Source organism: Pezoporus flaviventris, unplaced genomic scaffold (genome assembly GCF_033815535.1).
Source record: "Pezoporus flaviventris isolate CSIRO_AGI_PZ_B2104156 unplaced genomic scaffold, CSIRO_AGI_Pfla_v1 ptg000025l, whole genome shotgun sequence".
Classification (NCBI taxonomy): Eukaryota; Metazoa; Chordata; class Aves; order Psittaciformes; family Psittacidae; genus Pezoporus; species Pezoporus flaviventris.
Genome location: NW_026892573.1, coordinates 14,705,249 through 14,848,907, shown reverse-complemented (window position 1 = coordinate 14,848,907; position 143,659 = coordinate 14,705,249). Strand labels below are relative to the sequence as shown.

At 40.9% G+C, this 143,659-nt stretch overlaps 3 protein-coding genes across 10 annotated transcripts; 1 reads left to right on the top strand and 2 right to left on the bottom strand.

Annotated features, from left to right (window-relative positions):
* Nucleotides 1-1,079: 1,079 nt before the first annotated feature.
* Nucleotides 1,080-4,982, bottom strand: CDX2 (caudal type homeobox 2). Of its 2 annotated transcripts, XM_061458183.1 has the most exons (3): nt 4,141-4,979; nt 1,808-1,953; nt 1,324-1,633 (listed from the first exon to the last, which is right to left on the bottom strand). In XM_061458183.1, exons 1-3 carry the CDS (start codon nt 4,637-4,639, stop codon nt 1,466-1,468), a joined length of 813 nt encoding a protein of 270 aa, XP_061314167.1. In that variant the 5' UTR covers nt 4,640-4,979; the 3' UTR covers nt 1,324-1,465. The 2 variants fall into 2 exon arrangements, with proteins under 2 accessions (XP_061314166.1, XP_061314167.1); XM_061458182.1 differs by lacking the exon at nt 1,808-1,953 and having other exon boundaries at nt 1,080-1,633; nt 4,141-4,982.
* Nucleotides 4,983-15,629: 10,647 nt separating this feature from the next.
* On the bottom strand, nt 15,630-54,892 carry FLT3 (fms related receptor tyrosine kinase 3). Of its 2 annotated transcripts, none has more exons than XM_061457565.1 (24): nt 52,804-54,892; nt 40,443-40,567; nt 38,953-39,155; nt 38,085-38,200; nt 35,718-35,835; nt 34,856-34,992; nt 34,203-34,342; nt 33,968-34,121; nt 30,926-31,091; nt 27,337-27,443; nt 25,703-25,814; nt 23,345-23,523; nt 22,551-22,663; nt 22,312-22,444; nt 22,123-22,227; nt 21,187-21,297; nt 20,278-20,431; nt 19,790-19,917; nt 19,275-19,399; nt 18,804-18,926; nt 18,054-18,165; nt 17,871-17,970; nt 16,834-16,939; nt 15,630-16,047 (listed from the first exon to the last, which is right to left on the bottom strand). In XM_061457565.1, exons 1-24 carry the CDS (start codon nt 52,856-52,858, stop codon nt 15,913-15,915), a joined length of 3,057 nt encoding a protein of 1,018 aa, XP_061313549.1. In that variant the 5' UTR covers nt 52,859-54,892; the 3' UTR covers nt 15,630-15,912. The 2 variants fall into 2 exon arrangements, with proteins under 2 accessions (XP_061313549.1, XP_061313552.1); XM_061457568.1 differs by having other exon boundaries at nt 22,551-22,657.
* Nucleotides 54,893-59,678: 4,786 nt separating this feature from the next.
* Nucleotides 59,679-142,876, top strand: PAN3 (poly(A) specific ribonuclease subunit PAN3). Of its 6 annotated transcripts, none has more exons than XM_061457579.1 (21): nt 60,014-60,738; nt 66,057-66,197; nt 72,912-73,033; nt 82,770-82,836; nt 84,518-84,588; nt 86,959-87,021; nt 94,576-94,737; nt 104,059-104,209; nt 110,939-111,186; nt 111,774-111,878; nt 112,514-112,571; nt 113,648-113,809; nt 113,970-114,086; nt 114,189-114,290; nt 124,514-124,679; nt 125,081-125,168; nt 132,267-132,406; nt 132,976-133,105; nt 134,793-134,887; nt 135,959-136,023; nt 136,732-136,870. In XM_061457579.1, exons 1-20 carry the CDS (start codon nt 60,318-60,320, stop codon nt 135,990-135,992), a joined length of 2,643 nt encoding a protein of 880 aa, XP_061313563.1. In that variant the 5' UTR covers nt 60,014-60,317; the 3' UTR covers nt 135,993-136,023; nt 136,732-136,870. The 6 variants fall into 6 exon arrangements, with proteins under 6 accessions (XP_061313564.1, XP_061313563.1, XP_061313559.1 ...); XM_061457575.1 differs by lacking the exon at nt 134,793-134,887 and adding an exon at nt 139,923-142,876 and having other exon boundaries at nt 60,015-60,738; nt 113,651-113,809; XM_061457574.1 differs by lacking the exon at nt 134,793-134,887 and adding an exon at nt 139,923-142,876 and having other exon boundaries at nt 60,016-60,738.
* The last annotated feature ends 783 nt before the right edge of the window (nt 142,877-143,659 follow it).

The following is a 143,659-nucleotide window of genomic DNA, read 5'->3' as shown; positions in this document are numbered from 1 at the left end:
CTACCAGCCAGCCCTCAGCTCAGCATGCCATGCTGAGCTACATGTGGCCAAAACACAGCATGGTGGCTTTGGGGCTGGTGCTCACCATTTCCCCAAACTCTCCCAGGCGAAGAGAGCTACCTTGACCATCAGCCCAGGCCTTAGCAACCAATTGTCTCCATCTAATTCTGTTGATCCTGCTGGCATTTGGCCATAGCTTTCAGCAAAAAGATGAGAAAATTGTCATCAAGGAAACAAAGTGTCCCAAAGAAGTAAAATGGAATATCTTAAATAAATTTGATGGGAAAAACAGAACAATATTGGGCCAAATGCTGGGGAAGACAGAAACTTACATGATGTGTTTGGGCTCGACAGTGCTCCCATTGCTGCTGGGACCCAGGCCCACATGAGTTGGTCCTACTCCCAGCCCCAGCTGCAGTGCAGCCACCCCAGCCTGGCTGTGTGGCCTCACTTCTTGGTGGGGCTTCTCCCAGACCTAAGTACTACACACAGCAAACAGCCAGGGTGATTTGGCCAGATCAGCTGGACTTTTCTGCTTTTCATCTCTTGCTAGGTGAATCATTTGTCAGCTCTATCCTGGTCCCCACCATCTAGCCAGCATTTGGAAACAGGCCACATCCTGTGCAAGGTGGGTTGTGGTACGGCACATGGCTCTTCCTGAGGATCTCTGCTCCTGGTGGGGCTGCTATGAGGCCTACGTAAAGCTGACTAAACCAAGGAGATTTTGGAAAACTAACTGGAAAAAAAAAACTCCAAACAAGCAGGAAAGTGTAAGGAGGTGAACAGCACATAATTCAACTGACAGACATGGCACACACACAAGCAAAGCTGCTCACTGCAGCATGACAGGACACCTTTTTCAGAAGAGGCTTCATTCCTCCGATTTCTCTGCACTAGGACTAATAAATCTGGCTGGCTGACTATCAGCACCAGATTTATGGGCTCTTTTACAAGTGTCTAACATTAACCAATTCACTTCTGAATGTTTAAACAGTGCCTTATCTTGTCTGTTCTGGCCTTAGGGCAAGATGAACATTTTGTACATTCCTGACACTTGGTTGCAAGAAGAAATTAAAATATTAAATTAAAAAAAAATGTGCTTTAATTTTGTTTTCTGTTAAAATTCATTGCTAGCCCAACAACATTTCTAAGGTCTTTTGGACCGATCCCTGAGATTCACCGAGGGTTGACTGTCAGGCAGTGCCCCCCCCTTTTTATCTAACAAACTCCAGGGTAAAAAACCCCACCCAAACATAATAATAATAATATTAATAGAGAGATGGCCACGCTTCCCCCGGAGGACGAGACACATACACTGTACATCTGTACACACTGCCGGCCCCGCTGGGCGCTGTAGTGCATGGGGAGGGCGGAGGGGGCTCCCATCGTGCCCCCCAGCCCGGCCCGGCCCCGGCGCTGCCGTGCCCTCCAGCAGCAGTCCCTGTGCCGCTGTCCCCGGCCGCTGTCACTGCGGGGCGGCGGGGCCCAGACCGGCGGCGGCCGCTCCCGCTGAGGGACCCTGCAGAGGGGCGCCGGGGCTGAGGGGCTCTGCTCCTCCGGGCTGCGTCTGCTGCAGCTTCTTCTTGTTGATCTTCCTCTCCTTCGCCCGCCTGTTCTGGAACCAGATTTTCACCTGCCAGAGGTAGAACAGGAGAATGAGGGGGGTGTTTCCCGGGGGACATCCCACATCCAGGGGGGCCCGCACCGAGAGCCCGTGCCTGTTTCGCGCATCCCGACCCCACACATCCCGATCCCAGAGCATCCCTGGCCCCGTGGCGGCGTGGGGAAAGGCACTTATGGGACAGACCTGCCTCTCGGACAGCCCCAGGTTGGAGGCCAGCTCTGCTTTCCTCCTGATGGTGATGTAGCGGCTGTAGTGAAACTCTTTCTCCAGCTCCAGCCGCTGGTGGTCGGTGTACACGACGCGGTACTTGTCTTTCGTCCTGGTTTTAACTGCGGAGGACAAAGCCAGGGTTGGGAAAGCCCAAACTAAAGGGCCGGTGTGGAGCACGGTGCTCCCCTCTGCGGCTGCGGGGCTAGCAGGACCCTGCCTTCTGGCTCCCTTCTCACCTCTCCCTTTCAGGGGCTCTGGTGAGCGCAGCAGTCAAGGGGGGACAAGAGCAGTTCCACAGTTCCCTGGGGACACAGGACAGAAATCCCCGGCGTGCCGGCTGTTAAGGGCAAGCCAGGCGCGGATCTCGGCCTTGCCGCCGGCCCGCGTCCCGCCGCAAGCCCGTGCGTTGCGCTTGGGACATCTTTGTTGAGTCCTTGTTGCTGGCTTTCGTTTTTGTTTTGCCCTCCCTAACGAGAACCGACTTTTTGCAAAGAGAAGGGAAAAAGGAAAAGAAATAAAAGCCCTGTTCAGGGTGCGGCGGCTTCTGTTCTAAACGAGTAACACCGATCTAGGCAGGAGGAAAGGGAGAGGCCGTCGGGGGTCCTCGGGAGTCCCCAGGGGTCCCTGCCCTGCTCCCCCTGTTTCACCCCTGGCCTTCAGGAAGCGAATAAAGAGATTTCTCGGGGACTCGAATTGAAACGTGCAACTTTAGAGCTCAAAAATCCCACTAGAAAAAAAAACAAACGAAATCCGAAAGAAGGCAATTGCCAGCGAGGGCCGACGAATACGCGTAGCCGCAACAGTGACCTCCCTTCTGCAGTGGGTTTCTTGTCTGACTGGTTGTGTCCCCGGCCCTCCCGTTCCCCAGGGAGCCAAGGCGGAGAGTCTCTGCCCCCAAGGTGCTTAATAGCTAGCAGGCTGACTTTGTTCAGGTAAACTCTCTGCAAACCACAACAAAAGCACCCTGTAAAGATACAAGCCTGATCAGAGAAAACTCCCCAGAGCCAGTGAATAGGGAACACAGTCTCAAACAATGCAGGACAAGGAGATTTTATCAAAGAAAAACCCTTCTCAAAGCCTTAATGACAGCCACATTCTGTTTAAATTACCACTACTGAACAAATGGCGGCAAGCGCTTTCATCCCCCCAGCCCTGCACATTAACATAAACACTGTCTCCAAAGGCAGAATTTGAATGGAGACAAGGGACCGGCCACCACTGCACAAGCCCAAACTGTGGGAACTCCACGGGCTGCTGTGGGAAGCGCGACGGGCCTGGGAGAGCTCCGCCGCCATCGCCACCCGGGGCGTATCTGGTGCTAGCGGCTGCCCCCGGGGCACCGGGGCTTCCCCGTGGCAGGCGGGTGTGCCCGGGACCAGCACCCCACGGCGCCCGGGGAGCCCCGCTGCCGGAGCACAAGGAAGGGGATGAGAGAGGAATGGCAGAACTCGTTATTTACTGCGAAAGTCGCCACCCTCTTTTTTTTCGGCCACTATATATAAATATAGAAAAGACCAAGTAAAAGGAAAGAAAAAAGACACAACAGTCGTGGAGGCCGTATATCAAAACAGGGGGACACGCATGTCTCCGGGCGGATGCAGGGGGGAAATAAAAGCTGGGGTCTGCGAGGATATTAACATCACAAGGGAGCACTGCGCCGGTCACAGCCTGCCGCGTCCTGCCCACGGACACCCTCCCGCCACCGGGGAATAGGGCTGGGGGGGCTGTCACGCCCTCGCACTTCCCGGGACCACCGGCCACAGCCCGCAGGGTCGGGGGCAGCGCAGCCGCCGCCCGGGAGGCCCGGGACACACGGGGACCTTAATGAAGAGTAGGCGCCCAGTGACTCAGAAACAAATGCGGAGCGACACCGGCCGATGATTTATATGACTATAATTGGTTATAAAAATCTTCTAAGTGGCTATAAGCGGACGAGCGGAGCAGGGGGAGGAAGAATGAGTGTTTCCCCGCGATCCCGAGCCATTCCGCTCTGCTCCGAAGAAGAGCAGCTCCGGGCAGCGGCGCTCCGAGGCCGGCAGTCGCTGCTGCCTGGCGCAGAGCCGCTCCTGCCGCTGCCCGCCCGGATCCGCGGCGGGGCCGTACGCGGCATCTAGGACAGGCTGCCGGCTGAGCCCGGCCACCCTGTTCTTCCCAGGACCGGCCCTCTAGCGGGCTTGTTTCGGGGGGCTTCCCCCCTCGCCGCCGCTTTGCCCTGCACACGGTGACCCGGGGAGCCGTCGGTGCCCCTCGAAAGCCGTCGGCGGGGCTGCACCCAACCCGCCCGCCTCCCCCTGGCTCGTGCTTACCCTGGCTGCTGAGAGGGGGCTGCGCCGGCTTCCTCATCCACTCGCAGAGGCCGCGCCGCTGCCCGCCGGGTGACAGAGGCTCGGGAACGGCGGCAGCGGCAGCGTTGTTGGCGGCGTTGAGGGGCTGCATGACCCCGGCAGAGCAGTGGGGCGCGGGGCCGGCGTGGTGGTGGGCGTGCGGGTGGTGGTGGTGGTAGTCGGCGGGGTTGTAGGCCATGGCGGCAGCGGGGGAGCCGCCGTTGAGGCCATGGACGGCGGCGGCGGCCGGAGGAGCCCCTTGGCCGTAGGCGCCCCAGTCGTCGCGGAGAGGGGCGGCATAGGGTGCAGGCCAGGCCGGCCCGGGGGACTGAGCGCTGTCGAGGTTCACATGGTAGCCGCCGTAGTCCGCGTACTGTGGGGCTCCCACGAAGTTCTGCGCCGCCAGGTTGAGCCCCCCCGAGTGTCGCACCGGGCCGGGGTACATGGGCCCGTCCTTCTCCAGGAGGTAGCTCACGTACATGCTGTCGGGGCCCCTGCGGCGGCTCTCCGCATGCTGCTCGGGGCTCTGGCAGCGGCGCGGCTGCTGCCTGGGGACGGGCTGCCCGGGGCGGGGAGGGGGCAGGCGGAGGGGCCGCGGCCCCGCGCTGCGCTCCGCTCTCCCGGTCCGAATCCAATGGTCGGCAGCACTTACATGATTAACGATTGTTTACAAGGCTCTATTAGTAATGGCCCAGACACACCAAAGGCAGGTGACGTGGAGAGGCGCTGGGTATATAGCTACTGCCCCTAAAAGACGATTTGCATTTAAAAAGATAAGGAGAGGGCAGCGACCTGATCACAGCTAAATATTCAAGCCTTTATTGTTTAAGAGCTTCCTCCTTCCATTGCAACCTGGTGCACTTTAACCTCCAATCACAGGTTCAAAGGATGAAATCAAGAGACTTGCAAAAGACAGAGAGGGAGATCTAAGGGCGAGGGTGGGAATATGGGAGCCCTGTATCGCAGCCGATCTGTAGGCAGCATTTTAACCAACTCTTCTCCGTGCTTGGGGCTGGGGGGGAAGGGGCGGAGAAGGAGGGAGTTTTGATTAAAAATCCACAAAGCCATTTTGTCGTGGTGGTTTTAAGCAGCAAGCCCTACCGCGATGGCCTACTGCTTTTTCTAAGGCACTTCCACACGCTCCCACTCGGTCACTGGAGATGAAGGTGAGGTAAGAGGAGAAATCCCCACTCCGAAGGCGCTGCCTCCTACCCCCTGCATGTGCCTGCCGAGCTCCGAGGTCGGGCGCTGCACACCCCAGCCTGGGCCCCGCTGCCGGGAAGGGGCGAGGAATGGGGGTGCCTTCTCCTCGAGCACCCTCTGCCCTTGTACACACCGCTGCAGCTAGGCCCGAGCACCCACCCACCCGCAGGGGCCTGAGTACCGAGCCACGGGATGGTCCCCACCAAGGGGGGAACAACCTTCTCCTCAGGAACCTGACACCTCGGGGAGCGAGCCCACAGGGAAACCGGCGGCTTGCCCTCCACGCACGCTTTTTCCCTCCCCGACGCCTTGGAACCGCTCTGGAAATGCAGGCCCTGGAAGGGCGGCTCCCGACCAGGCGGCAGTCGGTTCCTCCGGCCCCGCCAGCCCCCTTTGAAGAGGCGACCCCCTCTCAGCTTCCCCCCGCCGCTTTTATGCTTTAACTTTTCACCCTGAGCGGGGACAATGCGAGACAACGTTTGCATATTCGCATCTTTTCCCATGACACAGCGAGGAAACCTTTCACCCGCCGAGAAAAAATGGATGGGGTTGGGAGCGTCCCCCTGTTTCTCAGCGCGTTCTGTCGGAGCAGCCCGACACCGGCCGTCCCCGACGGCTCTCCCGGGCGCTGGAGGCGGCTGCGGCTGAGTCCTACGGAGCCCCCACGGGCTCCCCAGGCCGCGAGCGTCCCGAGTCTTACGTGAGGAGATCCACATAACCGAGTCCTAGGGGTATTTTTCCTCCCCCGTGGGTGGCTGTTTTGCAGATCGGGGAGTGTCCCTCTGAGACGAGGCGTTTTGTAGTAGAGGGCGGACTTCAGCTCTGCAGAGGCAGATCTCCCTAACTGCACTCCCTGAAAAATCTTCCTCTCCTTCCCCCCATTCCACCGGGCCCTTTGGTGCCAGCGTGGGGCTGCCGCGAAGCTATGCTTTAACGCGAGTGGGAATAATTCAGCGACATCTATATTATCCAAGAGGGTCCCGGGTCCGAGGTCCTGGGGAAGCGGCTGCTCAGGGTGGTGAGGGCGGAGGATCTCTCCCGAAGACGAGACTGCGGGAGGCACCTCGGATCCGCTGTGTGTACCCCGGCTGTGAGGAAAGGGGTACCCCCACCCTGCCCACAGCTGGTAACGCAATGCCTGCGTCCACACTGTCACTTGTCGTTCGCAGACTGTCTTTGATGGCCGCGGTTGAGACCCTACCGTGACAGCAGCACTAGAGCAGGGATGCGGGGACGGTTGCCAGCCGCCTTTTCCGGGGGGTATTTCTCTCCCTGTTGCCCATTCCCACCTTCACACCTCACCTCGCCTCACCGGTAACGGGGAGACGGAGTCGGGCTCTCAGCCCCCAGATGTCTCCGAGAGGGAGGCTGAAATGTAATCCTGGAAAAGAAACTCCGTCCCTTCAGTGTAATCGCTTTTCCCGATAAGCACCGACAGAGCCGATCTATCTGGATGTGAATTTGATGATGCCATAAACGGAGGAAAGGGCCATTAAAATGACAAAACTCTGAACACGTTCTATTAAAAAACACTAGAAGCCTGACAAACCCCGAACCAGACCGGTTCGCTGTTTAAGTCTCCATCCATGAATCCCTGCCAAGCAGGTGGCAGCGCTTTCGGATGAGACCCGACACCAGTCCGAGCTGGAGGGTCTGGGGACCACCGGAAAGGATGAGAGTCCTGAGCTCCAGCGAAGAAGCAGAACAGGGCTCTGAGCAGAACCGAGCCTCACGGCGAGCGCTCCATTCCTCTCTTCTCGGCCCCTGCTCTGACTTTGCCCGTCGGACGGTGATTCCAACTGCGCCCCTAGCACGGGCAGCACTTGGGAGACAGGACCCTGCCAGCCGTTCCCCACCGGGGCGGGGGCGAGGCCCACTACCCCGGGAACAAATGCTCCGGAGCATCCCTCGCCGCTGCCGAGCTGTCCCTGCTCCCCACCCACCGCCGAGGTGCCCGGTGGCAGGGAGGGGAGGCTCTGCCCCGGGACCCTCTTGTTTTAAAATAAGAGGAAGCCTACGGGCCTGCTTGGGATTCCTTTCTTTGAGACTGGGGCAGGATTTATCCCCCTGCCAGACCTCTCCAGCTATCGGAACTTCCCGAGAGGTTTTGGGCGAGGGAGTATCTCTCTCTGTCGGGAATTCCCCCTTTTCTCTTCGCCGTCCTGCATGTTGGAGGTTTCCCGAGCCGGCCCTGGCAGTTGCCCGCTCCTTCCCTGCCTTGGGTCTTCCCATCGACTTGGTCCCAGCGCCACAGCCCCGGGAGAGGAGCGGGAACCCCGGGACCGGACCCCGAGACCTGAGTGTGGACGAAGCCCTGATCTATCCTCTTTTGCTTCCTTCGTTTTTTTTTTTTTTTCTATTTCGTTAGACCCTGAGCTGCAAAATGGGACTTAACTCCTCTCAAGGTGACAAGTGCCTGATCCGGAAAACCGTTTGCACGGAAATATCTTTTAAATTATTATTATTATTCCCCCCACCCATTTGTGAGTCTTTCCCGCACCGAAGAGGGTTTTCACAGGAGCCCCGTTACGGGCAGAAGCCGGGCTCCCCGCCTTCCTCCTCCAGACCCAGGCTTATTTCTTGAGTTGAATAAGTAATTTCTGAGGGGATCTGCTTGCTGTGGGGGGAGTCAGGTCAGCGGCGTGATTGAGTGAGGAACTCCGGGGGCAGGATGCTGTTGCCAGCTGCTCCCTGCCCACAGCCCGGCCCTCTACCAGCGGGGAGGCAGAGGCCGGTGCCCGCATCTGAGGCACCTCGTTTCTCAGCCGACGCTCATCGTCACCTAGGGCCCAGTGCTGGGGAAGGCTGGAGGGTAACGGGGCAGGCAGTACAGCCCGGGGACCCCCGTCCCGGGCCAAAAACATCCCAGTTCCGCGCAGTCCCTGCTTTCCCCCCTCCACCGACCGCTCCGGTTTGCCGAGACCCTTGCGGGGATGCGAATTCACCTCTTTATTTCTAATCGTTTTCTGGATTAAGGAATTTATTTTCCCGTCACTTAGGAGAAGGTCGGGGCGGGCTGGGGGATCCTCCCCTCTCCCCCACCTTAACGACAGGGAACCGGGAGCTTTGTTTGCAAGGTTAAAAAAAAAAAGCCTGCTGGAAAGCCCTTTGGTGGCCGAGGAGGGAGAAGGGAAGGAGGAATCGTGTGTTAGTTAGTCCGACCTGTGGAATTTATGACTCCCCCTAAGCACAGACATGATAAGGACTTAAAAAACATCTTGGATCTTTTCAAGCCGGCAGCCCCCGAGGCTTTGATGTAGATTACGTTGCAGAATAACCCAATACTTTTATCGTGGGGTTGATACTCGGCTTGTTTAAGCACATGCCTCTAGGAGCGGGTTAGATGCTAAACGCTCGCTCTCGAGCGGATTTGCGTTGCTGGGAAGGAAGCAGAGACGGGGGAGGATGAGGGGTGGCCCCTTGTGTTAGGATGGGGCACCCTGGTCCTGCAAGCCCTGGTCCCCGCCGGCCGACCCGCTGCCCCGGCCAGCCCTGCCGCTTCTCACAGGTGCTGAGTTCGCTCCCTCAGGGAAACAGGAACGTAAGCAGAGAAGTGAGGGAAAACACCCATGTTATGCACTGGAGGCTTCGTGCAGCCACAGGCCGGTGGGGGTCCCCAGCCTCTCCGTCCAGTGACCAGACCCTTCAGGAGAGACGCTCGGTGTGTCGAGGGGGACCAAAGGCGGATCCAGTGGTGTTCCCTGATTTGGCACTCGGGGTTGGCATTGCTCTGCTCGCTTGGAAGTTGCTGGTGCAGGCTCTCCCACTGTACCCCTCTGCTGGGCGATGAATTCCAGCCTTGAACGGAATTAAAATTTTTTTTTTTTTTTTTAAGTGGGAAGGGGAAGCAAAGGCGAGCCAGCGTGGCCGGGCCGCCTGCAGAGCGCCTGTGCCCGGACGCTGCCGGTATGTTCCGCCTGGGGAGGCCGGGGCCTGGTACTGTCACGGGAGCTGTGAGTCACCGGCAACGTGCACCCGCGGAGCGGCCCCGACGGCACGGTCCCGGTGGGCCTGCTCCCGGGGAGGGAGCCCAGGGCTCGGTTGTTATCGGTCCCTGCCCCCCGGGGACTCCTACCGCCCCGTACGGACGCTCCCCGGAGCACGCAGGGCAGCTGTTATCTGCTTCAGCTTGAAGCGCAGCCCCGGCGGCGTTCGGCGGGGTGATGCAGTGGGATTGCGGTGCTAGCCAGTAGCAAGGTTTGGGCTCCGTGGAGAGGCACAGGTAGGCGGATAGGGGTGCACGGTGTCCCTGGCCCCCCAGCCCTCTCCGAGATCCACACAGATCCCAGGGAAACCACAAGCCCAGTCCCAGCGGTTGGGACGGTGCCACCTAATGCACGTGTTGACCCCTACGCCAAGCAAAACATCAAATTCCAGCTGCAAAATAGTTTGCATATGCTTGCCACCTGCGAGACCTCACGCCATTCCACCCCCCAGGGACAATAGAGAGGCCGATATCTTCGTTGCCTTCTTCCCTGATTAATTTCCTACACCTCCCAGCTTTGGAATGTAATATCGGCAGGGAGTTGATGCACGTCCTATAGCCATGTCCCGTCCCGTCCAGTCCCGTCTCCCTCCCCCTAGTCCTGCTCATTTATCCCTCTTTCCAGGGCTTTCCATGGCAATACACTATGAAGTGGCTGCCCCACACCACAGTCTCCCTCAGCCCCTGATTCACAGCAGCATCTGATCCAGCAGACCTGTTCAGTCAGCAGAGGCACAGGGTGACTGTGACTCTATGACAGTTTGCTGTTTGCGAGGCCGAAGCTTTCAAGGACTGTAAATGTACATATCCCTACAGCACTGTGGTGTTTTGCGGACAGTATTTCGTACTAGGCAATGCGGGAGTCCAAGCAGGCAGGTGCCAAGTGCTTCCTTGGCTGGGCAGGGAGCAGACTGAGGCTCCCAAATGGGACCTTTATTCTGGGGCTGTAAGAAGGCAGGAAAATACTCATCTTTCTCCATGGGCAAACCTTTTCCCTCTAAATCAAACAAAACCTCAGTCCTTGCGGCTCCAAGGAGAAACAGGTGCCTGACTGCTCTCTGCCACTTCCCATTTGCTCCCAGCTGTCTTCTCCTAGTTCCTGGGAGGGAAGAAGAGTCTCACCACGTGTTTTTCCGGCCTGAACAGAAGCCCTCAAAGGAGTGAAGGGGAGGGCCAGACCCAGACATCAGAGCCAGGCTCCTAGCTGTGCCCACTCTGCCCTCCTCTGGCCACTCGCCTGGTGGCTCAGGTCTTGGGGACCAGCCCTGTCTCGGCTGGGGGTAGCTCAGCAGCCCCTCTACACTCCTGTTTTCCAGCACAGCCTTAAACCCCTAAATTTTAATGTGGCAGTGACGCGTAAGGCAGGATCCTTGTCCCCAGCAGCCCACCTCTTTATATCATTCCTGGGAAGCATGTCAGGAAGCATGAATCTGGCCCAGGTCTCTGACAGTGTGGTTAGAAGAGACATTGAGCATTGGCGTGCTCAGCAAGGGTAAGAAGGAGCTGGGCTCAAGTCCCAGAGTACTCTGTGGTCTCCTCAACAACAGGTCTCCGTGAGTCTTTTTATGCTTTTTAAAGCTGGTTTGCTTTGCGTGACCTAATTAATTAGCCATTGATGGAGGAGGGAAGGAGGCAGCGACTCAGTAGCACAGCTGGGAAGAGGGAGCCCTGTGCCAGTGAGTGATCTAGTTCAGTGTTTAGGAGAAGGGGCTGAGATCTGGTGTGCCCTAAGCCCAGCTGCATGGGGAATGCCCTAATCCAGTCATCTTCAACCTGCTTTGATTCTGCACTCCCAAAACATTTTTCAGCAGAAGTGTAACCTTTGAAAAAGTAACGTGTGCAAATAGCTCTGTAGCAAGTTCTATCTTGGATTTCTTCATCCCCTTTCACGGATCCTACCATGAACATGTGGATTGGAAAACACCACTAGCCTGCATGACAGGGTACCTTCTGCTCTCCTCTTCTGGGTCAATACATGGTTAGCCCTAGCTCCTCCCAGACGGACTTCAAAGAGCCCAAATCGGAGGGTGAGACATGTTGGAAAAGCCCCTCCAGTTTCTTTTGAACGGAACAGAGAAGCGCCTTTTTTTTCTGTTGTCTGCTGCCTGCGGCACACGGGCACGGTGTTTTGAAAGAACACCCTGCGGGAGGAGGCTGACTGGCTCCTGGCTCGTCCCTCGGGCCGGCACCACTATCTCCAGCACCGCTTTCAGGGGTCTCCTGCAGCTTTACTCCAGTTACCGCGGCTGACCCAGGCCCGGCCCTTTGCCGCCGCCACTGCCTCGGCCCGGGGCTGCCCGCGGCGGTGGCGGAGCTCCACCTAGTGCCGGCTCCGGCAGCAGGGCCTGGACCGCGGCCCCGGGGGGCCCCGCGGAGAGGCCTCCTCGGCACCGCCCGCTCCTGGGTGTGCTGTGCCAGGGAAAAGGGAAAGAAAACTGAGGCGCATTCCTCAACGCATCTCACCTTTGAGTCTGAGTCGCCAATATCTTGTTCTTTGTTTCTCCTACGAGGATGGCATGGTACCCTTTCCTATCCCCCTCCATTTTCATTCTCCCCCTCTAGGTGGTCCTAGTGAGGCTACATCTGGAGTTCCATGTCCAGTTCTGGGCTCCTCAGTACAAGAAAGACAAGCTGCTAGACGGGGTCCAGCGAAGGCCACAAGGATGATCAGGGGCCTAGAGCATCTCTTATTAGGAGAGATTGCAGGAGCTGGGCCTGTTTAGTCAAGAAAAGAGAAGACTGAGAGGGGATCTTACTAATGCATATAAATGTCTCAAAGGTGGGTGTCAGGATGATGGTGCCAGGCTCTTTTCAGTGGTGCCCAGCAACAGGAAGAGGAGCAATGGCCATAAATTAAAACACAGTAAGTTTCACCTCAACATGAGAAAGAACTTTACTTTGAGGATGGCAGAGCACTGGAACAGGACGCCCAGGGAGGTTGTAGAGCCTCCTTCTCTGGAAACATTCAAAACCCACCTGGACATGCTCCTGTGTCACCTGCTCTAGGTGGTCCTGCCTTGGCAGGGAGTTGAATCAGATGGTCTCCAGAGGTGCCTTCTAACCCTAACGATTCTGTGATTCAGCACTTTAATTGAACTCAGCCCTTTCTGTTCCCCTTCTTCCTCTGGTTACTGAATCTTTGTCAATCTCTGCCTAACTTTATGCATCTACCTTAGACTAATGACATCCCTGCCAGAGGTCTTGAAACAAGCTTATCTCTTTCCATTCCACTTCAAATCCAGAACTTTCTCTTGAGAACATGCTCCTGGAGGCACAGATTAGGGGTCTGGATCCTAACAAGAGAAATGTGTGCATTTTCCTTCCAGAATCACAAAACAGCTCCTTAAACAGCACTGGCTGTTGCTGTGCACAAACCTCAGGAACAGACCAGCATTTCGCTAAGTTGTGTTGGAAACATTCTGGAAAGGAAATGTGCTCCTAAAAGCTGTTATTTGCCACTGAATACCTCCTTTAGTTTTGGTGCATCCATCTCTGCCATACAGAGAAGCAGATGCACAACCCTCCACAGTCGAGCTGTTGTGGTTTAAGCCCAGCTGGTAACCCAGAAACATGCAGCCTCTTGATCAACCTTCCCTTTCCACCCCACTCCAGGTGGGATGGGGGTGAGGATCCAAAGAATTTAAACCCCACTGGTTGAGATAAAAACAGTCCAGTAACTAAGGTATAACCCAAACCCACTAGTGCTACCACCAATAATAATAATGATAAGGGATAATAATGGTAATAACAATGATAAGGGGAGAGAATATATAATAAAAGGGGAAGGGGAAAAGAAACAACAATAAACACAAGTGATGCACAATACAATTGCTCACCACCTGCTGATCAACACCCAGTCTGACCCAAGCAATGATCAGTCCCCTTCAGGTGACTCCCCCCAGTTTATATACTGGGCATGATGTGCTGTGGTATGGAACACCCCTTTGACTAGTTCAGGTCAGGTGTTTTGTCTCTGCTTCCTCCCAGTTTCTTGTGCCCCTCCTCACTGGCAGAGCATGAGAAACTGAAAAGTCCTTGATCAGGATAAGTGCTACTGAGCAACAACTAAAACATTGATGTGTTATCAGCATTGTTCTCAGACTAAAGCCCAGACACAGCACTGCACCAGCTACTAAGAAGGAGAAAAATAACTGTTAGAGCTGAATAATATATAATAAATATATAATATAATATAATATAATATAATATAATATAATATAATAAAATAAATATAATATATATAATAAAATATAATAAATAACTGTTAGAGCTGAACCCAGGACACCAGTCTTTTTCCTGCTTGTACATTCTCAGAGAGCTGTGTTGCCTGAGCTGCATTTCCCATGTGTGTCATGAGGAGTTTGTGTTAACTCCAAGGTTCTCTATTCATAGAGTCATAGAAACATAGAATGATTTGGGTTGGAAGGGACCGTAAAGGTCATCTAGTTCCAACCCCCCTGTCACAGGCATGGACACCTTCCACTAGATTAGATTGCTCAAAGACCCGTCCAACCTGGCTTTGAACACTGCCAGGGATGGGGCAGAGACAACTTCTCTGGGAAACCTGTGCCAGTATCTCACCATACTCATAGTTAAGAATTTCTTCCTAATATCTGATCTACACTCTTTCAGTTTAAAACCATTCATCTTGTTCAATCCCTACATGCCCTTGTAAAAAATCCCTCTTCACATTTCTTGCAGGTCCCCTTTCTTCGCCTTTTTATCCCTGAATTTCAGCTCAGTAATGTTGATGGGGCCAGATGACCTCTGTCCACTCCTTTTTTAATCTTTTGGAAAAACATTTGACACAACTCCCTGGCATGTTTTAAATCACATGAGATTTCCATCTGCTCGTCTATGATCCAAGTTCATATCTGCTTAGTTTCCAGGGCCAGCTAGGCTTGGATGGAACCAGTTCAGTGTTAAGTTCCTCTGAGCTCTGAAGGCTGAAAGCTCCTGTCTGCACAAGACACTTAACTCCCATTTTCCAGGTGGTGCAGGCTGTGTGTTAATGGTGCTAAACAGTGACATCTCATTGCTGAACACTTTGAAATTGTGCTGTGAGTATGTTAAAAGTCAGACATATTTTCCAGAAAATGCAGTGTTAAAGTTTTATTGCTATCTTTATATTTATATTTCCAAATTATTCTTCAGCAGTTTATATCTGATTAAAAAAATCAATGTTCCCTTGCAAATTCAACCGTGTTAACAAAAATATAAAAATCATAATTGCTGTTTTACAACGTTCATTATTTTCAGACAATATTAGTAAAAAGAGGCTCAATTTATGTGATAGCATACTCTATCAAATAGTTATTAAATTATAACACTTGCAGTGAAAATTCTAACTGTGGTTAACATCTTGTAAAATGGAAAAGAGAAGAAAACTACTAACCAGAGTATTCTCATCTTGATTCACTGTGATATAGACAAATGTATCCTGTTAGTCATTATGAAAGCTGCATTTACAAATCCCCAAACCACATAATGAAAATAACGTGTCCTTTCATCTATATTAAAAACCCATCAAGCCTCTGGTTATTGTCTGGGATTCAGGGAGAAATTTAAAGAGACATACTCTCATTTTATTGCAGCTGGGTTCATACAAGCAGGATGACTTCTGGGAATTAGCAGTGATGTTATTACACTCCTAAATTGCTACAGAAGATAATTTCTTTAAAGTTAAACCTTTTTATTTGTTATTAAACACACAAAGACCAAAGAATGGAATTAGCTATAATGCAGTTGAAGTGAGACTTTCAGTCGGAAACTGACACCTGAATTTTCAAGACCAGGGAGGCAGAAGGTCATCTCCAAATATCACTCTTCCTGATTGTTTTAAATGCTTATTTTAGTTAAAAAAGAAAAGAAAAAAAAAACAAAACAGAAAAAAAACTTGTAAGTGCCTAACTGTCATCAGCAGATGTGGAATGTAACCTGGACAGCTAGAGACCACCCGAGTAACTAAAGCTCAGTGAAGTGAACTCACCTGAACTTGACATCTATTGGGAACTCCACAGCAATTGTCCAGGATAAGACAGTTATACACACTCAGATTTACAGTTCCTTGTAAAACAGGACTGATACTTTTAAATTCTGACATCTAAAGATGGCTACTCCAATAGCCTTTTCTTCCAGCTCTCGCTGACATCTGGAGACAAGGACGTGAGTAGCACTTCTGGAAATCACACCAAGCTCTCTTTAGATGCATAGTCCGTGTTGTAAACATCAGCTAAAAAAACTACATATATTTTCTTGTACTTGCTAGCCATATGGTAAGAAAAGTCTGAATTCAATGCATTGATAAGACATTATTTACATAAAACTGGGAAAAGAGATCTCCAATATAAGTCGAAAAGACCGTTGCTTCTGTCTGCAATAAACGTGTTTGCTGAATTCGAAGCAATGAACTGTGTCTTCTCCTCAAAGTAACATAAATATAGACTGTCCCATAAGAAAGGTGAATGGAACAGTGGTTGGTAACATTTTCTTTTCTTAGTGGTGTTATAATACATTTATGCTACATGGAATTTATGAAAATACTGGGCTCAAATCCATAACCCAGATTATTTTTCAACCTGAGAGCCTTCATGCTGGAGCACAGTCGGGGATAGCAGAGATTTCTCATCCCTACTTACATGTGGTTTCATTTTGATGCTGGAATTGTGTGTGGAAACATTTTTCTTCATATTTTGGTAAACCTAGAGTTGGAACAAGGAAATAAAATATACCCTCTGTTATTATTTATTGTACTTGGAAGACTGGATTTTTTTTCTAGGTACAGTGCTTCGAAGTTGCTCATTAGTTCATCCCTATGCTCAGCAGGTTCTGCCAGGCTACCAGCCTGCAGGGAGGCTCAAGGCTGCAAAGCCAAGAGTCATTCATAGCTCTCCATACGCTAGAAGGTTCACAAGGACACTGCACTGGGAAACAGAGTGTCTAGCCCAGGGGAGATACCCAGGTAGGAATCAGTAGTTTATAAAGGAGTTGCTTATCCTCCCTGAGGAAGAGATCATCACGTGGTAAGTATGAAGCATGACTTTGAGAATGACATACTGCCCTCCCTCTGTCTGTGAGGACGTGGCAGCACGCACCTATGGTGGGCCCCCCATGAGATCCCTGGCTGGTGGCCCAGGCTCAGCTCCTCTCCCATGGTAGCTATCAGCATCACCAAAGCCAAATGTACTGGCTCCTTCACAAGTGAAACACATTCCCATAGCACAGGCTGAGAGATTTCAGCCTTCCAGAGTCCTGGTGCAAACAGTTGGAGGAAAGAAATCCTCATCAGGGAGGTCAGGATTTCTTCCCATAACAGCAAAAATCCCCTGAACTCTTACATAGATCCATGGGCAATGTATCCATAACTCAGTGGTGCACTTGAATAGAAACCAGAAGACTATCAGCTAATTGTGATCTATGGGGCTAGGGAAAAAAAAAATAAGAAAGTAAAAGAAAAGTGAATTTTTCTTCTTTCTGTGTTTACTTACTGCTCCTTCTGCCTCAGCCAGCTGACAGGCAAGAGAGGAAACCAGCTGGGAAAAAGAGGGTCTCTTTCTGGAGTCAAGGTCCCAACAGGACTGCATCACGCGATAGCTGCAGGAGCAAAGAGGTGATATGGAAAACATGTTAGCTGCTGGACTCTCTGTAAGTAACTACATGGGAGTACAGAATCTGAATGGGAATGATGGGGCACCAGAATGATTTTATGGAAAGGTGCCCGATTTTGCAGTTTCAGCAGGGACCAGCGCAATGCCTATCTGCTAAAGTCCCTTGTAAACTTACTAGATCAGTAGGTTCCCTGGTATTTATAAGCCCCACTACAATCTTTCATAGGTCAATCTGTCAGAGTCACCTTTGATGCCATTACATTCTTTACATGGAGAGGATAAAAATAGTATACTGTCATAGCAAGGCACTTAGTCCCTAGACCATCTATGAGATGTCTGCCGAAAGAGCTCAGGCAACCCAAAGTTCTTCCCTTTCCTTCATGCTCTGGGTCTTGTAGCTCCACATCACCTTCTCTTCTATTGCTCCCTGTGGTCCACCTCTAGGCAGGGTTCATTCAGGCACAGAGGCACAGGCTAAAAACCATGTGCTGACGGCACAGAAAGAGAGCTCCCACCAACCCTTTCTTAGCGGGGTTTTTCCTTTAAGAGGATCCCTGTCCTCCTGGAACTGAATGAAACATGCTAAAGCTCAATTAAAAAAAAAAAAAAAGGAAGTTTAGAAAAAAATCACAAAAGATTCAGTGAATATCCAAAATGTACTTGGTATAACATAGCTTTTGCAAAAAGAAAAGAAGTCTGTGACCTGAGAATGAGAAGTTCCCTGTGAAAGGAGGGCCATCTAACCTTTTGTGTTGATCACTTCTGTGTTAGGATAAAACCTGCAGGATCAAGCAGCCAGAGGCAGGGGAAGATCTCACCTTTTGCAACTTTTCCTGAACAAGGTATGGTGTACATACGAACAGTGGTTTAATAAATATAAATTCCCATGCTGTCCATCACTCAGGAAATACACTTACACGTCTCTTGTAGCATAATACGGTTGGTCCATTTTAAATCCACTTTGTATTAATTTGTAGAAGTTTGTATCAACTGGAATCCCAGGGTAGGGATTTACACCTGTGAAGAACATCAGAGAATGCATGTTAATTCAGAAGCTGCCAAAACCAAGGGCTGCTTTCCTGTTGTGTTACAGAACATACCCAAAGAGAAAATTTCCCACAGTAATATTCCATAAGACCAGACATCACTCTTCATTGTGTATGTCCTCTCAAACAAGCTTTCAGGAGCCATCCATTTAACTGGCAAACGAGCCTGTACAGACAGGGGGAAAGGAGGCCATGTCATGCTGTGACACAGTCTTTCTTGATGAGTCACTGTAGTTTCCACTGCTTGAGTAGGATCAGTTCATGTTTGCTATGTGAAAATCTGGACCTGTTCCTGTAGCCCCTTTGAATTTCCCTTATAGAGAGAAGCAGGCACTTCTATGAAGCCAGTTCACCTCATCCATTTTAGATGACTGTTTAAGCAAGAGATGGGCTCAACCCTGGAAGAGCCTTCTTCCCTCCTTTGACTTCCAGAGGGAGTACTGCAGATGACAATACCCACACAGTACTTCCTATAGCCAGACAATCAGGTGTACTCCCCCCTCATGCTATTGTCCCTGTATTATTACTGTGCGTAACAGTAAACAATTCCCAGCAGTTCCATCAATGGATTTTCACTGTGCTTCAGAAAGCATGTGGGTACCATCCCATTTAGAGTACTAGCTTGGTCATATTAATTATAAGCTTAGAATTTGCATTTGCCAAGAGCAGGAAAACATGAGATTTCTGCACTCTCTACAGCTACCCATAAAGCTAACATGGAATTTGAAAATGAAAGGCTTCGCTTTCTTGGTTCCTTGTCATTTTTACAATGGCATGAAAAACAGAGAGCACACAAGAACTTACATTGCCCCTGACAATGTAGTTGGAGTCGTTCATTATGTCTCTGGCAAGGCCAAAGTCACATATTTTCAACACTTTTCTATGGGTCACTAGTACATTTCGGGCAGCAAGGTCTCTGTGAATGCACTTAGAAGAAAAAGGAAGGTTAGCACTGCAGCATTTGGTATCAGAAAAGGATAATTCCCTTGTCTCAGACAGAGTTCCCTGAACTGATGCCTCCTTCCACTTAAACAATTTGGAGAATGAGCGAGCTGGGTAGTCCCTGGTTGTCCTGGCAGGGGGACAGGGCCAGAGCAGGTAGAAGTGTGCAGGGTCTTACTCAGGGTCATGTCTAAAGCTGCAATCCAGTCTTTGCTGTAAAGCCAGGGAAGGAGGCATAGTTCCAACCTGCCACTGAGTGGCTCTATTCTTCAGTCTGACTGACCTGTTTTTGCTTCCTTTTCTCTCTAAACAATTTCCTACCCTTCATCATACCGATTTGGACTCAAGAAACTCCATTCCTTTGGCAACTTGATAAGAGAAGCAAAGAAGGTCTTCAAAAGTGAGCACATTAAAGTCCTCCTCTTCATCCATCAATCTGCTTCCACATCTAATTTCATCTGTAAAAAACCAACCAGAAGTAATGAGTTTTCCATGGGCTTACTTACTATCCGGTTAATTCCATTGATTGCGGTAAGGATTTTCACATGCTCCTACCAAGGACAACATCACAAAGAGAATCCATCTTTTGCATCCTTTGTTCAGATACAAAGTAAAGGAAAGAATATTTTCATGCAAATACTATGCATGAGTATTTGCATGAAAAATACTCAGAGACATAAACCTCTCATCTTAAGTGCTGTTGAATCCTTCTCCAGCAAAATTCCTGCTAGAAGAGAACAGAGGCATATGACAGAAAGGGGCCTCCTGTGTCACTGAATCTTGTCTAGTTAGAGCAATAACATAATAAGTACAATAATAACAGAATTACTAGAGATAGAAGCAATTACCTTCCTCAGAAGGCAGCACAATCCCATTTGATCCAGATGCCATATTTATGTTTTGGCTCTGTGTGACTTCAAATTCATCTTCTCTCCATACAGCTGCATTCACATTATACTTGAGGTGAGTTCCCTTCCTGGAGTGGATGACACATTTTCAAAGGTTACACCCAGTATATCTCATAATCTTCTTCACATAAACTATTTTTTGCACTAAAAAAGCATGATCAGTTATTGCCATTAAAAACCTGGGCACAGACATGAGTCTTCTCGAAAGTGGAAAGAGAAAAAGATATTACTTGTCTTTTGCAGTCCAGTGTGAAGAACATCATAGGGAGAATCAAATCTCAGTTCCTCCCTAAGGTACTGCTTATTAAAGTATGTGAAGACACATTGTCATGAATTCAGTGATTTCAGCAACTTACAGCACAGCTGAGAATGCAGCTTAAAAGGAGACAGTAGTTTATAAAGCATTAAACTGCTGCTGAATGCTTTACCTGGAATTTTGGTTCAAATGAATATTGTGGTAAAAGCTGAAGTTGTGCTGTTTAAAAACATACGCCAATGTCCGGTGAAACTCTTCTCTCTTGCTCCTTAAGTAATTCAGAAGGTCACCATAGCAACAGTATTCAAATATCAAGTAGATTGGTCCTGAAATAGTTGGAGATGTAAATTCTTCCTGCTAACTATGGCACCCTCCCCATTAAAGCCCTAATAATGTCACATCTTCTCTCAGAACTAATCAGTATTAGGCATCCCATGCATCTTCCTTCCCCAGTTGTACCTCTTTTCATTATTCACTTCTCTCCTTCCTTTGGGTGCCACCCCCATCCCTGCTCTTTTTCATTTCTTTTCTTTCCTGTCTATTTTGCAGTCATTTTCCGCTTTCTTTCTCCAACTTCACTATCTGGGGAGCCACATGATTAAAAAAGAACAAATTAAAATTTGTTATGTGAACAAAACCACGTGGATACAAAAGCACCTCACACCAGATAAGATTTTTTTTTCACTTAATAAACTAACCCATATCAGTGCCATCACCACTGTAACATGAAAACCTCTTCTACAGAAGGCTTGTTGTATCACTTCATGCAAGTTCAGTGAGAAAGCACTCATATCTGTACACATCCATGGCCTTAACTTTGCTTTCAGCTCATTTTCATTTTGTTTTGGATCAGCACAGAAAAGCAAAATTGGTTGGGCAAAGACAGGATTTGGGATGAAGAGAGAAACAGCAGCCTGAGAAACAGCAGCCTGAGAAACAGCAGGCGACTAAATATGTCTTGGATGTTTTTAATACTGCTTTCAACAAAAGTTGAAACCAAGTTTTTGGTACTTTTTTTCTGTTCAGGAGTCCTTGTTATTCCGGCGGTTTTAACTGGTACCCTTCTACAATTGCAGGTTACCTGACACAGTACAAGCTCCTAGTAGGTTCACAATATTTTCATGGCTTCCAATGTGAGTCATCACTTTCAGCTCAGACATTAGAGCATCTTTTTCTGAAGCATCAGGTTTTTCTGTAAAAGCAATAACAAAGATTTGGAAATCTCCAGCAAAGAAATAAAAATGTCAATGGTTGCGATGCTTTGTCACAGGCAAGTCTTCATTTCAAGTTCATTGGATTGACAGTACACTTGGGAACATCCTAAAAAATTGTTGTGCAGTATAAAAAGATTCAGCCAAAGGTGAAAACTACATGTGTGTTAGCATGGGTCATTTGAATGTTTGGGAAGGCAGTCATAAAATGTTAGTATTTGTTATTCTTGGGCTGACAAGGAAAAACAGCAATTATTAAGGTGTTCACAAGCACAGAGAAAATGGCAGTCAACCCTGTTGGCAAGAGAAAAATGTCTTAACAGCCATATGGCATGCAACCAGTTGCACTCCCATAGCTAAGGAAAACTCTGTGTTTCAGTAATAGCTTTAGTCTTGTTTTTCAGCACGCATTTGGTCTTCATGATCTCAGTGAACCTCAGGCACAGCAGGTGAGGGGAGTACAACAGCTAGACAGCACTACAAGACAAAGGGATCTTACACCAAAGTCCACAGAGTCACCAATGTGACCAGCAGGCTAACCTGCACTATGAATTTGCATTCATTCTCTTCAGAGCAGAGCAGTTTCATCCTTCCACACATGATGCAGACCTCTGCTGTATAGGACATCCTACAGGAAGAAGGCACTTCAGCAGTACCTTTTCAAACTGAAACAGGATTTTGAAATGAGGTATTGGTGAGGTGTAACTGGTAGAAGTTTGTGTATAAAGGGATTTCCAGCACCACTTCTGCTTCAGAGCTGCTAGAATACATCATTGCTTGTAATAGGCACCCAGAGTTTATCATACCTTTTAGCATTTTGACTGCAACCTGGACTGCATCTCCTGCATTGCTAATTCCATAAGCTGTTGCATTTACCACTTTCCCAAAAGCCCCAGAACCAAGGACCTGTCCTAAAAGACACAATATGCCAATCTTATTCACAGTTGGTACGGCACAGGCTACCAGCACTGGGGTTTGCCTTAGGGACTGCTCACCAAACTCCAGATTTTCCCTGGGAAATTCCCATTTGAGATCATATTCAAATTCTCTGAAGTCAATGTAGATATACTCGTTATCTGATGGACCTATAATGTGAATCATTTGCAGCTGGTTTTCGTACCTAAATTGCTTTGGAAGATAAAAAAAAAAACAACAGTGGAATAAGTCTTAGAGAAGGAGAAACAGCCTGGTAGGAATAACAGAAGAAAGGATGGGTATTCATATTTGTTTTTACCTTTTTGTATTTATGAAAATATAGTATAAACAAGAAAGCCATCAATAGGAGGAAAAATCCAACAGAGACATAGAAGGCAGTACTGTCCAGGGGAGGAGAAACAGCTCCTGCAACTTTAAGAGATACATATTACTACTCATTGAATCAGAGCTTTGCGTGTACAGCTAAAGGTACAAGGAGAACCCACAGTTTAAAGTCTTTTCCCCAGTACTCACTCCTGCTTGCCACACAGGGACTGACTCTTGGGTGTCTCTGTTGGCTCAGTCATGCTCTTGCCTAGGTGTGCAATGACCCCCATGGGGTGAGGAGAGCTCCCATGGGCATTTCTGGCAGCACCATGGTGACCTCCAGGAGAGGAACAAGGGCCAGCACCTTCCAACTACCAAAGTGGCTTCAGCTCTTCCCAAAGCTGTTGCCTTCACGCTTCAGTTAGGGATTACTAAGATGAAATAAACAGCAGACCCAACATTGCCACGGCTCTATTCAGCACTTCATATTTGTATGAAATTTCTGCTCATTTTAACGAGGGAGGCCCCTGCTTTGGCACCAGGGAAAAGAGACCTGACTCACCCATTCATCCACTGTTTCCCCCAGTGTATACAAACAGCACTTGTGTTTTACTTGCAATGCCATGGCATGGTCAGCCATTTAGCCAGGCCTAAAATACTTTTTAGTTTTTTTTTACTTACAATGCCATGGCATGGTCAGCCATTTAGCCAGGCCTAAAATACCGTAAGATCTATAATGACAGCTTTAATTGAGAAAACCTGTGCTAAAACACTGTTTTATGGTACCTGATAGGTTAATGAAATTCTTTTCACAGGATGAACCAGCAGAATTGTTTGCACAGCACTCCACAGAGAAGTTTGTTGCTGTCTCCTTTACATCTAAAGTACTGCTAGAAATCCATGACCCCAGGGATCTCCTCTCCGGTAACAAGTTGTGAATCCCCTCAGTGATTTCTTCTGTACAGCTGAAAAAGAAAGCAGACCAGTTCTGATTTTTGGCTCACGATGTCATTTTCCAGGGTAGAAGGTGGCTGGTTCAAAACATGTCTTCTGTGATATGTCTGTGCTAGGAGGGATAGAGGGAGGGATAGACGAGATTGGGTTTTATTTGTCACTGTTAGAGTGAGGCTTCAGAGCAGTTTCCAATCTCATTTTTGGTGATGGACATGATGGGGTCTGCAGGGGTTGAACTGGGCTCCCTATCTCCCACACTGGGCTTACTCTCAGTCCCACCACTGCCCTGGCAGGGCACCTGCACTGCTTAACCATTGGGATCTCCAGACTTTCACAGCTGACACAATCCCCCCTCAGCACATCTATTCCCACTGATTTCACCATTACCGCAAGCACCCAAATCATGGAGCAGCTCCAAATGAGCCCCTACTAAAACAAATAGTACAAAATGGACCAGTAGCAAAGTTCTAACTCCTTTCCCTTCAGGTGTGTGATTTAGAATCACAGAATTATAGAATAGGTAGGGTTGGAAAGGACCTTAAGATCATTTAGTTCCAATCCCCTGCCATGGGCAGGGACACCTCACACTAAACCATGCCACCCAAGGCTCGGTCCAACCTGTCCTTGAACACCACCAGGGATGGAGCATTCACAACTATAGGATTTCAATGAAAAATTTCACTCACTGATAGTGGAGAGCATCTACCCTGTATCAATGAGTTATTTAGGACCTGATACATAGAAAGAGGGAACATTATATTCAAGGGAAAGTAAGCCTCCACAGAGATTATTTTGTTTATTATTTATTTAGCTTTTCTTTCATTCATCAGCTTACTAATTTACTGTCACACAAATAAATGAAGAGGTAAGTAAATAAAATTAATTCAGCTCTACATGAAGCCCTAACTTCTATATATGGAAGTTCCCAAGAAAAGAAATGTCACGGCATTTTCTTTCCAGAAAGCTGATTTAAGGACTACTTTAAAATCACTAGCTGGATGTTTTCTTTCCTCTTCCATTTCTGCACAGATCATGTTAGGAAGCCTTTTCAGAGCTATGGATAAGAAAATCATCTAGATATTTTGTTTTTAATATCTGCTTAAAATACTTAGAGCTTTATCCACAGTCTTCGAAAAGATGCTTTGACTTAGCACTTTTCTGCAGCACAGGAATATTATTTTTTGAAATATCTAAATAAAAACTGCAGGGTTTATAAAACAGCTCAAAGCTGTTTTAGCATCTTTTGAAATTTTAGGGCCTGACTCATTGCCCCAGATAAATAGAGGAAATAGAAACACTCTCACTGAGTGTCACGGTTTAACCCCAGCTGGTAAGGAAGCCCCACAGAGCTGCTCACTCACTCCCCACCATGGGATGGAGGAAAGAATTAGAAGAGTAAAAGTGAGAAAACTCATGGGCTGAGATAAAGACAGTTTAACAGGTAAAGCAAAAGCCATCACTCCAAACCTCCCCCTTCCTCCTTCTTCCCCAGGTTTACATGCTGAGCATGACATTATACCGTCCAGTATATCCCTTTGGTCAGCTGGGATCAGCTGTTCTGGCTGTGTCCTCTCCCAACTCCTTGCACACCTCCAGCTCCCTTGCTGCTGGGGTGGTGTGAGGAGCAGAAAAGGCCTTGGCTCTGTGTAAGCACAGTTCAGCAGTACCTAAACCAACCCTGAATTATCAGCACTGTTTCTAGCACAAATCTGAAACACATCCCCACACCAGCTACTGTGGAGAAAATTCTACCCAAGCCAAAACCAGTACACTGACTTCACTGGCTTTGATAACAGGTCACTGTAACAGCTGTATTAATCAAAGCTTACCTAATTAATCAAGCCTGTATTAACCAATGCATTCCCTGAATACCTGTACCTTTGACAGGCCAAGAGGAAAACTCAGATTTGATTTTGTAACTACCTGACTGTTGCTATAAACCTTGTGGGGTTTATTTCACTGTAAAGAGCCTGAGATACACACCTTTATAGACTTCATTTCATGACAATAAAAAAAAATTGGGAAACTTTCTCTAGTTTTGGTGATTTCCTGGAGCGTGACACATTGGCCCTTGTACAAATGGTCAAAGGTGCATTTTACACTTGTTTTCTTACAGGCCAGTCCTCATTTAACCAAGGATAGATCAGATATGCTATTTGCAATGAATAAAAAAGAGGGAAATGTATTTACTTGGATGAGTTCAGCTCGGAACAGCTCCTCCAAACCCAGGATGAGGCAGGGTAACTGTCAGCGATGCAGGAGATCTGCTTGAACAGCCACTGCATCTTTATTTCGGGCTTTCCTGCAACAATATAATAGAATAATATAATGGTTTGTGTTGGAAAAGACCATCTAGTTGCAATCCCCTGCCATGGGCAGAGACAACAAAATATAACACAAGATAATTTCTGTCAGCACTTCAGTGACCAAAACCTTGACATTTATGGGGCAATGTCACTCTGCCAAGACCAAGGTCTGCTTCTGTGTTTTCAAACTAACCCACCCACACGTCACTGTGAGAGGTGAGTACAGCCATCAGTCTTCCTACAGCTCCCTGCCTCGGCTCTGCAGGATGGCAGTGTGGGCAAGGCAAGAGGAGCAGCTGCTTCTCTGTACAGGCACAGCCAGACCAAAACAGTGGCAGAGCCAAAATTAGAACCTTGACTTCTGCTTTTCTAACTCAGAGCAAGCAGTCAGCCCTAGGACTCCCCTGACACCCCAGGCCTGGGTGCCCAGCTTATACAAAATGTGCACAAAGGAACCCTGTATAAATAATATGTAGTAAATAATGCTTCCTGATCTGACCTAGAGCAAGGGTGAGAGGGTGCTGCAGTTGCGTGGCAGAACTGAGATAACTGGGAGCATTGGGCACACTCTGCATGTGTGTTACTTGAGGGCAGGGGTATATGAAACATTGCAGCCCTAATACACGTTTTACACACCAAAGGGTCTCCAGACTAACTACATTAACTCACAAGTGCCATTAGGAAAAAAATAACATAAATGTGCCATAGAAAGCTAACACCTAATGAGGGTGTTTCCTTTCACTGTGTATCTCATGGGGTCTCTACACAGGCTTCTTCAGCCTGGAGAAGAGAAGGCTCAGGGAAGACCTTATGACAGTCTTCCAACACCTAAAGGGGGCCTAGGAGAAACCTGGAGAGGGACTTTTTACAAGGGCATGTAGTGACAGGATAAGGGGGAAGGCTTTAAGCTGAAAGAGGGGAGACATTAGGATTAGACATTACAAAAAAATTCTTCACTAAGTAGGCTCTGAGGCACTGGCACAGGGTGCCCAGAGAAGCTGCGGCTGCCCCATTCCTGGCAGTGTTCAAGGCCAGGTTGGATGGGGCTTTGACCCTAACTGTTGTATGATTCTATGATATTCTGGCTCTGTAGAGTTACAATAAAATACTCTGTATTTTACTGAGCTCCCAGGCTTTGTGGTTTTCTGAAGAAGCATTATTCTTCTCAGTGTATGACTCATTTCTCATATTCTGTCATCTCTGTTTACAGCAAACTAAAGGGAAGACAAAAAAATTAATAACTTCCTCCTCCTTCTTCTGTTTTCCATCCCTGACCAACAGAAGAAACACAACACACAGGCAGCCAGCATCGTTCTCTGACCCAGAGCCTGGATTTCAGTAGTGTAGTGCAGAGTGAAGGGAATCACGTTTTTGCCTTGTGGTCCTCCATTGTCAACAATAAACCTAGGTAAATGAAATGGGGAATACCAAGGGAAAACAAACATCTTAGCTCCATTTATACCAGTGGCAAAATTGCAGACTTTGACAAATCTTCACAGGGATTATTTTCTCACTTACTTCTCACGTACAGAGTGAATTTTTTTGTCACGACTGTATCATCATTTTCGGCATAAAATACGTATACTCCAGACCGGTGCTGATGGTTGCAGAACTTTGATGAAATGCTGTGGAGTAAAGAAAAGGAGGGAAATGGACAAACAATTGACTTTAAAAAGATTCCAGATGTAGTCAGGGTGCATACATGTTTGAAACAATCCAACATCTTCTAATGAGGAACCCAGATGAAATTATTTTTGCTTAGACAATATAAATCCCAGAATGTAACAGTCTTGATGAGAGGATATTTGTTTCCTGCTATTGAGTTAGTTCTGCAATTTTCTTCATAGTTCCTGGAGTACACGTGAACAGTCAGAATGTGATTTTATTACCAATCCTTTGGAAGACAACATATATAATTCATGGTGTCAGAATGATTTAGATTAGAAAAGACCCTAAAGATCATTGAGTCCAACTGTAAATCTAATACTGTCGAAGTCAAAATGATGATTGTCAAATTTAAATGGCAGCTATTGCAGTTCATCAACATTAAAAGGCACTTCAGAAAATCTCTCTTAGATGGAGGAGATGAGGGCAGATTTTGGGGACAGATGATTTGTCTGGCTGCTCAAAGATAACTGGTTAGGAAGCCCCAACTAAATTTCTGTGGTAAAGGCAAGCAGAATATCTGGTGGTTTGAAGCAGAAATTAAAACCAGACAGCCTATACCAGCAATTTGTGAAGTAAGAAATCTAGAGAAATAAACCCAGGATATTTCTCATTAAGCAAGATACATACAAAAGAATTAAGTATCACCTTGCAATTCTAAACTGCTTTGGCAATTCTAAACTGGGAGAACTCACATGGAAGCCACTGGCAATTTTGCCTTTTGACTAAGGCAGCAACTCCGTACAGTTACTGACTTTTGAATGTCTTCACCTGAAGTGGCCTTAAAGATGTCCCTGAACTCAAGGATTTTTTTAAATCAGACCCCTTTTAAGCTACCTCAAAATGGATACTGAAGGCAGAAGAAGCCACAAATCATCTGTTGCTTTTGAAATCCTAGGTCTGAAGAATTAAATCTTAATAAAGTAATGAGAAAATAATATAAAGCATGTCTTTGGTAACTGAAAACACAAAGGGATGTGAGATAAATATTATAAATTTAACAGAGGTCGCTCTGTGTATGATTTGCTCTTAGGAGGGAAGTGAAAATCAGCAGTGTGCTAAAGCAGAGAGTCAACAAAAGCAAACAGAAAATGGAAATTCCGAAGGAATGTCTGGAAACATGTAGGGCAGTGACAAAAGAGGTGAATCCTTGGGACTTGAAATTAGAAACTAAAGAAGGGGACAGAGTTAATTAATAAATTTAATATGATCTATAATCAGGAGGAACAATTTGGTAAGGAAATGGCAGAAATCAAAAATGCAGAAAAACAGGAAATGAAGAAGGATATGAAAGGAGTAAAGTAGAAGTGTTGGGAGACATGGTTACACAGAAGTTAACTAAAATGTGCAAAGTTAGATTCACAATACATGAAGATATATGATGATCTTTATTTGTTTTGCTTCAAGAAACATTCTGCTTTAAAATCACAATGAAGTTTGCAGTGCTACAGCTGCAGGCAGTATTTCCTGAACTCCCTACCCCTTGCTGCTTCAAACTGAATGAAATATCTACCTCTACTTCTTTTCCTCAGAGGAGGCGTGTCTATCCAATGCTAGTATTCAACCAAAACTGAACAGCTGTGGGGAATGTTTGTACAGAAGAATGTACTTGTCAGATGAAATAATCACTAAATTAATGGATTTTTCCCTCAATTATATTTTTCCATAAGATAAATTGGATGACAAAGGAACAAACACAAAGTATAATTACCTAAAATGAACCTAAAAAAAAATATTTAATTGACAGCATAGTCAGATGGATGGATAAGTTGTCTGAAGCAATCTCTAGGCCAAGCTCCAGTGATACTTGGGGCAGTGAGCTGCCCATGGCCATGATCGTGGCCGTGGATGGTGCAGGGCTGCCCTGGAATGCACTTCTCCAGGACACGGGCTGAGATTTTCTCTGGCAGCAGGTGATGATCAGCTCTCGACAATTGTTGGTGCTGTGCTGCAAAGGCTATCTGATGTGACTCATAGATCCCAGGCCACCACCAGCTGCACCTGACCCATTAATGAGAGTTACGTAAGCTATTTCTGGAGGTCTCAAAATTGTTATTGTTGGCCCAACCTGCAGCACCTTCTTATCCAGATTTAATTTACAGCAGCTGTCAATCATTCAAGCAAAACTGGCCCCTGTTCTTATGAGTGGTGAGAAGAGACCAATACCAGCTGCAAAGCAAATCAACTAGGCCTTATCAGCTGGAGGGAGGTACCTATTGGACAAGGATGAGCAAATGCTCACGGCTGTCCCCTGAAACCTCATTTCCAAAATCAGTAGTGATCATAAAGAACAGATTTGGCTAGCCCATGTCAGGCACTGCAGATTAGTCACCAACACACACCCACAGCTATCAAAGTTTGTTGACAGTCCTCGCTTTATCAGCAGGGACAGAGTTCCTGTGGCTATTGCTAGGAGATGACAGTTTACTAGTCTGAACTGAGCTGTCTCGGAACCTCATGAAGATCTGACTCCAATGCACCTTCTAGGGCAGATGGAAAGGCCAGTCTGTTGCAAAAATGACTTGAGAAGCTAGTGGATAAAATTGAGTGCACCAAAATACTAAGGAAAGAAATGATAAAAATAATAATCATGGCTGTAGCACAGTTTCATGCAGATGCTAAGAGAGGTTTTAAGAATATAAGAAAAAAATCTGTGCAGCCACGTTAATTCCTGCCTAGGCCCTACATAGCTTTAAAGTGAAAACTTTAAAAGAGCAGCTTAGTTTTATTTTCATTGAGGTGAATAAGAGTTGTTACCTTGAAAGCCATGAGACTACTTTGAAAGAGTCTCTGAAGGAAATTAGATAATGTTATCAAGAAACTAGAAGGCCTAAGGAATGGAGAAAACATTAGCCTTGAGTAGGATTCATGCCAGAACTTCATTGTAGGAAATAACAGAAAAGGTAGATAACTAACAGGTTTATTCAAAACATGTTTTGCAGCAGTGGAAGAGTACATGACCTAGGTAACAAGCAGAACGGTATGTTTCTGTGGCATAGTCGAACAGATCTAACAGTGGCCTGGGAAACTGCGTGGACTTAGACTTGATATAAGTGGTCTGAAAGACACTGGGAACATCATCAAGAACAGGATGACAAAAGGGGAACATGTAGAACTTGTGATCCAGTATGAAAACCGAAACAGATCTGTAACTGAGAAACTGTGTTAGAGAGAAAGGGAATAGCAAAATGCAGATAAACAAAAGGCTACATGCTTAATTTACCAAAGGGTTTATTATAACATGGAGAATAACTTGATTCTAGAAGTTATTTACATGAACTGCTATTGAAACCCAAAATCATGTTTGAGCACCTTTTGTTAACACAGCTTCACCACCACATTTAAAAAACAGAAAAATAGTACAAAACATGGACAGTAAGCAGTCCAAATGAGATACAAAGACAAGGCATTATTATATCAAACTACCAAACTATTCAAGTACCTGCGTCCATCCATGCTGTAACTTTGTTTACATGGAAATGTTTTTTGGGAAGATAGCCACATGCATCTAACTGATGGATATGCTGTAAAGTTAACTTCAAAGCAAAATGCTTCTTCACCAATTTCAAATTCTTCTTTAGAGTCGGTTATATTTATAAATCCCTTTTCTGAAAAAAAAAATTAAATAATATATATATTATAAAGGCTGAACTGCTTAATGAAGGAATTTTGCCATCTGTATGTTTTTCATTTTGGCAATCACAAGCAAAAAAAAAGCACCATGTTACATCACAATAGGCATCCTACTAATCAAAATAAGATAATACTTCAAAATAGTACTGAAATGATGTCATTGTGCCCAGCTGCAGACAAATGATCTCAGACTGCTGAAGTTGCATATTTGGTCAAACCAGAGTCCTTCCAAAGTGCCCTGGTTCCTCCCTGGTCCACCGTACGGAGCCACAGGGCCACCACCACCATTCTGTATTTGGTTTGTTTAGGTGTGTTTCAGGTGCTAATGGCTGCATCTTCTGGCTCTCCTCTATCAGAAGACAGAAGCAGGTGGCACTATTAGAATAATCAGATGTTGACAGCAGTTGTTTCTCCTTCCCTGAAATGCGCTGAAGATTTTGCTAATGAGTCTTGCAGCTGCTCCTTTATTTCCCCATCTCAATTCCACAAATTTGATGCAAGACAACAGCAACATGAAAATGTGTTTTGAAGGTGTGTGTGAACTGTAAGTTGCTGGCACTTGCCCTGCTAGGGTGGGATTAGTTTCACCTAACGGAGCTGTCTGAAGTTTGGTAACCCACCTAAGCTACTTGTTTTGACCTCTGATAAACTCATTGGAATGAGAGAGGCATGTCCAGATATATCCCATCCTAAAATGATAAGATGATAAAATATCTGAAAATATCTGTTTCTTGACATGGACTGCTGAAGGAACCAAAGTCATTGCTGGGGTTAGACGTCTCATGACATGAAATGAATCCCACCCAAACAATAGCAGATATCTGGGAGGAGGATGTCCTAAAGACATCAGTGGGGCTAGGATCAGCTCTGTAAAAATCATGGAATCATATACATTGGAAGAGTTCTCTGGAGATGTCTAGTCCAGCCTCTGCTCAGAGCAAGTCCAACTGGGTGAGATTGCTCAGAGCCACATCCAGTTGAGCTTGGTATCTCCAAGGAAGTAGGCTTTACAACCTCTTGGAAACTTGTGCCAGTGTTTAACCAGCCATACGGTGAAAAACTGCACTGTAGAAATATTGCTGGACTGTTTTTTTACTTTTTGAGTGTTTTTCTTCTGGTTGAAACCTTATATCTTGCTTGGCATGTTCTATCCCTGTCTATCTTACTGGCTTACAAAATACTATCTGAAAACTCTCAGAAAACCACAATAAATGGTGGTTTGTGCTTTAAAGTGGCTTAACCACCCTGCCTGACCTGACTAGCTACACAAGGTAGGATAACTTGGTTAAGTATCAATTAGCAAAAAGCAAAACCAGAACTCTGTGGATGCAAGGCATTACTAGAGATCAGAAGACCACTCACCAATGTAGTTAATGTTAGCCAACCCCCCCAGGCCATGCAGTGTGTGTCAACCAAATCAGTTTTCTTGTGGTTAAGTTACATCATGACCATTCCCAGTGTGACTGTAGGTGCTGACTCATGAACTGTGATGATTAAAGGTAGGATCATTTCAGAAACTGTCACCCTGTGCCATGGACAACCGAGTGAAATCTGTACCTGTACCACTGACAAAATTGAAGCTGGGATGATAGCATAAATTCACACCAACAATGGTTGACATTAGTACATTAGGCTAAAGGTTGGGGTGGTTCAGAGGCACATGATGTACCTGTATAACCTTGGAGAGAGAAGCACTCTTGTTAGCCAGGTGACAACATCCCCCCACTTTAATCCACCATGTAAGTAAATAAATAGATTTTCTCATCATCAAAGCCAATAAGCCCTCAGTTTTGTTGGCATAAAGGATCTTAAAGAGGGTACAGACAATCACTACAGCTCGGCATATTCCAGTTAAAAAATACCCTACTCAGAAATCCTTCCATGAACAGTGACCGAAATATCTTCTATTACTGTGACACATACTCAGACCTAATAGCTCATAGATCTAAGAAACCACTATTTCTGAACTGGGTGTCAGTACTGAGAAAACAGAGGATCTTGCTCTAGCTCTACATCACCCTCTCACTCCTGCCTTCCTGTTTACTAGGAAGATGTGTGCAGAAAAAATGCCCAGGTATTGTACTCAGTTATTGTAAATGATGAGTGAACTTCCTGCTCAGTGGGAGGCAGAAACTGAAAAGAGGGCATTGCACTGGGAAAGTGTGTATTCCAGCAGTAGAGTCCTAACTACAGCTTTCCTTTCTATACCTTGTTTCCAGACTTATGACTCATTGTACATTATTTCAATCTGACTAAGTTTGCAGTTGAGGATATTTTGAACTAACTTCAATTCCCCTGGCTTTTAAATCAACATATTGCTAAGTAGAATGATGTTTCCTTTGGTATGCTTTTGATTTTTTAAATTTTCAGTCCTTGTATAGCTTGGTCTTAAGAAGATGGTTTCCTTCAGCACATGGAAAGCAGGAGACATGCAGAACAAGCAATAATGTTGGAGTAGTCTCTCGAGTTTCAGGTTTTCCATCAGACCTATCAATGCTTGTTCTGGGTTTTGAGTGAGAAAGCCCACCACCAAGAATCTTATATCTGTTTGATTCCTTCCTCTCAGACCTATATCAGGCCTGGTACATCTTTAGTATTTAACTTCCAAAAGGACTGTCTTTTAATGGGAATTATTTGAAAAGCAATATAATTTAAAGGTTGATTATCTTCATGTACCAGAATGACTTAGTTCAGGTTAATGTCTTGGCTCCCCTAGACTGTCAGTAAGTCAGACTTTTTTCTTAGAAAAGGAACTATAAACATATGCTGCCTACCTGCAAGCAAACAATTGCCACATGGAAAACAAAAATAACCAACTGAGGGATAAAATTAACACTGGGGTTGGAATTACCTAAAACTGTAACCAAAGCAGTTTGATTCTGATGAGCAGTAGAAGAACAGGTATAACGTCCGCTATCACTTCTTCCTGCCGCTGAAGCAAACACATAGTGGATCCGAATTGCTGAGTAATCGGTTTGATATTCTAATCCTTCAAACCGGCGATCCTAGTTTTCAACAGAGATTTCCATTTAATCAGTTGATAGTGCCCAGTGTTACCTCTCCTGAAACATGCCCTCTCTTCTTACCTGCTCAACTTCTTTGCTTTCTAAAGTTAGTTTTATTCTGAATTTGTAATTGTGGTGAACAGCTCTGCACCTGATCAGCAACGGTTCTCCGACTTTAAGAAGTAATTCAGGTAAAGGTGCTGTTTGTCTTTCATTTAAATCTACAAAATCAAAACATAGTCACTGAAAGAACCATCACTTTTCCTGGAAAAATGCTCAGTTAGTTCAACAGTTTTGATGTAATTTACAAGGTATCTGTAGGGCACAGTTCAGCACAGAGCTTAGCTCGGGCCAGGTTTGCTTAAAAGAACCGGACTAATAAACCTGAATTTATAGCTCAATTTATAATTATTTATAAATGTATATATTTGAGAACACTTTGAAGAGTGTTTTCATGCCCCGTAGTCCTAAAAACATGAAGAAAAAATTAACAGATATTTAGCAAATGTAGGGCAAGACATTTTTTACAGAGGCTACAAATAGCTATTAGAATTAGGTTTTAAACATGTAACAGAACAATTATATTCATTGTTAGATTTGTTCCAGTGATTATACAAACATATAACATTATACAAACAAGTAGTTTATCAAAGAAATTATACCCAGGTGAGCAGTGCAACTAACTTCAGCAGCAGGATCCAGCTTGCATGTAAGTAAACTTAGAGGGAAGTTACCTATTGTAAAGACGCCAGTGCATTCTCTGCCCAGGTCATTAGCTGCACAGCACCATATATAAGTTTGAAATAATTCATAATGTATCTTCTGTATGCCATCTATTTCCCCAGTTTCTTCATGCACTTTATCAGGGCAACTGCAATTACAAGCACAATTATTCATTGACTCATTTGGTTAACTTCAAACAAATAAATCTGATAAATTTCCAAGCCATGAAACTATGCAAACAATAGTGGGAAAACTGGATCTTACATAGCTGAATAAAAAAGGAACTAGGAAAGGTGAAGATAAGAAAAGAAAATGTCACAGCCTAGGCAGAAATATGAGCTGAAATAACCTGAATATGCTCAAACTGGCTCTTAGACAGGTAATGCTGTGACTAAAATCTGGACAAGAATGAAATCATAGAGGCTGAGCTTTCAGATTGCATCTCTAAATTCCTGTGGTGGGAGCTGCTGCAAATCCAGCAGCCCTTATGAGACCCAGATCCCAAAGAAATCCCAAAGACCTCAACAATCTGCAAAGAAAGGCATTATTCCTGCTATTAATAGACTCAACTTTATATATTAATAGAACCACACTTGCAGTACCATGCTCAGCCCTGGGGCCCCCAACATAAGAAGGACTTGGGCCTGTATGAGTGAGTCCAGAGGAGTTGCAGCACTCCGGAGAGTGGATCATGCAGTGACAGTTTTTCAACCAAGCTGGCAGAACCTGTCTCAAAAAATTCTGTCCCCAGAGCTCTTCTTCAGTTATCTCCCCAGCTCACTATGCACAGTAAGGAGTACAAAACCTTCCCCTTCTTCAGAAGTTGGTGAACTCAGCCTAGAGATTCAACAGGCATATAAACATACACCATACCTCTTTTCAGGTGTTTTGCAAAATATCCACTCCACATAGGGCTGAGGGTAGCTCTCAGATATGCATTCAATTGCATCTGATCCTTCCCTTTTCCTAAAATAGGGTTTGCCTGGTCTCTCTGTTAAGAAATAATGCAAATGTTTAAGAATACTGAAAACATTTTGAAACAGTGTTTTGCTTATTTGGTAGTGCATGAAGTTACAGAGGTGCAATTTGTTTCAGGAGGTTTCGACGCTGAGTGAACAGAAAACGATTCTGCCTTAGGGATATTGTGGGTTGGTCTCATGAGATTTTCAGCCTTGATTGCTAAATCACAGCTTCCCCAATATCAAAGCCTGCACCAAAGGATATTCCTGAGACTGAAAGGTGTGAATTTGTTGTGGTTGCTATTCATTTCACTGGGCAGGAGCACAGATACCTTTTGAAATAACATGGCCTTTGGTGGAGTATCTGTTGAGACTAGAAAGTCTCTACACAAAATGGGATCCTTGCATACTATTTGGTCAGATCAGATACACCATGGAAAAACAACGGGTGATAATGACTTCTGATAACCAGCAGACTTCTCTAACCTGTACTTGTAACTTGGGGGGAAAAGGTTTCTAGATAACTCCCAGTCCGTCAATCCATCAGGCGCAGACTTGGACTAAGCACATAAATTTGATGTATTAAAACTGCTAAAGATTTGATTCAGAGCACTGACTCTGGCTTTAGGTCATTTTAAAATGAAATTAGAGCTTCCACACAGAAGAGGGACATCTTCTTTAGTCATTCCCCCATTGCCTGCAAGGTGACATGCTAACCTAGTTGGTTTTATGATTCTAAGGTGAAACTAATACTTCTGGATTTTCAAATTCTTTCTCCATTTATGTCTTATAAGCTGGGCCTAAAAGGTTTTTTTTTCAACCTCTAGAGATTCACATCTCAGTTGAAGGATTCCCATCTAGACTGAAGGATTTTATGAGAGATGAAATTATGATTAGATTCACAGGAGCAAGAAGAATGCAATCCAAGCAATTGATATGGAGCAGATCTTTAACGAGACTGTTTCAAACTGCTATTGCTTGCACATGCAATATCACTTTTTACCTCTAAAGCCTAATTGGTACAGTAGAGAAGATAATGTTTAATTGAAGATTTAATACCCTGTCTCCTCAATGAAGCTGTTAAAATTATGATTGAGACATGCAATAGGCCTTCCAATAAAACAAGGAGAGACTGGAGATGACACTTCAGACACCTGAGAGAGAAAAAAAGTCAAGCAGAAGAAATGCTTTAAAAACAAAGAGGGAATAAAAGCAGCTGATTTATCACAATTTATTAAAAACAAGGTAAGTAACGGTACTATTAAACCTTTCTCTAGAAGGCTTTTCCAGTCTTTTAGCTGTTTGGATGAACGTTTTCCTCTCCTTACTTTGAAATTTCTTTTCCTTTTTTTAGTTTTAAATTTGGCCCTCTCCAGACAAAATTATACAGAATTTATCTTCTGTTAAAAAAAACAAAAACATGCCAGTGTGGGTCTTTTTTCTTTTGATCTATGTCCTTGGACACCTCTACTTAAAAACAGAAGTTTGAATTTTGTTGCAGCAGTTGCCTTTGCATCAGAAATGTCCCTTGTGTTATTCTTGAGAAAATTCAATCAAATCTGCTCCCACTGTGAGCCTTTCAAAAAGTCACAGCTCACAGGTGAGCTGTCATGAGCATTTAGCAGCAGCTAAAATCTCAGCTTCTCAGGCACCCTTGTGCTGAGCAGCTGCAGTACGATGGGTTTTACCTGAAGACTCAGTAAGCAAGTGAAGGCTGGCACTGAGAAGAAAGACCTTGTCTTTCCCCTTCCCTTAGTGGTGACTCTTGCTGGCCATGGAATTGTGAAAGGAGAAGCTGTGAGAGAAGTGCATGGACCCAAGAGACAGGCCCAGGAGGAGTGGTGGTGATTTTGGAGCACCAGAGACCAGAACATAAAAGTGGTGTCCTGACCTGGTCCAGGTAATAGCCCAGCTGACAACACTGAGAATAAACAGGATAAGATGCAAGCAAGAAAATCTAGCCCATGAGCTTTGAGACCATGCAAAATACATCCTCAATTTGTCCCTTCTGGCATAGAGGGTATTTCCCATAGGGGAGAAGAGAGCTGCTATGCATTTCCATCTTTATTTGTTCAGTTACGAGGTTTATTGAGTAGCAAAAGCTGACTCTCATGCAGTCTGCAGTTTTGATTTCAGCCTCTGAAGACAGCTCCACGACCTATGGAAGTCTAGGAAGATGCTTGAAATGCAGCATCCGAGAGCTTCATTGCTTTGACTGAACTGGAGTCTCTCCCCTTAAACCTATTGATGGAGAAAGCCCTTTCATCTCGGATATACTTACTTTGGATGAGAACAGGCACAACTACTGTGTAATTGCCAGTTTCACTTATGACTGAGAAGGTGTATTTTCCAGCTTGTGCTTCTCTTATTTGTGAAAAAGCCAAAGACATAACGTATCTGTATAACAGAAAGTAAAGCTGTATTTGTTATCTAGAAGGTAATATGCAGCACACAGAATAAAATGTTAGCTCCTCAGTCTTGCAAAAAGCCTTCAGAAATACCAGTCTTCATTATTTTTCATAAAACCCTTCAACCTGTATCTTAGTACAAAAGCAGCACATAGGAATTTAAAACCACAGGTACCACATGCTTAATGCTGAGGTTTAAAAAGGATGGACTTCCTGAGCTTAGGACAGCTGGGAGGTCCAAAGGGAAATGCTTTACCTACAGTCCCATCCCACATGTTTTTGCAGGAGGAGGCAATATTCAAGCCTCAGGTTCCAGACCAGGTTTGGCTGTGAGAATTAGAATGTTGTTCCTGTTGTTGTTCTTGATCTGCAGTGTCACCCTACCAAGCCACATAATTCTTCATAGCTCAGTTTCTTTGATTATAAAATCACAATTTTGCCTCACATGAGCACTGCAAAGCTCAAATTGATCAATGTCAGAAAGTCCCTGGAGTTCCCTATGCATGATGTTATACAAATTCACATAACAAGCTTATTCCAAACTATTCATATATGTATGAGTCTAAATGACAATCAGTAATGTGCTGCCAGCTGACAACCATGAAGGAAGATTAGAAGGTTTAAAAAGATAATGCATAACATGAAATTAAATGCAAGCACAGTCACAGAAAATATTCCATTTGCATCCTAAAAGAAACGATCTCTTAAAGGATCTTTGCATCAGTACATCCTTTGACTCACCGATTCTGTGAGTCCAAAGAAGGTTTACACACTTTGCTCTCTTTAAAGAACCAGAAGCATGAAATTATATTAGAAATGTTCATTATTACTCTTAATTCAATATCTTCAAAGACATTAACTTCCACAGTTTTAGTTGGTTCATAGATGTTCTCTGTTCCTTGATAATTCAAATAACACCCAAGATCTTCCAAAATGTTAGAAATCTGCAATGCAGGAGGACAGACTGTTATGTGTTTATTAGAAATTAAATTTACTTGCTTTTTTGCATTCAAATATTTTTAAATGATGCTCTTCTAGAAAAGCTTTCATAAACTGCCTCCTAATGTTCAAATATGAATAGAAATTATACTGAAATAACACCATCATACCTTTTTTTTTTATCATTTCTACTGTGAAACTTATTCATAAATATGTTGCATTCTACTGCACGATGAAACTCTATAGGATTCCAGTTATATTAGTTAATTCTGTTCTTTCAACAGACATCACAGAACGATTTTTGCCAGAAACATGATAGTTTCCCTTAGTGATACAGGCTATTCTTTACTCTCATTTTTGTTTCCATACATGTAGAACCATAGAAAGACACGGAACTATAATGCAACTTTTCTGTCTGCGACTTCAAAATGCAAAGGCAGGGTCAGAACGTTTGGGTATTTTTTAGCATCCCACTGCTTGTCACTGTATCACCTTGCTAGACTGCTCCTTGACTCCTTTGGGGCTTTACTAGGTAAGGAACATTTGGCCTGGGCGTCTTCACACCTTTAATTTCCTCACCATTGTGTATGGCTAAAGGAGAATTGAAAACAGAAGGAGAATATTCCACAGTCATTCTGAAAGCCACCAATGGATTTATGAGTCTCTAATCTCAGCTGCAGCAAAAGGTGGAAAGTAAATATCTCCATCTGAACAGTAGTCCTAAATGTCTCCCTTCATGACTTCGGTGGGTGAAATTTACCTGGTGTAAGTGTGTGAAAGGACAAGAGTTCATTACACCCTCTGCTCCACACTCTGCTTGGCATTGGTTCTTCTCATTCTTTCCTCCTTTTTTTCCCCTTCACTTGATCTGAGAAGTATTTAGAGATAGCAGCCATATTCTGCCTTGCCAGATACAAGGACATCACAGCTTTGTTGCTGTACTTTCATTTGGTATCCAAATTTTTTATTTATTAGTCCAGGAATGAAGAAGATTCCATAAGACTACCTTGAAAAAATATTCAGTAATATTCAGGCATGCTGATGTCAGACAGCATCAAGAAATTAAAAAATCAGTTTTAGAGAAAAGTGATACCTATCTATTTACACTTTCAAAGTATGAATTGTGACAAATAATTACCTCTAACCTCCTCTAGTCATATTTGGCATAACCCCAGGTATTTTGGCTGTGACATCCCCACAGCCTAAAGGTTTAGGATGTTGTTAACTTCTGGGAAGCCATTTCTAAAATGGACAGAAGTATTTTATAAGCAACTAGCTCTCTGTTATATTACCTTGGGAGATACCAATGTCTCTGGTGTTCCTGAACCTTCATCCTTCTGGCTGATTAAAACACATATAATCTCAGATGTATTTTGTTTTATTGCAGAAGTGAAAGTAACTGTTGTCATAACAAGAACTGTAAAACAGAAATAGAAAATATAATCATGTCTAGATCTTTCTCTGGGATAATCATCTTAGTAAACATAAAATACAACAAAGCTGTAGAAAGATTACATCTTATGAAAAGAAAAGGCAAAAGGAAAAATGCAGATATATTGTATGCATTTGCAATTACTGCATTTGTGTATTGAAGCTGAGTGGAAGCACTATTTGGAGAACATTTCAAAGGCACAGGTACATCACACTTTAGATGTATGTTCCATAATATTGCAGAAAATGTCTGAAGACAAAAGCCTCTATGTGTTCTGGAGGCTCCTTTAGAAACCACACTACAAAGCACGGCCTCTTTCTTGCAGATCACTTCTGCATCTGTGTGTTGGAAAGGGCCCTGCAGCACCTACCCCTGCAGCTGCAGGTCAGCGTTTGCCTGGTGTGAGCCAGAGGATGATCATGCACCATCCCTCTCATCAGCACTGAGGAGGTGCTCAAGTCAGAAACACTTTCCAAGCACTCTTGCTTTGACTTGCAATGGCAAAATAATATCCTCCAACTCGCCTTCAGAGCCCACACTGAGCTCACCCAAGGATTCAAGATCATGTCATCCTTTTCCCTTCCCTCCAGGACTGGCTCTATTTGATTTGATATACTGGACACCCTCCTGAGCCTTCCTAGTGTGGATTTGTGTACCCCAGCTCACAAGCGAGGTGCAGGTTAGATGCTTCTTCCTTTGAGTTGTCATTCATAACCTTGAGCTCTTTTCCCTCCAGGAAGCAAATAAGGCAGCAATTCACACTATTTTGAGGAAAGTAGATGCAGAAAGCAGAGCAGGAGGAAGAGCAAAGCCATGGCTTTCTCATCCTCCATACCTCCCTGGCTTTCTGCTTATAGAGGCAGGGCAGCTCCTAGCCCTAGCAGGAGTAGTAGATGTTTCTCTTGCACATAAGGAGCAGTGTGGGAAAGCTGCTTGTGCCTCAAAGGCATCATGTCTCTGGAATACTACATATGAGCCTTTCTACTGGGACCACAGCTTAAGAAGTCACCTTTTAATCTTAAAGGAGGTATATAGTAACCATGCTCACATCATTGCACATAAGCAATATAAGATAAACAGAAGTAAGACTGAATAACTGGCAAGGTGAAATGTGTCTGATTTCCATTAATTCCTTCAAGCCAGCTCTCAACAGCACTGAATCATAAAATTAACAGCTCTCTCCTGGTGACTTGGAAGATTTCTGCCCTTAGGTTTTGGTTTTCTGCTTTTCCTTCCCCCTAAGCCCTCCCAGCTCCTGAGATGGTTGGACATGAAGGTACTGCAGAGTTTAAACAAGGAGAAAAAGTTAAATACATCAGGAGGTACTTGAAGGATGAAAGTAATGAGACTATTTCTGCAGGTGATGGAAGGAGCCAAATTGGTAGAAGGAAGAAATGAGCAAGAGTTGCTGCCATCCCCTCTGTGATGTTTGTACCTTCTGGAGCTGTCTGGGCTCTAATCTGGCAACACTGACAATGTTTTCTGAGCCCTCTTGGCAAATATGGGTTAAGTCTGAGTCCTTCACGTTCAGGCACCTAACATACACTTCATTTTTGGTGCCACCTTTCCACAGCATACACAGGCAGTGGTCTGCTTTTACAGATCTCTGAGGAAGATCCTGTCCATCTGCCTGTCATCCTAAGAAAGGTGAACAGGACTTCTTTGTGAAGACATGTACCCCCCTCCATTAGCTATAAAGAATGTTGGCACTTCTTCAGACAGTGAGTGCCAGAGGGCAGCCGAAAGGCAGGTATGCATTGGGTATCTACACCAAGCATTCTGAATTCCTCCCTGTAAACACATACCAGGCTTCCAGCCCTCCCACTGGCCTTTCACCAAGTCCTTCTCTGCTCAGCTTTCTCCACTTCTGTTTGTTGGCCACTTTACTTTTCCCCCTTTCCAAACCAGAGACCATCTGACCAGCTTACAGCCAGAGGCTTACTTAGCTGATGGAAACCCACCTATGTCCACTGATTTCTAAGATGTGCCAGCTGAAACCACCTGAAAATGGGACCTCAAAAGTTACAACTCATTTGGCCTGTTGAGCATTCCCTTCAGCTTTCTGATCTGCGAATAGTTTTAGCTTCTGATTGTACAAGCCAAGCCAATTTATCCCTGGCATTACTCCACCTTGCTCACATTGCCTTGTCAGTTAGATGCCTAACGCCCCAGTAGGAAAGGGAAAGGTGTATTTAAACAGGGAAAAGATTTGCAGCTAAAAGCTAGGCAGAAGCAGACAGATGTAGCAACCAGACTGTAAGCAGACATGCAAACAAGGTGTCTGATGAACTGGAACTGCATCTGTAAAGGACGGTATGTGGGAGCATATGCTGGAAGAGGGAGTAGTGAGCACCCTGACACCCTCAGGTATAAGAGAAAATGGGACTCCTTGTCCTGATAACTGCTAAAGCTTGTCACTGCTGTCCTCCACCTTTATTCCTGTGAAATCCAAGAAGGTTTTTAGGGTAAGGAAGAATACTTTGAACCTGAGATGATTCTAGCTGGTTTACGGTGAGAAAAAAAAAGTTAATGTGATAGTCAGAAGTATTTACATGACATGGAGTGCTCTCAACTTGTGTAGGTCTTAGAGAAATACATCACACTGACAAAACAGAAAACAAGAGCATGAATGAGCCTATCAGAAAAAGCAGAATCAGAAAAATATTGGGAAGTGTTAATGCTCCGATTCTCTGTCTTGATCTTTCAGCTTCTAGCTGGCCTTTTCAGGGACTGCTGTTATAGTCTGCACACCAGTCATCCTCCCAAAAGCCAAAGTAAGAACTGCACAGACTAAAAGCAGTGGGCAAGGAGTATCAAATATGTAGCATGCATAATCATATTGTGTATTGCTGAACTGTAGTGAAGTTGGAATGGAAATAAATCACTGCCACTGAACAATGTGTGTTTATGAGTGCTTTCCATCTTCATTATCTTTCCATAGGCTATACAAAAATATATTCACTAGGAAAAATCTTGTTCTCATTGAAGTCAAAAAAACCTCTAGTTGCCATAAGAACTGAGCCAGGATTTCATCAAGATGTGGAGGCCCATGCATGGGGAAGTGCCTGTGCAAGTCAAAAGGTGGGCTTACATGTTATGGTAGTGCTAAGAAAGGCCTGAATCTACTGAAGAGACAGCAAACCAAGAAGCTACGCTTAAGGTATTTAAGCTATAGGCTGGTTCACCAAATGGAACTGCTTACAAAATTTTATTTTCAGATGGGGGATGACAAAAGCAACCTTTGGAAAACTGGGAAAGCCTCTCCAAAATACACTGAAAGCCTGAGTTTAGCAGAAAGTGAATAGCTGAGGAACTGGAACACTGTGAAGCGTGAAGAGAAAACCTTTCTCTTCACACAGAGGGATGCAATCTTGTGGTTGTCTTCAGCTTAGGATTTTACATAGCAGTCAGGCCTTCCCTAGACATAGAAGATTCTTCCACTTCGCTTCACAGCTTCAGGAGACTTATGTAAAGAAAACTATGTTTAGCTTCTTATTTGGCTTCTGACCATTTTCCTTGTGTGAGACTCCCTGGATCAACTTTTCAAAATTTTCTTCCTGATCAGGGAATCTAGAACGACCCTTTTTTCCAGGGAAGCTATAGTCCTCTTACATTCATATACTGCCAGAAACAAATCTGTAATAGTGGTAACATGGAAGGGCCTAATACCCATGCATTATCTCTTAAAACCCCCACAACTTTGCATGTGGTTGCCTTTTTCACAAATCACTCCCAAAGCAGTGGATCCTGAAGTGAGAATTTTACTCAATATAAATAGAATAAAAACCACAGGGAGGTAGGATAGGTAGAAAGAGCTGATATTAAATGAATTCCTACCTTTTACCCATATCTTATTTCTCTCTCAACAAACTTAACTTTTCTCCTTCACCATCTTTCAGCACACCTTCTTTCCTTGGTGTCTTCACTGTTTCAGCTTAAATACTTCCCAAAAAAATGCAAACTGTGCGTTCATTCTCAAACGATGATGGGGCCAGAGGTGTTGACCTATGTTGCAGAATAATAACTGCTAGAACAAGGTTCAACAAACTAGGTGGGTGACAAGACGCCTCTGTTGCAGCTCATGCTAATTGTGAGTAGTTGCTGTAACACGAGATGGGGTACATCTAGGTCAGGACCAGTCATTTATCTGGTCTTACCAGTTAATTACAACAAACATCACATGAACTGATTTAATTATTCCCAGTCATGTTCAAACATGATTGAGATTTGAGATGGGAGGAAAAAACCACTATAGAGTGTGGTAGCTCTTAGGGAGGGTTTAGTGGAAGAAAATCTCTAGATTTGAGTCACCTAGCAGGAAAGCAGTGAGAAGACAAGAGTAGAGGAGGCTGTGTGGGTTTGGAAAGTGCCTAATTACGCTCTATGTGCTGAGTAAAGAACTAATAACAAGGAGCAACACTGATATTATACATTGCCCTGTCACCTGCCAGTCTCGCTGCATTGCCTTCAACCCTCCACCTGGGTTATCTTCCCACCTGGATCCGCTGACAACGCTTCCACCACCCGAGGCCGTTCAGGCTGTGGCATTACATGCTGTTTCTTCCCTGGACTCTTCTGCCTGAGGGAGAGGTCTCGGCGCACGGAGGGATCGTGACCTACGAACACCGGCACGGAGGCGCCCGGGGGCGGGCAGGCGGCGGCCGCCAGGGGGCACTACCGCGCCGCGCAGCCCCGCGCAACGGGGTAGCCTGCAATCTGCTGTGATCTGTTAAAAGGCAGAAAGATCAAAAATGCTGACCCTTCCTGGGAGGATCCCATGTCTGTCCTTGCATGGCACAGGCAGGATTACGACTCGGTCCTATCGGTTTGAAGAATTAATTAAAAATAAAGGCATTTTTGCGCAAGAACAGGTCATGTGTACACAGTGAAAACTTCCCAGTCGGCAGAACACCTGCAAGTAGGTCGTGCCCTATTCATTATGCTGGTTTCAAGTGTTTCTTCTTAAGAGATATTAAACCAGAACTTGTCACAGTGAATAAACCATTTCTAATTCATCCCGTGCAAATGCCAAGAAAGGGCTTTGCTGGTTGATAACTTACTTTACGTCAGCTCCTGTAGTAAAACTACACTGCCTCTGACTAAGAATTTTGTTTTCCCTGCCCTTCCAAATCTAATCTGTGCCAGAATCTAAAAGACCTTTCAACACATGAGAGAGAAGTTTGCTCAATCTGTCTCTGGAACATCACTACCAAGAGCTGCCTATTCCAACAGAGTTTGCCACATGCAGCAGAGAACACTGTCGACAAATTAATTTTTCATATTTTGAATTTTCCTGCTCTTTTCCTCAGCTCCCCATTTCACATGAAAACAGCTGCAAGAAGTTTACCCTTCCACATTTTTTTTTTAATATATCTAATGACTTGGCCACCATTTCCAAGAACTTGTCCTCTGTCTTGTTATATCCCAACATATTTTTGGTACAAATTTCAGCAAACTTCATCTTTTGCATAAAATTGCACCTTTTGATACTGTTACTTTTTCTCTTGGAGAAGGACTGTCAGCACCTCTGCCTATGGCTCACTGCAGCCAGCTTATAAACTACGCAGAGATTTTAACCAAGAACAATTAAAATGGCTGAAGATTTCAAATAAGGTATCACAGTATTTTATACTGCTCTGTCAGAGACTCAAACAAAACCTTCTCTAACAGAACAGGTACTGGGAGTCAGCAAAGTGCCTCCTGTTCTTATGCTGATTAGTTACAGATACGTTCGCTCCAGTGCCTTATGTAGTAAAAATTAGCTAATCATTACACAAAGTGCAGGCATATTTTTCACATGGTACTATTACATATACAACTTTATTGACTACTTTTGCATTTGCTTTATTGCAGACTGATATCCAGGTCATGCTCTGTGATTCAGATTGTGATTTCAGCTTTTGTTTAAGCTAGGATGAATAGCAATCTAGTTTGATTTCTTTATATACTCCATCATTTTTCAGACTTTCTAATCATATAACTGGCCTACTGAGTACAGGTTCCTTGCTGTTCCTCTGAGAATGAGTTGCTGTTAGTAAGGGATTATGTACATTTATGAGCAGCCCAACTGCTTTAGCTGTTGCAGGCTTCTTTGCTAAAAACAAACTGGAGCTAGCACGTTGCTGCTCTTTGATTTATAGATTTGCTTTGAAATCACCCTTCTGGGTTCTAAGTCTGTGTCAGTAACTCATGGATTTTATCTGAAAAAAAAAAACAACCCCAAAAGAATTCTTCTTAGCACAAAGCAAATGCTGAAGGCTGAAGCAAGCAAGACACTTAGTTCAGTTTTATCTCTGTCCTGCCTCTTCTGGTTTTTGTTTACCTGGGCTTGGGTGAGGAAGGACTGCAGGGTTGTATTCAAACCCTTATTTGCCTTTCATTTTGCTAAGATAACTTCCTGTCTCCCTTCCCTGTGAGTCCGAGATAAAGGCACTGCTCGAACAGCTGAACTATTATTTTGCTTGTTATTATTCATTTTGCCTGCTTTATATGGGCTAGCTGAATGAATGACAGCCCTTCCACAGGTCCCTGAGCTCATGGTGCCCTCTCTGATGAGGGTATTGGTCAGAGGGAGCTCACTGCAGTCCCTGCTGCTCTACCCACAGTTTGAGCCATTACAGCCAGGAAAATGGTTGAGGACAGGAAAACTGAGGACACCCCTTTCTGGGACGTGGCTGAAAAGTGGCTACAGAGGTAGTGAACCTCAGCTGCCATGGCAACCTCCCTTTCTGCAGAAGAGCCTGCATTGTGGCTGGTTCTTCTGCTTCTTGCCCACATCTTCCATCCTCTCAGGAGACCTGCTTCTTGACTTCCACATTACTCAGACCTTTACACCCCATGAAATATGGTGAACAATGGTATCTTGGGCCACATTAGGGGGGCTTTGCTGGCAGGTAGAGGTTCACCCCCTCAGCACTGAGAGGACACACCTGTGAGCTCCTTAGCATAAGACACACTGACATACTGAACAAAGTCAGCAAAGTGCCACAAAGATGATTAAGGGACCAGAGCATCTCTCCTGTGAAGAAAGGCTGAGAGAGTTGGGACTGTTCAGCTTGGAGAAGAGAAGGGTCATAGAGATCTTATCAACGTATATAAATACCTGAAGGGAGGGTGAAAAGAGGATGGAGCCAGGCTTTTTTTCAGTGGTACCCAGTGACAGGACAAGAGGCAATGACACAAACTTTTTTGTCGTGTGGGTGCCCAAGCACTGGCACAGGTTGCCCAGAGAGGCAATGGATTCCATTGTCAAATATTCAAAAGCTACTTGTATAAGTAGCTACCCAGACAGTGGGACACTGGTGGCCATCACGGAGCAGTGAGGTTGGGCCAGATGACCTATAGAGGTCCCTTGTCACCTCAAGATTTCTGTGATCCTGTAAACAAAGGGATGATTCTGCGGGCAACGTTTTGCTGGTGACCACAGAGGTCCCTCAGGAATCAGAAAGTGGTATTGGGCTGTCTTTTTTTTTGACTGTTCTCTAGAGGATGTTTGCTCATGGAAATAGCATGTTCATGCCGTTAAAAAGCTGGATAGACAAGCATGAAGAAAAGCAAACAGGTACGTCTCATCTAATGACATAAGTAAGTTTGCTTTAACTCCTTAAAAAAATCAAACCAACAAACTACTCCATGTGTAAGTACTCCAGTCTCATTACCTGACACACTCTAACACTTCTACTGACATTAGTGGAATTACTAAGTTCTTGCAAGCAAGGATCACTTTATTTAAACACCTAAAGGCAAAGGTATGAGATTCCTGGCACCTCATTAACAAGGAGAAAAATTTCTGCCTCAAAGAGGAATGAAAACAGATGATGGCAGATAATGAAATGATACTAGCAGTCATCCTGGTATTGTAAAACCTCTCTTTTGAATCAAAACAACAGTTTCCATAGCTGAATGTATCCTTTCTTTCCTGGAAAAGGGGTTGAGGAGGGAACACTGAAGGCCTTAACTGTGCAAGGGGGAAGGATGGACAGAAAGAAGAGTAGGAGAGAATGGTTTTGCTACAAAATATGAAAAGAACGAATCCAAGGTATTTGATAAAAATGGTAATTGGTATTTGTACCAAATTTGGTAAGAATGAACGAAACCCCCTAACCAATTGTTCTTACTTGCATCATTATGAGGTTAGTGTTGAAAAAGAATTGCAATTCCCAAGCAGTTGTACAAATGTAAAATCCAATATATTCCTTAAAGAGCACGCTGTAACAATAAAACACTTTTCAATCCAGCTCTTGTATCTCACCCATTAGAAATCTTATCTACACCATTAAGCCTAGACTACAAAGAAAGGAGTAAATAATGTCTACTTTTACAACAGTAACAGAGCTAATTATCCAGGCCATAAGGTAGCTTTTCTTTTTGTTTACCCTGTTCAGTTTTTTTTCAGCAGTTTTTAAGGAAACATCTTAGAAAAATAGGGAGCCATTCCTTCCTTTGGATGGGACATAGGCACACAATGTTTATCCACTGTCTAGCTTTCTTATCATCTTATTTGTCATAAAATACAGAGAAGAAAAGTCTATTCTTCAACCATACCAGCAATTTTTAGGGCATTATCTGTGTTTGAAGGTTACAGATTCCTTAAGGAAGCATTTTGCATTTAAAGTCCTAGAGCATCTTCTTAAATGCATTTCTATTAAGATCACTAGGATTAAGCCATATGGGGAATAAGCCCTTCCTACCCATTTGAGAAATGTTCTGTTTGCTGGCTCTAGACTGATTTTTTGGTCTCTATTTTCTTTTTAGAAGTGTATAATCACTGGGATTAAACAGTCCTTGTCCTTTTCTAGTGTTACTATAAAAAACTGAAATTGCTTTCTGCTTTCACTGGTCATCCGCTCCTGCTCTTCCACATTTTTGCTCCATAAATGTTTTACTCTCCAATTTAATTTCCACTGCTGTTTGCTGGACCTGTTCATTATTGCCTTTCACAGCAAACATCTCTATGAAGTTCTTCAGAAAACCTCAAAGAGAAAACTCAACCCAGTTACACAAACCAGCTTCTCAGCTAACAGAGCAGAACCTGAAAATTGGGTGAGTTTAGGCCATGAAGTTTCAAGTCTTTTGAAAGCTACATTTTAAGAAACCTGTGAACAAAAGATGCTCTGCGCTATATTATTTTGATGTCGTTATGGGAAGGAGTCTCTAAGGGGATACTGCAGAAGGGCAGGATGTCCCCAGCTCTGCTCCTCTGACAAACCTGTCACTGCTTAGCAGCCACAGCAGCACACACACATTCACCACTGGGCAGAGACATGGGGGTGGCCCTGTGACTCAGGCTGTGCTCTGGGCATCTTCCAGCTTCTCAGTAGCTTGAAATATGGGTAACCTGGAATTTTCTTGTGAAAAGAGGGGTTTGGGGGAATGAAGCAAGTGGGGTCAAACCTCAAGGAATTAAATCACACATGGTTTTAAATTGCATTTACTTTTACTGGAAAATAACCCTTTTTCTAAACAACCCTTTCAGATTCAGGAATCTTCAGAAGTGATACCTTATCTTCTGGTCCACAAAGTACTTGGAGATAGATAACTGTGTAAGTATGTTCTGCTGGGCACGACTGTTTCCTTGAGTAAGCAGACCATGTACTGGCCTTATCCAACATTCACAGCTAGCTTGCACCCAGGTTTTTGCATGTTTTGGGAAAGAGACAGGATCAAACTTGATTCCCCCTGGGGTGCTCATTGATTTCACCTTCCTGCCAGTGGCAGGGCTTGGTGCCTGAACTTGTTCTGGAATGTTTGTCAGCTGTTTCTTCAGAGAGAAATCAGTGTATTGCTGGGAGATGGACAGATCCTGCAGGTGACTGGGTCCCAAGCGTTTCTGGGGTTCTCCTGAGGAAGGAGAAGTGTGCTGGCCCATCTGTTCCTGGGTCTCTGCCATAGGAATGTAATGGACACTTGTATGTTCTGTGAAGGGGTGTTCAAAAGTATTGTCCTATACTTTTTGTGCAATCAGACACACCATTGTCTAATCCAGAGCTTGTTAGGGCCTGAGCCTGCAGTTCTTGCACATATAAAATTTCCTCTTATTTGCCAGCCACAGGGAGATCTCAGTCAGCATCTCACAGCTTCATTTCTCCATCCCCTGAAGTTGTGGGTTTCATGAACAAGAGCAAGAGCAGTTGCTAATGGAAAACTTCCCTCATGAGAAAGGTCACCGAAAGTCTCTGTTCATCACTAAATTCTCTAATTTGTAAAACACAAAACTACTACTGCTTCACTTCCCAGGCCCAATCCACCCTCCCAACTCATCCACTACTAATGCAAGGCTAATTGTATGCTAGATTGTATGCTCTTTAAACACAAGCTATTGCTTGGGATGACCAGAAAAAGTTAAGAACATGAGGAACTGGAATAGTGCTTTTAATGTATATAGCTGTATTTACATATATATTGTATTCTATATATCGCTTTCTAAGGTTTTTGTGATTACATTCCTTGCTGCTGGGAAGCATTTATTTCCAGCAAATAGCACAGGCAAGATGCTTCTTCTTTCCTGCAACTTTTGAAGTTCTGAGACGATAATTTAAAGACTGATGTGGTGCCCTAAGTCTACAGATACTGTGGAAATTCTCCTCTAGGTGTTATTACCGTTTAGCTTTTCTTTGCTGGTGAAGTGTTGCAGTTTCTGATGATTCTAGTTCATTATATGGATATTCTCCATCAAGTACACAAATACAAGGTTTTATCTCTAGACAGCCTATAGATTCTTAACAGGAACACACGTATATTTAAGAAATTACATATAATTAATTGAATGCTTATGATATTGACATCAAAGTTGCTTTTAAAGAGTGATCTGCTATAGAGAGATGTATGGAGCTAGCAGTTCTCAGGCTTTCTGCTGTCAGCTACACATCTGATCCTTCAAATCCTAGCTGGTTTGTATGTCCAAAAGATTTGCTGCTTTTTCCTGTAACAGCTAGCCTTACAAGAAGTAACACCGCCTCCCTACATACTTTGCCTTGACTAAATGACACCTCAACAGAAAGAACATCAGTTGTCCTGGAGAAAATCACCCCTTGGGGCTCTCACACCTTTTGCTGTCTTTGAAGAATTGTCTCTTAGCCCTGCTGAAGTCTATCCCTTGCAATGGCCTTTGGACACCATCACATCCCAAATGCTAACCGTTTTTATTTACTTTGGTATGCAGCCTGCAAGACTAGCAAAGCTCAGTCAAGAAGAAAACACAAAAAACCCTCTTTGACAGGGTTTGCTTAGTAGTAGTATCATCAGTCATGCAAAGCATGAGATCATAGAATACTCATTTTCATTTCTACTCCACCTTCTCTTCAAATAGCTCAACCTAGACTTTCAACCATGAATGAATAATATCTAACAATTGCTCTTTGAAGTAAGTATTATTATCCTTGTATATACAGCTAAAAATGGACCGCAGTTAGTTAAACAACTTTCCCAGGCATGCATCAGAACTGCATCAATCGGGAAAAAGAAACACTGTCTTTTTTTTTTCAGTCCTGGATTTTGAATCAGCAAGATCATGTTTGATAGGAGCAAGACATTCATTTTATGGTTAGAGAAGAATAGTTTCAGGCATTTGAGATGGAAACAAACACTATTTCATTTTCTCTTAACAGCTAATTGTTGGGAAGATTTTTGGTAGAGGAAATCAAGTTTAAAATCCAAAACTCTTCCCTCTAACCAGGAAAAAAAAAAATAAAAAATTAAAGGCACTTTCAGATATTAATATCGTGCCTTCTTCTATTTAGGTCATTGAATAACAACAACAAAACCTGTTAAGATACAGATGCATCATATTCATATTCTACTCTACTAAGGTATCTGATTAGCAGATTATTTACCTGGGAGACTGCAGATATATTACTTAATGTGATCAGGTCAAGCTAGCATTAACACCAGGAACACATTTACACCAGGAAGAAGAAAACAAAAAAACCCAGTATTCTTAAATACTTTAATACTCTTATTTAATGATGTTAAATACTTGAGCAAGAAATCTGTCAGATGCAGTGACAGCAAAAGCCAGGCTGGACTGGGAGAAATTAGGGTCATGGAAGGGAGAAGAGCATGTCCAGAAGAGAGGAGAAAGGTGGGCCAGAAAAGAAAAGATGCAAGAGAAAATGAATGGATAAGAAGTCAAAGGAGAAAGAAAGGAAAGGTGCGAAGTGATGCAGCGAGAGAGTGGGAAATGGAGAGGAAAGGGTCCAAGGAGGAGCATGAGGAGACTGTACCTGCTAGCTGAAATGTGCTTCCATCAGGGTGGCCACGGGGCCAGACTGCTGCCATGGCTGGTGATGCCCTGCAGTGCCCCAGCCCCAGTGAGTGAAACCGAGTTGTGCAGGTGGTGGCTTAAGGGTGCACGTCACTGCCCACAGTGAAACCACTTCTTCAAAATCGAGGTCCTGAGACCTCAGCCTGAAGGAAACACTGTGGTACAGGGAGAAGAGGGGCCTCTCTGAAAGTTGGGGAGCATCTTCCTTCTGTCAGAGAATGCCTCTGCCAAGCCAAACAGCTGCCTCCACTCCAGCTGCACAGTCCTTGCCCATCTCTTTACCTCTTCTCTCACACTTCTACACAAACCTATTTTCTTGGCTAAATTTAGTTCAGCTGATTTTTTTGCTGTCTCACTTCAATTCTTATTTTTGAAACAGTTATAGTTTCTGCTTTCGTGCACCGGCAGTCTGCATAATTTATCTGAGTATTGATGAGGGGGAGAACAAGTGTCACTGCCAAGCTAAAGAGCTTAAAAAAACAATCCAAAGTTTGTGTGATTCCATGGGAACACCCTGTCATATATGTCATCGTGGGCTGAGGGAGGTTTCTTGTGCTGGGTGAGTGCTTGGTCTGCTGGTGACAGAGGACTTGCTGTGGTCACTTCCATGAGCCAATGGATGGGGAGCAGGTTTTTGGCATGGGGCTGTGTTTACGCTAGGGGAAGAGGGAACTAGCACTGTCCACAGGAGGTTTATACTAAGCTACAGCTGCTCTGAAGTCGTTTTGCAAATGATTTGTCAAGGGGATAAAAATAAAGATCTCCAGGCTCACCCTCAGACATGAGCCTCTAGGGACATAGCCCCTCTGCTCTTAACTGTCCCCACTTGCTGCCTTCCTTGGAGTGTAGCATGCCAGGACCTGCCTCATCATTGTCTCCCAGTCACTGGTGTGTAAAGGGTAGAACCATCCTGGCCCTGGCTGAAGTTGCTCACCCCAGCAAGGCCTCTTGTTTGTATTAGGACAGGACATCACAGAGGAGCAGGAGGGTCTCCCCAGCTTCCACAGCCCCACGTCACAGCCCCAGGCAGAAAGTGGATCCAATTTTAAGGGATAAGCTGGAGCATCTGCCCCATGATCCCACAGGATAGGCTGGGGTATTTTTATTATTCATTCAACTGTTACAGTTTATATCTAAAAGTATATTTTATTACATTATTCAATCAGTTACAGTTTTACTTGCTAGGGACTAAGCATTCATTCTGCAATTGTACAGAACCTGAATAAAAAGAATCCCTAAAAAATAAATTCAGCATCAGTAAGGTGTTCCCAGAAACCTGTCAGAGGTGATACCTATATATTTTTATTTTTTACTGATACCTGGTAAATAGCTTCTTTTGAATTAGGGTAGATTAAATAAAAATGTAGATGGACTAGAAATAGACAGACATATCATAGGTAAAAGAAGCCACAGAAAATGTCCCATAGGTAATTGCAGGGACAATGGGGGAAATGGCATTGAGACCACCATCATTAGCAAAGACAAGCGGATGATCTCTCACAAGACTGCCCTAGAAGACTGGGGCAATAGCATTGTACTCTGGTGCTGGAGACAAGTTTGTATGTGATGCAGTTCAAAGGAAGGTGCTGAAATTATATGAAAACTAGGGAGGTACACATTTGCAAGGATTCAAAAACTGGGAAAGGAAGTAGAGGATTCCACAGGCCCTAGAGAAATCATTGCAAGCAGGGAAATGTCATGCTGGCAACAAGATTTCCTAGCTGGCAGGTTGCCTTTTTGTTTTCCACAGCCCTCACTGGTACTCAGTCCCAGCATGGATGAGGTTGGAAAACACTTCTGGCGATCACTTAGCTCAGTCCCACGTTGAAAGCATGATCAGCTAGCACAGGTTGCCCCAGAGCACATCCAGTAAGGTTTTAAATATCTCCAAGGATGGAGAGTCCACAACTTCTCCAGGTAATTATTCAGCACTCAACCACCCTTGCAGTAAAAATGTGCTGCCTGACATTCTAGGGGAATGTCCTGTGTCTCAGTTTGTGCCCATTGTCTTTGGTCCTGTTACTGGGTACCACAGAAAGGAGTCTAGCACCCCCCCCCCCCCGATATTTATACATATTGGTAAGATCCAAGGCTCCCTTCTCCAGGATAAATAGCCCCAGTCCTTTCACCCCCTTCTCGCATGTCAGATACCCCAATCCCTTAACTTTTTCATGGCTCTTCACTGGACTTACTCCAGTAAATCCATGGTTTTTCTTGTACTTTCTTGTATCCCTTTCAACACCATACCTCCATACAGGTTTTGCCCTCAGAAACCAGGGAGTAGACACTTTGTGCTTCTGTTCTGAAACTACTAGACATCTACCCCAGCTACTTACTGCTCATGGGCAGTTGGGTGGCATGGCAATGACCTGTCCGAACACTTACATACACACAAACATGTGTCCTTTGATTTAAAATTGGCAAGTAAGTAAAGTGCTTTGTTTTCTCTTTCACTTAATGCACTCAGCACTGGAAGCTGCTGGGATGCCATTGAAGGTCTTACACTTTTTTGTGCTTGCGACAAGATGAAACTAACACTAACTTTCTTAATCACGAGACTGTTGCTGGTGATTCAGCTGATCTGGTATCAGAAGTCTCAATGCATACGTCAAGTTTTCGGCTTAAAAGCTTCTGTGAAAGATGCTATCAGCTAGGACAGTTTATATCTATTGGATGGAAGCAAAATAAATTTATAAAATCTGGCATATTGGCTTATTCCCAGAGGTGCTGGACTGAGGGTAGAGACAGTTAAACAAATGTGTCATACACACGTAAAGCATTCTTCCAAGTGAGTAGGCTGGGTTGGGTTTTTTCCACCACGAAAGAGTGCTTTCTGTTACCAAGTATTTTATCCAAGTTATGTCACACTATGGCTGGTCTTCACTGCACCAGTTAGATAAAGCCAGCCCCAGTGGGAGTAGCCACATGGCAAGAAACTCTAGCTAAAATGTATGACTGGATTACTACCACAGTTAAATCAGACTTATATTTTAGTGCTTGTACTAATATGAACTCTAGCTTAGGGCTAGACCTCCGCTTTATACATTATTAACACAGGTGTTAGCATACATTTTGAATGTAGGTGTTAGCGGGAGCACTTCAGGGTCAGCTCCTGATTTGCTACTTGATTTGAATTCAAGACTTCACTGAGTGGGAATGAATTTCTTTTTGCATGTGAATGGGAGCTGAGTTACGAGCAACATTTAGTTTCTTCCAGATACTGCTAGTAAAGACAACCGCCTAGTTAGGGACACACGGGTATTGCCACAGCAGTTTGGTCCTACTTATTCAAGCCAATATCCTGACTGCCCTATTAGTAATTCTCAAACATTTCAAAGGAAGATAAAAAGCCCCTTAATTTTGTGGAATCATCTCCTCAAAAGAGTGGCAATTTCCCTTAGACTTCAGACAGCAGTTGGTGTATATCCTGAACTATCAGGCTTTATTACTCTTCCTTCAAAAAAATAAATGAGCAAATGCTAAATTCTTGTCTAATATTACTGTGGACTCTGATTATGCTTGTATTTTTGTAAATCTTGCTAACTTTTTTTTCTTAATGATACACTATAATGATAGACTTTAAAGGTTAAATTCAGATTATTTGAAAACTTTTTTTAGAAGCATTTCCTTTGATCCATTTCAATAACATTAAGCAAGGCCAGTTTTGTAAGTAGAGATAATATCTTTTAATAGACCAACTGGTACTGTTGAAAAAAGTGTTTAGGCATTACTTTTTTGAACTACTTGGTTTAACAAGATTCCTACCTACAAAACTTGTCTTGCCTATGCCTTAAAAAAAATTAAAATCACAGCTACAATAACCCTATCCCTCAAAAAGTATTATTATTCATTTGCATTATCTGATGCCAGCCTGCACTTCAGGATCTGTTTCCACATGATTTACTAAACATGTTAATTTTGGGTCAACACAAAGAGAAATTATCACCCTCAATAGCAGACATGGCCTTCTCAACACTGATTTGAATGTTAGGGGACAGCTATTTGGCACTTGCAACCTGATTTGGCTGGAGAAAAGAGCTGTTGGCAGTGATTTCCTTCCCAAGGATACTACTTGCCTTTTCCCCCCTTATTTTTCATCTCGTAGTGTTTAATTCTGCCTTTCTGTCAGAGATTATACAAATTCTGTCACTCAGCTATTTCTGGGTTGGAAAACACACCACAGTTATGGCTTAACTACAAAGTGGGACAAGACCCAGGGGTATCTATGTTTCTCCTTTGTCTTGCTCCCTGGATCTCTTGCAAAGTAAATCTCTGTATGTGCTCAGGAGAGGAATGGTAGTGCTCTCCATATAAGTGCCAGCTTCAATCAACAGGGGATCTAGTTTTGTGGAAAAAGGATCATCAATCACTAATCTGCAGGAATGTCCAGTAAATCTCCTTGCACTGCACAAGGTAGCAGCGCAAGTTGAAGCAGATAGGGAATGGCCGGCAGGACTCCTCAGCTCTCTGGCTGACCAGCAGGAACAGGCAATAAAAACAGAATTCTGGAGGGGAACACATGATTAATGAGAAGGTGTCAGGCTCCTACATACTCAATAGCTGCAAGTCAGTCTTTAGGCCAAGTCCTTATACATAGTAAACAGAAATTAAGAGACAGAAGAGATGAGTTTGCTGGAGCCGCAAAAAGGCTTATGCCATTTTGAGCCTCTTCCCATTATTGACGCTGCTCTGCTGGCCAAGAGAACATAGAAAAGATGAGGAACACTTCCAAACTGGTTTGATGCTCGTATCAGGTACAGCACTTACACCAGACACCCTTAGGATGGTACCACACATCTCACTGCTACCCGGGCACTCCGGCCGGCAGGATCACATGGTACTGCCCAGTCTGCTATCTCAGCTCTGCCTGCATCCAGGGGGAATGTTTTCGACCTAAGCTACAGCATGCAGACAGAGAAAATGTGGGTCTTGTATACACAAGCCTTTTTGTGTCCTTGCTCCTAACCTCACTGCGTATATGTAATATTAGACATATGCATAGATCAACAAAAGAGCTGTGGGAAAAGCAGATTCACAAGGTTGAAAACTCAGGTTAAAATACACTTCAGCAATGGGAGTGGCTACACAACTTAAGTCTTTGCTTGGAAGAATTCATTTCACGTTCAACCAGTTTACCCAGAAAAGGTATTACCCTAAGTGTATCAAGAAATCTCTTGTAAGATAACTTGATACCATTAAATCCACAGTACTAAAGCTATGGATAAAAAGATCCAGAAAGCTTGGGAAAGCTCTGGGTGAAAGCTGAGATTTTTCTTCTCAAACATCCTTTTGCGGCCCCTTCCAACCTTTTCACACGCATACATAACTTGTCCACACAGTCTGACCCTTCTGAAGGGAAGGGATATTTTTCCAGAGGACATGATAAGGGCGGATAGACTGCTGATTACCGGACTTCAGCAGAAGGTGATATGGGGTTCTTCTCTTCCTCCACACATGGCATTACCTCAACACATCTTCTACCTCCCAAACCCCTACTTGTACACATACACCCCAAAGGCTCCAGTTGCGCTGTGCTGGCATCTTCCCAGGGCACGGATGAGCAGGGTAAAGGGAGAGAAAACAATGCAATCACAGGCTCCCCCTTTCTCCGCTGCAGCAGCTGAGCGAAGTGCCACCGGTGTTCATTGGTGTGCAGCTGTGCACAGAGTGAGGAAGCCCTTGGTTTCACTCCTCAGACGCATAACGCTGATGCCAGGGGCCTCAGTGATACACAATCAAGTAGCATGGTGGGTACCTCAGTTAAAGCAGCTAGGTCTGCCTCTGATCCGTATACTGATGCAAACCAGCTTCGGTCATCAGAGAAGGCACAAGTTGGGACATTTCCCATGGTTGAGGAGTTTATGAGGAATGCCTTCACTGTGGAACCCACTGTGGTTTGTTTTGAGCTCCTACCCAGAGATCTTAATAGAAAACCCAACAGGACCTTTCCACCCTTTTGCTTGCTTTTCTAAACTTGCAGGAACACAGAAGCTGTGAACTTTTTGCCATACAGTTGAAAGGAAGAAAAAGATTGCTGGAGAATGACAGAAAGATGATACCCTCATCTTGTTTTCCTGGGATACTAGGCTGGAACTGGAGCTCTGGCTCTTGTAGCTTTATCCTATTGTAGTTTTCTGTCCAACCTTTTTTTGCAGAGCAATCACCTTTTCCCCATCCCACCCCAGCTGGTTCCTAAGCTTGGAGAGGCCACTATTCTGACTGCACAAATGGTGATCTTTAAGATTTCAGCTTAAGGCCCGCTTACTTCTTGAAGTCTTTAAAGACTTTATCTGAGGAAGAAAGACTTCAATTTGTTCCAATGTGACATTTAAAAGCTCACTCTTTTTTTTAATTTTTTTTTTTGTACAAACTGTCAAAGCATCCTGGAAACAGGCCCTGATTTTCTTTTCACTTTTGCTAAGAGAGAAGACTATGACAGACAAAAAAGTAATCTTAATTCTACAGCAAATGTATTTCTTACCAAAATAATGTCAAGTACACTTTAACATATGCTGCTTTTTTTGTCTATATATACATCACTTCAGCTGCACAAGCTATGCCAACAATTCGATTGAGAAAAAATTAATGAAACATCCTCAGTAGCTTCAGTGACACTCCCTTACAGTGACAGGGAGTCACTGAAAATTCCCATTACATAATTCTCCACTCTCAGAGGAAAACACTTCAGAAGTCCCACTAAAAACCGCCCGCCCTCCAATTCGACTCCAGGAGAGAGCAGATCCCACAGGCTACCTTCCCGTTATCCCAGCCTGCAGGGAAAAGCAAGCGTGCTGCTGAGTGCCTACAGCAGGGAAAGAGATACATGGCTTCTGAGGGGGACATCGGTCAGGATCCTGCCGCATCACCAGCACGCTGCCCTCTGCCCGCGAGGTGAACGGCAGCGCTAGCGCGGCGGCACCCGCGAGAGCCGAGCGGCAGCAGCCCCGGGCTCGGGCTCGGGCGGAGGCCGGTGGTCAGGCGCGCCGGCCGTTTGCCCCTTCAGTACGGGCGTTACCGGAGGGCTGGCTGGCGCCGGGCGGTACGCGTAACGCCCTGCCGCTAGAGCCCAGCCAGCCTGGCCTCGCAGCCGGTCCGCCACACACCGCGCTCAGCCGCCCGCACCTCCACAACCCCTACCCGCCGCTCTACCCCTCCTGCGCTCAGCGGCCCTGCCCCGGACCGGCGACACTACCCATCATGCTCCGCGCCGGCGCAGGCGCGCCTGAGCGGCCGCTCAGGAACAGGAAAATGGCATAAACAACCCCGAGCGCCGGGACCACTGAGGAGGCGCCGCCGCCCCCGCCGCGGCCCGCGCGGCCCCTTTAAGAGGCGCGGAGTCGCCCCATCCTCCCCCTTCCGCAGCCGGAGCCCGGGGTGACGGCGGTTCCCGCGCCCCTTCCCCCTCCCCGCCCCCTCCCGGCCGCCCTCCTTCCCCATGGTGCCGACCCCGGCGGCGGCGGCGGGGCGGTTGCCATGAACAGCAGCGGCCTGCCCTGCTCGTCGCCGTCGCCGGTGGTAGGGCCACCGCCTCCGGCGGCGGGGGTCGGCGTGGCGGGTCCGGCGGCCGGCGGGGTGGGGGCCGGCTGTGGCGGCGGCGGCGCCGTGAAGCTGAAGTTCTGCCGTTACTACGCCAAGGACAAGACCTGCTTCTACGGCGAGGAGTGCCAGTTCCTGCATGAAGAGCCGGGCGCCGCCCCCGCCGGCCCCGGCGCCCCCCTCGGCGGGCTCCCGCTCGGCATCCCCTCGGCCGCCGCCGCCGCCGCCGGGCCTGGCTACCCGCCGCACGGGGCCAGCTCAGGCCCGGCGGCGGCGGCGGTGGTGGGGCCTAAGAAAGCCGAGCTGGGGGCGGGAGGCGGCGGCAGCGGCGGGGGGCTGGATGGCCCGCGGCTGGCGAGTGAGTGCGGCGGGGCGGCCCGGCGGTGGGGTGGGGCGGGGGCGCTGCTGGGAGCGGGGCGGCGGGGGGCGGGCGGCGGCGCGTTGTTCCTGCTCCCCGACACGCTGTGGTGCTACCGGAAACAAATAACAACAGTCATGGTGGCGGTGGTGGTCCTCGGGTCTCCCCCCCTGTCGCCTTGCTCCCGGCTTCGGCCGGTGCTGGGGGTCGTGGTGGGCTGTCCCTAACGGGCGGGACGGGGCTGTGCCGGAGGCATGTAGCGAGGACCCGGCCGGTCCTGACGGGACAGAGCGGGCAGGTGTGTGTGGGAAGGGGTTCCTCCCCGGCCGGCTGTGGGGGCACCGGGGCTGCTGCAGGTTGGCCGGACCCTCGTGCCTGAAGTGGGGCTGGGAGGAGGGCGGTGGCAGTGAGGCTGTGCTTTCGGGGTAGCACCTTTGGATGTGCTCTTCCTAGCAATCTCTGCTGAGTTTCAGGTCTTAGAAGTTTTAAATTTTCCCACGAAATATTGCATTAAAAATATAGAAAATCATAACTAGCTATATATATCTACGTTGTCTGCTACTGTGAGCAGGAATTGCTTAAAGGTGTTGCTTTCCAAGGCGACTTCAGCCTTCATTTAGATTCCCTTCTCAGATGGTGAGAGTTCAGGTCGCCCATATGCCATGCAGAGTGGCATTGCTGTTACTGGCAGGTTATGCATCTTTCTAATGTGTGGCCCAATAGTTAGACGTTGCAGTAAAGTGATTTGAATAACCATTCGTTTTGTAGGTAAAGCAGCATTTGGCAGCTAGGAAAAGATGCTCCTTCAGAAAAAGTCATGCCACTTTTAATGGGTATATCAAGGTTGGCTGCATTATTGATTGCTGTCATAAGTCTGGTGTTTGTTGGCATGAAATGACTCAACTACTAAATGGTCACAGCAGTTTATTTTTTTTTTAAATTAACATGCAGCCATGCTGAGCATCCTGTATGTAGGTTTTAGTGCTTGATAAGTGTTTCAGGAACCTGCAACTGCTGTTTTGCCAGGTGTTGGGAGCTTGTGCCACTGAGGGTTGTTATCTCTCTAGTTGGTAGCTTGTCAGTGTCTTACATTAACCCAGCACTATCATGTGTACCCTTCCAGGAGGAGCCTGTAATATAAAATTGCTTGATACTTTCTATTAAAAGACACTATTTTCAGATTTTGATAATTTTGTCAAGCTTCAGTTCAGGCTGAAGCCTATCTTGCCCTTTTTATTTTTTTACAGGTAGAAATTTCTTAGATCCAGCAGCTGTAAGTTGATTTTTGTTAGTTTTTCTGTTGAACTGAATTAGGCACAAAATAGTTTTCCCCTATGCGAAAGGAAATCACTAAAAACCATTTAATTAAGGGGCTCATGCTTAGAGAGAGGGTGTATAATTTGGCTTGGAGTTAAAAGCTGAAATGTGAAGTTATTAGAAAAAACTGGCTTCTACTGAATGTGTCAGAGGTTTAAAACTGCACAGAGCTCTCTGCAGTTGCACCCATTATGTGAGGAGTGAGGGCACCAAGAATGGATAAACCCACTTCGGTGTTATCAGTGATTACCTGCTGGGAAAGTCACCTCCCTTGAAGTTATAGGAGCCAAAAGCTTGGACTGGTAGAAGTTATTAGAGGAAGGAACTAACAAGCAAGGAAGAGTAAGGAAAGGAAGGAGAGGAAAAACAAGTTGAGGAGCTAGGGGGTGGGCTCAGTCTCACTTCTAAGCTTCCTTGCTTTGGTATACATTTGAGAAACAAATTCAAAATCTGGACTGCGTCTGTAGAGGTACTGGTAAGCTAATATCTAAAATCCTTACTTTGATGATGATTCAGGGTGTTAACAATACGATTTCTATGTGAATGGAATGAAAATTTTATTTCTATGGATGTAGGAAGTAATACACTAAGTGGTGTTAAATAAAGTTCTGAGTTTAAGAATGAAATTGGGCATTGCCAAAAAATTGCCTGCCTGTACAGTCTCACAGACTGTTTTCCTTAATTCAAAATTATTTGTTAGTCTTCAGTTATATGGCTGTGGATGCCACCTTCTCTTCCTTCTTCACTGGACCCCAGCCTTGTTCAGTGCACAGAGCAGATAATGCTCATTGGCTAATTAACTGTGTAGTCCTATTTATTGTTAAAAGTGGGTCAGTGCCTCATTCTAACATGTGTGTTACTCTAATCCCTCTTTGAGTACAGGATTATTAATTTACTTATGGGTTTTTCTGTGGTAATCACAATGGCTCCCCAAATACCCACTTATTTTCACGACATGAGTGATAGGAATGTTGAGTGATGAGGAGAAGGCGACCAGTGAAAATACAAAAAATACTCTGCTGTGGAAGTATTTCAATATGAGGGTATGAAGTGGAATGAGCAGGGCACATCCTCAGAGCTAACTAGGAGAAATTTCTTGCATGACATGTGGTTAAACTATTCTGTGCCATAGATGTTTTGGATACTAACATCTGACAGGGATTCCGAAAGTGATCAGATATTCTTGGAAGAATACTCTGCTTGAGATTATTAAATGTGAAAAAATCATCTCTGAATTGGACTCTTCTTCCTACACATGGCTGAGTGCCTGCTAGGAAATCCTGCTTTATCCTTGCCTCACGGTTATGCTTTTGTGGATGTATCTGCTGCTGTCCTGTGTCAGAGATGAGGTAGTGGGCTAATGTTGCTTTGGCCTGACTGTGGGTTTTCATGTTCTTGGGGAACGAGACTGACCATAGTGATGAGCTCTGTTTGCTCTCAGAAAAGAGTATTGCTGCCCGCCACCCCCAAATTACTTGACATGTGGAGCTCATGTGTTCAAAGTGCCATTCCTACTTCTTCCTCTAGAGCTGTGAGCGCTCAGCCTTCTGTGTGGCTCACCTTCCATGTGTAAGCTGCCAAAATCTGCCCTGCACATCCCACGTGTCACCCTAGTAAGCAGTAGTGTCAGTGGTGCTGGATCAGAAGGCTGTAGGAGCAGAGGTGGGGAAATGACTGATGCTTGGTATTTAGGGGAAAATACATGATTGATTAATAGGATTGTAAGAAACAGCCCAGGGAAGAGTTGGTAGGGGGCATAGTTACATGAAAAATTTCTCTTCTGATATCTGCTGTCTGTTCTCTCTGGCACTTTCCAACTTCTGTAAGAAGCAAAGCAGCAGCCTGCTTTGCTGCACACTCGTTCCGATAACACTATCCCTTCATGCTGCATGAGTGAGATTCTAGAGGAAAAGCTCATTGTGGTATTGAAATGTATCATGTCTGTACACAGGTTGGACAGGTTAAAGTTGCACAGGCAACTGCAATTGTATTTGCTAGCCTTCAGGTAGTTTTAACAGGTGCAGTATTGTTTTGAGCATAGACCTCCTATGTAAATAGATAGGAGCTGAAGTATGTCTCTAAACATTTGTGAACTTCCACCCTGCTTTTTGCCATAGAACATACGGTACGTAGTGCTCACTCTTGCCTTTGTTTCATGTATATGTGATCAAAACACCAGAGGCGCTGAGCTAAGGAGCTCCCGGTGCTCTCCAGCTCCGGACCGCAGAGGCAGCATCTGTGGGTGGGCGCCGCTACTGGCGGCGGAGCTGGCCACTGCTGCGGTGCTGCTGCCCGAGATCCCCATCACAGAGCTTAGCTCTCACCCTTTCCTGAGAGATGTTTTCATCTGGTTCTCTGCCAGAAAGCCTTCTTTGGAGTCCTCCTAAGAAATCCGTAGTCAAAATATTTCTGTAAGGTGCCTGCAGTATTTCCCTGAGTGGCCTTGCTGTGGAGTTCTCTGCAGATACTGGGAAAGCCTGTCTGTGAACAGACTTTATTGCCAGCCTGTCAGAAGGTGGAAAGGTCTTGGGTTCTGTTGAGTTAGTCCAATAAAAGCATGATGTTTTTGCAGCCCACCATCCATGTGTCATGTGGCTGGTTATAGCACGAGTGGATAGTGGCCACCGCTGTAGGAGCTCTCTGTGTGCAATTGCTTGGTGGTTAGCTTAAGTGAGCATTACAGTATGGGTTTTGTGAAATCCATAAATGCACTAGGTTTGGAGTGGAAAGACTTTTGCATATTTCCTGCTTTTTGAAAGTGTTTTAAGTCTTTACCAGTCCATTCTTTTGTAAACAAAATGAAGCAGTGGATATAGAAAAAATGAAAAGATAAACTATTCAGCAAAACAGGTACTAAAGATAATCTGTTTGATCTGTTGGATTACACTTCTTAATGCAATGTAACAATGGATAGGATTATTCTAAATACGAATTTTTCTTATCTTTGGTAACATTTTAGTATTTACAACTTGAAATACTTGGACAGTTATCTCAAACTTTTAAATATAAGTATAGTTGTGGTATGTCACATACTGGTCACTTTTCTCTGGGTTTGTTTCTTCTTCACTTGTAAGCAGAACATAGGTACTATAGTAAAAGTGTGTGGTTGAGAATTCTTTTTCCAGACTTGTTTGTACTTTTTGCAATTGATGCTGTATTAGTTGCTGTATGCCTCAGTTTTCTTTTTAGAGAGATGTTTCCCCTTCCAATTTTCCTGATACCTTTTCCAGGAGTTGATAGATGATACAATTTCATCTTGTTTTCCTCTGAATATTTTTAAGAAATGGGGAGACAATTCTGAGAATTGAAGAGACGTTTGGGACATTTGAAGACAGAGACAACTGAGAGTTGAAGAGTAAAAACAATAATCAGTTAGAGATGCATGGGAGAAAATGAAAATTACTGATTTTTGTCTTGTATGTCAGCTTCCAGGAATTCAGAAATAATAGACCTGTTTTTTCTTTTTCCTTTTACGTGTTTCATGTGGAAATGAGACTAGGAGGAAAATTATTAGGGGGAACTAAGGAAAAAGAAAGGTGGGAAGGGAAAAAATCTCAGTCTGCGAAGTGATATGGGATTTTGAGGGGCAGTATTAGCATATAAAACTTTTTTGTAGAAATTCACTATTAATTGGCTTTGAAACTGATTGCATCTGTTTAAATACTTTGTGGGTTTTCCTCATTGTATTGGAAATCATTTAAAGTCCAAATATTCTGCAGGAATTACAGATTCCTGAGGAGAACTGTGATTATTTGTTTCTGGTAGTACCCACCCTGTGTTGGGTATTGAAGAATGTAAAGAAAGCACTATTACTGTTGTAACTGTTTTTCTGCTTCAAAAGTAAAGATGAAAAGGAGTATGTGGGGGGATAGTTATATTGTGTGAGCAAGCGCTGTATTTTGTATCTTAATAATTTGAGGTTTTGTTAATGTGTTTTTAAGATACAGAGCATCCCCATTTAGTTTATATCTAGCAGATATTAGATAACTGATTTTTTGTAGGTATCACTGTAGGAGGGGGCCTTCAGGAAGGATTTGAATGCCCAGAAAATAGTGACGTTGGGGACCAGCTCAGAAAGAGTTCCATCTGTAAGGAACCACCTAGAAGCAAATTTAGACTGCTGCGGGAAAAGTGGACAAATGGTAAGTGAGGGTTTGGTGATAAACACAGGTAGAAGCACTTTTCTAGAACCTTCAAAGTAGAAAAACAATCTTGGTACTGAAGCAGCTGATGAAAAGGGGGTCAGTGGAGGGATTTATATAGTGAGCTGATGTTTTCCTCATCTTTTACTTTCTAATAAAGATGCATTACACCACCAGTAAATAGTGTGGTGAATCAATGTGTATTGGAGATGAGTTGGAGTATATCATGCTCTGTATGCGTGTGCATGTGTGTGTTTGTTCCATGAATCTTCCAGGAGTTAAAAAAAATTCTGATTATATGATTGTTTTGTCTGGCTTCCGAGATACTTTGTGCTTAGAACTTATTTGTACTTTTTTATTTTGCTTCCTTAACAGCCTTTTACTCTTGACAACCAAAAACCAAAAAACAACCAACTTGAGAATAGAGATTTAGAAACAAAGTACAGATATATAAAAGTGAGAGTAGGGACATGCATTGTGCAAGCTCTCGTCAGGTTGGTTATCTGTTCTGCAATTCCTGTAGTCTGTGGGTAGACTCCCTCAACTTCAGTTGCTCTAATGCAGATGTAGCTGGCAAGAAGACCTTTTCCTTTATACATTCTCCTCTGCTGGTGTGAAAAATGTCCTAACATTCTGTTCAGGTCATCTACACACATTTCATACAACTACTTATATATACAAAAAGTTTTAGAAGGCTATTAAAAACCAAAGCTTAAGCATGTATGTTTTGAGAATTTTGATGCAGTTTATTGAATAATTCAGTGCAATATGATAGGAATTGTGAAGGCTTTTGGAGATGGTTTGCTTGGAAAGCTATGATATTAAGTAATTGCATTACTTTGAGTTGCTGTTTCTGATAGCAGAGTAGCTCTGACTTTTGAAAAAGTACGAGTTTTCGTTTGTGTTATCACTGGGCTTTTGGACTTGGTCCATGAGGAGTCCTGCTGCTCAGGACTCTGCACTGAGAGTTTTACAGAGCAAAAGGATGGCACGTATTGGTGTGGTTTTTTGAAATTCTTTATCAGATGCTTCTATGATATGTGAGATAAATTAAAAAAAAACACCAACAAACCCAAACTAAAAGAGCTCAGTCATTTACTATTACAGTGAAGATTGCTGTTTTCATTTGCTTGCCCATGAATATCTCCTCGCCTAGTGGGAGTGTTTGTAAATAAAGCAGTGTTTCCCAAACTGTTTTTGCTTCCTGTCTGCCTTTCAGCCAACTTGGTTCATTTGTGCTGCCTGCCCTCATATTGCACTTTCCGTCACAGCACACTAACCCAGGCACATGCTTTTACTTTTGCCTCTCGTGCCTGGGGGTGTTGTTCACTTTCTTTGTTGTCTCTATTTCACTGATTCTCAAGCCTGTTTTTCAAAAACACTGCATTAAATGAGAGAGACAGAAAAACACCAGAGAGTCCACTTTTCCTAACAAGTTGCAACAGTAGCAGCACTGTAGTGAAAGTAACCTATGTATAGTGCTTATGAACTGTTACAAAAGTGTACAAGCACCTTATTATTTCCTGATACAAAGATGCCAGTACAAAACAAAGTAGGACAAGCATAACCTCTTCCGACACCTCTGTGCTTCTAGGAGACTAAAAGGACACAAATCTTAAATGACTTGTCATAGGTAGGCTTTGTATAAAACTTTTATTGTTCTTATCTCAATACTAGGATAGAAATCTCTGTAAAATTCTACTGGAGATATGGCACTGTGGTTTTTACTGCTTTATATCTAGCTGAGATAACACCTTGTCCTTTGTATGCACATGGTATGCAGTGAACCTATGATCCAGTTGTGCTGAGGTGAAAAGTGCCTGCTCTGTTGCGGTTCTGGGAGTTTAAATAAAGACTACCTGTCTACATAAGCTTTTTTTTTTTTTCCCAGCATAAAAATAATTATAACACAGTTTGGTTTTGCTTCTTTTTTTTTTTTTAAACAGTGATAGTAGCAAAATAAATAATTTCAATCCATGTTCTAGTATCTTGCTAGAAGTCTTTAAATTGTTGTTTTGAAAAATATGTCAACAAAAATCTGTTGTGATCTTGCTTTAGTCCATTAACTTTTGGAGCAATATATCACATTCCTGTAACCCTTTTTTATATTAAGAACAGTTTTCAAGATGGTCAGTGCTGATACTAAGTTCATAAAAGCAGCAGCATAGGATATTACAGTATTTGTTTGCTGGTTAGTATAACATTAGAATGAAAATATCAGAAGTGCCATCTTTTCAGATAGTGTTTGTGTTAGTATTCAGATAGTGCTAGTATTAGACAGTATGAGCAATAAACTAAAACCATACCAAACCCACAGATCTTGTTGAAGCATGTGTGTTGAGTTCATCACAGTAGTACTCAGACACTTAAGTTGTGATGAGATCCTTTGTTTCTGAAAAGTGTCATTGTAATAAGTAAGGCAAAAATAACTACTTGGGTTGTTTGTTTTTTGTGTTTTTTTTTTTTCTCCTCTTTGGTGCCTGCATCTGATGGGAAGCCTACTTTCTGCTAAAATTCTGTGGGAGAAGAATTATATAAGAAGATATTTATTTTTAATTGCAGTTGTCACATTAAGCTGCAGTGTTACTCACCAAGCAAAATATTATTAGGTAATATGTGTATAAAAAGTAGAAAAGTCTTCTGAATTTCTCAAGATGCTGTTTTTTCTTTCTTTACAGAATTGCCAGGATGTAGCTTCTGGCATTAATGTTGATGGAATTGAGAAGTTTCTTCTTGTTTTCACATATGTGCTTACATAACATGTTAGCATTTTTTTCCTTGCTGAATTCCTAGTTGTTCCCTTTCATATCTATCTTTTCTCAGACCTGCCTCGTCAACCTTCCTTCTTTAAAGAATTTGTTGCTTGTCTTTGGAAGAGTCTGTTGAAAATATATGCAATTTCAATGCATGGATAGTAGTTACACAACAGAAAGGCATGTGTTTTTTTGACAACAAATAACGGATTCAAGACTTTCCTATATTGTTTAAGCTTACTTTCCTGAAGTTGCAATCAATGCTTTAGGAGAGAAAAGGCATAAACCTCAGAAGTTTTGTCATTCTAATAATGCTGTGTGCAGAGCACTCGACAGTGTGTGCTCTCAGTTGTTACACAGGAAAGATCTTGATAGACAAGTTGAATGCAGGGTCTGGTGTAAATTATTAAACATATGAGAATAAAAACTTTCTAAGGACTAAGATTTTCTTTCCAGTTTAGATTTCTTTTAATACCACATTGCCCATGTGGTATGCAGTGTGCCGACTTCTGAAGACCTTCTCCTATGGTTTGCTTATGATAAATCACTTTTTTTTCATGCTCTGAACTACCATGGTCTTCAAGAAACAAGTGAGAATTCATGATTTGCGAAGTGTTTGGCAGAAGGATGATGAAAGCCTTCTACTTCTCATGGAGAAGGCCAGGTGCCAAATACAGTAAAACTGCCTTTGCTGTTTAGGTATTTGCTGAGCTTTCATCACTGTAACAGGTGAATGTCCCGTCTTCAAACAGAAATGGAGTATGTAGTGAATATTCTTCTTGATTCTATAGGCAATGAGGGAATTACTTTTTTTTTCCCATTGTACCTATGTAAGCTGCATCTTTTTTTGTTAGTCTTAATTTTATTGCTTGTTATATAGGGAAGTTAGTTTAAGGAAGCTGGTGTTGAGGTTTCTTCTGAAGACAACAGTTATACTTAGCACTTCTAGAGCATTCTAATTTTAGTAGGAGCTACTGCCAAGAAAACTACCCTCTGCTCCACTGAGCTTACTTCATTCTGATGGTTTTCTTTTGAATTTAGTTCCTGTGGAAAATATTTTCTTGTCATCTTGGTCCCTTCACTAGATGTGTGTTTCTGGACAACAGAATGCCTTATAGTTGAAATTGCTGTGGTACCCATAGAATTGAGTGGTATGAAGGTGGCTTAGTACTGGAGTACAGAATTTGTAGTAATGGCATAAGAAGGCTGATTGGTATGGCCAAACCATTGCAGTTCAGTAGAAAGATAGTCTTCATAAAGCTAGATAAAGGTAAATATTCTGGAGAAGCTTCTGTTACCTGGAGTGCTCAGTTGAATATCAGTGTGCCAATAGAAAGCCTAAATTGTAGCTTTGAGCATCTTTAAGTGGTTTGGCTAGGCTGCATAGCACATACCAGCAGCAGAAAGGCTGCTGGCCCTGGTAGTGCTTCAGCCAGACTAGGAGAAGAGCATCTGGTGCTGTATTTGTGCTCCAACAAGGTTACCAGCACCAGTGCTTTGTTTGAATAATGGGTGATTGCAGCTGTGCCACTGTCTGGAGTTACTGGAGGTCAGCTCTGGGTTTCTTCACACTGAGGGAGCTCTTCACATACCTTGCTGCTGAATGTCGCAAAGCTTGCAACCTTTTGCTTGCCTATTTCCAGTGGAGAACTCAAGGTGGGTTCTAACGTTGACTCTAGTATATTGAGGAGCAGTGGAAGAAGCAGAAAGACTGTTCAACAGAGGCTGAAGGATTTGTAAAGCTGATGGTGCAATCTGATGGAGTTGCTTGCTAGTTTGTTAAAAATTGGATAGAATATGGACTTTCTGACAGAAGTATAACGTGAAATAGTAGATATACTGCTGAAATTACAGAGTGTACCTTGAAATGACAGTGTTCCAGGAACTCAAACAGTTTTGGTCTTTTACAGTAAAGAGGTAGCATTAAAAACTGCATCAGTTTTTGATACTGGCTGAAATGCAGGCAGAGAAAACTATATTGGAAATGTATTTTTAAAATAAACCCAGAGTTTGAACCCTGAATAATTCGTGGACAAACTGGACTGAAATTATTTGTAATTAAACACTGATTAGCTATATTTTCATATTCTTTTATGATGGAGTCCTGGTATTTTTCATGATGACAGAAAACAATTATGTTAAAATGCTAACCTTCACAGTGTGAATTAGGGACTGACTGTAGCAGGTAGGATGAGACAGTAATTGGGGCTATTGAAGACATTAAATTTTCCCTGATACAGTAGTTCAAACTTAAAATACTTTTCTTAGGCCTTTGAATGTAAGTTTCCCAAATGAAGGCAAAGTGGGACAGACATTTAAAAGACATTAAAAGCTTTTCCTAGGGCTGTAGCAAGAGGATTTCTGAAGTTTGTGTGGCTGTTCCTTTGAAATTATGAAGAACAATCTTGGGCATGGAGAGTAGAGCTTTATTTGCCTATTCTCTTAGCTAACTTAAATATGTTGCAATTCATTAGTAATTAGGATCTTTAAGGTTCCTTAGGTGCCTCCCTCAAACGTGCAGAGTAGACAAGTAATGTTCTAGATCTGCCAGCAATACTTCAAGAATCTTTTTTGCTTGCAAAACTGATATGTATTGCCACTGAGGTATTCAATTTATTTGATCTCTCTGACATACAGCTCTTCATTTGGGGTGCTGTAGGTGTTACCCCTAGTTGTCTAGCTCATCCAGCTCCAGTCCGGGGGAGTGCAGCTGGGCAGCGTTGCCATCTGTCTGTAGTAAGGGTGTTGTTTGTCATTCTCCTCTTCCAGCCCTTCCTGTTAGTTCATCTGGCTGTGCTTCTTTTTTTTTTCCTGTGCCTACATCATGGAAATAGCTCACCAGGTTATGCAGTCTCTTTTTGGAGGGAAAATTCCCATTCTGTTGAAATATGAGGGGTTTATAATCTGCATTCCTTTAGCTCTGCCACAAAGTTGCATTTTATTTCCTTTGAGGAGAAGCATCAGGAAGTTGCTTCCGGGTGTCATCGGCTGGCTGCGAGTCCTCCCAGAAGCTCAAGTCGGATGGTTTGGTACAGGAAGTTCTGAGTTGGATGTGTGCCTTCTTACCTTGGAGCTACTGATTACTCATGCCTTTTGGCTTGCAGTGGCCTGGCCATACTGATTAGTGTCTTTATAATTTGCTGTGGGTGTTTTTGTGGAAGCTTAATTTGAGTTTGTATACTGCTTGTAAACTTTTTTTTGTTATCAAGATAATGCCCACTCGAGTGCTTTGTGTTTATTATTACTGCTTCTTGTTCTCTGTAGTTTCATAGTATTGAAATCATTTATTTGCGGTTAAAGTACTGTACTTGTATGTCAAGAGTCTTATTTCAAGAGAGGGAATTAATTTCTTCTTACATCCTTCACACTTGCTTTCAGTCTAGAAGATATTTTTGGCCACATTTCATGAAATTGTTGTCACTTTTTGAAGTATGAGGTAATGAAAATAGTCTTATGTTCTTAAGGAAGTTTTGAAAATGTTTGTGTTTTGTGGGAAAGAGTTTGAGATTTTTTTTTAAATGTAAATTTTGTGTGTTACCCTTTAAAAGAACCAGTGCATCCAGTTTAAAACTCTACTTGGCAGATGTATTTCAAAGATGGGGTATGCAAGAATGCAGGTTTTGTTAGAATAAGTTTACTTTCTAGTTTCTTCTTTTCTTTATGGTATCATTACCTTTCTTGTTACTTGTGTTCAAACACATAATCTCTGTTAAAGCTTTTCACTTTTCTGCCTCTTTCTGAATTTGTGCTGTAATTTCATGCTGCGTATGCTGTCATTTAGCCACCTCTTTCATAAAATTTTTTTTTGTCGTTTTGCAGAGAGAGATAGGCTTGAAATACAGTATCACCAGCCTTTTCCTTTTCTACCCTCCTGCCAGAAGAATTATGTAAGAGGTATTAGCAAATAAACCCATGGTAAGCTAATGGTTTTCTGAAATGGTTTTCTTTTTTTTTCTTTTAGTTCCTGGAATGGATGGCGGAGGGTTAGCTGATGCTAGTCTCACAGATTCCTACTTTAGCACCAGCTTCATTGGCGTTAATGGATTTGGAGGTCCTGCTGAAACAAAGTACCCCATGATGCAGGTAATAGCACTGAGTTGTATGCGGTTTCATTAATTCTGGCTGGTGTTACTCTGGGAAGGGAAAACTGTTCAAGAAGCAGAAAAAATAGGGCCTTATGGAATGTGTTATAGGATATACAGAGTATATACTCACTTTAATCTTGCAGGTGGAAATGCAAGAATATCATTGCTTTAAAATTAGTCTTTTTGTTGGCACTTATCTGAGCTGTTGTACTGGATTTTGGCAAATATATTAACTCTGTTCCTAGATTTCTTTTTAGGCTTATAGCTTATTTTGATAGCCGTTTAGTAAATGTTTCAAAAATCTGATTTTTATATATTTCAAAGAGCAAAAGTCACTGAAGCAGAATGTGAACTGTCAAACCTGTAAATTACTAGACAAAAGCTTCAGAATTTGTAAACTTAGTGTCTGGGGGTATTCCATTATGTTTAAGTCTTCTGACATGTTTTCTTGTATTTATAATTTTCTGTAGATGTTGACATAGGAACTCCCATGAGGTGGAATTTATTGTGTAGGTAGTATTATGCAAAATTTTCAGCAAAAGGCTGTTATTTCAAACCCAAATGACTGTCTATTGAGTTAACACATGAAGTCCTAGAACACCACCCTCAAACTGTTAAGCTTTTGAAAAGCTGAAAAGATGGTCTCTCCCTGTACTCAAAGGTTCAACAAACCAGTTTCTGGTAAATGAAAGAGAGCAGAAGTCAAACAGTTCACACTAAGTCCTGACAACAGCTCTTTTTCATATCAAGGAAACTCTCCTTATGAGTTTACTTTGATCTCAGTTCTGCCTGTATTAGGGATTGAAGAATAACTCAGCAAAAGGTGAAATAATTAGGTGTATTTCCTTTTTCCCTTCTTTTTTCTTTTTTTTTTCCCCCTGCATGTTTTCAAGAATGCTGGATTTTCTTGTTCAGCAGAATTGCAAAACTGTGGAAATGTTTGTTACTGACAGTGCTGCATGATTTAAACAGAAAAATTTTAACCTCTGATTCCAGAATGTACTATTGAAGCTGGAAGTTACAAATTCTGGTATCACTGAGATCATATAATTTTAACCTTTTTAGTGCTAAGTCATCATGTTTTGTATCCTTAAACTGTATTCTACAAAAGCACTGGTGACTTTCTAAACACGGATTTTTAATTATAACTATTTATTCTAGAAAGGCAATAAGGCATACATCTAACATGAACCCTCATAGGATTTTAAATGCTTTGCTAATGCCTGTGAGGTTACAGTCAAGGCATTGTGGTTTCTCTTTGATAAAAGAGAAGAAATTGATGTGTCTCTTACCCATTGGAGGCTAAAGAAAATTACTTCTGAAGGAGGATTTCATTAGAGTTGAGAAATGCTTACTGGCATTAAACTACAGTTTAAAAAGCTTTCTTATAGTGATTTTTACACCCCCCCCCCCCCTTTGAGTCATGTAATTTAAGTTCTTGCTTGCATATTTAAAGCTGGTAACGCTGTCTATTTTGATTGTATCAGCTTCTCAATTAAGTACATACTGATAAAGTTTAGCCACTCAGAATGTGGTTTTCCATGTCACTCAGCCCTTTGGAGAGCAAGGTGTGGGAAAAATCCTAGTGCATTTTACTTTAAATAATACTGATGCTTTATGGTTTGGAACAGAGACTTTGAATCTCATAGGCTGGTGGTTGTGTCAAGGGTGAACCTTTTCCTCTCTAAAGATTTTGTTACTTTATTAAACCTTAGCAAAACTGATTTATATAGACCCACTGGAGACTTCTTAGATGTTAGACAGTTTCCAAAAGATACAGCCTGCATTGGAATGTTCCATCTTGAGTTTACTCTTGCTGTTACAGCTGTGGCCTAATCTAGGCCTTATCTGAACTCCAAGCAGGAATGCTGGTCTACTTTGTTTCCCTCTTTCTTTTTCTTCCACTTCACACTGAAGCAGCATGAAGGTGGATCTGTATTTAATGACAGCTGGATCCATGTTAATTGGAGCAGAGGGGAGTGTAAGGAAAGAGACGCTGATGCTGTAGGCTTAGAGAAACTGAGCTGAGAACAGGATAAGGAACTAGGAAAGACTGAGGGATGGGATTGAAGCTTAGAGATGTTGGTGGGATACTCACAGAATGAGGACCAGAATTGCACAAGTGAAATACAGAGAAACTGGCTCAAAGAAATGAGTCGGCATAATGCAAAGCTGGGGTAAAGTAGGGTGGAGAGAACAAATCCATGTGCTCGTTTCTCTCCATTTCCTTGAATCAAACTAAAGATACCAAAAATTTAGAGTTCTGCCATTTATGAAACATCAGAAGGTGTCTGTAAAATATGTCAATAGCTCTCAGGTTTTGCAGATGGAAACATTAATTCCATCTGTGAGTTACTCAGCCATCTCTGGTGGATCTGTGCAGTTCGCAAATAGATGCATCAGTGATGCAATATGAGGAAATTTTTTCAGCTTTTTTTTTTAAACCGGGAAATTGCACACATGTGCAAATGAACATGCTGCTAGAAAACTGCTAGTAAGATATAGTTGTATGTTAAGAAATGTTAAGTTTAGGTTGTCAGTGCAGCCTTGAGGTTATATACTGAGATATATTTCTCATAATTTTTTTTTCAGTGGGAAAATTGTAAGTGGGACTTACTCAGGACACAAGATGTGTGGTGCATGTGTAATGAGCACCCATTTGATAGTTAAGTGTTCATCTTGCAGTTCCATGCCTTACTCCTGCATGCTGTTCACATCCTTCTTACAAAGACTGTTAGTTGGCAGTGTGCTTTCCTGTGCAGGTTATGATTATTGCATTCAACTTTACGGGATGCTTTGCTTATGAAAGAAGGAAACAGTCTGCATTTTATAGAGGCCTGGCAAGAAAAAGGATGGCAACTAAACAAACAAACAAACCCAAAAAACCCAACAGTGCTGGCAGACTAGAGACTCCAAACTAACCTGTACAGCTGGAAGGTGAGGAATGGCATTAATTACCACCTGTAGGCAGCTTGGTTCAAGTTGCTTAACTGGCCTCAATCTAGCAAAGATAGAAATAGTTGGTCTCTTCTGGGTAACGTTCTTTTTCTTTTACCATGAGATAATCTTTCTGCAGTCCGTGTTTTATTCACTAGATACTTTCCAGCGTAATCATCAGGGATTCAATAGATGAGGTTTTTTGACTATTCCTAATTAATCTCCAGAACATTTGTGATGTGCAGCACATAAACCTGAAGCTTATTGAAAACACTATGTGATTTTATATATATTTGGGTTATCATAGCACATACGTAATGGAGCCAAAATGCCTGAAGCAATGCTACATACAAATTTCGCAATCCTTATGTTTTTGTGTGCAATGAAAATCTGTTACGGTGTTAAGTAAACAGCAAAAGAAAGGGAAGTAAAAATGGGTTGTATAATCATGAATCGGGGAGGGGATGTGCCTCTTTAATCATAAATAATGTAGGTGGTTAGTGGCCAACATTTCTGGAGAATGGATATTTCTGACTTCTGACTGAGATTTCATTTGTATGTGTTGAAGAATGTTTTGAGATCTAGAATATCTCATTGGGGTAGATTAGTGGTGAAGATGCAATTATGGCAATGCTCAGTTTGTAGTGGAAAAAAGAGTAAAAATCCTTGGTAGAATTAGGAAAAGGATTTTTGATGTGGCCATGGTTTTATTTATTTTTCTTCTTTTCTGAAAAATAGCTTTGCCTCATCATTCCGCTCTTTTTACCTCAAGGGTCTTTGCTGTTAGCCAACCTTCCATTCCCCCCTGTTGGCGTCTTCTGTTTTTACTATTTCCTATTGATTAATAGTCTCCTGTCCTCAGTGGTTTGCATTGTCCTGTAATACAGTTTTGCTTCATGTCTTTTCTTTCCTGAATCTGCATGTGCTTTCATATGCTACATTAGCAGTATTGGCTTCCAGCTTATCAAAGTGAATTTTCTGTTTTCACCTCTCTAACTAATAACAGAGCAGGCCTGCACAACACATCGCCCACAGGCTGCATGCTGTCCTCGAAGCTGTTCTTTCTCTTTTTTGGTGTAGCAGCAGCTGCCAAGAGACAGTCAGAGGTGTGGTTCAAGAAGCAGCTCGTTGATTTTGGCTTTCCCAACAATCAGGAGGCAGGAGCTGGCTGGCTGGGATGCCTCTGATGCTTGGCTGTTTGTTCAGCTGCTCTGCGTGTGCCTCTTGGCTGGCTGGTGTCTGGCATTAGTGCTGCCCCTTGCCTGACTTGTGGTTTGATCAAATATACAGGTGGTGCAGGAATGACCAGGAATATTATGTTGGGATCTTAAAAGGATATTATGGCAGGATGAGGCAGAGTAGTATCTTGATGTTAATAACTTCTAATGTCATACTGGACCTGAACAATTTCGCTGTAAGAGTATAAACCAATAGAAGGTGTCTTCATGCGTATCGCTTCACAAAGATCTTTGATTTCCTTGTTTTCATGAGATGAAATTTATAATTACACGGCTTCCATTGGACTGCAGGTAATGTAGAAAGTAAGAATCACAACTTTTCAATTAGTCACCCTAATAAAATAAAAAAGGGGTAACAATCATCAGTGTTAGAGCTGGCAAGGCCAAGCAATAGAGAATTGGTCTTGCTTGCTTTTGCCATTCTGATGTTGGTATACTAAGTGTTCTTGAAAGCCTGAGAAGTAAAGACCATGCTCACTTCAAAGCCTTGCAGCTGAATAAACACAAAGACCTTTGTTCCCATTGCTGCCTCTGCCAAGAGTTGAGTAATAAAACTCTCCTTATAGCACAGAAGCTTGTAAATGTCTTCAGTTTTTAACTGTTGAGAACTGAGTGGAACTACAGACATGCTATATTAAATACAAAATTATGCAGTTGTTTACATAATGCTTTCTAAAGAAATCCAGTTGCTTTAGCTCAAACATTTCTGAGTGGGACATGCAATAGATGATGCCAAATACATTAGCTGTCAAAGGCAAGTTTTGGATTGCTTAGAAAGAAAATCACAAGGTAGGTCACAGAATCTGACAAACAATGATTTGTTTGGTTGTGACAATCTTATTCTTTTGCAGGATAACTTCTTTTATGGTCCAACTAATATTATTCTAAAAATTACAAAGAAGTATTTTGAAATATAGTTCCAGTATTAAGATGAAGAGGACATACTACAAAATTTTTTGATATATAGCACAGGAATATCTCTTTACACCTACCTGAAAGGAGGCTGTAGTGAGGTGGGGGTCAGTCTCTTCTTCCAAGTATCAAGTAATAGGACAAGAGTTAACAGCCTCAAGCTGCTCCAGGGAAGGCTTAGACTGGATATTAGGAAAAATTTGGGTGATCGGGTATTGGAGCAGACTTCCCACAAAAGTGGTGGAATTGCTATCCCTGTAGATGAGGCCCTCAGTGACATGGTTTAGTGATGGACTTGGCAGTCCTGGGGTGGTGGTTGGAACTGATGATCTTAAAGATCTCTTCCAACCTAGTTGATTCTGTGATTCTAAGGAAGGTGCTAATTTTCTCTGTGTTAGGCCAGAGACTATGGAGGCAGAGGGAGCAAATACTATCTCTTAAGTATCTTAGGGAGAAGAAATGGTGGAGATGAAATCAAAATCCCTCACTTAAGTCTTGTAACATAAGATATGTAAAACTGTAATTGTGTGCAGCAAGGCTTTATTCATACTCTATCTTGATGAGAATTTCCTAAGTATGTATTTTAGTGGAGGGATATAAAAGCTAAGCAAACTTCTTGTAAGTGCAGCTATAATTTGTGTTTTGCTACTGAACGTTGAAGGGTGGAGGCAAGGTGGTGTGTACCTTTAGAAGGTGGGAGTAACATTTTGTAACACTTCTCTTCCTAGCATACTACACCAAGGAAGTATTGAAGTGGGGGTGGGTGGTGTGCTGGGCTGCATTAGGTAAAATACTGCTAGCAGGTCTAGGGAAATAATCCACCTCGCCTCTGCTCAGCGCTGGTGAAGTCACACCTGGGTTTCTGGGCTTCTCAGTACATGAGAGACATGGACACACTAGAGAGAGTGCAGTGAGGGGCCTTGAAGATGGTGAAGGGGACTGGAGCATCTCATCTGTGCGGAAAGGTTGAGTGAGCTGGGAGTGCTCAGCCTGGAGAATAGAAGGCCTGGGGGAGTCTATATCCATGTATACAAATACCTGAATGGAGGGTATAAAACAGCAGATTAATTGTTAAATAATTAATTGCTTAATTGCTTGGATATCCAGGAATTAACACAGTGTTCTGGAAAACTTTGTTTCTCAATTTCTCTGTGAAATTAAAGACCCTGTATTTTGTTAACTGGCGTAACAGAATGTTCAGCACTAGAAGAACTTTAAGTTGAAACCTCAGGTTAAATCCTTGGACAGGGATGAATGTGACAGTTTTGTTCTGTAGTAGATTGCTTTGAGATGTGAACAGAAACAGCTTTTAATTCATTTAAAGGGAGAGGGACAGGATGTATGCCAGTCAGTCTAGTTGAATTTTAACTAGTGCTTAAAGAACCTCAATAAATCCTGTCAAGAGGCAGGCAAAGAAAAGCAGTTTATGTGGAACTGAGTGACATTGGTGTGGTGCTTAGTTATGACAAAGTTGACTTTTTATGTTAACTTCTGTATGGTGAAAGTCATGATGTCCTGAAGTCTGAAGCTCGTTTGTGTGTGCTTGACTTGCCTGGCAGGCTTAGTAGATTTTTTCTTCTGTTAATGGTTCCTTTTACCTTTCTGAACCTTTCATCCTTTGGGCTTGCGGTTCTTGTGATTGTAGTCATCTTGAAATTGAATTTGTGTGAAAAATAGTTCAACACCATTAGAAGAGATTGAGAGGTGTTATTTAAGATCAAAACTGCCTTCTGGAAAACACAAATAACAAGTAGCACTTGGGTTTTCTTCTTTCTTTCAAGACATTTCAGCCTTTGTAGGAATCAAATACAGGAATAACCTTCGTAAAGACTAAATGCTTTTGGGTGTGGTAGAAATTTTAATATTAAAACAGTTTAAAAATACTTTGCTGATTACATGCAGGTCTTCTATGAATAATGTTAAGCTAAGAAGCTTCTGCATGTGTAATAGAAATGAGCAAACTGAAAAATTCATGAGTGGTGAAGTGGAGGTTTTTTAACCTCATTCAAGGTACAATTTACAAGCAGTTGTTAAAGCAAGAGCTGCCCAAGAGAGAGGCTTTGTTTTTCCACAGTGCTGATTCATATAAAAATACATTTGCACCGTGAACAAGGCTTGACTTTGTAGAAGCACAGTTGATGTTCATAGAGTTTGTTTGCACTGTGCTTTCAGAACCCTGAACAATGTGTTCTGTTGCAATCTGTCTTGCATGCACAGCGTGTTTTTAGTGATCGTATCAGCACAGATTTTCATTATTGCAGTCACCTATTCATGTTACAAGTCTGAGTGTTTAACTCCTGTACTTAAAGAGATAGAGTACTGGTATAAACTTAGAGTTCTAAGTAAGCTTAAAGTTCTAAGTTTAAGTCATATGCTTACCATCTTTGATGCCAGTCCAGATCTCAGTATCATCCCTGTTCTGGCAGGCCATTACCTTTTGCACGAAGGTGGTTATGATAATATGAGTGTTATAAATAGGCATGAATAAATAGATGTTCTAATCTACACCAGGACAAATTTTGTGTGAATCTGAAAGGTTCCGTTTAGGAGTTTTCTTCCTAAAGCACTTTCTTTCATCCACACTTTAGGATCAGTGTGGATGTATCAAATGCCAAGAAAAGATGCATAATAGGGATGCTTATCAAATATTTGTGGAAAAACTATGTGACTTCTTTCCATTGCTTGGTCAGCAATGAGAATATAATGTATGGAGAGTTGAGCTACCATACTCCTGAGATTAGTTATTTTGATATACTCTTACTCTTGATGATGGTGAACAGTAGGATGAGCATCCCTTATCTTGGGCAAGATTGCTAACTTAGCATGTTTCCTAAAGTGTTACTTTATTTTGTAGAAATAAGTAAACTTTGTTTCACTAGAGGCATCCCTCTTGTGTAAAGAATTGTTGGTCACTAACCTTTCAGTGAGGGTTATGTTGTGTTGATTGAATGTATTTAGGAACATGAAATATGTGGCATCAAAATAAGAGGAGCATATAGCAAACAACTTTCTTCATCTAAGACTTGAAAAAGCTAAGGTTTGCATAGTATTTACATGTGTACACATAGTATATATACTGTCCTAGGACATCTGCATGTGCTACAGTTCTGCTTCTTATAGTACTATATACTTGTATAGTTGTATCAGAGAAGCCTGAATGGTTGCAGAAAGTTTGCTGTATAAATGAAGCACAGATAATGGAAGTAATAACTGAGTGAATAAAGCACTGTGAGGGATTGAGCCTCTTGAGAAGGTAACAACATAAAACTATCTGCATAAGAACTGCTTTATACAGTCTATTTTCTCTTTTAGATACAAGTATTGAAAGCTGCAACTTCTGGTGAAGTTAATAGTAGCAGGAGAACTGCAAACATTGAGAAATTTGAATTGCGATAAGTTTATTCTACCATATTTTATAACACTCTAGCTTCTCTTGGTTCTCCTCTGTTCCAACCAAATTTGCTTCAGAATGTTGATATTTTTGATCAAGAATTAGATGGAATGACATTGAAGTATAATGTAGCAAGGTTCTTGCCCTCTGACACCAGTGTTGAGGTTGGTCATGGAAAAATGTAAGCATAAAGAGCAACTCCAGTGACAAATTTTGAGGCTTAGTCTGTGTCTAGACTACTAAATTAAGCATGCCTGAACACTTTCCTTGGTGTTTAGGGCCAGCTGGCATAAAATGGCCTGTTTGTCCTGGTGTACGCTCACCCGATAAAGCAGAGGCTGCATGCAAACTGTGTATTTGAAGGGATCTCAAACCTTTTCACTGCTGAATAGTGCCTGGAAATTGGCTAGGAGAGTCCTGGTTGATGTGGGCCAAAAGCATGCCCAGGAATATTTTAACAAATTACTAGTTGTCTCTCTCAATAATGGAGAATGCTTCCTGACCTTGCCTTGCTTTTCTTCTTACACTTTTTCTTCCTGTGGGAGACTGGACAAAGAAAATAAGGAACTAGGAGTAAGAAGGGACCTTCTTAGATTTTGTCTATCAAAGCAGTAGTTTAGGGCAGCACTGACACACTTAGTCCAGTTTATTGCTAGCCCATATCTCTAGAGGAATGCAGGAGAGGCAGATGGAGTCTAGGAGGAGTGTTGAGAGGGCTTCAGATGTCCTGCTGGATTGCAAGAGTCACATGGTTTTGCTGAAAGGTCTTAAAAGTTGGTGTTTTTTTTTCTCTTTCTTTATTTTTAAGAAGAACCTATCAAATGTTGTACTAATTTGAGTATTTTTGTTGGAAAAGTTTCGTGTTGTGATGGTAGTGTATAATAAAGGGAGGAGTTGTTTCAGGAGTACAGTGTGAAAGAATGTTTAAAGAAGATAAGTAATTGGCTTGTCTAATGTTTTGACAACGTACAGAAAGAGAACCATAGGTTTGTTAGACCCTCCCAAGTTAGAAGGAATTTGTGAAGGTAGTGTTTTAATATAGTCATTTTTGGTTTGCATTGCTCTCATGTAAAATGCTTTAGTAAATGTTCTTGTCAACTACAAATAATTTTCTGTTTAGAATATTTACTAAATGGGGAATGAGCACAGGTTTCATAGTCTGTTCTTAAAACTTTCTAAATGTCACCCCAAATGCCATCTCTTAGTCTTTTGTAGCTGTATTTTACATGTACACACTTTCATCTCCTGTTTCGCAGAGGATGACAAATAGCAGCAGCTCCCCTAGCCTTCTCAATGACAGTGCCAAGCAGTATGCAGGCCATGGTAAGTACTTTTTAATGTAATACATATAAAACTATGTTTGGAAATTTAAACTCACTTTTGCAAAACTAAGACTTAAGGGAATTTTTTCCTTCTGATTTGGTTCAAGGTGCAGAAGAACTTCATTTTTTTTAACAATAATGTATTGTGTGATTACTTTTAATACAAAGCTAAGTGCTACTAAACTCAATTTTTCAGCCTTCTCTTTGGTCCAGTGGGGAAAAACTAAAAAAAAGTCATTTTTGGTCTTGTCACTTCAAGTGAATTGCTAGTTTGGACATCTGTTGTGAAACACTGATAGCGTAAGCCATTTTTGTTGCTCTGCAATAGTATGACTTTTTATTGTGCTTTTCAAGTAGGTGTGTGGAATGAATGTATAGGTTTTTATTCTTAAATTTAAGGTGTATAGATTTTGTGAAATGTGTCACGTAAATGATGATTTTCAATAGCTTTTTGTTTTGTCCTTTAAGCAGTACTTTACCTGTTACAATTTTTTTCCTACTATAGGAAACATGGTTTTGAACCGTACAAAATGTCTCAATATTGCAGACCTGCATACTCACTAAATTATTGTGGAGGGTGTATTGAACTTCTGTAAGGAACTTTTCAGAATTCCTGCAGATTTTCCTCTGTGGCTGTTAAACTAAGTTCTTTATAGAAGAGGGTACTACTCCCTTATGGCAAGGACAAACATTTAAAATGTATTTCTGCTCTGAAAATTGCTGCGTAAATGATGTTCTAGAACTTCATTTGCATGTCTGACCCCGCAGCTAGTCTACTTTCTAGGGTTATAATTTTTTAAGCATGATAGTAATTACTATGAAATTAACTTCCTTGAAAGTTGATTTTTTTTTTTTTACTTATTTTCTCTTCCTCCTGGTCTGTTTCCAGTAGGTTTTGTGATTAATTCTGCTTCCTTTGTCTCACTGAACAATCAGCTATTCAAGGCAGTGGAAGTCTCTAGTTTTAAATGCAGTCAGAGTTTGACTGTGACAGGTCAAATAGTGATGGTGATGCATGTGAAGGAGAGAAACCAGAATGACTTTTGGAAACCAGTTTAAATTCTGTTGTGTCTCAGGTCCTTTTTTTCCACCCCTGCCTCCTGCCCTGCCAAGCTATGCTTCACTTGTAGAATTACTTTTAAAGGAATGACACCAGTGTTTACAGATGGCAATCATCTGCTAATTTGACAGCTCTACCCATGCAGTTTGGAGTTTTAACTTGCATCTGTGATTGTTACTCACTTTTTTGTGCTTCAGCTCTGGAAAATACAAGTATTGACAAAGAAAAAAAATCAATAAAAAGCTTCCAACAGATTGTAGACTTCTGCTACACTTAATTCTGATTTAAATTTGTGCAGAACAGTGACAGGACGAGTAAAATTCACATTATTTGTAAGGCCATGATATATGGAAGATGAGTAATTTTAGGTAACTGGAGATAAAGGCTTTGAAATATTAGATGGATATTAGTATCAGCAGCAAATAAACTAAATTCAGCTAATGAGCACCTTTTCTATTGAGCAGTTGCACAGAATCTAATAAATACCTTTTTTTTTTTTTTAGCAGGGTGGTTGCTAAAGTTTTGTCTAAAGAATTTTTTTCATACAGAAATATGTTAAAAATGTAAAATGTCTTTTTAATATTAGAGATGTCCAACATATTCTTTTACATTCTTTTTACAGATCCTCTAACTTCACCAAATTCATCCTTGTTTAATGACTTTGCTGCCCTCAGCGTGTCTCAAAGGAGGAAGGTAGGCAAGCAACCAACTCCTTAAGTCATATATTTGTATGTGAGTTGACAGGGAAGAAGATCTGGAATAACTTGAAATGCTAGGTGAAATAAGGATCATTCTTCTAATGTTACTAGGTATATTTTAATATGTTGCTTCTGGTGTAAGTAAGATCTTACTGCTTCATTTTTGCCATACCAGATCAGACTGTTGCTGCTATTATGAAATATTCCATGCACTTGTAAGCAGAAGTTTATAAGGATGCTTTGAATAGGAAAATCAGGACATAGCCCATTGAATTTGAAAACAAATTATTTTTATTGTATTGACGCACAAGCACCTGCAGGCCTTCATGGCAACAAGTTCTGAATACATTAAGAATCACTCCCCTGTTTATATATGATGTGAAGGTAATTCTTGCAGTTGGAAATGTGTTTAGTTTGAAAGACACTCTGTGATATTACTGGGAAGCTAGGGTTTGGGGTTGTTTATTCCCATGAATCTCTACTGAGAAATCTTTCTTTTACTGAGGGTAAAGCATGTTTTTCTAGATGCTAAACAGCATCTTCAAACAACTTTGTTCTATGCCAACACAGCTTGTTGTGTTTTCCAGTTACACACTTATGAACACAGTGACTGGAATAAGGGCCAGAAGTTTGGTTACACCAGAATTTTGTAATTTTTTTGAACTATGGCTTATCAAAAAGACATTATCTTGTCTCAACCAGTTAACAAATTTTACTTTCACTTATGACTTCCATGTTTTACTACTTTTTTAGGTACATGATCCTGAGCTTTCCTTGATAATGTATTGTCTTGAAAGCAAGCTACATCAGCATGCTTGTGACTTTTCATAGAGCTTCATTTCTGTGTTGGCAATTGCGAGTTCTGTGTCATTCCTGCAGGTTGAGATTGATCTTAAAGATAATTACCATAGCTGACCCATCAGACTAATGTTTCTTAAAATGAAATGCTGTTGTAGAATGTTAATTTCCTAATATATGATGTAGCCAAACTATATGGGATCTCTGAATTGCCTTTTTCCTTAAGGCCAGTACAGTGCACTGGAAGTTGGATGTTAAAAAGAAATGTGTAGTTTATCCACTTACTGGGGATAGTAAGAAAGAAAATAAGCATACAATCATTTTTAGCAGTCTGCAAGAACTATGTGTGTATATATACAAACATATATGTATGTACATGTGTGTGTGTGCTTGGATATATAAACCATGTGCACCAGAGAAAATAAACTGTCATACAGAAGTATTACCAGAGTGACCACTGCTTCTAAAAGTTACTTCAGAGTTAATTAAACAGGTAAAAGTGAAAATAAATCATTTAATGTTTGAGTGTAAAGCTGAAATAACTCAAAACTCAAAAACTAATGTAGAGTCTTCTCTGACTTGGTCCCTTTTTCCCTAAGAAAAAAATCAGCAAAGTAAGACACTTGCTGCTAGCATAGTATCAAGAGGAAGATTTATCTGTGAAACAGATTGGATTTTTTCCAATTACTACTTCAAACATAACTGGCATTAATTGAAAGAAGTTTTTTTTGCTTCACATGTTAACAACTTATTGTTTATTATGATTGCTTTTTTTGTGATATATGTTTGTATAGAAGGTTCTTAAATAATACTAGTAATGGGGAAGTTTTCATTGCCCAGGGAGGCTGTGAATGCTCCATCCCTGGCAGTGCTCAAGACCAGGTTGGACGAGGCCTTGGGTGATACGGTTTAGTGTGAGGTGTCCCTGCCCATGGCAGGGGGGTTGGAACTTGGTGATCTTAAGGTCCTTTCCAACCCTAACTATTCTATGATTCTATGATCTAATTTTACTTGACCTGTCTAAAATCCAGGCACCCAGGCTCCCTCTATAGTCAGCAGAGAGAGTTCATCAGCTTAAAGGAATATTTGGCTCACATTAAGTATTACGGAAAAGACTAGATGTGACTGCTTTAAATGGTTAAAAATTGATGTCCAAACTTATGAGAAATTAGTCACACTTTTGTAACTGACTTTTACTACCAGATGTGGGTGTAGTTTCTTAATATTTTTAGCATTTTTCTAGTACAGTATTCAAGTTGCACTGACTTCCTCAAGCCACTAGATACTTGAGTGCCTGGTATTTAAAAACTCGTGTGATTTCCTTCCACCCCATTAACTGGGATTTCTGGAGGGCTTGAGTGTTGGGATCTGTCAGGCTAGTGCTTCATGCCTGCTGTAACACAAGATAGAGAAGTTCTAGAAGTGTGTGCTTCTATATGTTGACTCTAAAGGGAGCCTTGGTGATGAGCTCAAATGTAGGTGTTTAGGACATCTGCTATTTGAAAAGAAAACTTTCTATTTTCTTGTAAGGAGCCCGAGGCTGAGTTTTTGTTTTTTTCTGAACTAGCTGGCAAAACCAGCATTTCCTTCGTTTATCACTGACTTGGAGGACAGATACAATACAGTCCTGGTAAGTGAATAGTAATCACTTTCCTTTACAAATTAGAATTATGATATTTTAAATATTTAGAACTATGAAGTTATTTGCAACTATGTAAAAACTGTGTATTTGTGTAAAACTGGGAATAGTTTTTGTAAAAGCATGTAATATGTAGCTGGGTTAAGTTAGGAAGTTAAGTTTAGTACTCCTTATTGTCTCTGAATATTGCTGACCATGTTACCCTGGCGGCCTTTTAACAATGGGCAAGCCGTATGGAGGTAAATATTTGATATCAATAAAATATGAAATGTAAGACTTGATGATTGTAATTCTGAATATCCTTTTTAATTGGACAGTGACTAGTTAAGTTGCTTTTGATAATTTCGATATTTAAAGACATTCTACTTTTTTTTTTAAAAAGCAAACATAGTCCTTGCATTTTTGTGAACATTCATGAGGTTCTCTGTTTAGAAATTATTAAACTGCATTTCAATTTTAGATTTCAGGAAAGCTAAGATTACTATTTAAAGACATTTTAATAGGATACTTAAAATGAAATCAAAGGAGCTAAGTATTTCTGTAGATGGAGCCTTGGTGGAGGTTCTGTCAACTGTAAAACCTTCTGGATTTACTGTCCGGTTGTTGTAACTCCACATGCAGTAAGACAAGCAACCTTAAAGTGAATTTCGTATAAGAGATTTTCAGGTAAGTATTAATCTACAATGCAAAAATAGGATTTGTGAAGCATGGAACAAAAGCTAGAGTTTAGTAATAGACTAACCCTCTTTCCTGAGAATAATGATGTCATGCTTACTTCATTTTTTCTTCAAATACATGTTATGCTTGTTAAAAATAGAGTGGCAATAGAGTGGGTGTTTTTCCTAAATTGGCTTTAGCCATTATCTTGAAAAATGCTTCTCTCTAAACCCAGAAATGATCAGGCTGGAAAACTCCTTGCATTCATTGTGGTGGTTCTGGTAAAAAGTTCATAAAAACATGTGCAACACAACTGATTGGTATCTGTTGCAAGGGAATGACAGCTTAATGCACTATAAAGAAAATATATGATGAAACCTTTGTTTAAATTTGTTCTGAGACTGTTGCCACCCATCCGGGCTAAAGGGTTCTCTATTTATCACTTGTCAGCCTTCCAAGATAGTGAAAAGCTTCTTCATTTTACTTTGGTTTTTTTTTTTTTCATACCTTCAATCCTCATAAAAACTGAGCTCTTCTGAAAAGTTCCTAACATTGGTTTATTTCCATTTCATTTTTTTAATTGTTCAGTCACACCTAGAGGAAGGCCATTAAGGTGAGAACTGCTGTTGGTCCACAGGCTGCAAGAAGTGAACCAACTGCTGTAGTGAGCAACTTCCAGTAAAATCTTAATGCACTTTTGTATGTATTCTGAAGACATTTTTTTAGTTGTTTATTTGTTTTTTTGATTTGTTTTGGTGTGTGGGTTTTGTTTTTTTTTTGTTTGGTTGTTTTTTTCTTTGTGACCTCATCCATTGGTTTTAGGTGAGTAAAGCCAGAACCAAAAGATTCTAGATTAGAGTGGGATGTATAGGATAGATTATTTTGACTGAAATTCATGCAGAAAAGGGTGCTGCTCTTTAATGCTCTCTAAGGAGATATAATTAAGTGAGATTGGACAGCAGACTTCTTTAATTCATATGCTTTGATTAGCAGTAATGTGCAGACACTCACTTTGAAACAAAAAGACTGCCTTTAAGCCTAGTCTGCATAAATTGAAGCTTTTTAATGAGTACAAAGAGAGTTTCCCATCTCATGTTAAAACAATAGAGCTAACTTCAGGTCCTGCGGAAACTAAATTCTTAAGACCTAAACTATAGCTAGTTTATTTTGAGTGTCCTGTCCTCCACCTAACTTTGTTACCTGTTGGAAAGCTGTATTTCTTTCCAGCTTACTGTCTCTAGCTCTATCTTGGCACCTTTTGATACCTCTGATATAGTTCAGTGGTGGTCATTGGAAAGCCATGTGTGCCCTCTTTGGTCTTTCTATGTTTACCTTTAATGAAAATATATCAATATAGTTGTTTCATGTTTCATAGCCTCCTGAATATAATCTCAGAAGTGTAAATCATGTTCTGAGTATTGAGGGATCATTACCAAGTGCCATGTCATGTCACTGTGTTGTAAACTTGTTGTTTACAACAAAAAAAGTTGTAAAATTGTGGCTGCACAGACTTTAAAAATGTATCTGGGCTAAATTTATATTTCAAACCCAAAATTTTCGTTCTGGGATTATACACCCCTGCTGCAATAATAAAACACTGCAGCTTGAAAGTGTTGCAAGAAAAAGTTGTTCCAGGAATATAGGAAGACAGACTATGCATCTAGAGAAAAAAAAGTTTGCAAGTAGTGTTACGTTTTCCTTGGTCTGAAATGTGTTTTAAGTATGACGTCATCTAATCTGTTTTACATTTTTCTTTGGAATGGTTGTTAGAATTAACCCTTGTTTTGTGCTCTTGCTGTTTTAGTAATTACTACATAGTATGATATATTTCATTTTTAAGTTTGACATGAGAAAATGTTGACTTCATTTTTACATATGGATTAGTGATGATTGTGTTATGTAAGAAATTAAATTATTAAAGCACTTCCTTTCAGCAATGTGCAACACTTGAATGTTGATGAGGAGTTGTCATGTTTTTGTTGCCTAATCCTGTTGTGTATGTGAAGGAAAAAGAGCAGAATAAGATGACTGCTTAGCACAGCAATTATCTTAGGATTGTATTTAAAAAGATCTTTGCTTGCTTTGGCTTTGTAGCTAAGCAGGGTATGTTATGACCTACAGACATCTAAAACTGTAAAGGCTGCCCTTAGTCCCCATTTTAAAGCATAACTTTTCAGTTAGACACATAGATTTTGTCAGGTCCAGGTTACAAGATGGGGCAGTTAACTACAAATGTAACTTTAATATGAAAGATGGTTTTTGCTTGTATTTACAAGCTTTATTTGATTCTTTCTGTGCCAAGGTGTATGGAGTCTTTCAGAGTGACTGAAAGAATTTTTTTTTTTTAAGCTTGTGCAAACAATGTTGAAGATGCTGTACAGTTATTTAAAGCAGCTAGAAAATATACCATTTTTGAGAACTCGTGTGCTTAGGTAAGACCAGAGTAAAAGTTGCATCGGTCTTTAGTCCTCTTTTACCTATGTCTGACAATGTAGTATTTATTTTTTATCTGTTTGTACACGCAGATACAATAAACGCACTGTACAACAGATGAACTCTAGCTAACACTACTGTGATACCTTTTGGCTATGGTAATTTAAGGTAGTGCTGCTTAATTTAGCCTTAGATGGGGAAGGCTTAAGATCACTTCTGTTTGCTTCAGTAGTATATGCGCATAGACAACATTACCATAGCTCAGGTAAACCTTTTGTTGTTTAGAGTTATTCATGTAGGATAGCCTTGTAACATCTTGCACCAGGGCAACCCTGAACTAGAAGGAGGAAGGGTAACTTTGCCCACTGTCCACAAAACAGGAGGAACTAGGGGCAAAGATGCTGTTACAGCAAATAGTAGGGAGAAATAGACTTGCTAAACATGTTCCCAAACTTCTTATTGAATGAATGGGAAGCAAGTAATTAAGCTGACTTGAGGAATATTTCTGGTGTGGGCTAATTAAGTTACTCATCTGTAGTAGTGTTCTGATGTGAAGATGCTACTTGGGAAGGATCCTTCTGGTTTTAGAGTGAGTTTCTTTTGCTCAAGTGTAATGTTTCTTAGACTTTGGGGGTTTAATTTCCTAATATAACACCTTCCTCTAGTCATGCCAACCAGTAGCTTGTTGCCATTAACTGCTGGCAGAGGCTTGTTTCTACAGGGCAAGGGTTATAATTATTAGCTATGGTTGAAAATGCTTACCCTTCTCACCCTGGGGAGCCAAGCTGTTGCTTGCAATTAAAGGTAGTTAGCTGTTCCCTGCCACATGTAAACATTTGCAGCCTGTAATTACTGCTGCTTCATACTTCTTTGCCCTGAAGGAACTGACCTCCTCTAGTAATGCTTTGTAATAATTTGGGTTTGTAGGTTTTTCTCTTTCTCTTAGATTTCATGTTAATTATTGTAGCTTAATCTTATTTTTCCACTTAAAAATGATAGTGATGTCTTTGGACATCATTTGGAACTCCAAGTCATTTGTAACTTGTAACTGTATTGGGATTTGAAACAGAGTTTGAGAAATACCTGCTGAAGTATTATGAAGTGTTTAAATGCTTTAGCCACCTTCTCCCATTCTCCCTAAAAATAATAATAAAAACCAGTTCAGTATATTGGAATATCCCTTCATCTGTATGGCTGAACAGGGTATTTTAACCTCATAGAAGGACTTTAGGGAAGGGAGAAATGCACTAGTTTTTGAAGTCATCCAAGAGAAATTGTCCCTATGCCAAGAAGTTTGGGTTTATTTGTCCAGATTGTCACGCCTCTGTGTTTTAGGTAGATACGTTACTTCAGAAATGTTCAGTGTTTGGTAAGTTCTTCCTTGTTTCAGGATGCACTGTTCTATCTCTGTTGCTTTATTTGCTGCTTTTTGAGAGGGAAGGTTTGTAGCAAAGTTGATGAACTTACTCAGACTGCTCAATCTATTTGATCTTTCTGTTGAATCTCTCCTCTTGGCAGGCACTCTTTCCTGTGTTTTCTGGTCTCCTGTAAACTTGATTGGATTTCTGAATCAGATGCCATTGGACATTGAGAACAAGTGTAATTTAGAATTATTTTGATTTAAATAGACTAAAACTTGTTTCCAAATGTTAATATTGTATATTCCACCTTCTAATGCCCATTTGAACAATGAAATCCTGGACTAGTAATGCACTGGTGATGTTTTATAATAGGTAATGAAAGTAAAATATTAATTTAGTCTTACCCATGTAATAATTTTATTTTTTCATACCAGTAGGTCAAGAACTGCTGGTACAGAAATTGTCTTTGTGTTGCTTTATGGCATAGAATTGACCATTGATTGCCCTCGGCAGCCTCCCCAGTATGGTCCTTTGTAAAACCTAAAATACAGTTTCATTCTGTTACCTGGCATCTGAATCCCATTGTAACCAAAATAGCTTCCCTCTCTATTGGCTCAGTTCCTCTTTTGTTTTGGTCCTCCTTTTCAAAATATTTATAGATCATCTTTTATTATGGAAGATGTCGTGGTTTAAACCCTAGCCAGACAGCTCGTTCACTCACTTCCCCCCCCCCCTTCTTGCCTTCCCCCTACTCCCGGAGGGACAGAGAGGAGAATCGAAAAGAATGCAACTCCCATAGGTTGAGATAAGAACAGTTTAGTAACTAAGGTATAACACAGATCACTACTGCTACCACCAGTGATAATAATGATAAAGGAAATAAGGGAAGAGAATACAACATCTCACCACCAGCCAACTGATAACTCGCCCCCCCCAGCCCGACCGAGCTCTGACCGATGCCTCCTCCAACCCTGCAGTCCACCAGCCCTTCCAGGTAACTCCCAGTTACATCCTGGGCATGACGTGCTGTGGTATGGAATACCTCTTTGGTCAGTTTGGGTCAGGTGTCCTGTCTCTGCCTTCTCCTCCTCCCTGGCAGAACATGAGGCTCACAAAGTCCTTGGCCAAACCAAAACATCATTGTTATCAGCTCTGTTCCCAAGCCAAAAGTCAAAACACTGCACTGCACCAGCTACCAAAAATGACTGCTACTGCTGAACCCAGGACAGAATATTAAAAGAAACCTTTATGAATAGGAATGTGTTTGGACACTGGCTGTAGTCTGGTAGTCTGAGGCAGACTCTGCTCCTGCACTTAGAGAACAGGCAGAGATGAGGAGGCTGCCAGAGAAACTTTCTCTTCATTATGTTGTCGCTTCTAATAGCCAGGCTAAGGAAATACCTCATTCAAATCCTGCCTAAAGTCCATATTTGTCTGTCTGGCTTCTCAGACCGTACAGTTTTATGATATTAGTAGTCCTGAATTATAAAGAAGGTAATTTGCCATTATGATGGTAGTTGTGATTCTCCCAATAAATCACCAGTACTTAGATTTACCATGATCAGGCTTGCATTCAAACTACTGGAGGACTTTGTGCTACGCATCACAGAGTTTACCAAATTTCTAAATGGTATGGCAAAATTGTTTTGCTTATTGTAATTAAAGTTGGTTAACTTCATCTTCATTGAGTTAATTGCCTTTGTAGCTCATAGTCAATGTTGGTATCCTTGGGGTCTTGCTTTTTTATTTGCTTGGTTGGGTTTTAGGCAAATAAAGTACTAGTGATTCTATTCACTTTTAATTCTTTCCAAAGCTTTCAGCCTAAGTGTTGTAGGGAAGTAGAGGAGGGAATCTGTTTAGGTTTCGGTTTTGCAACCATTTTATGGTAGTTTTGTCCTGCATTTTACAAATTGTTTGTGTGAGTGAGGAATTTCCCAATTCTATTCTCACCTTGTTTCCTGAGAGACAATTTTTAAAATGCATGTCAAGGTACATGTTACTAAGATTTCTAAGGTGCCAGATGAAGTAGGTATTGGAATAAAAGGTAAGTTAAGCTTTGATTTACTTAAACTAGTCTACATCCAGGTGATGGTAGTTGCATTTTCACATTGATAAACCAAAAAAAACCCCACAGCAAATGACAAACAGACCAACGCCTTCAAATTAGTCATTGCTATAATTGGTATAAAAAGTCCTGGTCTAAATATGTGTAGATGCTGGAATATTTCTTTTGGTGGTATTTACTATTTAGGTAGGTATATATATATGTTTGAAAACACAGAGAAATCTGGAGAACTTCCATATTTTACCTGTTTGAAAGTCTTAACAGTTTTTTTTTTCCACAGTATGCTTTTACAGTGTTCATAATTGATAAATAGTTTCATTTGTAGAGATCACTGCCAATGTAATAGAAATGTCACTGCTATTGAGGTACAAGTACCTCTGGCAAGTTCACTTCCTCAAGCACATTTTATTTTCTCAGTTTTAAGTCAGTTTCCAATGCATTTATCATGGTAATTCTTGTCTGTTTTCACTTAAGGTGGTGGCTGAAATTAGTGTTTTGAATATTAACTTGAGCAGAAATGTTTGGGCCTGTTTTTATTCATTGAGTTCTGCTGCTTGGTTCTACCTGATTTTTAAAAGCAGGTCTTCAGGAGATGAGTCTTGACAAATTTGAATTTGAAAAGAAGCATACAAAAGCCAATGTTAATATCTTGTTGATAGAAATCTCAAGGGAAATGCTCATTTTTATGATGTGATTGAAGGTATCTATTGGAGAAATATGGTATTTTTTTAAAATGATTCCTAATTTTTACAGAATTGCCCAATTTATACTCATTTCAGTGGCTGACTTGTGATGGACAGTTTTGCATACGAATAATCAGTAGTCCCTGAAGTTTTTTTTTCTTTGTAGTCTTGTTTATTATAACCAAATAGTCAGGATTGAAAGGAAACAGTCTCAGATAAATTTTACTTGCAAATTGTTTCCTATTCCACCAATCCAGAAATCATATCACAGTGTAATATCTGGTTTAGTGTAGCTTTAGTTGAGGGTTGTTAGGAGTGGCCTGGTTTCTCTCCTTCTTTTTCGTAGCCCAGGAAGTATCGACTGGGGATGCTGGATGAAAGGATAGTTCCGGTGGGATCAAAAGCAAGAAAATCAAAGAACCCTATCGGCTGTCTGGCTGACAGGTGTAAAACAGGAGTACCCATCAATATGGTTTGGTGGAACAGAGTCACAGAAAACAATTTACAGGTAAAATTATTTTTTACTAGTCACTTTTTCAGTAGTTTGGATGCGTTATTTTAAATTTTGGAAAATGTTAGAAGCAGTTACTCCAAATACAGGTTGAGATCAGAACAAATATTTCTTTAACAGCGAAGGCATAGTGGCCCTCCAGGAGAGACACTCAGATGTTTTCTATTCACCTATTGCTGTGCTATATACTTTGCTTAGTTATGTTATAACCTGTAGAGGAGAAGCAAAACTAATCATTAAATGTATTCTAACCCCAAACAAACGTAACCTTTTAATTTTTGTATGACAAAGCTTTCTATTGGGAAAATCAGTGATCTTTGTTAAAATGATTGACACTTAATACAAATAAATTCCCTCAGTACAGAATTTAAAGATGTAACCACCATGATCAGAAAATATAAATATTTAACTTTGATGTTAGGATAGCTTAAGTTTCTCAACTTGTTTGTTAAACTTTATTGTTACTTTATTCCTGAATTTTCTTCATCTGCTTAAGAGGGGAGAAGTGCAGCTGGGTTTGAGCAGCTCTGTATAGGAGTAGCAGGTTATCCTTGGGAGTCTAGGAGGAATCTGCTCCATGTCCCTTAAAATGGGGTTTAGATGGAAATTGTAATAGTAGTGGAAACTGTAGCACTGCTGCTAATACTATTTTTCACGTATGTAATGCTTTTGTTTCCTTGGAGATCATTATTTTAGTCTTTTTATGAGGGTTATGTTATTTTTGATGTTTTCTAGGTGAGTGAAATGGATAAATGACAGCAGACTAAATTTGTGACATCTTAACGGTTTCTTTCAGTTTGCTAAATTTTTGCCTTGTAAGGGCCAACATGAAGCTTGTATGAGAGCCCTTCATACAAATACTAGTTTTGCAGTGCTGATGTTTGGACATCCATGTTACTGAAGTTGGGAGTCACAGGCAGTGGGATGCAGGTAGACTGGTGCTATGTTGTGTGGGGACATTTGGACTTATATCTATCTTGGCCCTTTTGCTGCTGGGGAAGCAGCGCAGCCAATGATGGAGAAAAGAGGAAGCATAAATGAAACATTGCTAGAAGGATGAGGTAAGATTGCAGAGGATTGGTTGGTGCCTTACTTTTCTTAAGGGAGAGAAGGTTGACAGGTTGAATTTACTGTGTATCTAATGGGAGTATAAGCTGTAATTAAACAGACAGTTGCTTGGAGAAGAGAGAATCAGAAAATTGGTCTTTGAGATTTCAGGTGGACGTTAAAGGGCAGGAAAAGCCCCCTTTGTACTCCTGTCCTCCACTGATTTCTCAGCTGTTCAGTGTTGGAGCAAGGTCTCTCTTTGGTTGAATTCACTTAAAACAGCAGAAAAAGTGTTTATGGAGGCTGAAGAGCCAATAGTATGAGACGTGCAACTCCTGTCTAGGAGCAATTGTCTTCTTGGTACCTATGCCCTCCAAAGCTGTGTTGAAAGTGTGGCAAAAGGAAGCTCAAGGTCCCCTAGTTTTCTGAGACTAGTGACAGTAGTCTGGTACTGGCTGCAGAGCATATGGCTTTTGAAGGGTGCAATTCCAAGTTCCTTTATTGTGACAGGATCGCAGCTGCATAATTGATTTAAACTATGTACAGCATAAGACTTTCTATTATGTAATGCAATTATGTCTCTTCCCATGGTGATGTGGGACTTCAGAAAAGCATGGATATGCTTATGTGGTAGAAGTAACAATAGGAGGATGTTCCAGCCACAGGAAATATAATTGGAGAGGAAATAGGAGAGATTACAGAGAAACTGTGGAGTCTGAATGGGGACAGGTATAAAACCAGGCTGCAGATAAGATTATGGGGGTATATAAAGGTCTACCTAGACGAGAACCCAAATTTTATCTTGAGGTGATCATTGTGAATCTTTCTATTGTAGTGTGAACATTTTCTAAATTACCATTAAAACAAAACTTGGACTGTTAAAAATTGGAGATTTTAATTACAAATGCACAGAAAATGGCTGAAGAAGTTTGAAACTATGTAAAAATAGGTAGTGTCATGCTGAGATTTCAGTTTGTTGTTTTGTCCACTTAATTATGTATGTAATCCACAGATAGTATTTCTCTTTAGTATTTTGAAATACAGGCTGCTTAGAGAATTTTGCAGGTGTATAGGTTACACAAGCTATATTTTGGCTGATGGTGAGTGCTAAGTAAATAAGGTTGAATTATAATGGAGGCACATCTGTTTGAGGACATGTTTTTCATTTGTGTTTGAAGATGAGAAAGCAGAATTGCATCTCAGTTGCTGAGAACTTACAGTGCTGTGGAAGTGTTGAAGCTTTTGTGTCTATTTAAATGTCCAATTTTCCAAATGTGTGATTTAAGATGTGGGAATACACTATTTCAGGGTCTGATGTTTAGAGATCCTCGTCCAGAAAGTGTCTGCTTAAAAAAAGGAAGGTAGTTTACAACATAGACTAGTTAGGGTTGGAAAGGACCTTAAGATCAGCTACTTCCGACCCCCTGCCACAGGCAGGGACTCCTTACACTAAACCATGTCACCCAAGGCTCTGTCCAACCTGTCCTTGAACACCGCCAGGGATGGAGCATTTGCAACTTCCGTGGGCAACCCATTCCAGTGCCTCACTACCCTCACAGTAAAGAACTTCTTCCTTATATCCAATCTAAACTTCCCCTGTTTAAGTTTTAACCCGTTACCCCTTACCCATTACCACTACAGTCCCTAGTGAAGGGTCCCTCTCCAACATCCTTGTAGGCCCCCTCCAGATACTGAGAGGCTGCTGTGAGGTCTCCACGCAGCCTTCTCTTCTCCAGGATGAACAGCCCCAACTTTCTCAGCCTATCTTCATATGGGAGGTGCTCCAGTCCCCTGGTCATCCTCGTGGCCCTTCTCTGGACTTGTTCCAGCAGTTCCATCACAGAATCCCAAGGGTTGGAAGGGACCTCAAAAGACCATCTAGTCCAACCCCCCTGCAAGAGCAGGGTAACCTAGAGTACACACAGGAACTTGTCCAGGCAGGCCTTGAGTTCATCTCCAACATAGGAGACTCCACAACTCTCCTGGGCAACCTGTTCCAGTGCTCTGTCACTCTCACAGTAAAGAAATGTTTCCTGATGTTCACATGGAACCTCCTGTGCTCCGGTTTACGCCCATTGCCCCTTGTCCTGTCACTGGACATCACTGAAAACAACCTGGCTCCATCATCCTGACACTCACCCTTTACATATTTGTAGACATTGATGAGGTCACCCCTCAGTCTCCTCCTCTCCAAGCTAAAGAGACCCAGCTCCCTCAGCCTCTCCTCATAAGGGAGATGCTCCACTCCCTTAATCATCTTAGTTGCCCTGCGCTGGACTCTCTCCAGCAGGTCCCTGTCTTTCTTGAACTGAGGGGCCCAGAACTGGACACAATATTCCAGATGCGGCCTCACCAAGGCAGAGTAGAGGGGGAGGAGAACCTCTCTTGACCTACTAACCACACCCTTTCTAATGCACCGTAGGATGCCTTCTTGGCCATGTCTTTTTTATGTTGAGAACACCAGAACTGTACACAATACTCCAAGTGAGGTCTCACAAGAACATGTATTTTAAAATAGTATAAATGTTTCTCATGCATGGCTATGAATTTATAACCCAAATATTCTTCTTAAATACTGTGTTAGACTTGTCTGATTAAAAGTGAAATCCATAGTGAATTGTATTCTTGTATTGTGCATTAAAAAGGAAAAAGAAAAAAGGCCTTCTATAGTGAGATGGCTTACCTTATATTAGGAAGTGTCCTGAGCTACTACACCACCACATGATATATCATAATAGAAAATGGTAATTCTCTTTAAAATAGTAGGTATAGATCGGCCTTCACTCATACAGATCAGTTCCTAAGCACCATGTTTGTTTCTTGAATACAAAAACCCCCTACGGCAATGAATTTTTCAAATACTTAGCATCAAAAACATGGACTTCTGAAACTTTAGTTTTTCAGTTTTCATGAAATTGTCTTAACTCTTCTGCAAGAGTAGTAAAGCAGTATGGCTGATAATGTTGGCGAATTGAAATTTATTGGAGCTAATTATATAGGTGATGCAATGATTTGTCACGGTAATTGCGATAAGGTAGTATGTTGTACAAATTTAGTAGTGGAGGGGAAGGAGACTTGTTTTGAAGCCCTTGGTGACCTCTGGTGTTTGCTGGGCTGCTGACGTCACAGAATGTGTCTTTCCCTGATGCTGTAGTAAACAAGGAATCCTGGAAACAGAGGAATTACAGTGATGCTTTCTAGACGAACTGAGCTCCTCATATGGCACATCCGCACATTTGTAGCAGCAAAGAAACCCAAAGAAACCTATGCCAAACAGACTGGTAGAGGACTGCCCTGCTTTATAGCCTGGGTATACTTCAGTGGTGTTTTTCTGAAATCATGCAATCATGCAATTCAGGATGTCAGAACAGATCAGCATAAATTTGGACTTGAAGGAGAACATAAAAAGAGAAGAACTAAAAGGCTTGTATCCAGTTTTTAGCATGGTAAGTACATTAGTGCATCTTCCAAAATAAAATTGGCCTACTTTTTGCTTTAAATAGCTGGCTTTGGTTGAATATGGGACCAGAACCAATCTAACAAAGTGGTGTTAAAGCCACTGAAACAGAGGTGGTGGCTCTGCTGCTGCTGTACGGCTCTGTGCTGTGTTGTGAGATGCCGAATGTGAAATGAGAGAGAAGGTGGCTTCTAGTACTCCTGTTGGATCCCTGCTCCCTACTCTTTTTGGGACCTTCCAAAGGCTCCCTAAGTTATGCATCCCTGTGTTACAGTATACATGACACTTCGAAGATTCAGTTATGAATGAATGCAGCAGTGTGGCTGTAGGAGGTTTATCGCTGAGGAGCATGAAGACAAATCATACATGTTTAAATTGATAGTTGATGAAACGGGAATTTTCATTTTACTTCTGGATTACAAAAATCTGTTGAGATGCATAATTCCTCAACGTACAGTAATGCTGTGTGCTGCTGTGTAGTCTTCCAGTGATGGTCTTCAGATAAGATCTTAGCTTCCTCTTTACTTTCATCTGCACCTTCCTTGAGGGACCCTTGAATTGTTTTTTGGCATTGCCCACAAAATATTTTGTTTCTTCCCCTCCACACTGTATTTCCTATTATACCTTAAAAAGAATAAAAGCCACCAGACAAACTCTGTGCTGAATGGTAGCACAAATGAGTTTTTATAGTCCTTCCCCTATGTTTTAAATCTCTTGTGGTTCCATCCTTACTAATGTCATCAAGACTAAATTCCGACTTCATTTAGACAGTATCTGTATTTTATAATATTTTGCACTCTCTGCTGTGCAGAAGTATAGAAATTGTTTTTTTATGTGGAGCTGGATGGACTCAGTTTTGTGGTCTCTCTTTGGAAGTTTCTCTGCAAAGCTCACTGGAAGGAGGCTTTTCAACTGTGACAAAGCACAAAGAATCTGAAAATAGGGCATTTTGGTGTAATTTCTGCATGTAATCGGTCTGAGAATGCATGATGCGGGTATTAATTCAGATAATACACAGGGAGTTTGCTTCCCTGCTATTGTCTGACAGTATTACTCTGTATTTACTGGAAGAAGCAGGGGGAGATTGAAACTGGCCTGGGTGAGAGGAAAAAGAGAATGGTAGTAATTTTAGCAAATGTATGAGTTGGAAGTTACTTTAGGTGGGTTGCTAGAAAAATCTAACAGCTGACACAGCTGTACTTCTTTCTGTTTAATGCTGTTTGAAAACATATTAGTGTTTTGAAGTAATTTTGTGTGTCTTTCTATAGAACACTTGCATTTGGAACTGAAAATTCAATCTTTAGTTTGTTGCAGAGTGCAGACAGTGCTAGTGTGCTTTGTGTTTCCTATTTGGATTCTTGAAAGTGCATTCACAGCCTTTGTTTTTAACATCACAGTATTGAATAATTCATTACATGTCCTCTAAGTACTTCTTGCATCCCCATTCTTTTAATTACTCCCAAGGTTTAATCAAAGTCTTCAATAACTATTTTATCTACATTTTTTACTGAGCCCAGTCGACTCAGAATTAAAATTCTTAAGCCTGATCAAGCATGAATAAGATACTTCGGGATGAGTAATTAAGTGAAATTTGTTTTAAAGCTGTGCTTGTGGGAAATTTAAACAATTTACAGAACTAATTTGATGTAGATTGTCATTCTTATCAAAATTTAATTTTTTGTACTCAACTTTGTTTTGGGAAGTTTGGTAGGATTCTAACAGAAAGCCTGTAAAAATGCCCTGTAGGATTTGAAAGCATAGTCCCCTTCAAGCTCACCATTGACCCAAATGTAAAACTAACACTAGAATTTACACTTTGTATTATGAGTTAGTGGAGTGAAAGTAGGGTATTTTTCCAGACCAAGAACAATAATTCAAAAAAAATAAGAATGTGGATTCCTAATTTGGGCATATTTGTATGCTTATTATTGCAGAATTAGGTTATTGACAAAGTTTGAAGAAATTAAAAGGTTAAACATTCAGTTCATCTAATCTAGTCACTTATGTTAGCCTACATGCTATGAAAATGTTTGGGATTTGGTTTATTTCATTTGAAGCAAAGTGTATGCAGTGCAAAATTAGTGGTTTACTTCCAGTGAAAACTTGTATGCTTTTGGAAACATTTTAAGAGCTGTGACTTCACATAGATGTATTTAAACATGGCCTGGGGCTTGAGCTTCAATTTTTCTGATAAAATATTTACTAGTTTTGACCACAGACTGATAAATTTTCTTGTACTAGTGTGATTAGTTTATTCTGGCTTATGGCTGTAGGTGCCTCAAGTGTTTTGATTTGCTTTGTTGTTTTTTTTTCTGTATTTAGAAAACAGCTTGAATGTGAAAAGGTCTTTTGAAAATAGGAACCAAAAGTTAAGTTGCTATTTTTAACCAGTGAGGGAAGTCTTAGATTACAGCTTCATGTTTTGTAATATCACAGAGAAGTAAACCAGACTATTACAGTAAAGGGTCTAGCTCTGCAAATCAAACCTGCTTACTCATATAAAATGCTTTCATAAAAGTTACATAGAAACAACTCAGTCTTACCATGTTTTGGTTCTGATTCTGTACTGTGACACCACTGAATTTGCATCAGGTTTGACCCTACTGTTGTTTGTAATTCCACAGCATAAACCCAAACTGCTCTAGCAGGTTGCTGGGTTTGACTCTTCTTGGATAAACTGAAACACCTACCAGTTAAAGTGGAGCTCTCAAGAAACTTCATCTTAAAATGATGGTGGATATATAAGTAACCTTTAGAGACCAAAACTGGTCTATGAAAACTTGCAGAATGCATTTAGAAATAAAAAAAAAACAGCCCTCTGTTGTAGGCATTGATTGAATCAGCTGGTTAAAGTGGTAAGAGTTTAGTCAGAATGGTATGGATGGGATTTTGGAAACTCTCAGTTGGCTCTAAGAGAGGCTGAGGTTACCTTCCAGAAGTTATCTTTTCTTCCACTTACATGCTTCAGATTTTTTTCCATGTCCTTCTCTTGTTACCTGGTTGACACAGTTCAGGTGTGGTAGAGCTGTGGATGTGTTATGGCTAGGTTTAGCAGTGGAAAAATGTGGATTTTTGCAGTTCTTTGAAATTGTGTTTTTAACAAGATGCTACAAATTCTGTCCCTTGCTGTCCCAGTTGTTTGTTTAGTGATGACTTTTCAGCTCTATCACTATTTGAACAAATTCTACTTGGCTCTTTACCACCTTTGTCATTTTCTCCAGTTTCAGTGTGGGTTTGGCTGAATGGTTTCATGCCAGATTTCATCTGGAGATACATCATTCCAGTTTTTCTTTAATAAAATGTGATTGAAGAGTTTTAAAACCCTTATGAACTTTTTACCCTTGTAAATTTAAGTGTTCTATTTCACGGGTCTACATATTTGGTTAAAGCTGTTCTTTGAATATTCAGACACATGCCCATATAGAATGACCAATATGTAACGTCATAAGGTGGCTAGAGGTTAAAATATACTGTGTGATTAAGGGTGGGATATTCTTACTATTTGCTTTTAAACCTGAACATCCTCTTTATTTTACTGCTTTTAAAATCCTCTTTCTTTTCCAGTGCTTTGAAATAAATTACCACTATGATACTTGGCTGAAGTATTCATATACTTCAGATACTGAAAACAGATTAACCCCATAAAATACTTTTCTTCACTGTCTAAATCAGTGTTTTGTAATTACACTTCTTTTCTAATTTTGCACTAACTTAGCTTCTCTGATGGGTAAAAATCAATGTTGGTAACTTGACCACACATAACATCTGTTAAGTTATTTTAAAACTGCCAAAACCCAAAGTGCTCCAATATAATTTGCTTTAAAAGAACATTATGGATTATCTTAACAGTATCTTTGTCTACTGGGAGTTGTTACTATCATCTCATTTTAACTCTTGCTTAGACTACTTTTGAGAGATACTCTGAAGAGTACTTAATAAACCTAACTTTGACAGTTAATAATCTTCAAGCTTTTCAGTGTGGTCATGTAATAATTGGCTTTATTTCTTGGCTTAATTTCTTTTCTCCTTCCAGTAATGCCTTTTATAATTTGCTATCCAATAATAAGCTTTTTGCCTTCTGAGCTCTAATTAGGATTTTCTTTTCCTAACCCTCCTTACTCTATAACAAACAAAAGACTCACCCACAAACACTACCACCCAAAAACTCTACAAAACTTTGCACAGTTTTTAATAGAAATTAAAAGCTGGTTGTGTGATATATTTTATGTACTAATAAATAATGAACGTTTGACAGTCACTCTCCTGCTATTTGCTTCTGTGGTACCAAATCAAACCTTATTATTAAAGGTGCTACATAAAGGTAATAGGTAATTAAAACAGAAGTTAACTTCACCAGAAAAAGGTACATATAGGACTATTTGAAAGAGAGGCAGGGATAACTTCTTTAGTTGGAATAGTTTTACTGCCTTAATTTGAAACTGTTCCTTAGATTGAGATGAAATCTCTTGATCATGTAGGAAGCCTGTGTGGCAATGGCAAGGCTTTCACTGGGAAGTCTGCTCTCCAATTTTGTAACATAATGCTTATGGAAAGCCTTTTGCAAAATATTAGTATGAACTCAAACATCAGCTGTTCATGTGGAAAGCTTGCTAATGCTACTTCAGACATAAGCTAAAACACATTTACATTTGTTAGTGCTGACCAGCTTCCAGTATTGCCTGTTCTTCTCAGCATGCTGTCTGTAACTTAAAAATATCCCCTGCACTTGGTAGGCTTACCTAGAAAGTATTTTCTACCAAATAGGCACTGCCCATCTCTTAATAAACATTTAATTTACATTTGTTTTTAAACAGACACCAAATCCTTCTGCAAGTGAGTTTGTTCCTAAAGTAGGATCAACCTCCAGGCTGAGTAATGTATCCCAGTCAAGTATGTCTGCCTTCTCTCAAGCCTTGTTCTCTCACCCCTCCATGGGAAGTCCTGCCACTGCTGGGCTAGCACCAGGTAAGTTGAGAGTAATGACTTGCAGTGCAGTTACTTCTTTCAATGTCAAATGTAACCTCATATAGATAATTATCAAGTTTATCGTGTATAAACGTAGCCACCTCCTACTTTGGCTCCTAATTTTAAGTTTGCCTTCAAGCATATAGACATGTAGGAACTTGGGGTTTATCTTCTAGTAGTGTGGAAATCACACTGCAGGCTGTGAAATCTGTTCAGCCACAGCAGTACTGAAATTAACTCAGTTTAACTTGCTCTGCCCTTTTTTGGGAGAAGAGATGCTGAGTTACCATATACTGTGCTCTGTGCAGTCCTTGTAAGAACAGTACCTGAAGTTGCTTTGAATTAGTAGTCTAGATATTCACTGCAGTTTAGAATGAATGTGTTCTGTTTACCACACACTAACATGCACTTTTGTTTCTAGAGAACATAATCTGGAAGTAATGATTGTCAATAAAATCTTGATGAAAAATAAAAAGTAGAAGATAAACTTATTCTAAAATAATTGGCCATGGGAAGTAGTGTTAATTGTTGTATCTGTCATATGTAAGCTCACTTTTAAGACCTATTTATGATTATTTCCCATGTTTACAACAATTACCAAAATGTGGTCTGGGCAGGCATAGAACGTACCAAGAATTTTTTAATTATTTTTTACACTTAAAAAGTTCAAGCTCTTAATGCATCTTTTGGACTTCTGTTCTTAACAAGTTAGCTTAATTCTAATTATTCTTATTTTTTAAATTAAATGAATCGTTCTAAGATATAACAATCAGCACATCTGGATATTACACATTGCAGATCCTTTAGCAAGCTTCTGCATGTACATAAACCTTTGTCAATTTCTTGCTACTCACAAGATGCATTAGGAGGCTGCCAAAAGGCAGAGGGGCAAGTATTCCAAGTACTGTTTTTTAAACCAGTATTGGCAATTACCATCTATTTAACAGAACTTCAGTCTTCCCTGATGCTGGGGATAAATCTCTGTCAGTGTGAAATCAGGACTTAGCTTGCATGTTACAACTGTCGCACCAGGCTAGGAAAGCAATTTGATGCTTCTGCTGACCAAATGAACATGTTGCAGTACTGTGTCTGATACTATATTGTGCTGTACAGTCTTATTGGAAAACTGTTGTGTTTATATGCCTCTCAGCCTTGTCACCTGGATTGAAAAGTGTATAAAGGATTAAATAGAATACAGTAAAATGATCTACTTTTGGAAAGTATCCAGTGGGGTCTCAGAGGGATCCTTCACAGTCCAATTTCTTTACTATCTGTAAGTAACACTTGAAAGGATAAGTAACACTGATGAAAGAAGTTAGCACAACGATTTGAGCTCCTAGAAATATAGTTGCCAATGCTGAAAACTGTCTAGGTTCAAATACTGTTGTTTGTTTTATGGATGAGAGGGATGTGGGAGTATTCACAAGAGCTAACTTTAGGCAAAGTTGGCTTGTTTCCCTGCTCTTCCTGTATAATTAAAAAGAAAATATAGTTCAGAGTAGGGACCTGGGCTGGGTGCTCTGACTTTCTCTAGAAGCTCCTTTCTCCACACTGAGCGCAGTATTCTCTGAACTGAATGTCCTGTGTAAATAATACTCAGATGGTTCTATTTAAATGGTTTAGCTGTTGATAGTATGTATCCAAAAAAATTTCTGTTACCTCAAGATGAGGTAGGTGGTGCTCTTTCTAGAAGATTAGGCTCTTAAATAAGAAAGCGGTATTTAAATGTGGCATAACTACACCATTTAGGTCATACTGGTTGACAGAATAAAAGAAGATTTGAATCTGTTCTGATATTTTCATTAAAAATTGGTGTTAGCTTTAAGTGAAAACAAATTCAAATGAAACCCATACAAAGAGTTTGTAGGAGTTTTTCCTTTAAATAAAGTTAAGTTTTATTCTGATTGAATGGTGTGTGCTTTCCAGTAGAGAGTGTGTACACATTTCAGGAAACATGTAAGATTTAAGCATTTGCATGAGATTAAGATTGCTTACAGTAATTTATAGGATACTGGAGGAAATTAATGTCTCATAAGAAATAAGGAAATATAATTTGTTCAAATTTCCGTAGTTTAATTCACCCATAACGAAGTAGGTAAATAACGAGAACAATCCTTTGGTTTTCCTCTTGCAGATGGAAAAATTTAATATATCTAATTTGTATGATTTCTGTTAAGGTAGGTGTAAATCAAAACTACTTTTGGCATCTAGTATTTCAAGGTAACTGTTCACAAAATTGATTGTCCCCGGAAAATGTTTTGCCTGTTTTATCAGTGGTACTGCAGAAGTACTGGACAAAATGACCACTGAAACCTAGCCTACTTTAATAGATAACTTGTATCCACACCTGACACATCCATTAGCGTGTAGCATGGAAGATTGTTACCTGTACTTTTATGTGTATTTATTAGGTAAGTGCTTTCTAGCATAATCTCAACACAGTCATTCTTCATCTCAGTAGTCTTTAATAGAATACAAAAGCATAATGAGATAAAATGCAACTTACACAAATAGCTGGGAAGATTGTCCTGTTGAAGAGCATTGAACAAATCTCTGTCTCATCTCCAAACTTTCTTTCCTTAAGATCCCTTGCATAATACTATTTTTGCTCCTTCTATTCACTTGCTGGCAAACATATACTATTATTTGTATGGGGAATTCAGTAAGTTGTTGACAGTCTTCAAATAATACTCTTATTAACAAGGTTATTTTACCCAGTTCTGTGTTGCAGTTTTAGAGTGTGCAACAAAGCATATGAAAAATTATGAATGTCATCGAGGTGGTCAGACAACATTGTCATGTTAAACTTGAGAGAGAACAGATGTATAGCTCCCAGCAGAGAAAAATCTTTGGCTTGGGTTTGCTTACGCTAAGTTACAGCTGAAGAGTAATGTCTTTGTTATCAATGTGAATGACGGCAAATTGCTGTTGCTTCTGTGTTTAGTCCAAGACAAACTCTGAGCTTATGCAGAATGTAAGAAGTGCTATTTCTGGTGCCAGTATGAACCTGCAGGCTTAGGAACCCAGAGCATGAAGGTGATTTTCTTGTGACCACTTCACATGTCTCCATTCATGATGGGCTATGAGAGTGTCGTTGGAGTGCATGACCCAAGCTGGAAATGAAACACTTTCAGCTGAGGTGGATTGAGTGGCCTAATGCCTCAAGAGCTTGTTTGGACATCCCTTATCAAGAGTGGTGCATCATTCTATGGAGAAAGTTCCACAGTCATTCCAGAATGGCACAAGAAAGGAAGAAGGCAAAGAGACTGGAAAATTAGGGCTTTTTTCCCCCCAGTAAGATAAAGCAGGAAAAATTGATGACTGTAAAGCTTAGGGAGTTAAGCAGATTTAATTAGCTTGGAAATACACAGCTACAATACTAATGACTGGATAGAAAGCTTATAATAAAAATAAATAGTTAATTAAAGGATGTTCCTTTAAGTTCTTGAAATAGTCTGGTTTTATTATTTACTTTGATTTGTCATTCCTCAAAATGTACCTATTAATCTAGAGTATCTCTAACATACAGAATGTTAATGTGATAAAATGTTAAATGCTTCATTTTTGACTTCTAATTGCTATAACCTTAGAGGTATAGGGATGTAGTTGCAGATGGGTGGAGAAGAAAAAGGCGGGGGAGCTCAGTGTTGTTCTGTCAGAATCACTGGCATGATGTATGTGTAAGTAAAAATCAGATTATTAAATCACCATTTTTGGCCTTTAAGTGAGTAAGTGTTGATATAAATTGCTATTCAAAATGGCCTGTTCCGTATTCACCACATTGTTGGCATCATGCGTTTAGTACAGTCTTTTTTTATTCAGTATGAGTCAGTAGGAATTTACATTCACCTTTTAATACAGCCATTTTTTTATTTTCCTCTAATTCTGTTTTGTTGTGGTTAAATATTAATATTAGTAAGGGTTTCACTTATTGAAATACTAATGAAGTTGTCAAGATCTGCTTGAGTTTGTCCATCTGGTTGTTTGCTTCTGTAAGTACTTAGCTATACATCAGTTTCACTGTATTAAAAGGTTTTCTTGTGATACTGCTATTTAATTATTAATATTTATTTAGACTGCAGAATTTAATGCAAGTGTCTCAGCAGAATCTGTCACCTTTAATATTTGCTGCCTCAGCATATCAGCACCCACTGCAGCACTAGCAGCAAATTTTCTGTAACTCATAGTATAGTGTTCTAGTATTATAAAACCAAACTGTAGTCAAGCTTCTTTCATATCTTGAACTTGCTCTGTGTATTGGCAAATGAGACGCCTGTATGTTATGCCCACTAGATGATTTTCATTGAACTTTCAATGTCCTACCAAAATGAGATCTAATTGAGGCTGGAAGGGCATTTGAAAGGATTCACCTAACTCTGTCTTCTTTCAGTCCTGCTATGGTACTCAAGCAAAGACATTGAAGATTTATATTTGTAACTATTCTTTGGCATGATTTTTTTTAATGTGAATCTTATAGTGGAAATTGTATCTGTAAGAACTGCTAGTGATAAATTTACCTTTTTTTTTTTTTGAGAAATTTCATTAGAAGGTCACTATCATTTTAGTGAGGTTGTAAGTTACCACTTTAATTTTTAAGGTAGGATTTACACTATGCTGTCATGTCCATTTAGTTTTTATCTGAAAGTAGGGAAGACTGCTTAATTTTTCATTAGTATATATGAAGGCTGCTGTTATGTTCTTTTTTCCCCTGGTTCCTGTGGTTGAATATTTTATTGAAACAGAAGTTTGATGAAGCCAGTTATTTCTGCCTGGGTAGAGATTACATGTTTGCAAGGACTTTGGTTAATACTATGTTTTATTGCAGTAGAGTGAAAAAGACATGTCAATAGCTTTCCCTAGATGAGGAGAATCCCTTGAATATCACAGACACAAATTGTAGAGCTGCTGCAGTTTTTGTCCATAATTATCCGTCCTTCAAATTTTAACAGTAATACATTGTTTCCTTTGAAATTGCTATTTTCCCCCAGTGGATTAAGAATGCAATCATGTTTTAGTCCTTTGCTAAAGATTTAACTATTTATACAGTAAGTATTGAAATATTTAAGTGTTACTCAGTTGCTCAAGGCAACTCTTACCTTAATGGAAATTTACTTTATTTTCTAGCATAAACCAGTGCTGTCACAATGTGTAACATTTCATGGTGGTTCAGTTGATTTGTAAACAGTTTTTTAGGACATTTGGTTACCATTTGGAAGTACTTTGAAATAAAACCTTCAGAAGTGCCTATTATAATTCACATTAATTAATACAGTAATCAGCAAGTAATTATTTCACTGTACTGCTTATCTGTAATGGGTGTGTATACACACACATATGTGTTAATATAAGAAAAAGTTCTGGCCCAGAAAAGTATAGACTTTAGATTTTGCATATTCTTATATTTTTATAAGAAGAATAAATGACTGAAGAGACAACTAAAGATAATGGGGTAAAACTTTCTTATGGGTTATGTTAAATACTCTGGTTTATCATAGAATCGTAGAATAGTTAGAGTTGGGAAGGACCTTAAGATCATCTCGTTCCAAACCCCTTGCCATGGGCAGGGATGCCTAACACTAGACCATATTGCCCAAGGCTCTGTCCAACCTGCCCTTGAACACTGCCAGGGAGTATTTACCAGGTTGTTTTGGGCATGTTGGAGCTATTCACTTTTCAAGAACAAAAGAAATAATTGTGCTGAATTAATATGCATAATTTTTGAGGTGACAAAGTAGTAAATTATTTGAGTTAAATGAAAGGTTACAAATATTCTGTTAATATCATTAGGATAATATAGCTTCTCAGTCACTTTTCCTTAACTACTGATTAAACTGTTAATACTAAACTTATTTGCTTTTGTAGTTTGCTTAACAAAAGAAAGATGTAAATGTAGGAGGGATGTGACTACTCTAGGGCAAGACATGAATGTAAAAACACTCCTACATGTTACTGATGATGCATATTGAGAACTCTCAGTTGAAATAACTAGGTTTTTTGTAACTAAAGAGTGTATGCAATAAAAAAAAGTTGTTCTTTTATTAGTCAGATATTGGCTTAAATTACTCTGGTTACCAGAGCTTATAAATGAGAGTAATTTGAGCCAATATCTGGCTAATTCTCAGCTGTCAATAGAGCATTAAATATAAAAGTTGTGCATCTTACATCCTTTCAAAAAACTTACTGTGGCTGATAATGTTCTGACTGTTAAAGAGGAGAAAATACAGCCCAAATGGAGCAACAATAAATTTAAAAGATTCTTTCATTGGCATAAGTCTAGGATATTCTGCTAGAAACATTAGGAATTTTTTTAAGTTTTCTCTTCCTTAGAAGTACCCTTGAAGGTTTGCAAGCTTAGCAAGCTCTGTTGACTGCTCGTATAACTATTACATAAGCGTTTACTTATTTTATTTTTTCACAGTTTAATAAACTCTCTTCTAGACACGGCATGAATTTGATTCTTCCCTGTACTTCTGTGCCTTTCTTTCTGGTTCTTCATGACTAGATCATAAGTTCCCAAGCTCTTTCTCTCTGAACTAAACAAAGATATTTGGAAAATATTTCTGTGCAGTCTTACTCTTGATGTTTTACCTCTTAACTCTTGACATAGATGTAGCAAATTTTTTAGCATCTCACCTGCTCAGGATATTATTGGTAGGGAGGGCTGTTTTCAAACTGATAATTTTTTTGGTGACAGATTTAATCAAGAATATCTTCTTGTGTTTCTTTAAGGAATGTCACTGTCAGCAGGATCTTCTCCTCTTCATTCCCCCAAAATAACTCCTCATACATCTCCTGCTCCTCGAAGAAGAAGTCATACTCCTAACCCAGCAAACTATATGGTGCCTACTAGTGCCTCTGCTTCTGTCGCTAATGCTGTCTCTCAGCCTCCATCTACTGGCCAGGTGATACAGAAGGAAACAGTAGGTGGAACAACGTACTTCTATACTGATACAACTCCAGCCCCTCTCACAGGAATGGTATGTCTTCTTTTGATACAGAAGTGTATGGAACTTCCAAATCCTGAATTGGTTGATACTACAGAGATTATTCTTAACACTCTGAAACCCTTATTTTGTACGAAGATTAGGCCTTTTAATTGTTGTGATTGCTCTCCCAAATCACTGAAACTTAAGGACCTCTGTGTTGAGGGTTGTTGTTTTTTTTAATACAGAAATCAAAGGAAAGCATTTTATGTGTACCTCAGTGGACACATATATAATGAGAAAACATAAAAAATTCAGATTGCCTTTTTTTTTCTGATATGTTAAATAACTCTTAAATTTACAGTGGAGAGGAGAAGGCAGTTACAAAAATGTTAAAATATCTATGTACGTACATACTGCCCTCTTTCTTCCCTGAAGTCATTAGTAGCGAGTATCATAAGTAAATTGTAATGCATCTGACAGTATATTTGTAATACTTGTAGTTTGTAATATATTTGTATTTTACATTTGTAATACATGAAGACTTTGTAGGTCAGTAGTTCAAACTAAAAGGGTGACAAAACTTTGTTTTCCCTATCCTTATGGATTTAAAACTGTTTCTTAAAATGTTTTGGTTTCAGGTATTTCCAAACTACCATATTTACCATCCAGCTGCGCCTCATGTTGCTTACATGCAGCCAAAAGCAAATGCACCTTCCTTCTTCATGGCAGATGAACTCAGACAGGTAAGGTGATAGAGAACTTAAAGGAAAATCACATATATTGGCAAAACCTAGAAAATTACTACTCAAATACCAACTCAAAATCTGTGCAGTCCATTTTCACTATGGAGAGCTTAAAAATTTAAGTCCTGTAATGGATGGAGTACAACAGAGGGTGGGGGCAGGTTACAACACATGTGACTGCAATCTAATTTGCATGCCATGATTTACTGTTCACCTAAGTAGTCTTACTTCTTGTGTATTGTTTTGGTGTGCCTGAGTTCATTTACATAGCATTCCTTTAAGCTGTTGTCCTATCCAGTTTTAAATCTTTCACCGATTATGAAATTATCTGCAGGGTTAGTTGATGAGCCTTTCTCTGAAGCCTGGCTGCAACTGTTATTTCAGTTTTACTATGGTAGGTGCCTTTGACAATGTGAGCGCTAACTAATGTCTTCTGCAGCTCCTTCCTTCAGGAATTTTATGTATTTTGTCATTGATGTTTTCAAGCTAGTAGTCTACTCCCTCTGCCCGGACACTTCCATCAACTTCCTATGTTGGTACAAGTAGCTAGTACTTCAAAGACAGTGTACTGTTAACTTACCAGAAATTATGACCTGAATTATAATGTTCAAAACTTCACTTATTTTGTTCTTCAGGAACTGATCAACAGACACTTAATAACTATGGCTCAGATTGATCAGGCTGATATTCCTTGTAAGTAAACGTTTCTTATAAAATAAACTCTGATAGTATCGTTCTGTAACCTTGTGTATTCAATGTTATTAACGCTATTTTGCAAAAAACAACCACAGCCTGTGGCTAACCAGATATGCAGTGTTTCACATATACAAAATTTTATTCTTCTATTATCATTTTCTTCTGTAATTTTATTCTATTTGGAAACTCCTTAATAGTTGGGAATACTTAAAATTGCTGAGAGAGAAGAAAATAATTAAGGCAGTAAAGCCTTCTGAAGAATAGTACAGTATTACTTTGTGAATATTGAATATTCCTGTAAAGGAGGCATAAATTTTCAAACTCTGTATATAAACTAGCAAATTAGTTTGTTTTGAAGATGGGATTGGCTGGTTTATCAGAAAAGGCTTTGTATTAGTTGTCAGGCAAGAGAAGCATATACTATTCATTGTAATTTGGCTTTTGGAGAATTTACAATCGACTGTGTTCAATGATTTAAACACATTGTCTTTTTGTTGCAGCATCCTTCTCAAACATGCTTAAAAAAAGAAAAGTTTAGTTTACTAATCCAGATGAAGTACAATTGTGTATCTTCCTGTAAGGTTAATCTTTTAATCTGATTTGTGAATTGTCAGCACCTCTCTCTCTTCTCTGCCTGTTTTCTAAACCATTGTGTTAAAGCATGAAAGATTGATTGCTTTTTTGTGCTGAAAATGGGGTTCAGTGGTCTGAAGCCTGAATGGAAATTGGTGCTTATTTATGATCTCTGCAGGAAAAAATCATCAAAGAAATATTAGAAGGGTGAATTTTTAAAGCAGATGAGAAAACGGCAGATAGAACTGTGCATCTATTCTGTTGATTTTTACTTGGTGTAACTTTTTCTGAAGACAGCTATTTTAGCTCTGTGGAATCTCTTCCAGGAGCCTATATGGTGGTATTAAAGCAACAATAGTGAATTTTAACTTTACATGCACCAGAAAGATGGTGCAAAGAATTTATCTTTTAATGACAGTGATTTTAATCTTTGCTGCTGGTGTGGTAACTTTCTCAAAGTCAACTGATGCCTAATGTATCTGCGTATCAACTGATTTTAGCAGTTCCTGCGGAAGTGGACAGCTACCACAGTCTCTTTCCTTTGGAACCACTGCCACCGCCCAATCGGATACAGAAAACAAGCAACTTTGGGTACATTACATCATGCTATAAAGCTGTAAATAGTAAAGATGACCTGCCATATTGCCTTCGGAGGATACATGGTGAGAAATATGGAGTTGGCTCAATAGGGCTATCATTCCTCAGCATGCTAGTCATAGTTTAATGTTTGGTTGCTTTTCAGTATTTTCAGAAGAAACATTAAAGTAAAAAATTCTCCCTCAAAACAGTACATTTTAAACCATGATTTTCATTCTTTTCTAGGTTTTCGTCTTGTTAACACAAAGTGCATGGTATTGGTTGACATGTGGAAAAAAATTCAGCACTCAAATATAGTAACTTTACGTGAAGTGTTTACCACTAAGGCGTTCGGAGAACATTGTAAGGTTTTTGTTGGTCCCCTCCCTGTTCCTCCCTCAACGCTGAGACTTTTTTTCTAAATACGCTTGAGTTAGTAATTGTCACATGTTTCTATTTTTTAAGCTCTTGTGTTTGCATATGATTTTCATGCTGGAGGAGAGACCATGATGAGCAGACACTTCAATGACCCTAGTGCTGATTCCTATTTCACAAAACGAAAATGGGGTAAGGAAAATACATTGTAATACAATACTTCTGTAAACTATTTCTAATATTTAGGCAATAATTAGCTTGTCGGAAATACTTGTTCAACTTAATTTTTTATCTAATCAGTTCTGTTATATCATAAGCTGACTGGGATCAGAGAACTCTGCTTTGCTTCCTTTTCATAAAATTTCTCCTTTTTAATTGAAAGTAACTATAACTATAGAGTTAAAAGTTAAGGGAAGAAGTCTAACAATGAACAACTTCTCTGGTCACATTTGACTTATGACTAATTTGCAAAACTGCCATCAGTTTGTAAAGGAATTACGGTTCTTTGACAGGGAAGTAAGTTTGCGTGAGATTGGGAGCCAAGAACTCTGAGGTCCTAATTGCAGGTCATTCACTGACTGACACCAGACATTGGGGGCACTTCCAAAACTGTAAGACACATGTTATATCAATTTGATGCTTGCTGTTCAGGTGCCTCCAGTTATAATTCTTCCCTCCCAAAGTATTATGAGGACTAATTAGTGTTTTATTTCATGTTTCGGAATGTGAAGTACTAGTTAAGACAAGCAATTGATTGAAAAATCCCTGTAACGCATTCTGTTCTGAGACAAACTTCACATAGGTCTGATTTTTATTTCTTTTCAGATTTATACTATGGCTTCAAAGGAGTCACTAAAGCTACATCTACATTCATAAATAAAGTCTGTCACAGTGTGGTCTTGTGGCTCAGCAAGTTGCCCAGCAGAGCTCATATCCATATGGCTAAAGCCTCTTCCCCTCCTAAACAGTGTGCTGTCAATCATACTGCCTATTTGGACCAGCCTGTGACCCATGCAGTCCTACAAAGTGCATCCAGGTATTGTCTGGATCACAAAAGGCCAAAGCTGTTAGTAAAGCACAGTGCCATGCTTAGAGAGGGAGAGAGAGATAGTATTCAGGTGTGACAATCACAGAAAGATTTACGTTAGGAAGGTGCCCTCAGAGTATATTTGACCCAACTTCCTGCTCAATGCAGGACCAGCCCTGAAACTAGATCCAGTGGTAGGGATGACCAGAGGAATATGACCTGGTCTTGCTTATTTCTTCTTTCTTCTGCCTTTTGAAATGAGAGCATTTAGAATCATAGAATGGTTAGGGTTGGGAAGGACCTTAAGATCATCTGGTTCCATCCCCCTGCCATGGGCAGGGACACCTCACACTAGACCATGTTGCCCAAGGCCCTGTCCAAGCCAAGCTTGAATACTGCCAGGGATGGAGCATTTACCACTTCTTTGAGGAACCTGTTGCTTAGCCTCACTAGCCTCACAGTAAAGAACTTCTTTATATCTAACCCAAACTTCCCCTGTTAAAGGGGAAGTTTCCCATTACCCCTTTTCCTATCACTACAGTCCCTGATGGAGAGTCCTTCTCTGGCATCCTTGCAGGCCCCCTTCAGATACTGGAAGGCTTCTATGAGGTCTCCATGCAGCCTCCTCTTCTCCAGGCTGAATGGCCCCAACTTTCTCAGTCTGCCTTCATAGGGGGGTCCTCTAACTCCCTTATTTAGCTGTGAGTTCAGTCTGTTTCAAACATTGACTTAAAAAACTTTGATTACCAGATAGCCAAGTAAAGTATAATGAATTGGTAGTGTGTGAATACATTCAAAGACTTGTAAATCCCTTATATACTGAATGATTCCCACTGGCTTTGCCCAGAACCGACTTGTATAAATGAGGTTGGTACTTGAGTTCCACCACTGTTTTTGGTGGTAATAGCTGGAAGAAACCCTGGTTTGACTTGTCATATCTTCTGGTAAGTGAAAGAATGCAATCACAGATTCAGCAAGCCTTGTGTGAAACTAACTTGATAGGATAAACCTGGAACACTTAATGCCAGGTTGATGACTGTTCCGTGCAGTACTAGACTTTTGAAGGTCTCCCATTGATTTTCAATTTCCATGTAAATCAGTCTGTGTTATGTTTTTATACCTCTCTAGAGTATTATAGAAAAATGATGTCTCTTCTAGGTAAAATAATAGAAGTTACTATAAAATTCTTGGGGACACGTTCTTTTGTCACACTGGAAAAGAGTTAAGTTTTGCTTCTATTAAGGACAGTCATGTCTCCTTTATCAAAGTTCTTTCAAGGAGGCTCTAGCAGATAACACCTTGGTTTTCTATGATGTCTATCAGAGTCTAAAAAAACTTACATGACCATGAGACAAAAGAGAAAATCCTCAATGAATAACTGGTTAGAAAGTAAGAAACAGTAAGAGTGAACAGTTGACTTTCACAGTGAAAGGAGATCACAAGAATTTGTGCTGGGAGTTGTATTTCTTAACACACTCGCTTGTTTGCTTTGAGGATAAATAATGGTCTGTCAAAGTTTGCTGGTAATGCCAAATTATTTTGATTGTTAAAAAAAAAAGGCCAATTGTGGTGGATTGCAGAAGGATCTTACAAGACTTGAACTTGTCAATAATCTAGCAGGTGTAAATTGGCGTGATTGAGGGAAAACAACTCTAAGCTTCAAATATAAAATGACAACCTCTGTGGTGGCTGTTACCAGTCAGTAATAGATCTGGGACTATAGTTACGTAGATTAAGGAAAATATTGTCCCCTTGCTAAATAGCTGTAAATAGGAAATGCATTGTTGCAATTGAAGGTGTGGGTGTATCATAGGCTCATCTGTAGTTGTGGTCCTCCTTATACATTTTGAAAGGTGTAGAAGACCAGCAAAGAAGTTAAGAGGTGACAGGGATGATCAAAAGCATGAAACACTTTTGTATGAAGAATGGCAAGGTAGATTAGTACTTGTCATAATCTTAAAGGTGGACAGGAATATGATGGGGTTAAAAATTATTGGATTATGGTAGGTATCTGGAAAATCATCAGATTTTTCATAAAGAAAAAATGAAAAAGTGCCAGTAGTTGCTATTTCTTCCAGCCTAAAACTAGGGAATGACAAATGAAACTAGCCATGTAGCAAATTCAAAACCTTTATAAAGATAACTAAGCCATGGAACTTTATCACAGATTATTGTGGATGTTTGCTTAGGTTCAAGGGGAAAGTGGGATTTACTCATGGAGGAGAAATTCTTGAGGATTGTTAACTGCAAAGACACTATTTCTAGCTCAGTAGTTATCTGAGCTGCAAGTTGGAGGCTAGTAGAATATTCCATTTCTTTATGTTCATATGCTCAGGTGTCCATTGCAAGCTATTCTTCTAATTCTAGTGTTAGGTGTCTTTCAGGCAGGCTGTGGGCTATCTGGATCATTTATTTGACCTACTACAGTTTCTTCCTGTAGGCAGGGATGGTCTTTGAAATCAGGAATAAGATACCAATTACTGTTCAGCCAAACCAAAGCAGTATAATTAAAATGAACTGTTGTGGCAGAACCTACAGAGATATGTAAGGAAGATAACTTTCTACTGCCTGTAGCACTTCTCATAAGCTGCTCTTCTAATCTTTTTATTAGATCAATAAAAGTCACCTGAAATTCCCAAATTTTGCCAAATCATTCTGCACATCTTTGCTTTGGCCTTTCTTTTTTGGTAACTTCTGCTTTCTAGCACGGTTCTCAGTAGAAGGAGCAATATAAGAGAGAAAAATAAGATTGCATACCTATAACTTGATTTCTCGGAATTGCCTGCCTTCACGGATCCTTTCTCCATCCCCTCACAGAGTTTCTTGGCCGTCTGCCTGCCTAGAGGAGACTCCCAAGAGAAGCAGGGGAATGGATGGAAGTTGGGTACTCTGCAGCATGAGGCCCAGATTAGTACAATTGCTTTTAAAGGTTTTAGGAGGCACAACACTGTGAACCTGATCAGTGAACTCAGAGAATTTGATTTCAGGTATGCAACCTTATTTATGTTGAACACTCCAGTTGGCAACATGAGACTTTGACAGTTAAAAGATGAGGATTATGGTTTATGTAGCTGTCTTGCATGTCACTGGTGTCAGTGTGGTCAGTCTCGGGGTTCTTTATTTTTGCCAGGTTATTTACAGACCCAGTTACAGAACTACTTTGAAAGGGGCTTGGTGTGGGGGACGAAAGAAATAGCAGCTTACATTGATTTTTATACTGTAATATCTTTGCTGCTTCAGAATGCTACTGAATTTATAGCTTGTGTTCATTATGCAGTGAGATACCGTCTGTCTTTAGGTGGTACAGTGTGATAGTCCAATGTTCTGTCATATTTTTCTAAATTCACACAAGTTTTAAAATTGGGAGTCTGACTTTTTTGGTTAATTATTATTCAGAGTACCTATATTTGAAAAGTGCCTTTTTGTTTGATTCTTAAGCCACATATTCCCTCAATACTCTTATTTCTGTCAGAAGTGCCTAAACATTAATTCTGTTGTTCTGGAACTTGTTTGGTTTCTTCAACCTTTCTGATGCCTCTCAACTTCAGATTATAGTACATTTAGTGCATCTATCTCTGCAGAAACTATCTCTTTAAATTAGCAAATTAAACCAGAAGTAGTGAGATGTTTTTCCTAACAGTCCAATAATTAAATGGCAAACCACATTCTGAATGTATGTACTTTAAAACTATGGGCTGCAAAATCCTGGGAAACCAACAGTAACTATTCACTGCTGCCAGTAACATTTTTTCTTTATCCTGATGAGTATCTGTGGTTGGCAGAGATAAGTATACCTTTGATATGTCATTGATTTGATATACATTTAATATGGTCTGTTTATTAAAAGGGCTCTGAGTAATTAAATGGTGGTGTACATGCTGTGAATAGTTTTCAGCAACATAGATTCTGTTTTTCAGCAAACAGATACTTTCTAATGAAGATAGACAAGTTTCCTGGATCTTGTTTTCCTTTTTAGTACATAATGCACAAAAAAGGACTTCACTGCTGACATTACAGTTTTTGCATCCTCAGTTGTTGAATGTTTGGTTTTGTTTTTTTTGTTGTTCTTTTTTTTGTTTGTTTGGTTTTGTTGTTAGTTTTGTTTTGTGGTTTGTTGTTTGTGGTTTTTTTCCTAACAAAATACCCCTTTCATTGATAAAGAAATGTGTTAGACTGTTATGAGGAGAAAGAATATATGAATATTGAAAGTCAGGGTGAGTGGTGTGAGGGCAAAATATGTGACTTGCAATTATCCTAAAATACCTATGCCGAAAGCCATAACTCTTTTGAAGTAAATTCAAAGTATCTTCAGATTTTTTTACAAAATATAGTGTTAAACTGGTAGTTCAGAACCTTTCTGTATGTTGAAAAATGGGAGATGTAAAACAAAAGCCCAGTTTCCCTTGGAGAAGGGGAAGTGAAGGCTGCTGCATTTTTATTTTTACTGTACTTTCAGTACTTGAATTCAGGAGCAGAAAGAAAATACTGAACAATTCTCAATGTAAAAAACTGATTTACAGTCCTGAGGGGTTCAATTTAGTGGGCAGCTAAATCTTTCATTGGGCTTCTGATTTTTCTCATAACTGTGATGTGAATTGGTGTTTGTTAGCATGCGTCTGACAGTGTTCCTGATGATATAAAATAGGTCTTACTGCCAGTGGTCCCAGCTCTTTCTTCCACCCTGGGACTATCCCTGGCTTTAGCATTGCTCTAGGGAAGTGAATTTCATTTAAATGCTTTTTTTAACAAACTAAAGTAGTACGCACAGGCATAACAGGCAAAAGGTACACTTTTTATTCCACTGAGATCATCATACCACAGTATTTAAATATATGAAAGTGCTGACAATGATTTTTATCTTAATGTGGCAAGGAAAAATGATGGATAACCTGTATGTTTTTGTTTTTTTTTTAAATGGCAACTGTTAATATTTTTAATCTTCTTTGTTAATATCTGTGTTCTGCATCTCAAAGAGATTAAAGTAGTGGGAGAGCTGAGTTTGCCCTGCAGTAAGTGGGGAGAGCATATGAAATTTTGCATGATTTGGCAGTGGATCCAATCTGTGATGGAAAGCCTTTCTCAAATCAGCCATGAAATATTTAAAATACCACTTTTTGGAGTAAAGTAATTCTGATAATTTTTATACTGTTTTTCTAATGTTCTTGTGATGTTTTCCACTGTTTTCAGCACTGTTTGGAAAGCTTTCAGCTGAGTGTTTTGCCTGCATAGTTAGCTTTTGGGTCTCATCTCCTTGGGTCCTTGCCCAAGTACCATCTGTGGCAGGCCTGATGGGCCTTGTGGGACAGACTTTGTAGTCAGCATTGCAGGAAACTGAACTGCTTTAAATCTTACTTGTTTTAAACAGGTAGATTTCAAAGCTGATTCCCCTAGCATTTTAGCTTGTACCTTTAGTGCGTGAGAATGCGGGGTGCAGCCAGCCAGTTTGAAAGCAGCAGCCTAGGTTTGGCTGTAGGACTTAAGTGATTCTTTCCAGTAGTAAAATAATGTTGTTGCTTGATTGGGATTTTCTGATGGGGGGAAGAAGCTGTGTTGAACTCCATGTTGATCTTTCAGCTTTTCAGCATTAAGTTGAATAAGAATTAAGTATTTGAAGAGGGCCTGTAGGGATGCTGGGGAGGGACCCTTCATTAGGGGCTGTAGCGATAGGACAAGGGGTAACGGGTTAAAACTTAAACAGGGGAAGTTTAGACTGGATATAAGGAGGAAATTCTTTCCTGTTAGGGTGGTGAGGCACTGGAATAAGTTGCCCAGGGAGGTTGTGAATGCTCCATCCCTGGCAGTGTTCAAGACCAGGTTGGACGAGGCCTTGGGTGATATGGTTTAGTGTGAGGTGTCCCTGCCTATGGTGGGGGGTTGGAACTAGATGATCTTAAGGTCCTTTCCAACCCCAACTGTTCTATGATTCTATGAATATTCTCTTGCTTACATTGCCTTTACCTGGAAATCAAAGGACAAGTGGTGATGTTGCATACAGAAAAATAACTCCTAAGTTTTGGCTTTTCTCTCTCTTTGGCATATCGTAGCAAGATTTCTGTTCTGGACTTACTTATTTCATACAGAAGTAACTCTTACAGTGAAGAAATCTTACAGTGTCCATACACGTTCCTGTGTAGCACACACATTGCTGTTCATGAAATACAAAGTGTATTCTATAGCAAGTAGTAACTAGAGAGTCTTGACAAAAGAGATGATATCTCCTCAATTACTTTTTATCATCATAATTTTTGTCATGCTGAAGAAGAGAGAATCATGAGGGGAATAAAGTTTGGTATGTGACACTTCTGGTATGCTGGTTTGTGGGAAGTTATTTGCATAATGATTCATCAGGAGGCCAGAAAAAAATCTCATTCTATTCAGCCTTCAGTAGACGTGCCAGGCTTGTTGCTATTTAAAGGAGTTGGTGTCTCGATTTTTATAATCTAAACCAAAGCACCTCATAACTGAAAAATGAACCAAAGTTTATAAACAAACAAAAACTTGGAAATGAAAGCTGGGAATATTCGAAGCCCATCAACCCCAGATCTGTAAAATTTCTGAGTTAAAAATTTTCAGTAATGTTTCATTTTCTTTAACTCTTGCGTATATTTGTGTGTGTTTGTATGTACACATGCAAGGGCGCACACACAGACTTACTTTGATCAAGTGAACAGATGTTAATATGCCCCTCTAGGGAGAGGGAGGGTTAAAAAAAAAAACCAACAACAAAACCCAGGAAATGAATGTTTGAAGGAAAGGAGCGCAGCCAGTTAGAATTGAGTCTCACCAGGGATGTCAGGTAACAGGAAAGGCTTCTATAGGTATGTTGCTAACAAAAGACAATCTAGGGATAAAGTGGGCCTTCTCCAGAAGGAAATGGGAGAACTGGCTACCCTGGATTTGGAGGAGACTGAGATTCTCAATGACTTCTTTCCCTCAGTCTCCACTAGCAGATGCTCTAGCCATGCTACTCAAGTCTTGGAAGGCAAATACGGGGACTGTTGGAATGAAGACCTTAGGCCCACTGTAGGAGAGGATCAGGTTCAAGATCATTTCTAGGAACCTGAATGTGTGTAAGTCTGTGGGACCTGATGAAATTCATCTGCAGGTCCTGAAGGAGCTGGCAAATGAAGTTGCTAAGCCGCTGTCCATATTTGAAAAAGCATGGCAGGTGAAGTTCCTGACAACTTGAAAAAGGGAAATATAACCCCCATTTTCAAGAAGGGGAAAATGGATGACCCGGGGAATCACAGACCAGTCAGTCTCACCTCTGTGACTGGCAAAATCTTGGAGCAGATTCTCCTGGAAGGCATGCTAAGGCACATGAAAAACAATGAGGTGGTTGGTGACAGCCAGCATGGCTTCACTAAGGGGAAATCCTGCCTGACCAATTTGGTGGCCTTCTATATGATGGGTCTATAGGACTGATGGATATGGCAAAGCAGCTGATGTTGTCTACCTGGACTTGTTCGAAGTGCTTGGTGCTGTCCCACACAACATCCTTGCCTCTAAATTGGAGAGACATCAATTTGATGGATGGACCACTCAGTGGATAAAGAACTGGCTGGATGACCACACACAAAGAGTTGTGGTCAGTGGCTCAGTGTCCAGCTGGAGACCAGTAATGAGTGGTGTCCCTCAGGAGTTGCTTTTGGGACTGTTCTTGTTCAACATCTTTGTTGGTGACGTGGACAGTGGGATTGAGTGCGCCCTCAGCAAGTTTGCCGATGACACCAAGCTGTGTGGTTTGGTTGATACCCTGGAGGGAAGGAATGCCATCCAGAGGGACCTTGACACAGGCGAGGTGTCCTGACCTTGTGAGGCAGGCCAGTGCCAACCTCATGGAATTCAACAAAGCAAAGTGCAAGGTCCTACACCTGGGTTGGAGCAATCCCAGGCACAGCTACAGGTTGGGCAGAGAAGAGATTCAGAGCAGCCCTGTGGAGAAGGACTTGGGGGTGTTGGTTGATGAGAAAATGAACATGAGCTGGCTTCAGTGTGCGCTCGCAGCCCAGAAAGCCAACCGTATCCTGGGCTGCATCAAAAGGAGTGTGACCAGCAGGTTGAAGGAGGTGATCCTGCCCCTCTACTCTGCTCCCGTGAGACCTCACTTGGAGTATTGGGTGCAGTTCTGGTGTCTTCAGTGTAAGGGCATGGAGCTGTTGGAGCTGGTCCAGAGGGGTTGACAAGGGTAAGAGATCTGGAGCACCTCCAGTTCAAACACAAGATGAGAAAGTTGGGGCTCTTCAGCCTGGAGAAGAGAAGCTGAGTGGAGACTCTATAGCAGCCTTCCAGTATCTGAAGGGGGCCTCCAAGGTTGGCAGGGAGGGTCTCTTCATCAGGGGCTGTAGTGATAGGACACAGGGTAATGGGTTTAAACTTAAACAAGGGCAGTTCAGGTTAGATACAAGGAAGAAGTACTTTACTGTGAGGGTGGTGAGGCACTGGAACAGGCTGCCGAAAGAAATTATAAATGCTTCATCCCTGGCAGTGTTCAAGGCTGGCTTGGACAGGGCCTTGGGTGACATGGTCTAGTGTGAGGTGTCCCTGACCATGACAGGGGGTTGGAACTAGATGATTTTAAGGTCCTTTCCAGCCCTAACCATTCTATGATCTTTATTTTTTTCATCTCTGTCTCAGTTGTTACTCAAACTCTTTGCTGTATAGAATTTGGTGGTGTTTCTTTTTTTGCAAAGGATAAGTTTTACTTCTGAAAGGAGGACTACAAATCCATTTAGAAAGGAAGTGAAGTGTTGATTTCATATGGCCTGCTGGACTCATGGGGGACTTGTCAGGGAGCTGGGTCAAGGTAGAACCTACATGAAGTTGTTTGTTGATGTTTAGCCACCAGATCTTCCAGTCTGATTTGTATATGTAATTTGAGACTAGCTTAATTTTGTTTTTGTCTTATCACATGATAGAGAAAGCTTAATTCGTAAGCCTTCCTACAGTAAAGGAGGTAGAACAGTGTCTGTTGTAGCTATTGTGCTCATTGTTTCAGAATACTGGCATTTTTACTTTTGAAATACTTGCATATTTTGATTTACCACCCACTTTCAGCAGTTTCTAACCGGTGTTCTTTTTGTAGTGATTATTCATCTTAAACTTTAAAAATCAGCATGGTTTTCCTTAATATGAGTGAAAATAATGTCTAATGAATCATTAACATTTTAAAATGTGGTGTCCTTCCAAAAAACTCATCTTAAACTAAATAAACAGACATAAAAAGGCCCCAACCCCAAACCAACATTTAAGGACAATAGATACATCTTTCAGGGACTTTTAAGAGTTGAATGAGGTAAATAAGCAAGTTAATTGTATAATTCAAAATGTCCTAATTTGAATTTTGTGCAGTAGCCTTCTATTGATGCTTACAGTGTTTTGCTTCTAGGTCAGCATGATGGACCTCTACCACGGCAGCATGCTGGATTGCTTCCAGAGTCTTTGATATGGGCATATATTGTGCAGCTGAGCTCTGCATTACGGACCATTCACACAGCAGGACTGGCATGCCGAGTTATGGATCCAACAAAGATATTAGTAACAGGCAAAACAAGGTAATGAAAGCATTCATTCTTACTGTGTTAATGTGACCTCTATTCAGAAATAGCAAAGTCTAACTAGAAAGTTCTGTTACTTTTAAGTGGTATGAGACAGTTTGCTGAAACTTATATATTAAAGTTCCTTTTAAACCTATTTTATGAAGACTTATGCATTAATACTGTTCAGATGCACTACTGACAATTTAGAAATGTGTTGGTTTTTTTTGTACACTGAAAACAGTTTGTTGCATTTTATTAAATAGTAAAGTAAGTACATTCTGCTTCACAGTAATTTGCTGCATGTTGATGACTTTTTCTTTTTTGTCAGAAAAAGCATTCAATGAATGCCAGAGGGAAGATTGAGTAACCAGCAAAACTTATTGGTGCTTCTTCCTTTTCTCTTCTTGTTCCTAAAGGTTGCGAGTTAACTGTGTTGGAATCTTTGACGTTTTGACATTTGACAACAGTCAAAATAATCCACTGGCATTAATGGCTCAGTTTCAGGTAAGACAGCAGCACCATAGTTCAGTTGGTGACTTGGTACAGGGAGTACTGAAAACCAGTGCAGTTCCTTCTGGAAGACAAGTATGTTAATCAAACTGTAGTCCAGTATATCTGTCTCTAAATGACTGTTTCTTCATTCCTGATTTGATCTTGGTTCTGCTTTGCGTTATTAAAATTTGCTTGTAATTTAGAAATGCAAATGCTCAGTTTGCTATGTGCTGCTTCTAAAATTTCAGCAAACTCACCAAACAGGTTGAACCATTAGTATTTAACAAATTTGAGTTGGAAGTGATTGGAAATACAAATTTCTAGAGCAAGGAGGAGAAAAACCTTACATTTAGTGGTAGAAATATAAAAAAAAAATGGCTCAGCAGACAGTTTTTGCTCTTTGTTATTTTGGCAAAAATATTGAAGTATTGAATACCTGTTCACAGAGGAGTAAGTGATCCTTTAAATAAGTGCACTTAAGTTTTCTCCTCACTCCTAAAAGGTTCTAGTGTATCTTTGTTTTAGGCTCCTAGTTCTGCTGTGCTTTCTTGGCATTCTGAGGTCTCTGCATAAATCCTTAATTAAGAATCCCTTTAGACTTAACAAAAAGTCTCTGCAGTCATCTGGAGCATCACCTTGTACAGGATTGACTCCCTAACTTTCCCTCAGGGTTAAATACATTGCTTCAGCATCCATCACGTCCTGTTTGTATAGGGAGTGAAAGACTACAGTAGGGAGTTAGACTTAATTTATTTTCATTACTTGAGCTTATTCACTGTGCAAAATTGTTCATTCAGAGTCTTCCAGTAATAAATGAAACGTTTGAGCTTTGGCCAGGCAGAAACTAGCTTATTGGAGACCATGTCCTAGAACATAGCAACTTCTTTTTTGTTCTTTGGTTTGAATCATACAGTAAAGCAATTTTCAGTGTACTTTGAGTAGTAAATCAAAGGATTCCTTGCTTTCCCCCAGCTCAATATCAATGGGCTTTTGGTAATAATTTAGTGGCAAACAGCTGAGAGAAGATAGGAATGTGAGGGATTCTATGCCTAAAAAGGTAATGAGATGAATTTTTTTGTCTGCGTATTTCTTTAAACTTAATTTTAATTGCAGCTGGGAATAAGATCCTCCTGAGATATTATGACATTCAAGTAATTTTAAAGCAAAACGCATTATGTATATGGCCATACAAATCTATACACGTACACAAATCTGTCAAACGCATTTGCTACCACATCAACCCAACACTTAACGTCTAGTTTTGTTTAGGGGGATGTTTTTGCATGTTTTATATATAGTTAATATCCAGGTTGTTCAGGTATCACTGCTAAACTGGAAGCAAAGTGCTCTTAAATACATAGTTTGGAAGACCTAAACTAGAGTTAGAAAATACAGTGCCTTCTTTTGCCTTCTTTTTTGTTGCTTCCTGTATGAAGGCTAGGCTTTCACTATCCATTTTGTTCCTTCAGAGGTTCTGGACTGAGTTCATTCCTTGAAATTCAGGCGTCATTTATCATCCTCTACCTTTGTTTGCCCCAGCCAGATAAAATTACAAAATAACAGCTGCTGCTTGTCCTTTTTCCTCTCGATCCATGACCTAGTTCCTGAATTCCTCTGGGACTCCTGTGACTGTTAAAAGTGTAGGTTATCTCTTGGTTTACTGCCCAGCTAATATGCATTTCCTTGTTGCTGTCTTCTATGGAGGAAGGTATTTTTGTTAGCATTTGTCACTTTCTGGCTATTTCCCATTGTTAATATAGATAGGAAAGAGTTTGGCCAGAACACTTAGGGGCTATGTAAAAGGAATGCAGTTGTTCTTTATAAGCTGTGTTAAACACATCAATTTATATGATCATTTAAGAGTTAAATAAAGGCACCAATAAGGGAAGCTGGAAATAAGTAAATGAAATATGAATGGTATTAAAACAAGGCATTAAACCTATATAAATTCCAGCACATCACTTCACACCCCCAGTCCTTAAGTCTTGTACCAATTACAAGATACAGATGGGAAAATCGTAAATGGTGATGTAAGAAACAGTAAAAAGGTTAAATAAATATTTCTGTATTTGGAATATAATGAAAGTGAGTCCTTTCCATAAGAAATGAAGGGAAAAAAAAAAATCTAAGTTTTATTGTTTTAACAAGGGCCATAAGGTCACATTTGCTCAAAGTAAATATTCTTAATTTAGCAAACCAAAATAACTTTCACATGCATCTCCCCAAATTTAAAGAAACCAGCTGAAGAGGCATCTGAAGTATTGCTGTTGACTTTACAAAAATAAATAATAAAAAATCTCGGATCTTGGAAGCACTTCTAAGGGCAATTCCAGAACTTAAAAGGATAAATGAATCCACAGAATTGTAGAGAGGATGAGCTGGTATTGATCCAAGCAAAGCCGTGGAACAGGATAAACAAAAGTCTTGTCAGTTTCAAAGTGTTTATGGAAAATGAATTGTGTAAAAAAAAAAAAAATTCGATTTATTTGACTAGCTTACATGTCTGTCTGATAAAGCCAAGTGTAGAAAATGCTGAGGTGTCTCCAGGGCATTTGGCATAGTAGTATGTACCTTTTAAATGTTAAAATGTCTAAGGGAAAGGGTACCAACTCAAGTAAGTTGCTCACTGACATATTTGAAATTCATTTGATAACAGGGAGATACTAATGAAGAGAGCTGTTTCTGAGTTTGTCTCCAGGGGCTGGTTTTCAGTCTAATGCTATTTAATAGTTCTGTCAATGAACTAGATGGTGATAAAATCTATACTAGAATGCTTACAGGAGATAAAAAGATAGGTTGTTACAGGTTACTTATGAATTGAATTGCTAATTAAATAGCCATTAGTTGCAAGTAAGGTACATTTTTGAACAAAAGGCAGCCTGTACTTAAAAGTTGTAAAATTTTTCCTTGAAGCTGAGAATCAACTTACTGTCACCTAATAGTCAGTCTTCAGGCAGGTCTGTGGCAAAACGAACCAGTGATCCATATGTATCTGAAAAGTACTATACAGTGTATACACTAAAGTCCAGGGTTGCAATTCTACTTGCTATTCTACTAGTCCTACCACACAAGATCCTGAACTCCACCATCTCGTGGTCGCTGCAACCAAGGCAGCCCTCAACCCTTACTGCTTCAACCAGATCCTCCTTGTTATCCTTGGTGCCATCTTAAGGCATATCAAGGATAAGAGGGTTATGAGGGGCAGTCAGCATGGCTTCACCAGGGGTAAATCATGTTTGACCAATCTCTTAGCCTTTTATGAGGAAATAACATGGTGGATGGATGATGGCAGAGCGGTGGATGTGGTCTGCCTTGACTTCAGCAAAGCATTTGACACAGTCTCCCACAGCATCCTCACAGCTAAATTGAGGAAGTGTGGACTGGATGATCAGGTGGTGAGGTGGACTGCGAACTGGCTGAAGGAGAGAAGCCAGAGAGTTGTAGTCTATGGGGCTGAGTCTAGTTGGAGGCCTGTAACTAGTGGAGTGCCTCAAGGGTCAGTACTAGGACCAGTATTATTTAATATATTCATCAACGATTTAGATGAGGGAATGAGCCTGGACAGGCTGAGATGTTGCGTATGCTGTCTTCGTGGATAGAGCTGGTCAGTGGATGGTGGTTTTGCCCCTTCTAAAATAGGAATCAGCAAGTTTGCTGATGACACTAAGCTGGGAGGAGTGGCTGACACGGCAGAAGGCTGTGCTGCCATCCAGCGAGACCTGGACAGGCTGGAGAGTTGGGCAGGGAATAACTTGATGAAATATAACAAGGGAAAGTGTAGAGTCCTGCATCTGGGCAGGAACAACCCCAGGTTCCAGTATAGGTTGGGAAATGACCTGTTAGAGAGCAGTGTAGGGGAGAGGGACCTGGGGGTCCTAGTGGACGACAGGATGACCATGAGCCAACACTGTGCCCTTGTGGCCAAGAAGGCCAATGTCATCCTGGGGTGTATTAGAAGGGGGGTGGTTAGTAGGTCGAGAGAGGTCCTCCTTCCCCTCTACTCTGCCCTGGTGAGACCCCATCTGGAATATTGTGTCCAGTTCTGGGCCCCTCAGTTCAAGAAGGACAGGGAGCTGCTGGAGAGAGTCCAGCGCAGGGCAACTAAGATGGTTAAGGGAGTGGAGCATCTCCCTTATGAGGAAAGACTGAGGGAGCTGGGTCTCTATAGTTTGGAGAGGAGGAGACTGAGGGGTGACCTTATAAAGTGTCTATAAATATATAAAGGGGGAGTGTCACGAGGATGGAGCCAGGCTCTACTCAGTGGCAAACAATGATAGGACAAGGGGTAATGGGTACAAACTGGAACACAAGAGGTTCCACTTAAACTTGAGAAGAAACTTCTTCTCAGTGAGGGTGATGGAACACTGGAACAGGCTGTCCAGGGAGGTTGTGGAGTCTCCTTCCCTGGAGACATTCAAAACCCGCCTGGACACATTCCTGTGTAACATTATCTAGGTGTTCCTGCTCTGGCAGGGGGATTGGACTAGATGATCTTTCGAGGTCCCTTCCAATCTCTAGCATACTGTGATACCTCTGTTTCTGAGATGTTGCGTATGCTGTCTTCGTGGATAGAGCTGGTCAGTGGATGGTGGTTTTGCGCCTTCTAAAATAGGAATCAGACTTCCATAAATCCTGATCCTTATACTTAAAGGTCCTTTCCAATTCAAGGTACGCTGATTCCCTTATTACACAGGAAAATTACTGCCTCCCTTTGTGCACTTTTAAGTCTTTAAACATGGGGCATTGTAATAATGTTTTTTCTTAAGGGTTTTGGCTGTCAGTGAATAGTGAAGCACCTCCAGAGAGCAATTCGGCCTACTCAAGATCCATATTGTATTGCAGAATTACCAACATCTTAAATTGATCAGACTCTTAACTGAATTGCATGAAGTTTAAGTTCCTGAAATTAGTGGGATGAATCCAAGCCACTTTGCAACTAAAACAAGTTAAGCATTGACTGTAATTTGTTGTATGTGTGTTTGAGGCTGCACTGGTCTATTGTCTCTGCTAGTTTTTCTATTAGATGTAACCTGCAAAACAAATTATGGTTGTGAGTCAAATGCTCAAACCCCTGAATTTAAAATTTCATGTCTGATGTTAATTTAAGACTTTCTTAACCATTTTTAAAATCTAATGGAATCTATTATGAAAACAGCTGTGTAAAGAAGACTGTTTTCATAGGGTCTTGCTTGAAGTTGCGTATTTTCAGTATCTCAGGGTTATGTGATGATAGAGAATTTTTATAGGATACATCCTTATGAATTACTAAAAGCTGGAAGGTATAAAGGGTAAAGTAGGGGATTGCAGAAGCAAGAAAGATTAGCGTTAATACAAATACTTGCATATTTCTTTAGAGACAGTAATAAAAATGCCATTGTGGCAGGTGACGTATGTGTGTCTGTAGATACTGCATTAGCAAGATTTCTCTGTTTAGTACTATAACAATATCCTGAGCTGCTCAAATTGTCTATTTGGTAATGGAAACAAGTGGGTTCCCACCAAAGTGGGGTTGTTTGCTCTGGTTCATTTCTCTTTACCAAAGTACGAAGGAATGCCGATACTCAGGAATTCCTGGTTCCTTAGGAAGTTGAGTCTATCTCTTTCTCCACCAATTTGTCATTCTTGTTTCTGTATCATTTTCCACATCCTGTTTCTGTCTTCATTAGCTATAGGAGTACTGTGCTTTTAAATTTCTGCCATGTTGTGTATCCATGTTTAAATTGTGTTGCTTCATCATACTTAATATGAAGACAGTGGTGACACAAAGAGACCTGGAAAGGTTTTCTTTTCTCAATCCCTCAACATCTGGGACATATGGCTGCACAGAGAGCTCTGCTCAGTTGCTGCAGCTATGGGCAGCAAACATGGTTATCTCTCTGGGAGGAAGGGCTGTGGCACATTTACTATCACAGCCCTTTTCTGAAGCTGTCAGATTCTAAGCAGAACTTTCGATGTTGCAAGGCTGCCAATTTTTTAGCCTTTCTTACAGACGTGACAGAAGGTGTATTCCTTGTGTGGCTGCATTCTCTGCTAAATGGCACAGCCTTGGTTTAGACTATGGAACTGACATTCTTGATAGCTAGTAGCTTTCACTTTTCTGAGGAAGTAAGATATTTTTGCAAAAGTAAAAAATAAAATGTCTGGCAAATACTAAATTTGTTTTTTTAGCTGACTCTTAAATTCAGTCTGAAGCAGGTATCCAGCTTGGAAAGCTGCAGGTGTTTCAAGTTTGGCCAAGTTGTGTGCAGCAGAAAGTCCTTTCATGGAAAGAATTGGGCAGCTTTTGCTATGGTTCTCAATATCTGCTACTAAAATAGGCTCCTGTTTTAGGAGTGGGATTTAAAATCAGGTATGGCTTTTCAGAATAATTTCTGGTGGCTGTCTGTAAAAATTGGCAGAATTTTGTGTTGTGGCGAAGCAACCTATATGCAGTTTTTATCTTTCAAGAGCAGTTCTACTTTTGAGGAAAGCATTTAGTAATGCTAAGGATTTCTTCGTAAGATGTGATGCTGCTCAATTTGTCAGTCATACAGGCTTGTTCCTGTCTAGCTGTTTCAGGCAGTTCATATCTTTTCACACTGCCCATCAGAGATTAAAATCTTTGAGCTCTTTAAGGCAGAAGCATTATTTGCTGGAATCTGGTGTGAAAGGATAGTCCAGCAAATGCCGTTTCTGTTATACCCTTCATGGGTATTTCTGCATCTCGTATTGAGATGACTTCCTCTATTTGCCATCAGCAACTTGACTTGTCAGGAATGAGGTGGGTGGTTAGGAGAACCTCTTTGCAGAGCTTCAGCTCACTACAAAAGAGTTCTCTGGTGTACTGTCCTTAAGCTAAAAATAAGTAAATTTTAAGCATTTGAAGATAAATACAGTACCTAGAAATTGCAAGGCTTCAGGACAGAAAATCAGGACAGATTTTCCCCTGTATATTTTAACTACTATAACTTGGACAGTCATATTGAACTATGATTTGAATAGCACTTGTTTTAGTTGACCAAGTTATATTCTAAGGTTATTGAAGAACTGTCTCTTTTTAAACACCATCTAGTACCATAGGTAATATTTATCTATACTAAGAATCTTGCCTGTGTGTATTTTCCCTGTTAGCAAGCAGATCTGATCTCCCTGGGGAAAGTTGTGTTGGCTTTGGCTTGCAATTCTTTATCAGGAATTCAGAGAGAAAATTTGCAGAAAGCAATGGAACTGGTGACAATCAACTATTCCTCTGATCTGAAGAATCTGATTTTGTAAGTTTGCATAATAAATCTTTTAAAGGAAATTACCAATTTTTTTAAACATACAAATGAAAATGTCAAATGATATTTTTAGATGCAAGTAAGATTATAGATATAACTGCTGTCACTGAGTTGTCTGCAGAGTCAATGCATCACTAAATATTGTAACTTAAGACTTGTTTACATAGTATGTTTTCTCATGATGTATCTAATACAATCAATGTCCTTTCTTTGCTAAATGCTGTTAGCTCCTTGTAAAAATTAGGAGTGCCTCCGCCCTCATTTGAAAAACAATAGCATTGCAATCTGAATCTTCATGTCTTTTAATTTTGTTCTTGCTGTTTGAATGGGGTGCACTACAGTTCCATTAAAGCATGCTCCTATCTTGTATAACTGGCTAGATGTATACATATAAGCTAACACATTTCCTCTCCTAAGGTATTTTTAAAGAAGTGCTACAATTGTCAACTTTGTGCATTAAATAGGTATCAGGGTGAAATAGTTACAAAATCATAATAGGATGTCTCTTGGCATTTGCAGCATCTTTAAGTAATCTTTTTGGGGTGGGGATATTTTGGCAGGTATTTGCTGACCGACCAAAACAGGCTTCGCAGTGTAAATGATATCATGCCTATGATTGGTGCACGATTCTATACTCAGTTGGATGCTGCTCAAATGCGAAATGATGTTATAGAGGAGGACCTTGCAAAGGTAAATCCTGTGGGAAGACCTATAGTCAGTATTCCTATAGCTGTATCTTATAAAAGGAATGTTTTCTCCCCCCCCCCTTTTTTTTTTTTCTTCCGTTTGTGTAGCAACCTATGTAATCTCTCTGCAGACTTGAAGTCTGTGCTCAAGGTATTGAAAGTCCAAAAGCTCCAAGAACCACTTTTAGGATGTCCTTGGCTGTCTTTAACTGAAGTAAGATCTTCCATGTCCAACCAGCAGTCTTGGGGAAAAGATGTTCTTCATAGAACAGTTAAAAAGTAATATTCTGAGTAAATAAGGCCAAATATGTCATCACGCACTAGATAATGTAGTCTGTGCTAGAGGTTGTACTGAACAAATACTGCCTTTAAATTCTTGGATGGATTTGTATTCCAGTGTACCTTTACTTATCTCATACGTTTTCTTTTCCAAATGAATGCTAGATCACAGAGGTAAAAGTTTCCACCCTCTGCTTCCCTGGGCTGTGCATCTCTTGCTGTGGGGGTCTGGTTAGTCCATCATGTTCAGTCAAGGTATCAAGTGATTTTCCTACAAAGGAAATAAATAGTTTGTTCCATGTTAGTGCGTGTTCAGCAGGAAAGTGTGTCTGCTCATCAGCAGCCACTGATAACAAGATTTTATAACAAGACTGAGATGCATTACTAAGGCTTTCATTATGCTGAAGAGAGGGTATTAAGTTTTGAAGGATTTAATAGAGTCATGTGACTCCTTTCCCTTACAGAGAATTGATTCTTTTAAGATGTAGTAGACCAGTGGTTGAGATTCTGGTGGACTGATTTTTCTTAATCTCTCCACTGCAGGCTTGTTGGAAAATATTTTTTCCCTCTTTAGTGACAGATACTGAAATCTATCAGCAGCAAAGAGCTGTAGAAGAGCAATGCAGTATCTACTTCTGATGCAAAGCTCTATATGACAGGTGCCCACACTGAGTCACCAACTACTCCTGCTCTGAAGGTGTTTAAGGTCATTTCTTGTTAAGGTTGGATAATGTGCCTGAGCAAATGTGGACAGTTAAACCTTTTCCCATAACAAAGATGGAGATTGTCCTGTGATCAGTATTAAGCAGTCTGCATTTTCAGTCATTTATAGCAGTGACAGGTGAGCAGAGCCCCCAGTTTGGCAACAGCTGTTTACCTGGCAGTGATAAATAGCAGTTGCTAATTAGCTGCTGTACTCTAATTTGCTTGTAGTACCACATCCTCGGTAACATCAGAGCCAGGGTACCCCTCAAGTCTCACCTGGTACCCTCTCTTGATTACTGCCCAAAGTGGATGCTTAGGGGAAAATGTTAGAACAAGACTAGTGTGTATGATGTTTTTCCTTGTGTCCTCCAAGTATGCAGGCATCTGTAGCTTAGGGGCTTCTGATGCTGGAAGTGGTTTGTATGTAGTTAACAATCTTGCTTTCTTGAAGCCATGAATATTTTGTTACTCCTGTAACACTCATGTTTCACAGAGGTGTGACCCCATTACACTACCTCTTTCCTCACCTTAATATTCTCATCATTTATGTGCCACAGCATTCAAATCTTCAGTTTTTGAAGTCCTGTAATTCACTCTGTAGAAGAGCTCTCTGCCTTTTACTGGCTGCCAAGCCTGTAAAGGGGCCACCTGAAGACTTTTGCCAGTGTTATTGCTCAGTTGTGTCATCATTGACTGGGAATCTACAGGGCAGTGGCATTCACACAGATGCAATTTTGGCTTCTGTGTATGTGGCCACATACAAAAAGTTACTTGGAAGTTGTATAGACCTTTCCTGGATAAGGTAAGTATTCCCTGTCAGTCTGTAAGTGCAGCTACTGTTGTGGTACAAGCTGTTCTGCTGAATGTGTTTAGATGGGTAGCAGAAGTACTGCAGCCCATAGTTTGTCTGAGGTCAAGCTATTATCACCTTGACCTACTTCATTTACCCAGCTGTGCAGAGTAATCTACTCCAGACTGAATTCATTTGAAATTGGTATGATCCTGCATGGAATAAGATACAGCTTAGCATGAATAATGTTGGAGAATATGGGAGAATATGAATAAGAGAGTATCTTTTTCCTGCCAGGTTTGAGCAGATTTTACTTAAACAAAAGATTAATCCACAGTGTAATGTGAGCTAGGATGTAACTTTTTACTGTATGCTAAGTGATGAGGAAAAATGTCTGAAATCAATTTTTCATTTGCATGTATTCTACACATGTGTAATTTTAATGTTCTTTGAACTTGTTCTCATTGCTTTATCTCTGTCACTGTTTGACTCAGAATTTATACTGTTTTAAGACTTAAATTCTAGCTTTTTTGGAAAAACTTGTTTCAAAATTATATTTGGAATGAATTGTAATTGAAATGTTAGTCTGATATTGTTGCTAAATATTTACTAATAATGACCTACAAAGCATTTTTGAAAAACAGATCTGGTAGATTATGTTCCTTCTCATCTTTACCTGAAATATGGTGTTACGCTTTTACAGGTCTTTATAGCTTTGTGTATATATAAAGTGTATTATTCTTGTTTAATTTACTGTATTTTAGCACAACTGTAAATACAGGCTAGCAAGAGACTAGACACATGTTTCCACAAAGAAATAGATTGTCTGATCCAGTTCCTGCTGGGTCAGCGAGGTGGTGGTGTTAAATTTCCACAGTATAATTTGGATATGAAGTGCTAAAATGAGCTACCAATACACAGTATAATGCGTTCGATCTCTTTATGACAAAATTATACCCTCCTCTTTGAATAAATAAATTACTTTAATAGCACTTTGTTTGCATTTCTATTGTATATATTTTTAAAATAAGTGTCTTCATTTTACCTTTCAGAAACTTTAATAACATCTTTCTTGTTTTCTAGGAGGTGCAAAATGGAAGGCTGTTTAGGCTTCTAGCGAAACTGGGAACAATCAATGAGAGGCCAGAGTAAGAAACACTTGTTTTCATTTTCTACAGTATGTAAAAAAACAGTTTGCAATGCAAGTTTTCTTCCCTTACAAATTTAAGCTAAACATTTTGCCCCTGAAGAAATGAGTATTTAAGAAGCTTTGAGAAAAATAAGTAACCGTGATCAAAAGTTTAAATAAAGGAGTAGAGAAAGCTACATATAGACATGCAAAAGTTATCTAAGTTTTTTAGTATGGTTTCTCTTGGCAATCTCTTGTGAGTGATAATAGATCTTGAGGAAATCTATAGCTTGCTTTAACTATAGTAAACTGTGTGGATACTGGTTTTAAGTTATTTTTAGCTTTTTGTTATTTTTTTTAATAACTACTACATAAAACTGTTCATGGTTTGTTTTCTGTCCTATTGAATAGACTTGGAGTTGTAAATGTTAGAAACCAGCATTACAAACATGTTAAACTTGTTGAAGGTAACTCTTGCTTTCTACCATTACTTTTTCTGTGGCCCTTGTTAGACATTAGCTTCAGGTGCTTCAACAGCTGAGAAACTTTGAATATGTATATCTTCTGTTTGCAGCAAGGGGGGAGACTAATTGAATTGCAAATTATAGCAGGTAGCTTAGAGCAGTAATTTAAGATTTGAAGTTTAGATTGAAGAATCATGTGTATATGTGGGGTTTGATTTTTCTTAACTTTATGAGCTTTAATATGAGCCTTTGTTTTACACCAGGTTTCAGAAAGACCCAACTTGGTCAGAAACTGGAGACAGGTATTTATTGAAGCTCTTTCGAGATCACCTTTTCCATCAGGTGACAGAAGCGGGTACTCCTTGGATTGACCTCAGTCACATTATCTCATGTCTTAACAAGGTACACTGTACTTGGGTTAGCTTTTAAAAATTTGTTCGGGTTAATTTTCTTTAAAATAATATTCCACTTCAAAGCATTGGCAAGTTAATTCTGTTGATTTAATTAATGGTTGTTTTCCCCATTTTGGATGAAAACAATGTATTCACTAAGCTAATATTCATACATTTATGGATATTTTAAATAAACTTAGTACACTAGTATTAAAAACTTGAAATTTGGTCATATAGCATGAGATACAGTATTAACTTTTCATCCTGGAATGCATTGAATTCTTTGGATATGCAATGCTGGTCCCTTTATGCTACTCTGGTCTTTCAACACAGCATAAAGGATCCATAAAACCCCTTTAACTGGAGGTTTCTGCTGGTATAGATATCAAAGAGGATGATCATAAGGCAAGAGGATCCATTTATAAACTGTGCTGACCAGAGTAGGAGACAGGAGGGAAACTGCAATAGAAAACTGCAAAATCCTTACCATCTAGGACAGTGCTGGAAAATGTCTGTGACTTTAAAAGCGAAGTCCAATTCTGTAACTTCCCTAGCCTCTCCAACCCTTTGTTTACCAAGGCTGATGTAACAAAGCTATTTGAAGTTGTTTTAAGAGCTGCACCACTAGCAATATTTTGGCTGAGCACTCTCATGATTAATAGCAGGATATGTGTGAGAGACCACAAGATCTTCAGTAGCTGTAGAACTGTTTTCCTCTATAAATTTAAAAAGTACAGGAGCTGATTATTTTTTTAATTGGCAGATCAGTTTTCAGCTTAGTTCACGTTTTGTCAAACTTCAGTAATTCATAGGATGCTACTTCCTTTTTTTCTTTTTTTTGATGTTTTTGGTTTTGGTAGTTGCTTGGTCATTCCACTCACTCTGTAGAGAATGGTGATGCAGACACTGACAATATACAGTTTTTCAGTGGCAAATATTTCTTTTCTAGGGTTAGGATAGCCAAATTTCTCTTTCAGAAAAAAATGAATATATTCAGATTCTTTGACATGTAACAACTGACTTAACTTAAAACGTTTTATCTAAATTGTCAGGGCATTCAATCTCCTATTAGACCACTGCTGTGCATTTGTTTAACCTCCTTTTTATCTTTCTGGTTGGTGTCTGTAAGCACTTTAAAAAGGACATTAAAGGGATTGAGGCTAAATCAAAAAGAAAGCATGTTGATACTCAAATAGGCAGTGAAATTCCATCATGGTTTGAAAGCAGTGACCCGTACGGTACTGTAGCAGGAGGGGACAGTCCTGAATTCATAGGTCAGGTAAGAGATGGTGTCAAAGAATGCCTGTTCTATAAATGTTCATGGCTTACCTTTTTATGAACAGAGACTCTTCTCTTCTGTGGTTGTGGGCTCAGCACACAAAAAAATGTAAGGTTTGCAGAACTCTACTTTGAAAATACACTGTAAAAAACACTTCCGAAATTGTAGTGTGTATTAGTAGAAATGGTTATTTGGGCTTTCCTGCTACATTCCAAAAGCATTCCTTTTGAGTGAAAATTGCCCTATTTAAAAAAAATAATAATTCTTTTCCATGTGGCATTTGGGGGATCTTCTCAGTTGATTTATGCCTCCACAGAGGGAGAGAAAGAAAGCCATAACTATTGATGTTTCTAGTTACTGTGTGGCTTTCTTAATACAGATCTTCCATATCATGCATGCGTTAAGATAATTTGCTGAGTTCTTGTATGATGCTAATGGAGTCAGTAGACAATATTTCACAAAGACCTTAATTGTGATAATATTTTGTAATGCATGTTAGAACGTGGTGGTGGTTTTATCCTACTCCAGAAGAATTAAAAGCTAATTGGCTTGCTTTTGTCCTTTTAAAACTATTCATGAAGCAGGAACTTTAAGTTGGGGAGGTTCCAAATCTTAAGGCTATGCTAAGAACATTATTTTAGAAGACAAAGGGAAGAAATCACTAATTTACTGTGTTGTTCCACTAGCTGGTGTTGAGCAGTGTCAACTTTGTTATCTCAGTGACAACTTTAATTGTTCTTCTGCTATTTAGTACAACAATGTAATACGTTTATTTAATCCTGCTAGGGTTGTATTTCCAAAAATTTTATCAATAGTGTCATATCCCACTTCTCTGCCCCACCTTCTGTATTGGAACAAGAAAGTTTGTAGTGTCAAGTTTTGGGAAATACAAATGTATTGACTAAAACAGAGCTACAAAGGCTTTGTGTTGTAAAAGTCTGACAGTTTTCCATTGATAACCATTTCTTGCAAAGGTAGGAGAATGTAAGATACAGTGTTGGAAGGGACTTCAGCCTGTAAAGTAGGATATTCCTCTGTTCCAAATTAGGATTTACTGGTACATCTTAAAGTACATAGCGTAACATACAATTTTTTAAAATTGAATTTGATAAGTCATAAGGAAACATGAAAACGAATGTGGAACGACTTTAATCTCTTAACTCCAAGTTACCTGTTTGTGAATTATAACTAGGTAATCAAGGGTGTTGGTTTAGTTTGGTGGTTTTGGGGTGGGTTTTTTAAATAGAATAAGGGGTGAAATGTACCATAAAGCTTAGGGTCTAGTTTGTTTCAGTATTGCCAGAATGTGAGGTTTGGGTTTCTACCAGTTTTCATACTACTTGGGGCTGGTCCATCCGTTATTTAATTTTAGTGTGGGCAAGAAGTAATTTACCTACCCTACATGGAGGCTTGTGGAACTTATGTGCAAATGTAATGTCAAACATGGTTTTGTTCATCAGGAGCTATATGGAAATTTTTCTAGGCCTTCTGCATGGGGGAAGGTCGCATTGCAGGATTATTGGCTTAATGGAAAGGGAAGAAAACAATGGTAACCTAGTCCAAAGGTCTGGAATGTCGATCAGGTTAAGACCAAAATGTCTCGATTTTTTGGCAAATACATTGTTGTGGTGCGATCCAGATCCTTCCTTTCTGTGGTGTTAGCAGATTTGAGCTGCACCACAACACCGTGCTTGCCAAGAAATTGATTGCTTTTGTTACTGGGGAAATGTTTTGCCATTTCTTTCACACTTCTTTTATTTTATCTTTTGCATTCTTGTTACAGTTAGATGCTGGTGTGCCAGAAAAAATAAGCCTCATTTCCAGAGATGAGAAGAGTGTACTTGTGGTAACTTACAGTGATTTAAAACGCTGCTTTGAAAATACTTTTCAAGAACTGATTGCAGCCGCAAATGGTCAGTTGTAGTATTTGCTGAAAGCATGCAGGACATTGCTGAGGAACTTAACCAATAGCAAATTGCACTACAGCTGAATTGTTGTTGTCATCTCATTTCACATTTGGGAAACAAACAGGAGATGAGCAAAGCTGCTTGCACTTCAGTCAGGTACACTGTTACTTGAAGGGAAGAATGTTTCACTTATCCTAGAGCTAAGGCTGCCATTGGAGGCTTTATCTGTGAAGAATTTATTTTAGATTAAGGAACACATCAGGTGCATGATGTTCCTGCTTTTATTTTTTCCACTTGTATATGCACTAATTTTAATTTTTTTAAGACTTTTCTGATCTCTGAAGTTTTGCCACATTGTATACTTAAGGGAAACTCTTTGCAAGGACATTTCTGGGATATGTTTTTGTCACTGAGGATATAGCAAAATTTATTCATTTTTGATATTATTTGCACCCAGAATAGCATAAAGGACCAGGTAAATAATTAAATAGAAATTGTGTTCTGTTAATGACCGTTTAGTTCGTAAACTCTGTAAAGTGTGTTGTATGCAAGCTCTGTATGCCACCCACTGTTAGCTCAAAGAAATGTGACAAGATGAAACTTTTTAAAACCAGTCAAGTGAAGTATCGGTGAATTGACAAAAAAGGAAAGAAATTCCCCTGCCATTTGATTTAAACTTTGTCTAAGTGAAGTGACGAAAATAGCAAAATGGGAAGCATCTATAATTTAAGGAGCATATCAAACTTGCTCTAAACACAACCAGCGCCTTTTAAAAACTGTTTGTACGTTTTCCTGCTAGTCAGAAGCATTTACATTTATGCAATTTTTTTAATAGTTTTTTTTTTAAAGAAATTGTTTAAATGCCTGAAGTTTCAGGAGTGTATTACTTTAGGTTATTTACAGTATAATTTTTGTATAAAGTTCTGTTCTTTGAACCACAGCTTTATTATGGTACGCTACACTGGATACAGATACAAAGACACTGTTAAAGAAGATTAACTAAACACAGCAGTTGTCTGGCATCAAGAGCTTTCCAAGTTTTACAGCCTGAATCTGGAGGGATAATGATCTGCTGTGCCTTTGCAGTCACTGCTTAGCCCAAAGTAATATTACTTTTGATAATACGCAACACATGAATATTCCTGAAGTAATTCAGTCTCAAAAGTCTGGAATTTTTCTCCTCATTACCTTTCTAATATTTGGACATGCAGTTGTCTCCAAACATGGGTATTCATGGGATTTCTAGTTAAACACCTACACTTTGATACTGAAGACTGCCAAATATGTAGGAATTTCCTTTCTTAAAGCAGTAGTGAAGACTGTATCTATCCTTTCCCAGCACTGAATGTTTTAATAGCACTGGGTGCTCACCATGAAGAAAATGTGGAAACTCAAAAGGTCAGGACAGACTCTAAGCACTTGCAACTGATGTTACTGACATCAATTTTAATAATTCTCAATATTTGTAGTTTTCAGAGAAGTTTTTAATATTTCTCTGTCCACTTTTATAAGCTTTAAAATGTTTCTCCGCCTTGAGACTTGCATCAAGAAAAAAGCAACTCTCTTCACATCGAAAGCTTTGAAGACTAGGGACATGCTTTACACATTTTAGAAAATGTGGTTGAATCCACATTAGGTAGCATCAGTTGTTGAGTTTAAAAATCGATTATTGTCGCATTTGATCGAATGAATTTTAAAAGGAACATAATGTTTAATATTCAAACAATAACAGTTGCCAGAATGTTCTTTTTAATATAAAAGGAACAGGAACTTTGAAAAGTGAACATGCAAAACAGTCTTTTATCATTAGCTCATGTATTTGAGGAAGAGCAGCTGTCTTTTATATGTTTTTTGACAAATCATATTGTAATTCTTTTGTACAAAAAAGAAGTACTTGTATTCTAGAAGAAATATGAAATGCTTAATTTATAAGCGGGCTGAGGTTTTTTCCAGTATTGTTTTCTTTGAAAATGAAAGGGGATCATCTGTTCAGTTGTGGGGTTTGGGAACCTTTGAAAATTTAATTTGTGGACCAATATTTTGTGGAAGTGTAAGGCAGGGGTAAAATAGGGCTTGAATTCTCATCCTTTTTAGACCAGCAAACCACCCTCTGCAAGACATGTCTAAATTGCAAACCTGTGTGTATTTGCATAATGTCAGCTTGCTTCAGCCCCTAGTAACCTCAGGACTTGGTTTAAAAATAAAAAGGTAGACAGCTAATAAGTTTTCATACATATGTCAGCCAGAAAATATTTGGTTTCAGGTAATGCATAAAAAAAAGTTAAGCTTTTTTTTTTGTTTTATTTATTTCATTTGGTCTGTATTTGGGAATGATTTGAACAGTCTGAAAGTTCAGCTTGGGTGTTTTTTTGGGGGGAGAGCCCTTCACCCCATTTTAATTCCATTTAGAAGGTTGTCCTAAAGTTGTAGTTTGATTCATTCATAGGAAGAACTGTGTTACCTGTATTTAAAAAGAAGAGCCACCAGGATGTGCCCTCCCAAATGAGAAATTAAATTCTGACCTTCCTATTTTTTTACAGCTAAAAGCACAGAAGGGACAACCTTTGAAATCTGATGTTGGTCATTTTAATTTTTGTACCTGTTTTAAATTCTGTTGCTGTATTTACTATATTGTAAATATTTTGTTGAGGGAACCTATGTATTTTTGTTTTGCCCTTGTTTCAGTAATTCAGGTGTCAACTGCTTCCCCTAAAAAGCACCAGTATGTTAAGTTCTAATGTCATGACCCCAATATGTGTTACTCATCTTTAATCCTGTTTTCATTCTTCATGTGTACAGCAGTATTTTTAATAAAGAATACCAGAAATAACGTGGCCTTATTTTGACAATGTGAAGTTCTGAAGTTGGATAAGGGCATTTAAACTTTGGTGCTGGAACTGTATTTCATTCCATCATATTTCTCTTGTACTCACTGTCTGCAATGCAGAGTTTAAGCAGTCATGAGTCACAAAGTACGCCACTTACACTGTATCAGATATCCTAAAGTTTACACATGTTGATGACTAGAGTCATACACATTTCCGTAACTCCCAGCTGAAGTCCTATCTCTCTCTGGCTCAGGTCTGCTTTACTGGACAAGCCCTAATTTTGAAAACTCTGTTAAAGTACCCTAATTTTCATGTTTGTTGAACTTTTTTGTCCAATAACAAAGTATATTTTTTTTCTCTGAGAATTTGTATGTGGTGTGATGACAGCTTCATTTCCCAGAATTACTTTTGTGTTTTGTTAAGCAGAAAGGTGAGATGATTTACTGGTGGGGTAAAACCTCCTATACCCCTCCACTCCTTAACCATGATTGTGTAATGTGAAATTTTGTGTAATTGTCAATATTCCCTGCATACATTTAACATGGAGTGACTGATAGATGTGCTTACCTAGTCTCCATTTTCCTCCATAGTGGAGTGCAGCAGCAGCTATGTAACTCCTGTGGTAATAGGCAGTCATGTTACGTTCTGCCTTTCCAGAGAAGGTTTAGTTTCTGCTTCCTTCCAGCGCTTGTTCAATTTATCTGCAGTGTGGTTTGGAGATCCCCTCACACTATAAAACACTGTATAGCAGAGAGCACCCAACTGCCCCCCCTGTAGAAGAAGCA

Bases quoted from the DNA above. Each gene is read 5' to 3' on its own strand.
- CDX2 (XM_061458182.1), bottom strand. From the start codon at position 4,639: ATGTACGTGAGCTACCTCCTGGAGAAGGACGGGCCCATGTACCCCGGC. The intron at 1,634-4,140 runs GTAAGCACGAGC...TACCTCTGGCAG, and splicing joins GCCCCCTCTCAGCAGCCAGG to GTGAAAATCTGGTTCCAGAA.
- FLT3 (XM_061457565.1), bottom strand. From the start codon at position 52,858: ATGGCAGCAGTCTGGCCCCGTGGCCACCCTGATGGAAGCACATTTCAG. The intron at 22,228-22,311 runs GTGAGCAGTCCC...TGTGTCTTTTAG, and splicing joins CAGGGAAAATCTGGAGTTTG to GACAGGTCCTTGGTTCTGGG. The intron at 16,940-17,870 runs GTAAGTGTATTT...TTGCTCCTGCAG, and splicing joins TATTATGCTACAAGAGACGT to CTATCGCGTGATGCAGTCCT.
- PAN3 (XM_061457574.1), top strand. From the start codon at position 60,318: ATGAACAGCAGCGGCCTGCCCTGCTCGTCGCCGTCGCCGGTGGTAGGG. The intron at 66,198-72,911 runs GTAAGTGAGGGT...TTTTTCTTTTAG, and splicing joins GCGGGAAAAGTGGACAAATG to TTCCTGGAATGGATGGCGGA. The intron at 136,871-139,922 runs GTACACTGTACT...TTCTTGTTACAG, and splicing joins TTATCTCATGTCTTAACAAG to TTAGATGCTGGTGTGCCAGA.